Below are 144,179 nucleotides of genomic sequence, written 5' to 3' on the forward strand. Positions count from 1 at the left end.
AAAAATCCCACCAGTTCCCAGAAAAGGCAAGATTTCACAGGCCAAGTCATAACAGCATTTCTGAGCTTCAGGAGAGCCTTTCCCACTAGTCAGTCCCGCACAGCCTGGCCTGTTCCACAACCACAAACATTTTTCTAAGAAGATTTTCTTTGCCTTAACGCCAATAGACACCCTCCTGTCTGTCAGAAACAGACTTGAAGAAACCCACTGGACCACTTGTTTCAGGTTCACAAAGCCGCCTGTCACGAGAAGCATTTAAATAGACAGTGAACGTTACGTGGGATAGATGGACCACGTTAAACACTTCGCTTGGCTGAACCTGTCTCTCGGTGCTCCGGCTTGTCAGGCCCATCTTCTGCAGCAGAACACACGTGGTGGGACCCAGCTGGCTCGGGCAGGGTGCCCACGGAAACTCCAGCTCCACTCTGAGGAGCAGATGAGGCCACCCAACAGACGGTGTCCGTGAAGCAAATCCATTCTGAAGTAAACCAGCTACTTAAAAAGATAACTTACAGATAAGAAGTTTTAGGCTAACAGGAATTACCCCTATTTTTTTGTATTTCTCATTTTAGTGTAAGTAATTTCTTAGTCCTTAATTCCTAGCTCGAGTAGATGAAGAAGTGATTTGTACTGGTGAATTACGTAAGAGGTAAGTGCATTCTATCAGTGAAATCTTTACGCTGAAGTACGCAAGAGATTTCCACCACCACAAATGTTTTCGAGTACCAAGAGAAATGGTAGTCTGCATCAGTTATGGTTCATAAAGCGGATGGTACTAAACTTGTCCAGAAAGGGGGCTTTCTGGACAAAGGCTGAGTAGGATCATCCTTTGAGAATAATGCTACTGGAGAACTTACACTGAAATGCTCTGTGCGGAGTCTGGCCCCACTGCAAACCCATGTGAGTCTGAAGGCTCCAAATGAAATGGGTGTCAGAGCAGATTTAGTGCTGTAAGCCTGTGTCCGAGATGGCCCTTGCTTTGCATTACACATCTGTGTGCAAATAGCAACTGCTGGTTCTTCTCCCTGATTGATCATAAAAACCTATCGCGGCTTTCTGTATTTACTTATATAATAACTGTATATTTTCTATAGACTTTACTGTAGAAAACGACAGCTCAGCCATTATTTGCACCGCCAGCACATACGCCTGGCCACTGTGAATATTTCTGTGATGTTTATGGAATGGCCAGCTCCCACACGTATGTGTGCTTATGTTTATCTTGTGGGGTTGATGCAAGGATCTATAATTTATTGAGACACTGAGTAGTGCTGCGAGGAAGTTATTTAGCACCTGTGAAGCTGAGTAGCTAATTTGCCCGTGTAGGTATTTGTGTTCAGCTGTTTCTTTGATGGGAGAATGTGCCATTTTAAATTTAATGGAGTATTTGCAGTATTTGAAGGGCAGTGTGGTGCAAGTATTCAGATAAAGATTAACACCAGTGTGTACCAGAACAGTATTTTTTACAATGTCACCTTTACATGGAAAATAAATAGACGTGCAGGACTCATTTATGGCCGCATGGCCATTCCCTTACAAAGCTGTAGTTCCATTATTTTAAAGGATATAACGTGCACTTTCTTTTCCACTTTTTTTTTTTTTTATTCTGGAATAAAAATAAGAAATTGTTTACAGTGTTGTATATTTTGATAACTGCTCTTCACAAATTCTTTTTAAGTTACCCTAGAACCATTTTCTCAATATACACAGTTCAGCTTAATCAAAATAATTTCATAAACTATTTCACAGAAAGGAAGAGGCACGGGGAGACGGGGAGAAATAACCTAGGAAACAAGTATGCCAGTGTACAAAAATAGAACATTTGGAGATTGTAGGTATGAAAACGTAGTCTTGAGGATGGAGAATCTGAACCAGCGGATGATCTGAAGAGGTAATGCTTACCAGAGCAGAAGCTAGAGAGATGCAGAGATCTATTTCTAACATCTTTAATTTCTAGGCAAATTTGTAAGAGGGAGGGAGAAAGAGTCTCCAAGTTTTGAAACGTTCTCATCTGAGGGTGGGGACGGCAAGCAGAGCGTTTTGTCTCGATTTGCGTCCCCGCGGCGCGCAGCAGCCTGGGCACGGCGCGCTCCGGGCCGGCACCGCTCCCGCTGCCCTGCAGCCTGCCTGAGCCAGAGTCTCTGTCCCTGCGTAGCTGCTCCTGTCTGAAACGCCCAGCGAGCTGTCACAAAGCTACCAGCACAATAAATCAAGACTGCGAGGGTCAAGTGGAGATTCAAACCTCTCCTGAACAGAGCTGGAAAGCTGGAATCCGTACGCAGTCTGGATAGCACAGCAGTACGAACGGGAAGCGCCTGTCATAAAGCATCCACATGACTACTGAGGCTACAGCAACTATCACAAGGAATTCAGAACCTTAAATATCCTCTATGGGTCATGAGTCTGTGCCATTTTCAGAAAAGGGATTTAAATAAAAATCCTTCTAGAGTGTCCAACCCTGAAACCGAAGCACATGCTCCGTCCCTTCAGATTGTGCTCTCTGGGAACACAGAGGAGGCTGTGAAGCACGTAGGAGCCATCGGAGCGAAATATGGCTAAAGCATTCATGTGTTATTGCTACGAGAAATTTTCTTAGAAATATAAGTTACTGTGGGTCTGCTGAGCAAGCTCTTCTTCCTAATACACACCACCTGTGTAGATTCATGGATAATTTGATTCTGACCTAGTTAAAAGTAAAAAACAATTTTCCCGTTTGCTTATTCAATATATCCTGACATCTACTTCCAGCAAAGCCTGCAAAAATCTCTTCTGGGAGCTGCACTTTGTTCCTTCAGGAAGAACGTTTGGTGATGTGCTGTGCAGCTCAGAGGCCAAACGCAGTAGATTGCTGCACTGCTGTTCAAAGAAGAGACTTGACTTGGGTTTTAAAAAAATATATATTATTTTTGATTCAAAAGGATCAACAGGTCCAGTGTGCCTGACTTGGCACAGCTCTGTAATGCTAAGCACAGAGAGTGTGGCAGAGGCACCAGAGCTGCAAATAAGTCTGGTCTTTATATCCGTTCCTCAGAGGGCAGGGATTTTTAAAACCAGTGCCACGCCTGCTGCAGACAGACCCCAAAAAACGTGACTGCACAGCCTCAGTCCTTTGCAGCGCCCAACAGAGGTGAGCTGGAGTGGAGAAGCACACCTGAACCTTTCCAGGGACGTCTGGAAGTCCTTAAGTGCTGCTCAGAAAAATGCAGATTGCAGCCTGTGCCTTCCTCACGCTGTTACAATCCTGTTCTTCTCGGACTGGAGGTCAGAGATAGGCTTTTCCTTCAGCATTTTCATCAGTGCTTCTGCAAAATTTCAGATCCGTCTTTCATTCATCAGTCAACACTTACCATATGTATTACACACATACACACATATATAAAGAGCCTCCAGAAAAATGAAGCACAGAATTATGTCTTTGACAAAGCTGGCATCGTACATTGTGCTGTGAATAATAAGATTTAAAATATTCTGTGGTTTAACCCCAGCCAGCAACTAAGCGCCACGCAGGCGCTCGCCTCACTCCTCCCCCCCACCAGTGGGATGGGGAGGAGAATTGAAAAAAGTAAAACCCCATGGGTTCAGGTAAAGACAGTTTAATAGGACAGCCAAGGAATAGAAAACAGTAAGAACAGAACATACAAAATGGGTGATGCACAGCGCAATTGCTCACCACCCACTGACTGATGCCCATCCCATCCCAAGCAAGATCCCACCCTCCCCGACCAACATCCCCCAGTTTACATGCTGAGCATGATGTCATATGGTACAGAATATGGCCAGTCTGGGCCAGCCATCCTGTCTCTGCTCCCTCCCGGCTTCCTGGGCACCGTCTCGCTGCCAGAGCACGGGAAGCTGAAAAGTCCTTGACTTAGTATAAGCACCACTTAGCAACCACTAAAACATCAGTGCTTTATCAACATTATCCTCATCCTAAATCCAAAACACGGCACTATACCAGCTATTAGGAAGACAATTAACTCTATCCCAGCTGAAACCAGGACAGCTACCAAGGTACAGTGAAACTTGCTCATCAGATTGCACAGCACCCCTTGTCATTTTCTATATCCTCCTTAAGTCATCAGCAATGTGAACAAAATGATTTTGCTCTACTTAAAGACCAACTTTGAGGAGGTGACTGATTTCTGCTGATCCTGGAGGTGGTTTCACAGGTTTCATTGTACTTGAAACTTCACAGCTTCCACTGAAGTATTTGATGGATGGATGTATCGGTTTAGCAGAGTACAAAAGTAGAATAATTTTCATTCTTGCCTCATATTGTTGACAGAGTATGGTGTCCTCTACCAAAACTGTTTCTTTTTACTTGACAACTTATCAAAGACTCATTTTTCTAAAGCCCAACCACCAACCTTAGTAAGTATTTGTTTTAAAAGTCATCAGGGCTCCAATATTTTTAATAAATTGCTAGATTTCTATTAACAAAACTGGATTGCAAATTTCTTCCATAAAAATCAAAATTTTCAGTAGGTAAAGAAAAGGCATCTACATTACACTCACTAACACTGGCTAAAAAAACCCACCTCACCTTGCATCCTTCAGTCAACCATCAGCTGGAATCTACCATGTGAAATTACAACCGATGTCCAAATCTTAACTCTCATACTGGTCAATGCTGTGAAAATTTCACTTCAAGTCAGTGGAGTTATGCCAATAGAGAAGTCCTGAAAAGACTGGATCAGGCCTTAAGGTAAGACTGATCCTGCACCCCGAGCTCGGACAGATTAAGGACTGAAGGGAGACTTCTGCAGTGCCTGTGTCTTTTGTAGCACCCATCGATGAACCCACCTAAAAACCAGCAGAACTTCCTCTGACTTGAAGGGGAGAAACATCATCAGGTACTACCACATTAGACTAGAAAGTACATAGATTAAAAAGTGGGCATCTTCTCACTACTGTTCTGAAATTAGACAAACTACTTTCTGTCAACAGATGTCCTCAGCTCTTGGACCCAGGAAGCTCTCTTATTCCATCGTCATCATCCTCAGAGCAAAGCAAGCTTAGTGCACTTGTTACGGGATGGATCCATGACGTTGTCTGTGTCACATGGCTAAAAAGAAAGAAGGAATGCTATTAGCAACCCAAAAGAGGTTTACCAATCTCAAAACAAGAAACACTGGATGGAGTCTGGAGTTCTAATGATCATTACAACACTTTCAAATCCAGAATTTTCTTTTTCTTGCTAACTATGAGATTTTTACAAACAAAACATGGAGTCTTCTGAGTGCTAGAACCTGGACTGAAGGCCTAATTTCCCAAAACATTAGAGAGAATGCTTTTGTAAGAGACTCCTGATACAGACTGATGACATTTCCTGTTAATTAATGGGGCTGTAGACAATTAACCCTGCAGCAGTGCAACAGCCCAAACTAGCAAAGTCTTGCAAAACTCCAACAAGCTAGCAAGGTGTTAACATTGCCATCATACCAGTTAAGGCCTGAGGCACAGTGGTCAAGAGGAAGTTGACCAAATGTGGAGCCACATCATAGAAACGCTCAGTTTGTTAGAACATGAACTAATATTCTAGCATCGTTAAGTCATTCCTCTTCTTGCAGAAAAAGGTTGATGAATAAATCAAAAAAAGGATGTTCTTCACGTGTCCTCTAGACTAAATTCTGGACGTGCTTCCACAGCCTTTGCACGTGTGATAAAAGGGAGTCAGTATTACTTTTTAGGGCTCAAACCGTGCATTTGACATGCAGTCTAAGCTGCTTTATAGGTTTTGGTAAGCTTCTGTATGAATGGAAAGAACCTGATCAAGGCTTGGTAAGGACAGATAAATGGAAAAGGCTTTCTGTTTGCGGGTGAGAACGCTGCACACCTTGTGATTGGTAGTATGCATGCTCGCCATACTGTGTGTGGGCAAGACACAGCCTCTTCTCCCTTCTGTGTTCTTGGTAAAGGAAATAGCTTCTTTTCACTTAAAAAAATCTTGCTAATAAATTCACAGTTTTTATACTCAAGTCAGTGCAAAGATGAATTTTGCAATCTAAGTTCATTACAAGAACTAGCTGAAAAATACTGTACGTATATATACAGCATAAAAGACAAGCAGCTCTTCTCATGACTTCTAACATACAGCGTACCTAAAGCCCACGCCTACAGTCACTTTTCAGGTGCATTGGTTTAATTAAATATCAAGTGCCATGATGGAACTACTCCAGATTTACCTTTTTGAGTGAAAACAGATTTTGTCCTTCTGTCTTCAAGAACGCTCTCCTGCATATCCAATTATGGAAATTGATAGCTTAAAGTAGGAATTTGAGTCAATGTTTCACCACACCGAGTTATGGGTATGAGGATCCCTGCTTCAGTCGACATGGTCATGCTATGGTCCTACCCTGCATTCACACCTTTCTTTTCAGTATACTGAGCTCAGAATAAGTTGGATATGATGAGGACAACCATACTGTTGGTAAATATGATGCAAACGTAGGTCACATCTCGGCTGCATTAATAGATTAACCTATGTCTGAACAGGAAATCTGTGAATTTAGCCACTACTTCAACTGAAGGAATCCCTGAGTAAGGACCAAGCAAGAAAAACAAAATGTGGAAGATAAAGGCCATATCCTCAGTTCCTATCCTTAAAAAAACCACAAGTCCCAAAGCTGCAGTTCTGTGTAAAAACAACACATAAGTGCTTTTTTTGGTCTGAGCAGCTGTGGATGGACTCCACTCCTTCATGAGTTTATTACAAAAACACGCATCACCTTACTGGAGCTGTAGAGACCAGTTTCACTGAAGTTAAACAGAAGCGTAACTAAACAACATGTAGCTACAGAAAATACAACGCAGCAGATACTGGCCACTCCCAAGTACAGTAATCATCTCATTCTAAGAAAGTGAATGTACCATTCTTACTAGGAATGAGAGCAACCTTCCAAAAGTTTCTGATGTTCACCTAAGTCAGATGATAGCCAATATGAAGACAGTCATTTTACAATGTTTTATGAGAGATTAGTGAATAAAACCTGCCTAATCAAGAACATATTTCCCATTATTCTACAACACAAGGAAACATAAGTATCCATTTTTATATTATGAACATATTTATATTTGTAAATATACTAAGGAAAATGTCTTTGCTGTATTTTTCTGCAATGTTTTCTATAACGTCAGGAAATGCCTTTTTTTTTTCCCCCAAATTAAAAAAATCAGTCAATAGAGCTTAATACTGAAGATATCACTCTAAATTAAAGTCCCAGCATGTGATTTCATTTATCTGCACAGCACCACAGAACTCCTTCCAATACCTGCGGAATCATGGGAGCTGAATGAACTGGATTCCATCCATTCCAGCTCTGCCAATGTGAGATTTATTGCCTCCAGTACTATTTTAAGTGTTTATATTGCCAGCTTTTATCAAGCTATTTCTCAGCAATCCATTACTGAATTTAAATAAGAACAAAATTATTTTTAAAGTTTATTTTTTTCCCATTTGACTTCCCCATGTAGCATGTCTTGACCTGCTGTGTACCTAAATCCTTAGTTCTGTTTTCTCATGAGCACGCAGCATCAATCCTGTGAAATGGGAGAAACTGCACAGGAGGAGAAGAGTTATGTGGAAAATCATTCACGAGTCTTTGATGTAACCAACTAAAAAATTCTTTGTTAAGTGTTTATTCTTCAGAAGATTTTCCTCCTACATACTTTAGGACCAGGAGGCAAATGATAGCATGCCTAACTTTCTGCTAATGGCTGTAAGAACTTGATTTTGTTCTCATAAAAATTAAATGCAAAAATTCTCTAGATCTTTAATCGTGCAGAATTGTGGCATTAAAATCAGGATTACAATTTTCTGTATTCAATGACATACACTGGTAAGAAAGAAGAGAACTAGTTTTTCATCCATTTTTGAAATATATGGGGCCAAATTTTGCTGTAATGTCAATCTGCTGTAAATGCTTCTGATTTGAACTCATTTTTTTCAAACTTGCACTAGACTTTATCCCATGAACGCTTCTACTGGGACAGTTTGTTTTAAACCCTTTGCCAAAATCCCTACTAGGAAAAGAACTCTCATAAATAAACATTAAGTCCAGATACCATGTCTCACATTGTAGACAGACACACACAATACGCACAGATTATTTAGGTACAGAATAAATGTATAAACCCCCCTGCTATTTATTTTTAGCTCTCCAAAAGTGCTGTGGCTAAAGAGCTTTGACATAATCAGTCCGAAGAGATAATCCCAGATTTACTGGTTTGCAGAACATTCTTGTATTAGAAATACATCCTCTCTGATTCGTGTGTTAGGGCCAGCAATAAAAGTGAGAGGGAATTCAAATCTACCTTTAGGTTTTGCTTTATTGATGAAGCCGTTTTGAATATTAAAGGAATATTTGGAAAGCCAGCATTACAAATTCTAAATGTAAAAACGTTTTCCATTTGCAAATGTTCCTGTTCAAAAGATTAATTTAACATTTTCAGAGTAATTAACAATATTTAAGGACTTTTAGGTTGTCAAACAAGTAATTGCTATTAGAGGGTAGCCAAATTTATTGTTAGAAAACAGAAACATTTGATCTAGAAATATGTCATGTAGCTTATTCCGTCTTTTTAACATTAGAAAATTGCAGGACAAATTTTAGAGCTTGGCAAAACAAGCCATGAGAACACAGGGATTTTTTTGGCAAAGAAATGGTAGCAAATTATTTAAAATACCATTATAATTACCCTCCTTATGGCTCTTACTCCTCAGCACGGAAAACGATTTCTTTTAAAATGAGAACTTAAGACAATCTTTGAAGAAAAGAAGAATTCAAAGGAAAACTAATGGAAAAAATGTCTGCAGCTTCATTAGATTTTGAGCATTACCAAGACATGCTTTTCACCTTAAATTGTATTCTCCATCCAGGGCCAAAGTCTGAAGCCCAACAGGGAATCATGAAGTCCTGCAGACAACACAACTGCTGTAGGTCACTGTGCAGGATGCTGAGCTACGAAGCACCCGTGCGGTATTCTTTGAAGTTTTTTTTTTCCCCTTTTGACATGTGATGATATTCGTAACACCCAGCTGAATTTTTCCAGTGCACCAGGGTTACTTAGCTTTAAAGGAGCCATCTTGTGCAAGACCCATTTGTTTGAGATCTGTTCAGGAGACGACGCAGCCTTAAACAATTAATCAGTCAAACTCTCGTAATGAATAGGGACCACTACTCATTAGGGGCCAAACAGGACTTAGTTGTGTCCGAACTTGGAAAGGCAAGTTCTGGCCTCATATGAACCCTGTGCTGCTCTATCAAACTGAGCAGTGTTGAAGAAGAAAGTGAAAGCAGAACTCTGCTCAAACGAAATAACACAAAAACCAAGATAGCTCCTTTCCTCCCTAAATGAACATGCCCATAACCTAAATCCATTTAATCCATAGTAGTAATTGTCCTAAATTTTTCATCTTTCTTATCTTACTTTTTGATTTCCCAAACTTCACCAGCCCTTTAAAATGCAACAACGTTCAGCTCAACAGTATGGGTGCTTGATGGAGCTTTTACCCATCTGTGCACAACTGAAAATTTTTGCAAAGTCATTGTCGCAGTGTAGTACTGCTGACCACCATATGGCCGAGACACAGGGAACTGCACGCTCCCAGAGCTTTAACCTTTAGTATTTTCACTGTTCTTGAGATAACCATTAAAAAACGTAGCAAATAGCACTGCTAGATGTAAACGCAATGGGTTGGAAGGGGACATACTCCGTACTATCCAAAAATATATTCCACGTTTTCCTTTTTCGGTTTTTAGACTTATACACATATTCCAGTGGGAAGTTCTGAAGTTACTGTGAAAGGAGTACACGCCATCTGCTAGATGACTAGCAATATGGGAGACTACACGTTCCTTTGTTCCACACTGGCATGCAGACCCCCATGCAGTGGTGGTTTGGGGGCTAATGAGGGCCAGAGCAACAGGAAAATAAAGAACAATGCCACTGAACAAAGCTCCTGAAACTTAATCCTTCATCTGGAGGTTACATCATCTTCTCTGCTTGCTCTTGCACAGAATCTGTCCGTGCAGCTCTTTGCTGGACTACACACAGCTTTGCACAATTTGTTTTAATTACTGCCTTTGTCTTTTGTCCCTGGGCCTTTCTGTTTCTGTTCCCCTTGTGCTTGGAACAGCCTTTTGCTTTGCAAGGATCCTTTTTCTCTTTAAAACTCACCATCCCAAATCTTGCACCTTTGAGAAGGTACCCGGCTCTTTCATCTCTATTTTACTCATGCTTCTCTAACTTGCTAATGCAAGTCTCTTGGGCCGTGATGAACATTCCTTATGAACCTTCTGAAACATTGCATAATGAGAAAATATACCATCAAAAATAGATCCTGCACAAAAATGGAATAGTCCTACCTTGCATCAGGCACCTTGAAGACCTTCACATCTTGGTAGGGTGAGACAGAATTACCCTCGCTCATGCCAGCAGGTGGCAATGGAGTATCTGCGGGAGTATGGGGGAATGCTACTCCTGAAGGCATCGAACAAGTTTTGACCATGGCATCACGGTAACTGCAGACCTGCTACTTACAGCCCAGCAGTTAGAAAAAAATAAAACAACCGAGTGATGTTGATGCAAGTAGGCTCAATCCTGAGGGCATCTAGGGAAGACAGTTTCCACACATGGAACCTATAGGCAGTTTGGGAAGGGGTTTTGTATTGTATTTATCAAAATCAGACTATTTGAAATGAAATATTCTTTTTTTTTCTTTCTCCTTTTTGTCAAAATTGGTTTAAGACTGGACACCCTTTAAAGACAACATTTCAAAAGGAGCACACAGCAAATAATAGTATCCCAGGAGATGCTGGGCAGGTCCTGGAAGAAGGCAGTGACCTTAACTTATTGGCTGTATTAGACTGAGAGCACTGGTCACCTCATGGAACTGTGTCCTAAGGTGACATAACTGTTCCTTGTATTTCCCTCAGGAATTGCAGATTTTGCTTGAGTATTAATTAAAGGTTGAGGGATATAAAGTGAAACCCCAGAAGACAGTCTTGCTATTTATTCCTCGATTCAACTAATTAAATGCTTGTCTACTAAGACAAATCTATGAGCAATTTCAGAAGGCAGTGATCACTAGGAAGAAGTTTTATATAGCCACAGAGTGTGCTATATCATTAAAAATTGTCAACAATAAACAAACGGCCCAATATAAAATGAAAACAGTAATAACAGCAGAATCTGAGCCAAGGCTGAATAAGCCCCAAGGTTTGAGTGGCAGGATAAGCAAACTTTTCACAGTTTTAAAGCACTACCTGAAATCCGTCTCACTCCAGTATTAACCAATTGCCATTATTCTAAAAGTGCTGGTTTAATATACGCAGGTCCTCGTCATCCTGTGTCTGTAAGCGAACACCATTAACATTCTGGTGCCGTTTACTTGCAAAGGCATCAGAACATAAAGACCAGTGGTGGTAGTTTTGTGCAGGATTGCACAAGCATCCTGCTCCCTTCACATCAGTCCTGTCTTACCATCACGGGCCTGATACCTTGATAAGACAGATGTTGTAAACTTAGGCCAAGATCACATAAATTAATTTTTTTCTACCACAGCTGTAGCACGCTCAAGGCTTATGGTTAAACTAAACATGTACTAAAATGAATTAATGCCTAAGTAATGGCTTAGGCCCATGCTTCAGATGAAACACACACTAAAAAAACCTTGCTGTGCATTGTTCTGCTTCTGATGGCTCCCCCCAAAGCCAGGGAGACCTCAGGAGAACTGACGGTGTACAGTGGTGCACGTGGCTTATTCCACAAGTGCCAAATCCTGCCCTAACAAAGGAAAATTTAACAGGAGTCTGAACGTTCACACTTCCAGTCCCACTCAGTGAATTAAGTAAAGAGGTGAGAATTAGACCTTTGGTCACAACAGTGTAAGAGTAAAATTACCCAGCAGAGGTAACAAAAATCAGCACACTGGTTTCAGTGGGATTTGTAGGTCTAGAGCGTGCAATATCTGTGGAAGTGGAAAGAATTTTCTCCATTTTGGTTCTTGACATTAAAAAACAAACAACCTCTCAGGAAAGAAAAAATTGCGCAACCAAAAGCAGCTTAAGGTCTTAACATTCTTGTATTACAAGCTCATGTTATCATAAAATCCCACGCCAAGTTTCCTAGTTTTACATCTGAGATTATTTTCCTTATAGTCATGCAAAATGATTTCAGTGAAAATCAGAGAAACTGAATTCCCTACAACCCAAATATCTGGCAATAAACCATTTGTAAACCTTAGAAACTATTTGGAATTTTCATCTCGTCCTGACTATCTGTAAGTCATCAGGAATTTTTACTTAGCAAAATGTCTTACACTAAATCGTTGTTGTGTCTTTTAATAAGAAGTCTTTCTTCAACAGACTGCAAACGAAGCACAACCGGGGGTACAACTTTCCAAGAGGACTATGGCTTCTGGATATATTTATACCTGGTGAGCAACTTGAGACACAGCAGAGTCTCATGTACTTCAGATGGCTGGCATTAACACTTCGTGAAAATAAAAGTGCTCTAAGATATCTCCAGTTGGTTATCCAAAAATCAAAAAGAAAAATGTCAGAATTATCCAATTTCATACAGTTACATCTGAAAGTGTTTGAAATGATGTTGAGCTGATGGACGCAGAAAGCTTTGGATCATTATACATTATAAATTAGTAAGAGCCACTTTTATTTAAATATTTGCGACTTCTTATGACTATGTAACTATTATTTCCTCTATTTTCAGATAGGAGGACTTGAGGATGACAGGTAAAAGGAAACACTAGCAAAAGCAACCTCTATTTTTGAGTGACATGTAAAATAGGAAAGGTCCAATTTTAAGAGATGCAAAGTAACTGCATCTTTCCTTGAATTCAATGAAAACCAAAAGCTCTCCACAACTCAAAACACCCATTCCTATTCACAGAACATGAAATTTATTAAGATGAGGACCCCTACAACGATGATTTGGATAACTGATAATTCTGGTGCAAGTAACTTGCCTACTGCTGTCCAGGCAGCTGGGAGCAGAGCTGGTACTGGATTCAGTCCGTGGGATTTCAGTTGCATGCTCAGTACAGCAGATCATGATTGTTCTTAGTCTGCTGCTTTGAACTCACTGAACCTTGAGTGGAACATATAGAATTTTACTTCTAGATCACCTCTGCTATGACTTGAACTTTATTGAACTTGATTTCTTCTAGGGAGAGCCACTCCAACCACTACTTAGAGTATATTGTAATATCCTAGTATATACCGGAATGGGACAGCACAGGTGAAGTTGAACACACCTCAGTATGTTGGGATTTGGGTCTTTCCTTTATAATGCAGCTCTTTATCAAAGGAACAGCTTTGTTTTTTTCAATTTAGCATGCAGTAAGTAAAATCAACTGTGATTTATTTTCCTTTTATGATGATACCTTGAGCTCTAGTGCTATAAACCATCAATGTTTATACTACAGAAGTTCTTCATCTATCACACATGCTTTGCTATTCTTAGTTCAGTCATAAAATCATAAACAGTTTCTGTGAATGCCCAGCTTTCAGAAAAATTAATGATGGCTCCTTCCCAAGCAAAATAGATCAAACCAGAATATTATAGAAGTATAATGTGTTGGTTTTTCAAGCGGAAGCCTGATTTGTTAGGTATGATTTCAAAAGTTACCAGAACATGTCACATGTGGGTTTTTTTTAATTGTATTTTACAAGTATTGACTTTAGGCTCCTACTTAACACAAAACAAATTATCTTCTCAGTTGTACTGGTACACTATCAGTGCACTTTCATTGCCTACTTTGTCACACTGAAGCACACAATGCTTCCAGGTGAAACTTCTGATTTCTAGATAATCTGCAGAAAGATAACTCTAAATCAAATATTACTGTTTCCCCTTTTGTATAAGATAGAAAACATCACTGATCCTAATACATCTAAGGGAAAAGATCTCAAAATATTAAAATATCTGGGAACTTTTACTGTCTTTCAGGAAAATTTAAATTAAGATAAATGTTCTTGAGGAAAATAACAGTTAATGTGGAATAGTTGGAACCTAGTCCTATTAAAAAGTTAGAAAAACAGTGTTTACAGGGGCAAAATTCACAGCTGGTCCTTACAAACTGTACACATATGCAAGGAGTGGGTGGGAGTAGGAGGGAGAATAGCAAGGCCCTAACTAATTTTAGGTGCCAGTCTCATGATACAGAGCTGCCATATGTTAAAGGTGAACATAGTGGGAGGATGGAAGAGATTAACTAGAATGGGTTTTCTGGGAAAAAATTAGTGTCCCAGCTATGCTTTTTTATACTGTTCCTGTGTCATTCTAAACCACTAGTGTATAACCATTAATTAATTAGCATATATGACACTTCACTGGGACAGTAAAGTTATGCATAGACTCTTTCTCCTATTTAAAAATCAAACTCAGAAGTTACTAATTCACAAAATCTATTCTATGACAGGATACATTTTGTGTTTGCCCTGCTGCAGTGCTGTGACTTCCATGAGGACTTTAATGCCAGCATACAACAAAAGTGAAATTTTGTTCTAATAGTGTTTGCAGCACTTAGTAAACTCATTCAACGTTACACCTGAACTAAGCCTGGGCAAAAATAGCCACATGACTAGTTTTGCAAGTCAATAAGAGGAACCTTCTCTTACTTACAAAACTTTTCCCATCCTAATGCCTCCCAGTTGACTGCTAAGTGCATACATACACATCTGGATGTAGGTGATACTTTATAAGGGCTTATTAACCCCTTTGTGCTCCTGGGTTTTTACAGATAAAATGTCTATTTGGGACAGGAATTTATACTAGAACATCGGTGACTGGGTTTCTCACAACAGAAGAACAGCCATCTTAATAATCTAGTAAGTAAAATTAAGATCTAACTTTTTTACCTTATTATGTGAGGCCTCTTCAATACACTGGTCCTCCAAGTTCAAGACAGACATTGGAAAAATTGGAGAGGATCCAGTGGAGGGCCACCAAGATGATTAGAGGGTTGCAGAACTTGGGACATAAAGAAATGTGAAGTAATTGGGTTTGTTCAACCTAGAGAAGATGAAGTTCAGGGGTTGGGGGTGGGTGTCTAATTAAAATCTTCCAATACCTAACAAAGAAAATGAAGGCACTCTTCTCACAAAAATGTTTGGCAACAGAGAAGAAGCAATGGGCACAAGTTGCTTCAGGGGAAATGCCATGTATGTTAAGAAAATATTATTCACTGTGAGAACAACTAAACATTGGAACAGGGTGCCCAGATAGGTGGTGGAATCTCTCTCACCGCAAATATTCAAGACCTGGTTTGACAGAGCTGTGGATAGCTTACTCTTCAACAGAAGGTTAACGAGGTGACCTCCAGACATCCCTTCCCATCTAGACTTTTCTAGGATTTTATTCTTTGATTTTGGAATTGCAACGGACTGCTGAAAACCCCATTAGGCCACATTCAATTATCACTTTGAGCAAATGAGGTCAGAGTCTCAAGTCTTCTTAACCAAACTGGCTGATATAAACAGTGGCAGAAACACCAAATGTAAATTGGTGAGGAAACAGGCACCAGTAATGTGTTTCTGTTACACATGAATTGATGTGGCATGAATCTGGTGCCACGTATGAACGACTGGTTGTACTGCTACACGCAAAAAAACCAGTGCCTGCCCTCTTCCTTACTTTAAAGTACACCAGGTTATCTTAAAACATATCTGGGGCCAAATTCAACCTTTACTCTCCAGCAGGAGGAAAGCACAGTTATATTAGCAACGAAGCTGACCTCTACCTTTTAGTCTACTGGTGTAATTTTTGTCCTTCTGCTAACTGTTAATTTATATTATATTAGTAAGAACTTGCCTTTCTTTTTTTTCCCCCCAATGCATGCTGAGCTGTAACTCGGAGAGGCTGACCTCGGTTTGCTATTTCATGGGAAACCTACACACGACCTTAATGCCCAGCACTGAGTCACGGGAGTTTGTGACACACCAGCAGCCCAAAAGGCAGTTTTCTCACACTTGCCAGCACTTTGTGACAGATCTTTGCAACCTGGTTGCTTGAAAATAATTTCCTGAGAGACTGAAATGACTTCCTGAATAAAAGAGGCAATTTCAAAAATCGTCTTAAGGTGAGTACTCAGGGACAAGATCCAGCTTTCCCTGGCAGGGGCAGAGCTGTTCGGCCCCTTCGGAATGCAGGCACATAAATGTTTTATTCATGTCAGTTATTCACATAAGTGGGTTTCACTTTAGTGCGTAGCACAAGCCAGCTGGTTTGCTTCTTTTAAACTCTCATCTCTCATGCACTTCATATTGCTACACCCCCTTCAGAGATATTTATGGAAATTTCACAGCAAGCTGTCTCAAGCTTATGTGCTATTAAGATTCCATTCTGGGGTGTTTACTGCATTAGATTTATAATATATAGATTTATGGACTCAGCTACTTGATGGCTCAATAAAGCACATTGGAACTGAAGGCAACCACTAATTAAAATGATATTTGATTGTCCTTAGCATATTGTAAAACTGCTGTGGATTTAAATAGGGCTGTTGCAGCTTTTATATAGCCTCACTGCCTAACTGCACAATAAGAAAACACAATTCACATATAAGATCAGTTTAATTATGGCTAAATTTCAGGAATTATGATGTGTTTTGCTATCTGTTTGTATACATGGAAGTGGGCTAATGTTGAAACACTCTTAAGCCCCTCACGGCCTTGGCTGTTCTAAACACTGAAGAATGAAAGGATTGAAATTCGCAGCCAGAGAGAACAAGAAGGTTACAGTATTAGTACCAGGGCTGTAAAGTATCAACTATTCTGCTAATCCCCATTTAAACAATTAGATTAAATCCTACTGAAAAGGATCAGCTGATAAGATGCACCTCAAGCTAAGTTCCTCCTAGAAAAGGCTATTTTCAATGCTGGGTAGAATTTTCATAATGAAATCTCTACCACTCAATGTTAGAGACAAGGGACTTATGGAACCCCTGCTCTAAATGCTTAACTTTCTCAGACTGACTTTACACACATTACGCAGTGCAGTAAGAGGTATGAGTTTTCAAGCATGCAAAAAGCCAGGCTTACACTCTGTAAAAGCATTTGGAAACAGTGATGAAAGCAAAATAAGGAAATAGTTAAATGGAATATTAATTACCATGATGTCTTATTGCAATGCTCAGTTAATTCCATTCTAACGAACTGCATGAAGAGCTCTTAACACCACTTCTGTGTGGTGGCTCCATTCAGAAGAAGAGAAGTTTGAGACAGTAGTCAGGAAGGCTCATTTCATGCCCTTCTCTGCAATTACAATGCAGAGATCTTCCTTGCCTGCCACGTGAAGACTGACATGCAGAACTTTATAAGACAGATCACAGAAAGGAACAACGATGGAAAACCTGGGGCACTATGACTTGGAATGCCAGGAGCACATTAAGAAGAGGGAAGAACATTCATGACTCATAAACAATCAAAGATCAGACACGCAAAAATTCCTGAAAAAGCTTTTTCATGTGAACTACTCAATTTAAATCTGTAGTTTCAGCAAGTGGGGATAACATGCAAAACATCTGATACTTTCTGCAGATTAGGCTTCCACCACCTACACTAGTTGAGATTCTGCTCTTGCTAATATGCATCTTATTGTCACATCTGCAATAGTTCAGCATCCAAGTGCAGAACTTGAAAGAAATTACTTGTGCATGTTTAGCAAATCTAGCTTTCTGCTGAGTCATCACGATCAGTACTTGTATGAGAAGCACAGGAACAAAAACAGAAAAAAACAGAGGGGTGAATGTTTCAAGAATGTGCGATTTCTTCTGTTCTGCTGCTAAATTTTATTTGCTATTATTGCTAGATAATACTATCTTCAGGCTCAGTTTCCAGTTATGCAGGTATAAACCTAGAGTACTGCAAGTGTTTGACCCAGAACAGAATCCAGCATCCACCTTAACCTTCCTATTATCCTATAATGGCTCCCTGCATCAACAGATGGAGACCAAAGGAACAGAAATCTATCTTAATAGTTGCTCTTGTATTTATTTCCGTTGCTATGAAATTTGCTTTTAACTTACTTTCATTTCCTAAGTTATTTTTCTACTTTTTTTTTTGGTATAAATCCCATGTAGTAACCTACATCTGTCTGAAAAGAAAAGCTGCCCTTTGATTAGAGCTGGAATGCAGTATCAAATATGGTGTGTTTGGAAAACTCTGCAGAAAAAAAAAAAATGTCTGCTTTAATATATCTAGCTCGAAGCACCACAGGGTGAGTCAAGGACAACAGTGGTATGTTTGAAAAAAAAAAAAAAAAAAAAGTCCCTGCTTCTCTTGGCTAGCTAATACATAAACTTCAATGTTATTTATGTGACTTTTATAAGAGTTTGGGATAAAAGTAATTTTATCTCACTGCAAAGATTTATTTGCTGCCCTTTCTGTCTTTTAGGAGACCGTGGAAGTCCACCTGCAAAACAGTGTCTTCCTGGCACCTATAAGAATTAAATGGTATGCAAATTTCAGCAGCTAGAATAACTTGTTATTAGTTAAACAATGATTCATGATGTATATGGAATGGAGAGGAATTATATTTTTCACCAATTGTTTCAATCTTTTAGAGGAATAATAAAAAAACCTACTATAGGAATTAATTTTCACTATATTCTGGAAAAAACAGTAGCATATCGTTCAATTCATTTCCTAAAGCTTCTGGGACATACAACATGAGCTACTTCTTTTTGAAGCCTTTTTCCTCCACAATCAGAGAAAACAATTGAAAAAAAATAAATCTTTTCTATAGTATACCACAAATTCCTATAGCTTTTATCAAGTAGGTCTTTGTAAAAGAGCTTTCAATTCTCTACCTGCCAAGACATTAGCAGGATGTAAACCATACTTTGGATTTGGTTAAAAATAATATGATCTTTTTTTAAATTATTTTTTGTAAATAATGAATTTACACTGCATTTTTTCTTCTAGTCTTTCAGAAAAACGATCACTACGGAAATCTTACAGTTAAGGAAAGCCAAAAAGCCACTAACAAGGGCCCAAGCTTAGTGCTTTGTTTTTGGTATTTTTTTTTTTTCCCCCCAGATGATTACATCTTCAAACAATTATTGCTTTTAAAGCTTTTGCAAAGGTTTTCTTTATGCTTTAGACACTGTGTTATTGTAACATCTTATCAATGTCACCTTTCTTCTAGTCTCTGGAGACTTTTGGAAAACTAATTTAGTTGCAGTATCTTCTAAAAAAATCACAGGTAACTCCTGATACAGACATATTTTTCTGTATTTTTTTTTTGTGGGGATGCATAATAACTGCTCACTGTTGCAATGTCTATCCTGAACACCTGCCAGTGAAATTCACTATTTGTTAGTGCTTCTAGTAAGACAGCTATGAAGAATATGGCTTTATCTTTGGCACCCCCTTGAAAACGTAGAAAGCAAACCCTATGGAAACCACAGGTATAATTTTCATAGGGTAGAAATCAAGAACAAAAAATAGTACATATGCAGAATATGGAAGACTTTTGCACCTGGTGCAGTTTCAGTGGCATTACCAACGGAATGAAAATTGCTTCACCTGAGCCAGCGATACTGTGAAATGCTGATATTCTGGGATACTCAAGTTAGTAAGCCTCCATTTATCATGTGAAGTGTAAAGGCTAGAGTACCCTGAATTTTCTTCTAAATGAATGGTACGGCAGTCGGAAATCTCTTGGTCCTTTTATAAACATAGCTAAATGCTTTCAGCCCTGTACCTTCCCCTCTTGCAAAAACAGAACAACTTATTCCCACACAAGGGAACAGGATATGACATCAAAAAAAAACATCAGTAACTTTAGATTCAGGTAAAACCGGAGCATTACCTTCTAAAAATCTACAAGAATTCTAACAATTCTTCCACTTCCCCAAAATACAAGTGCATTTTTAAAAATAGATATTTATACTTATAAACTATTTAGGGGATGAGTTTGGTTTTTTTCCGATCTCCTGGGTGTCGCGGCCAGATGTCGCGGACTGCCTGTGTCTTCCTCCAGGGGGTCGCAACCAAACGACTGTTGCGACCACAAGGTATCTCACAATCAAAAGGCTCTTCCAATCTCCAATAGAGAGCTCCAACTCACCGCTCTCCCGAGGGCTCCTACCTCTCCAAACTCCAGGAGGTGAATGCCCCACTCCCTCTTGGGAGTGCCCCGCCTTTAAGCTTCCCATAGGTCACGTGGCCTCCGGCCAACCAACGTGACTCAGCACCTGCCTTGATGAGGCACAGGTGCTTCTCATGTAGCAGCCGGGAAACTTCCCCGACAATTCCCCCTTTTCTTTAAAAAAAAATTGCCTTGCAGCCTTTAGGGGTTTCCAGCGTTTCAATTCCGTTTTCCGTCGCCGTTTGTTAACACCTTGAGACCGAGTCATGGGAAAGTCGTTCTCATATTTTTTTATTGTACCATGTTGGCGGTGGATATATCCATTGTTCTGACGACGATGGATACATCCACCCTGGTTGCTCTGACTGCTTCTCTGGCTGCTTTAGCATTCCTTCTGCGGTTTTCTCTGGGCTGGTCTGCGGCCGCTGCAGCGTTCCCGCAAAGGGCTTGCCTGGACCGTAAGGCATCTGTGCATGCTTTCTCTTTTTGCTGCTTCCCGGCCGGCCATTAGTTTTGCAGTTTTTGGCGAGATGACCTATTCTCCCACAAATATAGCATCTTTGTTTGGTTAGAGCCGTGGCCAATGTGGTCATCTCGCTTTTTGCGGGCCCGACTTTCGCACAAGCAATTACCATTTCTTCCAGGGAGGGGTCCCCCGGCAATACTTCAATGACTCTTCGACAATCGGGGTTGGCATTGTCCTTTGCCAGCTGTTTTGTCAACAGTGCCCGTAATCTACTGTCAAATATCTGTTTTTCTATTGCCCCCTGCAATCTCTCAACGAACTGTAGGAAGGGTTCGTTGGCCCCCTGTTTGATTGTTGAATATTTTGCCTTAGGCTCGGCCATTTCTGTTGTACGTAATAGTGCCTGCATCCCTATTTGTTTAACCTGTTCGAGGATTTGGGGATGCCATTGAGCCTGTATTGCTGGGTTACTAAATACTTGACCCGTTCCCATCAATACATCGGTACCTATAGCATAGCATGGGTCACTTTGGGGTAATTGAATATTCTGTAATGCCTGCTGGTCGGCCAATTGTCTCCAGACATTTGTGAAAACGGAGCGCTGCACCGGCTGGAACATGACCTGGGCTAGGTGTTGAAAATCGTACGGCACCAAAATTTCTAAGTTTAATAATCGTAATAGTTGTGTTACCGCCGGTGAGTTTGGTCCGTATCGCGCTACCGCTTTCTGCATGTCCTGGATTACTTTCCACGACCAGCCCAAATGTTTATTGGGCTGGTTAGCACCTGGGAGGGCCAGTTCTACGGGAAACGCACTCGGCTCTCCTTCCATTTTCATTACCGATAGTTTTTTATTATTAACTGGCAACCCCAAGGCTTGTATCAAGTTCCAGTCCCCGGCCTCTATTGCCTCTTTCTTAACTTCATTCCAGAAAAGTACTGGATCACGCTGAGTTGTTATGGCAGGCGGGGTAATTTCTGTTATTTCTAGCTGTGGAGCGGGGGATAAACATGTCTCTAGAGGGGCCGGCGGGGCGGATTTTGGCGACTTTCTCTCCGGTGGAGAAACCGGCGAAAACCTCCCAGCCGAACCGTCGCCCGCCTTAGGGGTTTCTCCTGACATTTCTTTCACTGCAGGGGGGGTCATGGCCTGCTGCAACATGTTCACCACGGTTGCTAACTGCTGGGATATACCTCGCAGCATTGTCATGGCCTGTCGCACCAATACCGGCTGCATTGCTCGTACTTGCGCCATGTATGTCGCCGGATATGAGTTTGCCAGGGGTGGGGTTATTAAATCAAATGGCGGAGCTGTAGGCTCGATATCTCCTGAGGAGGAAGGGGGGGTTGCTGGGGCAAAGGGTGGGGGACGCTCCAGTATCTCCTGGAGGGTGGGGCAAAGTTCCTGCATAGTCCCTGCCACCTTGTTGACCTCTGTGAACAGTGAGGACACGTCTAGTTCATTGTCCACACTGTTTCCCTCAGATAATTCGTTGCCCCCTTCGTATCCTTCGCTTGCGGATACATAATCTGTAAATTCCTCTTCCTCTTCTTCTGCTGACCCCTTTTGAATTATATTATCTAGGGCCTCCCATGTACGCAGAAGGTTGGTCCGGCCTTTTAGATTGACCACGGCTTCATAGAGTAACTTATCCCCTAGCTTTTTCCAAAGTTCTAGGTTAAAGGTGCAGGTAAGGTTGAATAAATCTTCGTGCCCCGCTGCCCAGTTAAGTAAACTATATAGGTCTTCATTACCTATGTTGACCCCCGCAGCCATCCCTGCCGATTTGAGAAAGGTGAAAGTCTGATTTTCCTTGACAAAATTCTGGCCCATTTTAGCTCTCAGCAGCTCACCTTGTTTCAGGCGTCTAGGTTGAAACAGATCAATTCACAGCTCTCCTGCTGCTCTTGAACTTCACTGGGTTTTATCTCCACCGCAGCTCACCCTGCGGTCCAGGCAGTTCGCGTTTCGACGAATCACGTCGGGGTCACCAGATGTCGCGGCCAGATGTCGCGGACTGCCTGTGTCTTCCTCCAGGGGGTCGCAACCAAACGACTGTTGCGACCACAAGGTATCTCACAATCAAAAGGCTCTTCCAATCTCCAATAGAGAGCTCCAACTCACCGCTCTCCCGAGGGCTCCTACCTCTCCAAACTCCAGGAGGTGAATGCCCCACTCCCTCTTGGGAGTGCCCCGCCTTTAAGCTTCCCATAGGTCACGTGGCCTCCGGCCAACCAACGTGACTCAGCACCTGCCTTGATGAGGCACAGGTGCTTCTCATGTAGCAGCCGGGAAACTTCCCCGACACCTGGGTCCATTATTGGGTCAAACACGTAACTGGGGAAGTCCTCAACATTGTAGACTAGGGTTTACAAGAGGGTTTACAAAGAAATCTGAAGAACTGAGAGATACAGTTCTCATTAAATTTCAGTTATATTTGTAACTAAGCCCTCTAGGACTCTCTGGACATTGAAGTCACAAAAACCAGAAAAGAACAATGCATGTTGGTAATAAAGATGTACATAAAACATATGACAGGTTTTGTTATTTTGTTAATTTACTTTGACCCATTTTCCCCCAGAACTACTCACTTGATAAAGTATTTGATTCCATCTGCTGTATAAGCTTCTTCCCATCCATAAGGCAGACCTAAGATGAAACGCAGAAATAAGATGCCTCCCAAAGCTTAGCTGACACAAAGAACATAGTTTTGAAATGGTGTAAGTTAGAATGCTGTAATTTCAAACCATGTCATAAAAAGATTATAAATGAATTCTTGCTATTTTTGCAATAGATAATAATATAAACAATAATTCTGAAAGGGCACCATTTTTACATGCACTAAGAAACAGCACTCTTTTCCCCTTTTGTAATTATCAGTCATACTAATCTTAAAAACTCAATCTTGGACTCTGTTCTTGGTTTGAAAGTCCTGTTCATGAGAATGATGAATATCATGAATAATACTTTTAGTAGGGTACTGTACTCTATCACTTTAAAAAGTTGATTTTCATAGGAAACCTTTAACTTTTTTATTACTATTTGTTCAAAAGCAAGTATTTGTAGAGTTTGAAAAGTGCTGGAGAAAGAAGCATCAGTCAATGTGTAAAAATGCTCTTGATGTATGCTTTTGTGATACTGTGCTGTAATGTATATAAAGGAAAGTGCAAGGTCCTGAAAAACTTCCCTTTTTTGGAGATTAGACATTTATATAGAATTAAAGTATGCATGAAAAAATTGTTCTGCAGGTGCTTCAGCTTGAAAGTCATCTTGAAACATTAATGTCTTAAGAGTTAAACTATTTTTGTTCAAGTCACAGTATATCTCAGAGACCAGCTCATTAGAACCATCTGTGAGCCTGCTTTAGATTTAAAACTTATTTGGAAAATGTGCTGGACTGCACGCATCATATGATCTTTGAAAGCTGCTTCATGCCAAGGCATGTCCTAAGTGCACACATATATTTTTTTAGAATTTATTTCTTAAAAGGCTTATTTTCTTTTCTCCCATTGTCACACCTCTGTCTCTAGTGTGGTCCCTCTTAAAAACCTGGAAAATGAACAGTTCAGTTCTCAAAGATACACAGAGTTCATTACAGCTACGGAATCATGGCTTGGCACAGTGAAGCAGGTACAAACCATCTGAGAAGAAAATATACCTGTAGGCACCAAGTGAAGAGCAACAAGTAAGGCTACCAAAACTCCAGAATTCAGGAGGAGAACTTGAGAATTGGTAATTGTAGACCAGCACCACTAATGTTTAGTACAGCTTGAAAAGCGAAAAGCACACTGGATTTTTTTTTTTTTCCTTTCACTTTTACCCCCTATTAGTCACTTATCTCAGGCTTCTTCCATTTTCCATTTAGCATAGATCTCTACAATCTGTTCCTCAAAACATTCCACCTACTACCTTTTAGAGAGAATAAGCCACAGCTACTCCCTTTAAATATAAGGTAGTTGCTACATAACAGTTTTCAGGTTTTGACTCCTATGAAGGGAGGAAGAAAGGATGTTTTAAATTATAAATATGCTGGACACAATCACTAGTTCTTCCCTCCTCTCCCATAAAAGATGGGATCTTTATTCAACATGGATATTTTCTAATTATTTAAATGGCAATAGGACTCAATTGCTCCCATTTGCCCTGGCCTTTCCTCATTCCTGCATGCAACATGCATATCCAAAATAAATGACAACGGATTTGCTCAATTATAAATAAAACCTTAGCATCTGCTCTGTGCTCACATGACTCCCTACATCACCTGTTTCATTCGTCAGTGATAAATACACTTTTTTCACCAGTAATTTGATTAAAATGACGTAATTATTTTTTCTTCTAAATGAGGAACGGTACGTAGGTAGCAATGATAACTGATGCTCTGTATTCTCTTTTTAACTACAAAAGACTAAGCTTTTCAAAAACACTGAATACATTTGCCACCTATAAATGAAGCTCTGGAGATATCTCCACAGCTTTATTTGCCTTTTTGACTTTATATGCATTAGACTGTATATACTTCAAAGTTCCACTGACATCTGTAGGTTTTTTAATGCCTTTATTTCTCACATTTTTGCTCCTTCTCCACTAGTTTTTCACTGCTGTTCCCTTTACTCCTTTCCATCACTGTTACATTTGTAGTTACATTTTTTGGTATTTCCCATGGTAGCCGAGAGGCTCTCATGTTTTGCATTGTATCTCCCTAGACATCATCTTCACTTCCTTCAAGCTCACTTTCTCCATGAATCATGCATAACTTGATCTACTTCCTAGTGCTGCATTTTTTCACACCCTCCAGGGTCAGATTTGTTGCCTGTCCTAGGACTTGCTTTGAAAGACCACTAAGGTCTCACCTGGAGTAAATGAGAGGTAAAGGAGCTCAGTCAGAAATAATAGTCTGAAAGATACAGGATTTGGCCTATATAAACTCCAGCAGTCTTAAGTTTCTGACATATTCATCATTTCTTCTGTGAATTGCTACAGTCTTTGATGAAACTTCATAAATAATATATCTTGGCTGCAGCTGTCTGTATATATAATCTTAAAAAAATAACAGCTTTACAATATTCAAAAATAATTTCTTTTCAGCAGAAAATACAGGGCTTCTTGCTATTCAAACCTTTGTGATTATTTATCTTTTGCAAGGTAAAGGAAAGGTAAAACTGCAAAAGTAATCATGCATGAAAAAAAAATGGAATACAGTCCAAAGCTTTGCCCAAATGGAATAGTCTCCTGAGAGAGCGCAGGTTAGCCAAAACACATTATAACCAGTTTTGTTCTGAGTATATGCATTTAATTAGGGTTAATGCAAAGGAGATTTCTGCAATTCTATGTGAAAACCAGCAAACCATTTGCTGGTGTGTGTGTACCAGCAGCGCGGCAACTGGTGGCAGAGCAGCGAGGCAGGATCCCCGGTGACTGCCTGGCTCCTCGCCTGCAGGATGCCCGCTGGGATAACCACCCTTGTGAAGTCAACGTTATATAAAGCAGGAGGGGAGTGGAACCCCAGGGCAAACACAATTTTCCTGATACTTACTATGTGTGGATCTCATCCATCCATCCATCCATCCATCTATCTATCTATCTATCTATCTATCTATCTATCTATCACTTCCTCAGGTTAACAGGACAAAGATGATGCACCAGCATTGGTACTTAGTTGGTTGCAGTAAGTAGAAAGATAAACATCAACCCAAATTATAAACTCGTATGAAGTGACAGATGTTGAAGATTTCGCCCATTATTTGTGTTTTGTCTTGGAAACACTGTGCCTCATGCTTCAGTACAGCCTTCCTGCAATAAGAGCTGCACGTAGCATGATCGACCAAAGGACGTCCCTAACAGAGGAGACAGAGGAAAATACAGAAATCATGAAAAAGCCTCATTTTACTGGGCAGTTATCAAACCTAGAAACTGTGCAGTATTGTAGTTGGGTTTTTTTTCCTCTATAAACTAGTTAAAAAATATTAAAGGAAAAGATCATCAGATGAAACTAATAAAAACAGATACCACAAAACGAATATTCAGTTGACTCAAAACTGACAGTTATTTCCCTAACATCTAAATACTGCAGTCCAAAATGTTTTATTTTTCTTATTTTCTGACAAAATTACTCAAAGGGAATGAGAGATTTAGAGACTACAGTAAGAATTGTTCAGCAATTTACTGTTCACCAGGATTTTATCTACATTTCGCCAAAGTGGGACTATTCAGATGCTTAAAGATAAGCATGTTCTTAAGTGCTTTATTTTGGCCTTAAGGCCAGACCTTTACACCCAGCTTCTTACGAGCAGTCACACAAACACCACTGATGAATTTGGAAAGGCTGCTCACAGACAGCTGCCTGCCAGAGGTGGTAGTCTCACCCTCAAAACTCTTTTGTGAAGCGTGAACTTCTTTCCAGCAGCGTTCACAGCTTTGTCATCCACCACAAAAAGGATGTCTGGCTACAACTCGTTCCCTGTCAGGGCTGAATAGTCTCCTGGCTGCTCCAGTAAACCACCCCGTCTGGAATTCATATGAAGTATCCAGCTTAAAGGATGCAATATCTATCTGAAATTCAAAAGCCACACAGTATAAGCTTTCAGTTTCACAATGAACACATTCTTTGACCAACATCAGAAATAAGGATGTCTTTTTGACCTATCCTTTTACCTAGCTTGACTTTTCCAGTTCTACATATTTTTTTAAGAGAGCATGATCTAGCTCAGAACTACCCCTTATTTACTGCCTAATGATTTATTTATATTAAATATTATGATTCTCCAAAATTAGGAAGTTTTTGCAGAAACAGAAATTACCTGCTTAAAGCATTTCTGATATAAAAGATTCGCTGAAGAACATTATAAACAGTTTTCTCCATCGCTTGATAAATGAGTTTTTGAATTCTGCTCTCTTTTCAATATTCTCCAGTTCAGCTCTCATCAACACACAAACCTTCCTCATGTGGCCTCAATAATAATGCAAAATTCATTAGTTAAGATCCCAAATGCCTTTGGCTCTTCTCTTTGACCTACCTAGGCAATGCAAAGAGCATGGAAAGCTGAAGATCGGACATGCTGCTTCTAAGCTATCTGGTCTTGGACTCCTGAGTGCTACTGGAATACAGGAATATCTCAGCTATGGGACTAGAGGTATCATACGACGTGAGACTGGCACAGGAACTCCTCTGTGAGCTATGCTGTTTGACACAGGCAAAGCAAAAATTTGTGGAGAAATATCCAGCCTTGTTTGCCGAGTGTGTTCAACGGTGTGTAGGCACAAAACGGCCCTTCATTTTTTAGGCAATCAATAATACATACTGTATGTTACTGCTTATTTTGAATTGAGTATAAAAAATCAGATTCGGAAAAACAGCTTTCAGAAGTGAGTATGCACTTCTGGCATTTGCTTGTGTGCCACTTTATTCTTTAGATCATTTCAAGTGCTCTTCCCACAAACAAATGTGTTTCATTTTATGAATAATACCCTGCTAAGGGGACATTCCATTCCTTTCTTTCACATATCAAATTCCATTTTAAAGAAATTGTTCTTTTTCTTTTGTTGTTGGTAGTTTAACAAAACAAAGATGGAGTAAGTGTTTTCACATGGAGACATCTGGGTAATACTTGCAACTGAAATTTACGCTAATTTAGAGCAGGGTTTGCAGATTGGCTTATCTCCCTTCAGTCTTGTTCCTAGAAACCATGCTTCAGGAGAAGTATTTTTCTTACTTTGGATATTCAGGGCACGGTGAAAGACGACCTTGTGTTTCCCCATTTCCTATTAATCATAAGATATTGACCCATCTATGTTGGCAAACATTAATCTCTCATTAAAACGATTACATCGTATCAAGTTACAATTTAGAAGGAGAGTTATAAAACAGAGTGCTTCTCGTGCTGAAGGATTATAGGATCAACTTAAAATCTTTATGGTAATTTGGAAATTACAAACTGTTATAAATGTTTTTCTTCTATTCTAATACTCATCTGTGAATAACTTGGTACAGTTAATTAGAAACAGTATGGTTAGAACTGAAATTGTAATATACGAACAATGACCAGTCAACTGACTAATTTAAAGAAATAAGAATGGCCTCAGTCAGTACATGTGATCAGACATTACTGTAGACATATTGCTCTCCCACTTAACAAATAAGGAAATCCAAATTTAGAACAAACTCTGCCAAGCGTGTGCACTTAAGCTCTTCAGAACTGAGCGAGAGCTACAGTCCTCCGAGCAACGAGGTTGCTGCTATGTGTCTTCAAAAGGATAATTACCTTCCTGAAACATTACTTTAAAAACGTACCTTTTCAGAAACTGAATATTGGAAATACAACAAAAAAGCAAAACTACATCTTTTTCAAATAAAGACTAATATTCTCCTTTCAAATAAAATTTTATGTACTGTGGGCTCCAAGCAATTTGGACTGTTATTAAAATGAGAAGCGAATGGTCTAGCCAACGCTCATTTTTATCCATGCACGAGGTTAGCAGTGAAAGCACAAAATAAGCACAACACACTTAAAAAGGGCAATAAAATACTTTCTTCTGCTTAGTTGATGGCAATCAAACGTGTACAACCAATTATACAGAAATGGCAGAAGTCACCAGAGCTTGCAGTACGTACTTCACAGTAAAATTACTGAAAAATTCTGACTTTTAAAGGGAATGGAGAGAGTACAGCAAGTACTGAGCTTCACCAAACAGAAGCTGTTCTTCTAAGGTACGCTGGAGAAGATACAGACTTCTGTGAGAACAGGGAAGGTAAATAAGCCACTAGCAACCAACAAGAAAAAACATCAACTTTTGGATAAGTCCTCCTTTTAGCCCAGAGGTAAACCAGAAGATTCATGTCCTTGCCCACCGTCACAGGCTGGAACCTGAGCACCTACACCAGCTGCTGATGTGAAACTGGGAATGTCTTTCAGCACAGAGACAGTTGAAGACAGACTGCATTCCTTGAAACGCTGACATGAAAGGAATTCAAAGTACTACTAATGATTATGATTAGATTATGATTATTTTTGTAATGTAATCAACTTTTGGAAAAAAAGGAATCATTTAGCAACTTATATTGAAAAAAAAAGCTTATTATTTCAATATGCTTATAATACAATCAATATGTATCAGATTTGGCTTACAATGCCTTTTCACATACCACACACTCAATAGTCAGAAGTTCAGCAATCGATTTTGAGGAGGCCAAGATTTCACTAAGCAGCGTGTCTTTCAACATTATCGCTATTTTAGTCATTAAGGCAATACATTTGTTTAGTCATTAGGTCAGGAAAGCGTAAGCCCTCTAACGTAAGGGTTAATGAAGGCTGAGAGGAGTTTATAATCTGCTGGCTGATATTATTTGCTTTTAGAAATGCATTTAACATACTGATTATCTGACAATTATTTTGTATTTTTTACCTACGCCTCCTCTTACTAAAACGCCACTGGCTGTCCAGTGAAAATACATAAGAATGCAGTGACCAACCCACCACCCCCCCCCCAAATTCTTTTGTTTATTGTGGTTGAAGAATCTGTGGCTAAGGTGGAGGCAATACAGAAAACCAGAAAACTGCAGAATGCAGAAATCTACCTCGTTCACAGAGAAGGCTGCAAAGAAAAAAAAATAAAATCATACCAGTGCTCCTCATCCTCTAGTGGCTCCCATCTGCTTCAGTTCGCCAACTCAAAGATGTTCTACTTTAATGCTAAAGGCTCCAATAAGAGAGTCTCAATTAGTGACCCAGCCAGAGAAATACACTACACCCAGGGACCATATAGGTAGTAGGGCTCCCTAATAAGGTCTTAAAAATGGTAAGCATGTTCCTCATTACATTTTTTTCAGTCTTATCCAGCTTTTAAAAAAAGCCATTTCTTTCTATGAATTAATTGCAGGCTTTCTTCTACAGTCTTCCAGTACTGACTCTTAACATGATGCTGTCTATCTGTGATTAGTCAAGAACACATTATTATTTCCATTGCTGACTGAATACACTACAATTGACAAAGTAATTTTTGAGGAATATTTGCATAAGTTAATTTGAAATTCATTTTGTTTATACCTGTGAATCTCGAACTGCTGAAGAGAAGACAGGAAATGTTATTTACTATAAAATTAGAGAAATGGTCCGTAAGTGGAGAATTCTACACAAATGCCATGTAGGGTAAAAAAATAAAAGTAAGTACTCTCTTGAGAACATTCTTGTTCTGAATTGGTACGATCCACTTCCAGCTGATTAAAAAGAATCTGGAATAACACATTCATATTCCAGAAATACGAGACTCTGTACATAGGGCACTCACCACCAGAAGAAGGTAATTAGGAATAGCCTGGAACACTTCACTGTATGGCCCAGCTGTAAACTGTTCCTCAGTTTCCCTACTCTCGCTCCCCTGATTACTCCCTGTTCCGGAATTCATCTGTCTCCTCCTTTCCTTACTGGATCAGCTTCTCTTGTCACCAACTATTGTGCTATCCACCCACTTCCATCACTGTCATCTCACGTTGCTCACTGACGCATGTGATTGTTAAATATAAGTTTAATTAGAAAGCATTCATTGGTAACAAATTAAAACGACTGTCTAAAATTAGACTTGATCAGAAATTGTCTGAGATTTAAAAAGCAGTAGTATTACATTATATGCCTTTCTTGCTAAGTAATATCTTACTTTTTTGCACTGATGATGAAATTAAACTGCGCAGGGGGCTGACATGAACCACCTACAATTGAGAGACAAGAACTACTCTCTGCTGAGCTCATTTCACAGTAAGCACAGACCAAAGTATAACTTTTTCCTTTTGAAGCAAGAATTGTAAAAGTACATTAACACAAGATATCCTTTTAGTCTGTTACAAAACCCACTGTAGCTACACATAAATAAAAGAATAAATAAAAGAAGGGGCTTATTTACTGGAAGACATGACTTTAAAGCCAGCATATTTTAAACATAATGTTAAAAGTTCTTAGAAACTAGGATAGATACCCTTCCTTTTTTTTATAAATCTGAAGGGGGGCAGGGGTGGAAATCCACCACGTGCCTAAATTAGCACACATTATTTTACCTTAACTGTAAAGGATTCAAACATAATACCTATAGCAATCAGTAATGCCAGGTAAACCCTCCATCCTTACCTCCCAGTTAATGATATGTACCCTTTATGGCACAAGGTAATAGATGTAGTATGAGACTTACACACATTTTGTACCTCGTTTAGGTCTCCTTCATAAGCACCAAGCAATTATGTTTTCCTCTTGCAAATTCTCCTTAAAATATACTTTTAAAAAGCTTCCTATATCATTCTTGGCAATCAAGTTTCTCTGTACTTCTTTCCATTTAAATTCTCACACTTGTGCACCATACATGTCTAAGTAACTCTGCTAGCCCTCAGCTTCTCACTCCTACCTACGGAAAAAAAAGTGAAAAAATGTGACAAGTGAAGGAACTGACAGCAAAGCATACCAACCCCCTTAGACAAGATGAGCTCTGATAGCTTTAGGGTACATTGACATTCGAAAAGAAGGTCTGATCACTCCTGCCCCCCCGCCAGCTTTAATCCAGCTCTCTCGGGACGCTCGTAGTTGTGTAGCCACAGAAAATTAACTCGGCATTAACTGCACAAAATTACGCACAGCTCCTTTGGTTCAGCTCCATGCTGTATGGTTGCTTTATTTTTCGGTACCTGAAATAACATGACAGTGGCTCCCCAGCTGGTGTGCAGACAGACATACCCAGAGAGAGACACTGGGTTACCCGGGAGCAATTTGCATCTCCCTGCTACAAAATTTGGAAGGCTTTTTTTCCTCTCCCCCCTTATGTCAGAACATCATACTATATATAAGGACTAATATACAAAAATTCTAAGCATTATGTCAACAGAAATTAATAGAGGGACAATTTAGGAGGTATTTACCATCCCGTAAAAATTTTCAATTCTGGAGAGTTTTGACTTCCGTCTCCATAGTTACCAAGAGCCAGTACAACTTGTATGGGAAAAGGCATAAAGTCAATTAATTTTTTCATAGTGGGGTCACAGTATGAACTAAATGAGTCCATAAACTTTTAAAGGTCTGCTCTTTAATGAAGTCTTCCTTCAGAGATGCTGGAAATTAACCCGACGAGATGGCACTAATCTTGTTAGCTCATCTGCATTTTAAGGTATAATAATATCACTTACTTGTTTTTCATTATTAAAATGTTTTGATTGGAAAGTCAGTACAGACAGTGCCTATTCAAAAGCTGACTCATCTTTTCTCATTAAAGGTAAGTGAATGGAGAGAGAATAAATTGCTTTTCTAGCAGCAACAACAGAGTTCTGAAATCTAGGTCACATTAAAGAACTCTCTTAAATACAGGCTTTAGACATTAAATTGTCTTTTTCCTTCCTGTGAAACATTGGGAATAACATACATGTTCAATCACCAACAAATTAGCTACAACTTATTAATAATTGATACTTTAAATATATTTTTTATTTGATCAGGCTATAAAATTATTCCATCCTTATTAGTGTCATCTTTTCTCTAGCTTCTCTGCTTGTACATGGTTACAAGCAGTAATGTTCTGATTCTCGAACATCGAACTAAACAGGTGGAACTAACCTGTTCTATTCTCGAACATAGAACTAAACTAATTTCTCAGTCCTGTAATGATACCCCCAAGTAAGACCAGACAGGTGAAAACAATGTCATTCCTCACTCACGTTCAACAAAATGTCCTTTTAGTCCAAGCTCAGGGATAATTCAGGATTTAAAACCCATTTGTCAATTCTTTGAAATGTCATTGAAAAACAGGATTAGAATTTTGTAAGAGCTTGACTAACTGGATCAAATGTTTGAAATAAAGAGGGGGCAATTCAATACAGACAAAAGCAAAGTACTACCCTAGGTGCAAATAACCAGCTGCACAAAAGCAAGTGGGGTGTGTTAGCCAGCCTCTGGTTCAGCAGAAAAGGCTCTGAAGTGCAGCAAAGCCCAAACCTCCTATGAATCAGTAACATGAAGCTATCGGAGAAAGGGAACACCATTTGGGGACATGAGAGCTGGTGTGGTGTACAGTAAAGCAAACAAAGTTGTTATTCCATTTTTGTCTCCCACAGGAAGGTCTCGACTACAGAACTCAATACAATTTTGATGAATTGGAGAGAATTCAGAGAAACGCAAGGGTGATGAAATGGCTAGAAGACATGCTCTGTAAGGAAAAAATGAGCAAACTGGTATCACTTAGTTTATTTTGGGGAACGGAAAACAGAGTGGAGTTTTTTTGCTGCCTACTATCTAATAAACTCTTCAACCTTGACTTGGCTTCACTGGTGGCATTTATGTAACATTATAGGCACTGCTTTTAAGTACAGGTATGCACTTAAACATTGCTATTTCAGCAGTGATGATGCTATAGCTCAATGGTCTCAAATTGTTTTGTCAGACATCACTACTCATCCTCAAAAATTCTCATAGGTTATCATAATAAACCTTGTAACTGAAAAGAATGTAGAAGTGCTAAGTTTCTGTAGACAAACTGTAAATCAGTCTTAAGAGCTTTGTGGTGTGGTGGCTGTTGACAAACTACAGCTTGGAAACCACAGCTATAATTCTAAATTACTTCGAAACACACGGATAACCATGCACTGAAAATTTAATTTGGATCAAGTACACAGCACTGAAACATAGCACCAAACATACAGTACCAAAATACAGCAATTACAATAAAAAAGGGCAAGGAATCAAAACCAGTAAAACTTTTTCGGAAAACTCTAACAGAGCCTATGCTGGCCCTCTCTGTGCTTAAGTCTATGCTTCCTCATTAGTCATTCCCCTTTCCTCATGAAGCCTTGAAGAGGGTAAGGCAGTGTAAAGTGCTACATGACATCGCTCCACAGTCAAGGCACCAACTGACATTTTTGTTCAATGAAAACACACTGCATAAGTATAACATCCAATAATGATAAAACAGAAACAAAGTTTTTGTATAAATCACTAACAAATTTGAGAGTTATCTAAGAATGCAGAAGAATATTATACCCGTTGTAATAGATTCTAGTAATAGTAGGTTACTCTCCAGGAGAAAATATCGATATGATATGTAGTCAGAAAAAAACCCATTTAACTCAGGAGACTTCTGTTAAATCCTTGCCTTTTTTTTCCCCCTCCCTATGAATGAGCAAGTCAGCTGCTTCATGGCTCAAATTCCTCCTTAAAATGAGGATAATAATTTTAATCGAGGTGTACATACGATGGAAATAAAGCAGATCATGTTAGATTTACAGACTGAAGAATGGACTTGTCTCACAGGTCTAGTGCATCGTTTTTCATTTAATGTCCGTGCACACTCAATTTAATTTAAATTGGAAATATTTTAAAACTTGTACACTATTACATTTCTCAAGTGGAACGCTTCCTTTCTGTTGCAATGAAACATTTTAAAAATTCTTGGATAGATTTTCCTTTTGGAATTACAGTACTTGTACACTGTCAAAATTACAACTCTTCATTCTTACTTACCATGCAGGCAAAATTGGAAATTTAAATGATTTGCAGAAAAGTCAAAGTCGTGCTGCATTAAACAGTTATGTAGAATAAGCTTTTAAATTCTAGACTGTGTCCTTGTAAAATTGTATTAAATATGTTTGGGGTTTTTTTCTTAGGATTATAGAAACCATTTTGTCTGTTACGCAACTTCGAATTTTAATTTTTCTGAAAATATATAAGTTGTTCACCTTTGGGCTTCTCATTGTGATCTGACTCACAGTGTATCCAGAGAGTTGCTGATACACTATTGATTTCTTTAATGGAACATTCTTGTTTTCAGAATGAGGCAAAAATTCAACAATTTCTGTATTACAGGGCAAAAGGGACCCATTTCTCATCTCATGTGCATTTGATAATTGTAATTGTTCCAATATCTAACAAGTCAAGGGTTATTCTCAGTTTACATCACTGAAGACGTAAAAGGAAAACTACTAAGTTCTATTTCAATTCCCAAACTCTATTCCAGTGTTGCACTAGCAAAGCTTTCAGATCAGTAAAGAAATACAGATATTCTGCAATTTAATACAAACTGGGCACAGAGTGGGTTGAGAGTAGCCCTGAAGAGAAGGATTTGGGGGTGTTTATAGATGAGAAGCTCAACATGAGCCGGCAGTGCGCTCATGCGGCCCAGAAGGCCAACCACATCCTGGGATGTATCAAGAGAAGTGTGGTCAGCAGGTCAAGAGAGGTGATTCTCCCCCTCTACTCTGCTCTTGTGAGACCCCACCTCGAATACTGCGTCCAGTTCTGGTGTCCCCACCATAAGAGAGACATAGATCTGTTGGAGCGTGTTCAGAGGAGGGCCACGAAGATGATTCAGGGGCTGAAGCACCTCTGCTACAGGGACAGGTTGCAGGAGCTGGGATTGTTCAGCCTTGAAAAGAGAAGACTTCAGGGGGACCTAATAGCTGCCTTCCAATTCCTGAAAGGAACTTACAGGAAGGCTGGGGAGGGACTTGTTTTACAAGAGTGTCCACTGATAGGACAAGGGGAAATGGGTTTAAGTTGAAGGAGAACAGATTTAGATTAGATCTTAGGAAGAAATTCTTCAGTACGAGGGTGGTGAGACTTTGGAATAAATTGCCCAGAGAGGTTGTGGATGCCCCTCCCTGGAGGTGTTCAAGGCCAGGTTGGACGGAGCCTTGAGTAGCCTGGTCTAGTTGAGAGGCATCCCTGCCCATGACAGGGAGGTTGGATTAGATGATCTCTGAGGTCCCTTCCAGCCTATGCCATTCTATGATTCTATGATTAATAAAAAAGAATATTAAAATTCTTTGCTACCTTAAGTTTAATTTTTGGACAAATTATCAGTTTGTGTGGTAGCCATGCTTTGTGCATGGTGTCCCTCACCCACAACGCGTGGTTGACAGCAGGGATCTACAGTCCAGAGCACATGTTGAACTGGAAGACAACTGCACCTATGAAGTCTTCTGTCGAGCAGTGCTGGAAATCAGAAAACCACTGCCCCACAGAGACTAAATCAAGTCATGCATTCAACAGCAGCACAAAGCTCCTGTCTTGCTCTACCTTGTCTTGTTGCATGTTGTCTTTACAAGATGAGAGTGAGCAAACAAGAAAATAACTAAATTCTGATTTCAAGACAAACTGGGAGATGCCTCTGCTATGCATGAAAGAGGTTTTATGTCTCACGCTGCCTTCAGAAGTCAGTGGAGGCCAGGAAGACATTCTACAGGCATACCTACTCCTGCTCTTATGTAAGCAAAAACGGATTTGGGAGCATGGCTCTTGAGAAGTTGACACCATTTGGTATAATGCCACGATGCTACATGAGGAACAGAGCGCCAATATTCTGGGGCAAAAGATAGCAGTCACCATGAGCTCAAAATTCAGCATGATCATGCAAGCAGGAAGAGCCACTGATGACCACGTCATATTCCAAAATTACCATTTTCTGGGATTTTTTTTTTTTCTTCTCCAAAATGCCAACTCAGGAAAGATTCAAAAAGTTCATGTAATAACTTCGTATTATTACTTTCTATAGAAATGAAATCACCCTCCCATTAAGTATTTTTGTTTTGAGGAAAAATTCTTCAACCTTCAGGGACTAGTAAAACTCTGAAATTTTCCACTGGATAGAACAGTTGATCAATTCTCTTTTGGGAAAATGCACTTGCTTTGTTCTTGTTGTTAAAAGTTTCAAAGGAACAACACATTTTAATTTTACAAAATTAACATTTTCTAACGGAAGTACCATCTCAGAAAACGTTTAATTGACAAACATAACCTCTTTATCCTTAAAGCACACAGCACTCATTTTAAGCTTTATTTCTTTTGCTAGTCAAAAACTATTTAAAAGGGAAGCTGTATGGATGTGTTCAGGGTATACATTGTATAATTTAATAGGTCTCTTCTATTTCTGATTTCAGTAATTCACTGAAATATTTATGGCCTTGCCAGAACAATGAATACACAGTTATCTCATTAGTTATCATTATGCTGCTCCTTCCCAAGCAGCTCTTCTAGTAAGAAAGAAAAGGTACATTTCTAGTTTATTAGCTGAAAGAACATTAAAGGCATGTTGTCCTCCCAAGGCAGAATTGTCTCCACTAAGATGAGCTTGCAGGAAATAATTTTCTAATACTAAAAATACAAAAAGACACAGCAGTATGAGTTTCAGCAAAACACTAGCAATCAGATAATATTCTTGAGGTCAAAAGAGGATTTGCACTTTCATATTCAGCCTCTGCAAAAGTATCTTTAATATCCTTAGCCTAATTAATAAAAGTCAAGCTAGCCAAGACATGCCTGCCTAGGTTACGATTACATCTGGATTTTGATGTCCAGACATAAACCAAAATGGAGGAGGGGAACAGCCCACACTTACACATCAGCTTCTTCAGAACTCTCTTGGTGAACTATAGCCAATTATCTGTACAAAATTATAGCACTGTTGTATCTTTAATTTCAAAACCAAAATAGCAATAGTGTATATGGCATTAATTCTGTTGCAATAAACACACCAGGGCTGCAACAAATAAATAAAATAAAAGGAATATGAATACTTAACAATATTAGCTTGTCTCAAAATAGCAAAATTGCTATTTGCAAAGCTTGCTACTCTACCTTATAATTTTGTTCCACTCACGTTGACAAAAGAATGAGAAAGGACAACTAACACTTTGCTGAATATGGAATGGTGTTGGCAATTGACCATAATAGTGTTAAAAAAAAAACCCTAAACTGAAGAAATGGAGCAATTCTATATTTCAGCTTTTAATGCCTGAGATGTAAGACACTGTCTGTGACCCAAAAATCAAAAGCAACTTAACTATCAAGAGAACAAGCACTAATGGATGGTGACCACCAGCAGTTTCCATTCCCTTCTTGTAGGTAGCATACAAGGAAAATGAACGCAAACACTGAGCAGCTAAACTTCTGCCCGTAGGATCTTCATAAGTAAATGCATAATGACTACTGTAACTAGCAAGATCAGTATCAGTAAGGTAAGCAGGATTTTTGGAAGCTATGTTAATTTAGAGATCATTTTAGTGAACTTCAGCATGATTGCCATGTGTCAGATCCCGGGCTAACAGATTAAAGGAACACGATGGGAAAAAATAGTTCAAGATGCACTGCTTGACTCCCTGCTGAGCAGAGAAGCCAGCTTCGTAGCACTTAATGGATGCTGATGACTGGGACTGTATCAACAAGAGCAAGATTGTATTTTTGGATAGAAATTTCAGAAGCAGAGTGAGGAAATTAGAAGTCAAAATACTTGAGAGCTGCATTATGCTGGTGCAAATTTCGAAATGCCGACTGCCTCCTATTTTATGAAGAGATAAGTATGTTCCAGGGTTAATCACATTTTCACCATTACCAGCACCAACTGTATTTCTCTTATAATTTTGCAACAGAAAAGAAGAAAATGCTTTCTCAATTCTTTTTAACACGATTTGCACCATATGGACTACTAAGTGCAGCCAGCAACTACTTTTAAAAGCTACAGTTCATTCACTGGTGCATTATTATCCTTTGTATGATGAAAGTAATTTTCTGTATGTCTTCAGGAGATGCTTGTATTCTACAAAGCAGAAAGGACTCTCGAGACTTTGTTTCTAAAAATAGCTTACAGTCTTTCAAGAAGATGAAGGATGAATCTTTCAAGGGGTGAGCTTGATTATTCTGATTATTACTTTCTTATTTGCATTTCTGGATCTTGAGGATCCCGTAGCAGTAAGCACTGGAAAACGAGTTGTTTTTTCTTCAGCAGAATCCTCATTTGAAGAATCGCCAAACCGACTTCACATAGCTGTCATTCAACCTACGAAGCTCAAAACTGATCTGCAGCATTATCACCAGGCAATATGGACTTGGAGATTTTCAGGAATAAACTGAACTTCTTTAAACCTCTTCCCTCAGGCAAAATATCATGCTATTATGGAGGAAGAGGACAGTTTGTGTGGCTAATTCATAAATATGTCATTTTGACCTGGGTGTCAAGGATGATCTTTAACAAGGGTAGCAGTTTTGTTCTGGAAGAACACTCCACAACCTTGTCTTTGCACCTAGACTTTGCTTCATCACACGTACTGCAAATGAACCAAAAAGGTATTTTGGTTAGGGCTCCTTTTCTTCATGTTGTAAAAAATGAAGGAAATAATGGAACAGAAGTTCTTTAGAAGGTAAAACGTATCATGATGGTTGCTCAGCTATACATTTTTATCCATTTAGCAATCTCAAAAATATTAACTCCAATTCTCTAAGAATTCATTAACAAATTATTATCCTGTGGACACGTTCCCAGAAAAAAAGGAAAACCTTCATTTTGCAACGTAATGTCTATGCTATTCTACTTTTTTCTTTTATGTATGATACCTATGAAATGCTACATAGATAAAAGCCCCCCCGCCTTCTATAACAGCCCATCTGCAAGGAAACTGAAGATCACATGGGAAACATTTTGTGAGAATATGGTATAGAGGTCTGCAGACAGAATGTTACTAAATAGTTACTCTGCCTTAACTACTTTTTTTTTTCCTGTTTGAAAGAGAGAAAGCGAGTGAGGTTTAAAGCTTTAATCTCATACACAAGCTTGTCAGAGCCCAAATCTATCTGTAATACTCTCCAAATCAGAATGAACTCAGAAGGATGACGTTCAGTCTTTAAATCCTTCTCTGCAGAGCTATTTTTAACTCTCAGGTTCATAAAATGGATCCCTGCTGTGGCTCCAGAGCTTTCTACCATGTATCCTACCTATTATGTTTGATATAACCACATGTTAGAATTCAGTTGCATTTACAACTAAAAGTTTTCCTTGCATGACTTCCTGTGTAGCGTGATAGAAACAACTCAACGTGACAGAACTCTACCATTGTCACTGGTGGAAAACCAATTATCTCTTCTCCCAGCCACTGTTAATTCTTTCCACTTCCACCAACAACTGAATATTATGGATGCTTACGAACAATTTTTTTATTTTCTTATTTTGCTTTCTTCTCCATAGAGTGATGTAATAAATAAATGTTGCATAAATAATATCAAATAAGACATTTCTCATATCTTGATACATTTCCTTAATAAAGGTATATTTATTCAGCCCCTTTCTAAATTAATTCTCAAACAATGTAAAAAGGATATTCAAATCACTGATACAGTTATTAGTGTCAACAATTATTCATCAGCTTTCCAAAAACTCCTGTAATATGTCAGGCCATTTCTTTTTTATTTTTGCAAATCAATCCATCTAAGCTGGATTAGAACTGACATGTCTGCTCAACTATAGGCAAATATGATCAAAACACACAATTGTTTTGATGATCTGAGTGGGGAATCATATAATAAGCCGCAGTTGTTTCTTAGATTTCCAACTGTAATTGCAGTAACTGGTCATGAACTAGCATAAATTTTACCAGCAGCAACAGATTTCTGTTAAGCGGCCTGAGGATATACACGTATCTCCAAACGAAACTGCAGGCTACGCTCACTCCCTACAGCAATAAAATCTTCATTAAGACACTAGTTGATACACGTTCATGTAAATTTAGGAAAGTAACATTTTGTAAACATTCCAGTATGAAAATAAGAGCATTACAGGCAGGAAATTCTGCTAGTTTTACATGATTTTGGAAATCTCCATATTCCTCATTTTGGCACTAATTTTCTGCTTTAAGTTTTCCAGGAAAAAAAAAAAATACTCTGGAATAACTTTATATTCTTATTATAGTTTGATGAAGGTGCATACTGAACTGACACTGAACCTGCACTGTCCTCTGGTGCTATGAACGATTTATTCTGCTGGTTCACATCCAATTTTAAATAAAAGTATCTATCTTCTTTGCTGATGAACTGATACCAGATTTAAAAGCTCTGGAGGATAAATTTCCTCAAGGGCATTTCCTGACTTCAAAACTCACATTTAAAAATCCTTAACAATAACGCTCTGATTTTCTAAAGATTTGGAGAAATCTTCTCATTCTGATGCATCCTCTGCAGCTTGGAAGAAGGATCTATATACTGAGATATTGAAGCTTATATTCCAAAATCCTGCTGACTTAGACTGCATTCACCGCTTATGTTTAAAGCTCATCAAGGTCAACAGAAATATTCCCACCAATGAGTTTCAATGAGTTTCAAGTGATGTCTTTTGAGACAAGGAAACCAAAGTCTCTAGAATCCCATGTGATGCTTACTTCTGACTTCTCCTAATGTTTAGACCAAGGTGATCATGAACTACAGAAAGTCTTTGGCACATTGTTTTTCAAAGAGTGATGAACGCTATTAACTTTCTAATATTACACTTCCATTCTTCCTTTCATGAGGTCTTTGTTAGGTAAAAGCCTGTTGATGAACCCAAAAGTAAAGAGACTGTGCAAAAGGCAAGGGAAACAAAAGAACAAAAGTAAAAAGAAAAATTGAATCAACTGAGAGATCTCTAAATGCTCTGCTCTGTGGCAGCAAATCGCTGAAGTCTCCAGTACCCTCCATTGGCTTTACTGCACTCTAACAGGTGACTAATTTCAGCGTGCATAGAACTTATCACTTATCACAACCCTTCTAGAACGGGATGAAATGTTTTGTGTATCTCTGAATTACGAGATCTTTCCAGAAATGTCGACTTCCAAGTTAAATCCTAGAAGAATAACTATTTTCTTGATCTACTAAACCACCGTATTCTTACTAAAAGCTAGTAAAAGAGGAACAAAACTCCTCTCTTTGCTTAATATAAATGGAAAAAATTTTCAACGAACGATTAAAAAAACAACATACATGCTAACAGAAATAACACAAGGAAACATCTGATGCATTTTCCTGGAAGAGTATTTACGATCCAAAGATATTCTGTGATTTCATTATAATTCAAATCAATGTTTGTTACAAAGATCTATTTAATTTACTTTTCTTTACTGTATACATTTTCTGTGAAAGTCTCACTATTATTTATTCCATAACCCTCAGTGAATTAGAAAATATACTCTATTTACTTAAATAAGGTCATTAGTATTACATTCATTTGACACTGGTAAAACGCATACAACCTACTATCCTGGGATATCTGTTCAAAGTTAAGGAGGAAATGCACTTACTATTTTAAGGGCATTAATAGGGAAAACCACTTCTAATTCTAGACAGATCCTAGTTTTTCCTCATTCTGCATCAGTCCTAGGAAGTACTGACTAAATCTTAAGCAGCAAGAATTAAGGCAGCTCTGTAATTTTGGAATTAAATGAAAAAAATAATACAGTGAGCAAATTCTACTGTGTGAAACACAACACAAGAGAGGACAAATCACCATATGAAATAGTCCAATTGTAGGAGAAGGTTCTGACTCTGAGTAGGGTGAGTTTAGGTTATGATAAGGGTTAGGGTTAGAAAAACAATGGGGAGAGCCCTTCTCAGCAGCAGTCCTTTTCTTGCATTTGTAGGCCTTCCACCATTCTGGAAGACACTGGACTCTGGACCTCTTACTTCTACCACAGTCCTAACCCAATCCAAACAGAACTCCTACTCAGGATCCTTCTTCCACACTTGGAAAAAAACCCACATGGTGACTACTGAAACATGCTATCCTCAATTAGCAAGCAAGATCCTAAAGTCACAACATTTGACAGAAGAAAGGAAGTATTTGTGCATGTGTATACATGCAGACATGCACACACAGACACACACATTCACTCACAATCTACTTCCAAAATGGCACGAACAGACTTGACAAGGTCTCTGGCTTCTGCTGCAAGAGCTGTTGTGACAGTAGGTCCAATCCTTCCCAACCGTGCAAGAAGTGCTTTAGTAGACAATGTTGTTCTTCTGTCACTAAAAGAACACAAAATGGTAAGTATTTGTAAGATTATAAAAGAAACGGTTACTTTGAATAAAGTAAACGTGTTTCTAGATTGGTTTTGGTCTCGTATGAACAAAAAAGATTCATACTTCCAAACTGATGAGTTTGCCTCAGAAGCAGTTCTGTCTGTACAACAAAGGTATTAGGAAAGTTGAATTCAAACAACATTCACATCTCAAAATCTAGTGTCAAAAACTCAGTGGGTGTCAGAACAGTAACTTCCTTAAAAGTAATTTTCATATTAGCATTTAAGAAGGGACACTGCTTTAGCGGACCCAATTCTTACCTCCTGTGCTGTTAGGGAGTCAGCTTGTCACTTTAACTTGTTTTATACTTCAATCCATTTACTAAAATAAACCCTATGAACTTTATAAAACATGCAACATCGCTCCTGTGCAGCGCCAATGGGAACTGCATTTAATTGATTAGGATTAGCATACGAGAACACACACATCTACAATGTAACGCCTCATTTGATCATGCAGATTTTTTTGAAATGAAGTTCCAGCTAACTTCACTTAAATGGATTTGGTTTCCTTGAGAGCTTTACTGAAAAAGATGGTAGGACAGAGACCGAACAACTTTACTGTTACATAACTATTAATGGAACGCTACCCAGGATATACAGGCACAATCATTCTGATATTCTGAAGGACCAAAGGCTGCTCTAAATCTTGTTGAATATTCTTAGGTACCTTTTTAAACACGAAAATTAGTAAAACTTAAATGGATATACATGTTATCAATTTATTTATATGCTGCTGGATTAACGATGATGCAAAATGGCTTTGGCAAATCTAAAATATTAAATTAAAAAAATATAAATAATAAAAAAATTATATAATTATAACCCACTGTTAAGGTTCCTTGCAATTTTAACTAATCCATAGCACATTATAATTACTTTATGGAAACATCCAGACAACCATAGCTATGTAATTACTAACTGTTTTAATTTAATTCTGAGGTTTTTAATGAAGCTGTATCCTGAATGCCTAATTTATAACTCATACCGTTCCCCTCCTCCGACAAAAAAGATGCTCAGAAACATACAGTAAAAAATATAGGAAATATAGCTACAAGCCAGTTTTTGGAGACTTTGAAACAACAGTACAGTTTTTCAACATTAATATTGCCATTTCAATATTAATAACTATGCCATTTCATTACCTTAAAACTGCTGAGGAAGTAGAGTTTTCTGAAAGTATTTCATGCACAACCTGTTGGCCAGAGTCAAGAAGTTAACAGTTTATAAACTGACACAGTCAAAAAGTTGATACCTTATAGTTCGATGTTCTATTTGACTGTGGGGGATTTGACTTGTAATTAAAGAGCCTAGTCTCTCCCAGCTAGAAGTGTAGAAGTAAAAATATCATAACCCCTTTAAATGAAATAAATATCATAACAGTACTTTTTTTGATTCGTAACATTTCAAAATATTATCAAATATTACTTTTTCTGCCCTTTTCCTCAGGGGAATTTCACAGAAATTGGTATGAGTTTGTGAAAAAAATTGATGAAAAAGAATTATCTGATCAGTTTCATTAGTTTAGTGTACAGCAAAACATAAAGATTAAGTAAACGCCTCTATAGATCTGTGTGCTTATACACCATCTTTTTATTCCTAGCAATGAAAAGATCCCTGCAAACTAGTTTGCAGTCAGTTTACTGTGTTTATTCCTCAGAAACAGCAACACAAAACTTTTACAAATAAAATGTTGTTAGAAACAAAAGGCAAAGTTACCTCTACAAATTGTAGCAATTTTTCAGTTGCCACCTCAAAGGTCTTCCTAGCTGATTCCGATTTCCGCAGCTGGCAGTCAAGCACTGTAACCCTCTTTCTCAAGTCTTGGATGTTATCCTGGGAAAGATATTTTAAGTCTTTTATTCTAATCATTTTCTCCCACGGCTCACATAGATACACGATGTGAATTAAAAGGGATGTCTGATTTGTTTAATCCACGCTCCTTTCTGCATTTCTGAAAAGCACAGCTGCTCCTGAGGCAGGTGTGCCTCATCTCCCAGTAAACGAGCTCCCAAACTGCAACAGATTTTGGCAAATAACATAAAGGTAAGTTGAAATTTGCAGCTAACAACAGTGATGGGGCTGAAACTTTAGACAGTTTGAATTGACTCATGAATGGATCAAAAATATCAGCCTGACGGTGACAGCGTCTGTCAGCAGGATGGCATAAACAGCCAATATGTGAACAAACTCAGCCCACTAGCTTGCATCTGTACCCGCTTTGGTCAACAGAGTAATCATGGCATATCGTGGAGAAAATCAGCCCCTAGGATTTCTCTACATGCACTTGCACACAACCTGTTGAGTGTTAGACATCCTTTCTGTACTTCAGCTACAGAGATCAAGTTCTGGAGGCTCAAGATTTCAGCTTGAGTCACTGGCACTGCTCATAGGAAAGGATCACGAGTAAAGTCTTCAAATATATATGGGCATATTTGTTTAGATAAGCTTTCTGACACAGATCTAAGACCAAAATACTCTCCAAACTTAAGAAAATATCACTATCATCAAAAAAAACCTTTTACATCACTGTAGGTGATCTTTTCTGAAAGCCCACTACCTACTATAAAACTCTTATTAAAAAAAAATCACCAAAAGCCACTTATTATCTTTACTTGAAGCAAATAAGTACACATATTTGTTTGTATACATTGTACAACACAGCAGAATCGTGATCACTCTGAATGTCAATGAATCTGTTGATTAAAACACCTTTCTTTGGTAATCTCACTGTCCACTGCTGCAGAAGGAGCTGGTATGCCCTCAGCAGGACCTCAATTTTTTATACTGAAAAGAGCATACTATAGAGCTGGTACCTACTTGGTACTGCTTCTTTTGAATAAGAAATGCAGAGAATCAAAACTCAACTTAGATTTTCAAGTGCTCAGTCAGAATTTCTGGAATTCAAGCTAGCAACTCAGAAACAAATCTCTGAGAAAGCAACCCACACGCTCTGAATTTCTTAGAATTTTTGTATTTATTCAAGTCCTAGAAAACAAACAGTGCTTCAAAAATACCTGACAATAAAGATGGAGCATCTCACCCAGATGTTCAGAAAGAAGAACTTCTAGAGCGTGATTCATCTCAGCACACACGTTCACACTTAGATGAGAGGAATTCCTCCCTGGGAGCTACACATAGTTGCTGTGTAGCTTCTTTGCAAGCTTATATACCATAGAGCTTGGTTTGACCTTTTAATACCTTGGTGCATTAGGAGAAGAAGGAAAACAGAGAGGCCAAGTTTTCTTGGCGCATTTGCTGAGTAATTAATTCTGATGATGAAACAAGGCAATATTTCAGAAGTTTTTCTTCATTGATTCATATGCACGTTCACTTTTCATGAGAAAAACAAGGTAAACACACAAATGTCAACGTGCTTGTTTAAACTGTGTGTAGAAAATGGATCTGCAATTATGGCAAAAAATTTAAAAATGGCTCAAATATTTTATTGCTTAGTATGTTTTGAAACGCTTCTCTGAAGATGAAGTGGCTTTAAAATATGAGGCTCAATTAAAAAAATAATAATACTGTTGGTAGCATTTAAATTATTACCTTGATTAAATCTAAATTTACTTAAGAGCATTACTGGACTTTATATTGTTATTATTTGCCTAACAGAAATATAAACGTGAGGCCAATTTTACGTAAATACAAAAGCATACAAATTTATATATAGTCTTTAAAGACAAAACACCTGCAGTCCAAAAAGTATTCCATGCTTTAATGTATGACATGTGCCATTTTGACCTACGACCCACATATGCTTCTAGCTCCTATTTTTCCAGCCCCAAGATGTCTGGACAAAGGAAGACTCACACACTTCACATTACCCCCTTCGCTACGCATCATTCCAGTTATTGAATAACACAAGACAAACAGTGACCTACTTTAGAAAAGCAGATGAAAAGAAAATGAAAACAAGATACATGACAACAGCAAGGAAACCATGGTAACTACGACAGGCGACTGCTTTGCTTACTTTATTTTGGCCAGAATGATCAGTGAGCTGAGCTTTCAGCTCTACAATTTCAGCTTCTAATAGGCGAATTACTTCTTCATAGTCCATCTCCATTCCACGAGCCTGCCTTTGTGCAGCTTCTGCAAGATGAATCCTACTTCGCAGGGCTCTTGTCTCTTCTACAGCTGCCTTGGCTTCCTACAGATGATCGGATTTAATTGAAAAGTTACAACTTCAGCTAACAAAGAAGTAGAGATTTTGCTCAAAAGTGCTGTAGTTGGCATTAGGGCTACCTTTTAGTGTTCATGTTTAGATGGTTCAATTGCTGATTTGTAAGTGTATGCTGTTCAAACAAAGAACATGTATTTACAGAGTGAGATAATTTTCCTAATAAATTAAATCACGAATTCTATGATTACTGTAAATCTAATTGAATGAAAGGTTTTTTAGAAATGCATCTGGTGCTGTTAATCTGCCTCATCACTCCCATACTAAAAAAGTATTTCAATGAGATGGTAATTCATTTTACTATTATTGCCTGAATTCACACAATTCAGAGTTCACATATCATGTAGATGGACTTCTAAGGCAAATGTTCAGTTGATGTTGTTCTCAAAATATGTGCTGGTTTTTATTTTTCTGCCTAGTTCCTGCTCTTACATTGTCATCCTGTATTATCACTGAAGAGTGTTATATAAATTTTATATATAAATAATGTATAGAAAACAGGAAATGAGAAACTATTAGCTTTTAATTCAGTCGAAGTAATCCCTAAATGTTGCAAAATCTGATTTAGAGAAGGATGTTGCTCAGTTCATATTACTACTATCTTTGATTTGTAAATTTTAAAAGTCAAACTAAAGGTCTGGACAACAAATGAGTTTACACTAGGAAACAAACAAACTACTTATCAAAAACTATAGACATACAGGCTTACTGGCACCAAAAGCAGTAAACCATCTTTCCCTTTAGCTTTTTATTAGTCTGTGGAAAAATTAACTTTATATGAATTTCCTGAATCATTAAAGTTACAAGCTTTAAATATACTAATTCACAGACCTAGAAAATCTTTGTACCAATTCCTCAGCTAAGGATACGTAAATGAACATCTTATTCCTAGTTTACCTATTGTATTTTATTATTACAACAATATCCTGGTTGGGAATGGGACTTAGAGGGGAAACAGGTAGGGGCAGAGAAGAAACAGACACTAAAAGTCTATAATAAGTAGGAAATAACAGTCTAGAAACTAGAATTGAAAATCAGTGTTTCTGAAAAACCTAAATGACCAAATCACCCAATTTTTTGTGGAAGAAGTGTCATATAATATTTAACAGGTGTCATAAAATAAATGTCTAGAGAGGTCAGTTAAGCCTACGAAGGCAGATTTAATTCTATTCTTTCCTAATTAAGAAGCGTTTGTTCTGTGCAATTGATATTCTTAAAGTCAGGTTTTCCTACATTTTGCCATAGTGTTTTCTCTGTAAAATGATCTACCAGTCTTAGTTTTGGATGCCTTTTAACCTGTAAAATGTTACCCTTAATAAACAATATATATTTATTTCAGGCCATAAGTAAACTAATCTCAATGACATATATAGGACATAATCTTCCTCACATTTACATTGGTTTTGCAGTATAACACCAATTTGGATGATTGTCAGGGACATTGTGGTCTCTTAGAAAACACAGCATTTAGAAGAAGCAGTCACACATGTAGCGAATGGCAACACCATCAGTGACTACAGATGACATTGGTGTTAAACAGTTCAGAGATTTCTGTTATAGGAACACAAGTGATAAGATACATTTAAATTACGTTTCATTTGCTAGCAAGTATAATGACGTTTATTTTTTTTCCTTTTGGAAGCACAAAGCGTTAGATGAACCCATTGGAACTAGAAACACAGACTACTCCAAAGCTTACGGCTGCACGTCCTCCTGCTCTGCGCCCAGTTCACTTTACAGCTGCCTGTTTGCCCAGCACGAAAAGCAGCGCGAGAAACCATTACTGAAAGCACTCACTGAACGACCACCAGAACACTCCACCCCTCCTGCAACCTGCTCAAAGCAGTTCTTTTTTCCCCGAAACAATTCGGAAAACACAGAGGCAGCCTTCTAAGCAGCTATGAATCTACAGACGTGGAAGTCACACTTCCTGCCTCTGCAGAGCACTTCCTTGCCACTGTAAGAAACAGCGTGACTCACCAGCAAGAAAAGCGAGGCCCTACTGATACAACGGAGGATTTTGTGGCCTTGGGTAGCAAAGGTATCCTTCAGTAATAGGCTGCAGGAGGAAAACGAGTCTTGGAGACAAAAGTAAGAGGATCTCTGGTATTAAGCTTGAGTAATATGAATGAACACAGAGGCCTTGACAAAGGGTGGCATCTCAAAAATGCACACATAGGAATTATTGAAATAAACTGGCATCAGAAAAGTCACGGGAAAATTGCTATAATGAAAAGGGAGGTCGTCATTTTGAAGTAAGACCTCCTCCAGATAAAGGTTTAATCTCTTATAATCCAGAATTGCCTTTACTCCTCCCATTGTTTTTCAGAAACCCAATTGTTGAATATTAATTTCTCTGTAATAGCAGACTAAGTACGACCAGATTTCAACAGAGAAAGACCTAAAGGAATAATTAACGAACAATGGATTCTTACATTACAATGAAACGATTATCCACACTACAACCAAATTAGCAAAATTTTCTGACAAACCAGAGCTGTTAGCTAGAACAGGGAGGCACAAAGGGAAACGATACCACCAGGTTTCCTAGCTCTACAGTTACTGAAGCCGGCACTGCAGTGCCTTGGTGGGTTCTCTGACTTAGGCAGGTAAGGGGCCCTCACCAGTGAAGAACAGCTGGATTACAGCACGCTTCAGCAACGTTTTCTCTTGTCCCATTCAACTGCTTGTATGAAGGAAGACGCAACGCAACAGAAATGGAATCTGCAGCTGCTAATATTTCATCTATATAAATGCCTGGTGGGATCGTTTGTCCTAACCTGGTATGAAGCCACTACAGCAAGTAAGAAACTGCAGGCTGGAGGACAGAAACGAAATCCTTACAGAATCAATTTCAAAATACAGATTTCTTTCAAAGCCAGGTCCTGTTTCTTCCTTGGATAAATTCAAATGTCAGGAAGAGGTTCTTCCTGAGTAATATTCCAGCCATCACAAACAATGGGACAAAGGTATTCTTTTAAACTATGTGAAAAATTGTAGTTACCATTTGATTATATTTATTTATTAATTTTACAAAAAATGTATGCTGAAAACATCCTTTCAAAGAACTGTGAGTATCTTTACTATATCTTAAAATAGAAAAAGCTAATCAAATAAAAATAAACACAATATTTCTTTCAGGCAGGGTAAAGTAAATGATATACTGCTTCCAAAACAGCAGCCATTCAAGTCCTAGCCTTCAAAGCACCTCTTTTCCCCTTAGAAAACATAAATCTTAGCCCTATGAAATACACGTCCAGCAGTATGGGATACCACAAACAGTGTCCTATCTTTGCGACCTTTCACATTTACTATGTTTAGCTGAGGTGCTTCAGCTGACACTAACTGCATTACAAAGCTCTAGTAAAGAAGAGATCATCCAGGTTGGCATGAGCCAGGACTTCCAGGCAGCACAGAATACAGTCAGGCTCATCCAGAGAAATAAAAGATACCACTACAGATTTCATGTTCATGGTGTTGTCAAGACCTCAGGTACTCAAAGCACCTTTCATTGTTTTATGCCAATTGCAGCTTCCATACGATTTCCACGAATACATGAAGACAGTTCTTTATCACAATCTCAAAGTAAAAATACATCAATAAATATATTTTAATTGCCATAGACCAATATTAGAAAATAATTACTACCTCATTTCAAATTTAGCAATATTTCTAAGCTTAAGAGTTTGTGTATCTTGTTAGGTACCAATGCAAGCACTACTTAATGAATGGCTACTAAGAAAACATGTAAATTAACCAGAACTTTTGTACGTCTGTCCTAATTAAGCTGTAATCTCTGAAATTCGTTAATTAGCAGACAATAGAAATACCACAAAAGATACTCCTATATATGACTGGTAGCCTGTATCCTCATTTAAAACTTTGTTTCTTCAGGAAAGCTGTGATTTATTAAAAAATGTTTAAATTGTACTGAATTCAGAAGACATTAAGCACATACTTAAGTTGGTTTGTTTGCTTACTTTTAGTCAGGCCATTAGGGCTCAATAATGTCCTCATGAACCCATTTCACTATAGCTCAAGCAGGAACCCATCATCATACGTTAAACGGCAACTTGTACTGTAAGCAGTCTATTTTTTTAAAAACTTCTTATCACCACGAATCTCAGCATCAATATTGGTTCTCAAGTACAGAAACATATATAAAACACTTGAAAATGCACCAAGTATAAACAGAACTAAAATATCCATTAAAAGCCTGCTTGTATCTCCTAAAATAGGTCACACAGTTCTGTAATTACATATAATTTCTTATTTCTTTTTCATTTCACTACACAGAGCCTTTTCAACAGCAGTTACTTAAAAAGCTTACTAGAAAATGAGAGCCTTTATTCCCCGGAGGTTTGTACTGCAGAGCTGACCTTCACCCTCACATGACAGTATTGGGCAGAAAAATAAAAGTACGAGGTCCTCATGTGGTAGAAAATGGGCATTGCTGCCACTTAAAACACCATCTTTTCCACCAAGTCTACCTTCCCAATAAGAGCAGGTATTTTGAATTGAAACACTCGATGCTGAGGACCTGATGTCCATCGTGTTTACACGGTGGGGTTTACACTGATAGACTGAACATCTGCTCTGGTCTAGAGCAACAGGCTGAACACCCGGGAGTGAATGGAAACATGCACTTCTGGAACACCCTTCCAGTTAAATTTTAACCAAAAAAGAATCCAATTTATTTCCCTGCTGTCCCACAGTGTAAAAAAGCCAACATCACAATATTAATGGAAAAAGCTTTCAAGCACTTCTCTCTTGTTGAAGGAATAAAAGATGATAACGAAGGTGCTGAACAAATCTAAAAGCAAAACCATAAAATTAATTTTCATGTAACAGCACACGAAAGATTTTTAAACTCTATCTTGCATTTTTACATATGACATCTGACGGGAGAGATATCCCTGAGAAACCTACAAGGAACATGTGCAGCAGCACAGGAGAGAAGAAAGGCAGCCAGCTCTGAAGAAGAGAGCGGACAGAATGATATTCAGTAGAAGCAGGAAACAGGAAAGTTACTTGGTTTTGAACGCAGGCTATAAATGACACGAGACTTACATATAATTGGAAATATATGTATTGGAAATACCAAGAGATACAAGGCGGCTAGATTTCATAGACACACTGATTTGTTCTCTCATAGTTAGAGATAGATATGGAGCCAGAAACAAGACATTCCTCACAAAACACTACCATTTTTTTCCTGGTAAATATCAGGTGGAATTGTCAAGTGCCTCTATTTTTTCATACTTAAAACTCTGGTTGACATATAAAGCAGCTAAAGTTCGGACTGTAGATTAGGCACACTGCTGCCTAAGAAGAGCAAAATCACTTCAAGAACACTTCAGACCAGAAAGGTGGTACTACATCATTATCCAGCTGGTCTTACAGTTCCTACCTCAATTCAACAGCAGACAAGTTTTACTGCTCTAAAAACTTAAGGATCAGTATTCTCCAATTCTAATCAAAAGCTTTGTAGTTACAAAAGAATGACTTTGTGTTGAAATGAGTGTGAAAGTATAGTCTATACCAGCATGAAGAAAGAAGTGCTCCTTTCTCCCTTCCACAAAAACCAGTAAAAACAGAGAATAATTATATTTTTAAGAAACTTCAGCATACTTGCTTGACTATTTGTAGCTCCTCTGTTAACTGTTTCTGTGAATTCACAGATTCAGACAATTTTTCCTGTTTAAAAAAGAGAAAATGAAGAAATAATTAGTAATTAGGTCTGAAATAAAAGAACTTTTATTCCTAAAACCCAATTAGCTCTTTCAAAACTACAGGCAGCAATATTTAATTTCTATCAATGTACTTACTACCTTCTGTACAACTACTATGTTTCTAGGCCACAACATACACCTGTTAATAATGTTGTATAATCAGAAATACAAATATTAAAAAAGTTCTGGTGGAAATAATAAATAATCATCAGCTTTTATAAAACCTGTGACAAAACCAAATTTTAATTTCTGAAAGATAGTTTTTCAGAGATTACATTGATACTGTTTAAGTTTCTTGAGCATCTGAGGATTATTTACCAGGCATTTCTGCGATATAAGTAAAATACACATTTTAAGTCTCTTGTTACCTCGCCGCCTAGCAAATGAGCAGAATAAAGACATTTTTGTGGCTTCAACAGATTGCTGTACAACCTAATATTCACATTGAGTTATTTTCAACATTGTACATTAGACTGTTCTTTCACTCACCTACTTATACCAGAAGCCTGTAGGTACACCACTTTCAGAAGGTTAAAAGAAAGTGCTATAAAAGCATAAAGATTCTCACATTGACTTAGACCAAGGGTATTTCTCACTCAGCATCAAGTATTTGACTGTAGATTGTTAAGGGAAGAGTGTAAGAAATGAGGCAATTGCAGATTGATCATTGCCAGTTTTCGACATCAGCAATTTAGGAACTCATGGTAAGCACTGACTACTTCAATGTTCAATTTAAAGCAAGTTCTTTCATTTCTGTACAAAGTTTTTTAGAAGAAGAATCTGTGCACGGAACGAAGAACAGATCTTTGGGCATGTCAACCCAATGCTTTTATAATCTATAGCAAGAAAGAATTTTTTTAGATCAGGAGGTGATTTGTAGAATTGCCTGTATCCTGGGATCAATTTTCCAGTCCTGCCCAAGAAATGAGAGTTAGGTACGTTAAATACAGAACCAGATTTTTTTATCTTTTGGGTTGTCAAAAAAGAAATTCAGGAGCATAGGACTGTGTTTGTAACCCAGTGTATTAAGAAACGATAAACATATTTGTTGCTTTAAGTCTTACATCTTTTGCAGTGTCTATGAAAATATGTGTTCATTTTGAAAACAGATTAATTTATCCCCCAGTTCTGACTCCTTTCAAAAGCATTAGCATATGCTCAGGCATTGCAGTTACTAGGATCACACATTTCTAAATAAAATTGCTATGCAAATCAGTCACTTTTCCAAATTCGCTTTTGTGAAATGTCTGCTTACTCTCATTTCTCTGTGAATCAGATTAAAAAAAATGCATTAGTATTCAGTATAAGAAATTAAATTCAGTGTCTTGAGAAATCTGTTGTAAGCATACAATCTTCAAACATAATTAGGACTGTTGCTCTGCCTTTTTATTTATTAATCAACAATCACACATAAAATTCAAAAGAAAGAGTAAATTACTATGTACACTCAAAAAGAAATTAATCTCTTGAATAATTTGAAGCCAAGAAAAATTAAGTATTACCTTTAATTTACTAATTTCTTTTAAAGCTTCATTTCTTTCTTTCTTCAGTCTTTCCATGTCATCTTCCAAAGAATCACAGATTACAAACTATGCATATTTAAATACAAAACATTAGAATGTATTGCTGACTGCATCTTCCATAATCTTTAACATCTTAAAAAGTCTTGTTAATAAAACAAGATAATTTTCATTTTAAAATAAATCAAAGCTCTGAAAACACTAAAAATTATTAAAAAAGTTCTGACAAACTTATCTTCCAAAGTAACAATTATTTTTCCTGTTAAAAGATTCACAAAAATATTTTTTAAGTATCACGAATACAACACATTAGTCTCTTTTTTCTTCAATATTTTAATTGTTATATAATTTTATTTTAGTATTCCTATGCTCTTTCTTAAAGTCACCTCTAGAATAAAGAGATTTTCACTGTAGCAGTAGTTCAAATCACTAGATTCAATAATTGTTTATCACTCACAGGTACTAGCAATACGTATTCCATTAAGAAATCTCAGTAAGTCCCTGTTGTCCATACTTAGAGCAAACCACAACATAATTACGTGATTTGCTTTCTGCAAAGTAGGTTGCTTCAAAAAGCTTCACAGAAACTAGGTTATCTTAAAGAACACCATGATATAGAGCTGTTAAAAACATCTGCCCAAGATTTGGAGTAATCTTACATATAATAAACTCTCCAATAATCTCCTCCCAACAGTTAAACACTGTACAGGCACATCTTTTACCTGTGAATCCAGTAAGCTGGCAATTTCACTGACCCCAAATGTTACAGGTTTTTGGCCACCGTCTGTTGCATTCAATCGCATAGAGAACAGATTTCTTGAAACTTCAATGAAATCTGAAAAAACAAGTTTAGATGTTGTTTCTTCAGCCGCAGTATCACTAGATGCAACACGACTACTAATATCGTAATGTATGGCTATCCTTCACAAACGCAGCGTCTGCCCGCTCTAAGTTTTCTGAAGGAAAATATAATTCATCCACATCTCTCTGAACAGAAACATTTGGTAAAACTGGTAAAAATAAGAACAAAAATGTTCAAAACAGGTCTTGGGATGAAACATCCCTGAATCAAGTTGAGGAAAAGAAAAGAAAACAAAAGGCGGTGGGAAGTTCACCTTCAAAGTACCTGGTTAAAGATGCTCTACATTTGGCAGATCCCTGTGGAAAATTAAAAGAAATCTGCACACCTGTTACACAGCTGCCTTTCCCAGTGAATTGACCTTATTAGAGGCAACACAGTGTCTCTGCAGGAAAAGGGGAAAAATTCGTGCTAGCTCACAGCTGCGTTTCCTTTGCAGGTCCTGTTAACTGCTAACAGAGACCTGGTAAAATGGACATTGACCAAGTTGAAAATTTTAAATACAAACACTACAGCAATGTCAATCAATGGCTTGAACTACTCATTCATTTTGAATGTATAAAAGAAAAATCTTCTATAACATGAGAGAAAAGTGGAAATATAGAAGTCAGATTGTTTACACCACATAAAGCCTGATGGAAGATCCAGTATCTTTCTTCATAAGGTACCTGAAAATCCAGTGCCTTTTTGGATGTTTCAGTACAATAAATTATTTTTCATATACTACTGTTTGAGGCCATTTTCCACGAACTTTAGGAAAAGTTAAATTTCCATCAGTTTTAGCATCAGCACTATCGTATGTCTCTCGGATGATGACAAATATTCTTAAATTGTTAGTGTCACCTATCAAAATTGTCATAATCAACAGAAGCAACTCATTCCCGTCGGAATTCGGTTTAGCTAGAAGAATTGTGATGGTCCCCATGCAAATCTCTTTCGATATGCAATAGCTGAAATGTTCTTGCTTCTCACAAACTAAGCAAGTTAAATAATCCATCAGTTTAGTGGCTTCAAGAAGTCTCTTTAACCACCAATACTCTCTCAAGTAATTTCTGGAACAACTACAGTACCTTATTGTCAAGACAAAAATTTAGGAATTTGTCAACACTAAATCAAAACTGCTCTCAATATGATAAATTCGTGATTTGCTTTCCAGTTACTTAGTTTCAGAATTTCAAGGTTATTTTTATACAGTAGAATAAGGTTCTTGCCTCGAAGTATCATTTTATTTGCAATAGCAAACCAATACTGACAGAAAACATACTAATGGTTATCATCTATCATTCCTGTATTCCTACATTTCATTATTTTCCATGGTAATTAACAAATTATTACCTCCAAAAGAAACTGTTCCTTTAGAATCTTTCTGAAGTTGCTGCCTTAGGGCTTGCTGCTGTTCATCTGTGGGCTGAATCCCAAGATAATTCAATGCCTGGAAGGAGAAAACTTATTTTGAAGGAAAAAAAAAAAAAGAGAAAGGACTAGGGATAATGACTGCAGGGACATGAGGGAGTAATTAAAGAGCCATACTTCAAAGAGCCTTTGTATCATAGTACACTCACTGACAACACTTTTATTCCAGAGACACACTGTGACTTTTCCTTCTAATTGAGAGATGTTCGGATATTATTTAACCTTGAATACAGATGAGTGTAATAAGCAAAACCCTTTGTCCTTAATAACTGCCTTAAAAATCCTGAGAGATGTTCAGATTCCCAGAAGAGTTCATCAGTAATTAGATTAACAAAAACAGTAATTTGCCCAATATTGAAAATGAAATACTGGCCGGCAACCTGAAAGAACTATCCAAATAGAAAATTTGGTGTATAGTTTATACCTTAAAGTTTGTCAAGCTAGAAATATTCTTCAGATGTTTCACACACATCATGAAGGGGGAGAAATAAATACTCAAAAAGATTGTAAGTATTTACCCTCTCCAGCTTTTCTGCTTTGAGACGAATAGTCGAGTTCCTTCCTTGCAGCTCACAACCATCATCCTGGCTGGGGGCAATAGCTAAGGAAAAAAAAATTAAAATTAAGTAATGATACAGTTGTAACTCTTGCTTTGAAAAATTTGTTCTGAAGCTCTGCTCATCAAATGGATGCCAGCTGAATACCCACTTGCCACAAATAAATGTTAATATTTAAATTGACTCTTTTTTTTTAAAGGACATGATTGTAATAAACAAAAATTATGGGTATCAATCACTTAAACTATTTTTTTGCATTAAAAAAGTGACAAGTAGCAAATTAGCAGAAAGAAACCAGGAATAACTTTGAGCGATTCATCAAGCATATGGCTTATACTTGTGGTATTTTCTCTTCTCTCAGAGATAACAGTTACTCTGGAAACAGAAGGGGAAACACACTTGTGAATTCCAAGAAAGACTTTCAAGACACACCCTCAGCATAATCAACAGTTCCCAAAAGCCTATCTAGTGATCTAGAAAACACTGTGGAAAGACAGGGAATGACCTGTTGCCAACTAAGGGCTGTGTGAAGGTAGCTTAGCCTGAATCCCACCAAGCTCCTCAGTACTTTTTCCTGGTGAGGAACTCTTTTCCAAGAACTACCATCCATTAAAGCCATCATCCATCATCCCCTCTTCTCCAGTCTCTTCAGACAGAAATACAACAAGTTTGCATAATTTTAACTAGTTGCATTAATAACTTATGGTACATCTATTTACTTCCAACATACACAAGTGATTAACCTGAGGAAAGGAAAAGAAGCCAGCAGCACGAAGCAGTCCATATGCAAGATGTCAGAATAATTGCTTTGTTTTTTGGTGTGTGCTTAGTTGCAAAGGAACTCAACAAATGCAGGGACAGCTTTGTCATGTTTCAGACACACTGTGGGTAGGGCACAAGCAGCAGCAACCTCTGGAAGCCTTTGTTCACAGACAGTAGCAAAAGGAGCAGTTAACTATCCATGTTTTTGGACTTTAGATGTATTGCACTATGTAAATAGAACAAATTCACTGCCTTGTTTCTTTGCAGAAGAAAAGGGAATACTTGTTTGCATTCACTACTTATAATCCAGATCTTAACTCACTATTTCATTAATGGACTAGAGAGATACTCAAACCAAAACCACCATTTGAAAACTAAAGGATCTTGCAGTTTGAGATTCTCTCTAAAGGAACAGAAGGAATCACATAGATTTTTTTTTTTTTTTAATTTCACAGCATATCTGTTTCCAAGCTCAAAGTAATTTACATTCTCTTTATATGCCAAAAGCATAAACCAAAACATCTTGAAAATCTCTGACACTAACACCTCTCACATGCTATATTAAATTCTGAAGACAGTGGGCTAGAACCTCAGCTTAACTGGCACACTTCCTTTCAACTCAGAATGAAGAAGCCTTGTGCATGAGTTTGTGAAAAAAATTCTCAAAATTATGCTGATTTTTCTTATTGTATTAAAAAAAAATAATCTAAGAGCTACTTTAATTTTTCAAGGTTATCCTTGAAAGGTTATCCTTGAAAAGGGGCAGCATGAGAGAAGTGGCAGCTTTGACTAAGGACGTGCTATTAAGTAAGACTTAAATGAAAAATGACAAGAAACAGTACAAACCAGTGCTTCAAGTATTTCTGCTTTCCACTCTACTAGCTGCGTTACTCAGATATGTCAAGAAATGTGGCCGCTTTGGTCTCTTTAAGGCACAATGAAGCTCCTGTGTATTGCATTACATTAACCAAGAGTCTTATGTTCTAAATATATTCAAAGATAGCCTTTTGTCTTGTGCCTCTGGGATTTAGTTGTGTTTTTCATGATCAACATGAAAAAATTCGGTGTGATCATTAAACCAGATGTATTCAATACTACAACCTTTCCAGTTTCAAAAGTTTATAGTCAGTCAGCTCACCCTTCAAGGAAGGAAGTCAACTGGTCAGATTTGCAACATGGAGACTGTTTCATTTAAAATTAGGATATCTAATATGGGCCATAATAAACAGAGGTACAATTTAAATATCAGCGGAGTGACATCTAGAACGAATCAGATCCCGTATGTTTGTCCTTCCTCTTCTCAGTATATCAGACACCGAGCTGACAAGCACAGTTATGCTTACTTACTACTGCCTGCAGAAAAACAATATAGCTCAGGCCTTCACATAGAAACACAGAACAAAATCAGTCATATTAATGTGTCAATTGAGACTCTCATGATTATGTCAGACTACTGCACTTTCACTGTTTGTAAATACAATGTGTATTCGCTTCCCAAAGGGATTACAATTGCCCAATTCAGATTTGGTTCTGACCAAATTCCACAACCTCTATCTTTCCTTAGAGTTGTTTTCAAAACATGTATTTACAGATATGACTGAAGTGACTATTGTCTTTGCTTGAATGTCATGACTCTCAAATATACATATACACATATATATATTCTATTTTTATTAATTGAAGAACCGTTAAAGGGGTCTGCATGTTTATTCTTCCAATGTGCTGTCCTGATTAAAAAAAATAAATCAATGCAAGCAGTATACATCCATAGAATTTCATAAAATCAAGAAAGCAGTTTCTATGGCAACCTAACCGTGATCTATATGTGAATCCTCACTATCTGGTTTCTACTGAGTCTATTATCATTACTGCTGTATAGCAAATGTTGTGACCGCTCATGTTTGTTTGCTTTCAGCTGTGCGTTAAAGACAATGTAATTTATAGTTGACAGAAGCTACTAAACAATCCATTGATCTCAGTCCTTTATTTGGTACTACAAAACTAGTGCAATATTCCTTTTTTTTAAAAGACTATTGAGTCTCACTATGTACTATTTTCTGTATGACAGTTATTGAAGAAAAAAATGGTGGCAGGGAATTAAATCAGCATTTACCAGTGGCAGACACATCAACAGGACTGCTGTCTACAGAAGTAATTGGATATTGGTCTCCTGTCTTCACTCCAGTTTCCATCTGTGAAAGAAAACCGAGTCATGAAACACCATTTCCAAAGCAGATCCCAAGCCAAACTAGTAATGTGAAAGAGGGAGTGGAAGGAAGACCTGGGAGAGAATTAGGGCTGGACTGATCACAGCAACCCGGGGAGAAATCGGAAAGCATGGGAGGGGTGGGTGGTGGTGAGAAGGAATGCCATTCAAAAAACTTAGCTTAGGGCCTTATCAAAACCTTAGTTAGGTTTTGAAAATCTTCACAGATTAAAATAGTCTCTCTAGGCAACCTGTTTCAAAGTTTCTCTCTCTATAATAGTAAAGAAAAATGGGCAAGAATTTTAAGTACAACTGTAAGAACAATTGAGAATCACCTGTTTTGACTCTGTTTAACATGGAACATTTTATTCGTCTTTGTTCAAAGACAATAGTTTTAGTTTTAAAAATGCGATAAATTGAAAACGTTCTTTGAAAAATTGAAAGTAGAGTAGTTTTTAAACCCTCTTTCTTATGGTCAACATTACTTCTTTACACTAATGGTGAGCTGTATCAACCAAAACAATTGTTGCTTAGCCAAAAGAAAGAGGAACAAACCCACATTCTTCTAGGACTCTGATTTTTAAGCAAAAATCTCATCATCATGGAGGAAGTGTAACTTGTGAGACTGTACTGTACTCACCTATGCAGCAATCAGAGAGTACTTCATCTCTGATATATGTAACTACATACACTGCTGAAGCTTTACTCCTTAGAGAACCAGTAAGGACACAACTTTGTATCTAAGAACACGGTTAACGTTTATTTTATTAAATTTGTTTTCTTACCACAAGCCAACTAATACACGCATTCCTCTGATCAGCGTGGTTCACTCTACTATTACACAACATGTTTTCTGGAAAAGTCTTGGTATTCCAAAGTATTAATATCATGCAGGAAAAAGAGCCAGTCATTTTCTTACTAGAACGGAAACCGAATTAAAATAACCCTATACTGAAATTCGAATAAAATTAGGAAAAAAACCCACTTGCTCACTTTAGACTAAGAGGAGTAATAAGTATACTCACGGCATTTGGAGTGAATGTTGAAACAAGTTTCCCGTTAGGAGACGCAAGAGAACTACGTGCTGCAGTCTGCTGCTCTCCATATGCTACAGGAGATGTTAAAAGGCTGGAAGGACGTTGCAGATTCTCTGAATAACTGGCAATATTGTTTTGTCTAATAAAAGCTATCTCCCAAAAACTTTCAAACCTAAAATTAAAATTAATATTTTGAAACCTTTTTGTATACTGTACCGTTCATAAGATTATACATTAGTCGTGCAAAAATTACATTTTCCCAAAGAGTGTGTGAGATTTTATTTAATTATTTTTCTAAAAGGACATTCTACTCCCCATCATTAAAAAAGGCAAATACTGTGATTTTGGGTTTTGTTTTGTTTTTTCTTTTGAAAGGAATGAGAGTATTGTAATTTGACAGATCTAAAAGGTGCATTTGAGTATTTTTCTATGAGATAACACTGCAATTGAATATTTCAAAAAAATTAATAACCCTTGCATTTCCTCTAAGTACACATGACAAGACATTTCACATAAATCTGATCATAAATATCATATCATATACCATTTTGGAGGGTTAGCTGTTTGACAGTAACAGATACCTCATCTTTGTCCTGTTGATTATACTTTTTGCCTCTTCATAGGAGACACCAATCATTGACTCTTTGTTTATGGATACAAGTTGATCTCCAGGCTTCAACCGTCCATCCTAATATAACAAATAAAAAACCACACCCACAAATTTTATAATAATTACTAACACTAGAGAATGAACTGTATAATCACAGCACTTCAACATATTCCTCTGGATCTGTTAAGACAAGAAATATCAAGAATGGCTACACATTTTGCCTGACCATCCTCCAGAAATAAACAGCAGAAAAAAATGATCATTTAATCACCAGGACAGTAGTCATTATAAAAGTTTCATCAGACAGAAGGGATCTCAGATATTGTGTAAAGAAGAAATTTGGACCCAGATAGATATGTGTTAAAAAAAACCCAACCAACAAACCACAGAAAGTCATTTTTCCAGCAAGTAGCACGAACCCATCTGACTACAGGAAACTTCTTTACAAATTAATTCCACTGTGAGCTGGATTAATTTGTATTTCAAAATCAAATGCTCTTGGCTATACATGGGACTCTTCAGGCACTTACTAGCCATATTAATCTTAATGAGAAAATCAGATTAGTCTATTAGGAATTCACCAGTCAAAACCATAGTAAAATTAATATTGTCAACTTTATGACTCTGTTGAATTCATTGCAAACTTCCTACCAATACAGGAACATATCCCATTTCTGTCCCAGAGACTGTAAGATAAGACTTGAAACGAGCTAGGGTAGATTTCTCACTAAGGTAAAGGTTTCTTTATTCACATTTTAAGAGAGGCCTCAATAATTTAACTGAAAATTCATGTAATTAACCTATGGTTACAGAGTTACTTATTACATTTTTTCTAATGTAACACATATTAAATTACACGTAATATGTCTGTTTTCTTCAGCTCTTAAGAAATTAATCACAGAATCAATCTGTCTAGGTGAAACAAACTGTGTATAGAAGAAGATACATAGGAAATAATTACAGGGATCAGAAATAATTTTCAAGATCAGTATAATTTTACATATTTAATACCCACATACCATAATTTTAACTGTGTTATTTCAAACCTACAGTAGCACTTTGCTGCATTTTTTTGTCATTTAGTGTTTTGGTTCTGAGTAAAGAAAAAAGTTGTAGATCTTTCACTTCACTTCCATCCAGCCATTAAAAGACAGTAATTTCAATGCTGCCCTCATGTGGCAGAGATTTAAAATATTATTGGGAAATTATCTCTAATACTAGAAAGTACTGCAAATTAATGTCTCAGTTTCAGTCTATCTATTATGCATGATAGGCTTTAAATTATATGTTTACAAAGAGAAAAACGTTTTAGAAGCCACAACAAAATAGGAGGGGAAAAAAAAAGAATTATTATCACTTATCTACTAAAAGAAGTCCTGGAGAAACATATTTTTTCCTTCCATCTTGGCATTTTGAGATTAACCTTAATCTAAAAATCTTCAGTCACAAATAGTTATAGACTGTTGCGGGGCAAAACTCATGGCTCGTGAAACTAGCTTGAACCCTCTTGCTTGGTAAGAGGCAAAACCTGGTTATCTACACATCAAAATAATCATAACAACTCAGGAGGCAACAGGAGACACTCGGATAAACAGTTTACTGTACTTGAACGAGACAGTTCTGTAAAAAACTGACAAACTCTCCTGATCTACATACTGTATTTGTCATAAATAAAACCAGTAATCAGTACTGATTCATACATTTTATTAGTCTGCACCATCAGAATATTTTTTATTCTAATTTGCCTACACAATGCTTTCTAACTGCAAGGATCCATCTAAATTAAGTTTAAGAGAAAAAAAAAGCATTCTGTAGCTCTGTCTCATCTGTGCTGATTTACCTTGCGTTATGCAACCTCTTAAAGAAGTTGGTTTCTGAATTTCTTATATGTAAATTAGGGAATAAGATCCTTATTTACTTCAAATGAACTCATGAATAATTTTCATTACCATGTAACCATACTATGGTGCAATGAGATAATCCTGTTCAAAGGGAAAGCATGCAGAAATACAAACAAAATTTGTATTTAAAATATAACTGTCTTTATAAAATACTGAAGTAGGTACTAAATGAAGGCAAAAATACAGGTGGACTGAAGGAGGAGGGAAGGGAAAAAAGGTCTTTACCTTGTGACAGTCACCACCAGGGATGATTTCTTGAATATACACCAAAGGCCCTTCATTTCTGTTAATTCCTCCTACAATATTCAAACCTAGGCTTGTTCCTTTGCAAACAGAGATAATCTGAAATGCACTATCCCTACAAAGAGAAAGGAAAAAAGAAAAGCATAACTACTTCACAGAACTAGTTACTCAATAAAGACTGCAGTGGTATAGTATCTTTATCTTACTGATTTCACAAACATGTATTACAGCACCAAAGAGAAATGCTGGACATTTCATCTCAGTGTTCGAACATTACACTGTCTGCTTAATACAAAACCATCAACTTCACTTGTTCCTTCCGGCAATTACAGAAAGAACTGATATATTATTTTACAGGAATAAAAGCTCCTCTCTACTATATATATTCAAGGTTTATGGGAGTATATAGGTACACATAAACCATAAGCATTAATTCATTAGGAGATACTAAGAACAAAAATCAATCTGATGAATCTACTTCTACCATGTAAACAATAAATAAACGAGAAAAAGATTTTATCAAAACTGAAAGTTTGCAATATCAATGGCATTATAACATAATATTTTTTTTAAAAAAAGTTGAGCACTTAATGGTCGACCCAAAATTTTCCTGAGCTGCCAAACACACCATTTGCTACAGCTCACACAAAACAGTTACAGTTAGTTTCAGAAATTACTTTGCAAGCTTTGGGGATGGTGCCGGGACAGAATTATTTCTGCCGATGGTCACGATATTATCCTTTGGATGCAACTGAGGACTTTGTGACGTTGAGGACGAGCCAGAAGAAGGGCTGTCTATAGATTTTGCTTAAAGAAAACAAACAACAAAAAAAAAGAAATAAAACACACATCTGGGAAAAAGCACTGAATTAAGCTCAGTAGGACTATTTTCATGTTAGAAAACAGGCAAGCTATAAGCAATCAAATAACCAAGACAAAGCTTAAGTCTATGCAGCTAAGAATTATAAGCCAGCCAAGGTTCCAGGAATAATCCTTTAAAACATAGCAAGTGATGATTTTTTTTTTTTCCAAACTGGAGGCAAAAATAATCTCAACTGAATAATTGCTCGTGCTATATTATATCTAATATATATCTAATTAGGCAACATTTCCACAAGGATTAAAATTTAAGCTATTCTAGCTCTAATTTTTATTAGTACTTTGAAATCTTATGATACATTTGATCTACAAATACCAAATACTTTTCACTATTATTCATTAATTACTATTGCTGAAAGTTGGTGGTAGTATATTTATTTTGAGAGCTAGGGAAACCGACACATAAACCAGTGGAGTTACATGTTTAGACTACAAACCAAAAGTTAAAGTCTAAGTAAACATGCGTGTTTTGCCTGAGTCAGTCACTTCCTCCAATATATCTTCCCCCTCCACGAGGACAGTTTTGAGTGCAAGCTTCTCCTGCACCAACGTATGGCTATTGTCCTACAGGATTATGTCAGGGCAGGAAGCAATCTCTCACCAGCTAATAGTTGTGTTGGAGAACTTCTTGCAGAGCTGGTGTCACTGTGAGAGCCGTACTTATCCATCAGGTCAAGAAATTCTTTCCTGTGGCAATAAAAAGATCCTCTCCATCAGGATTTGGCATTAGTTTAAATGCTTAATGATTACCTTCCTCTATCACAGACATCAAAACTTTAAAAACTCGTAATTCGAGTCCACTACAGAAAATAGGACAGTGGTATCACTTAGGTCCAGAACAAGACATTTACATCAGAAGCAATCATATAATATATCTATAGCATATTCATATTTTTAAAGAATGCTTTTAGTTCAACTGTATTGAACAAGAACCCAGAAGAGACTGGCAAACAAAGCTGTGGCACCCCAGACAAGAAGACAGAAGACATTTATTAATTATTCAAGAATGAGTAACAGAGATGCAAATTCTTAACTTCTATGAGGTTTTCTCAGAAATTTGCAGTCTACTTCATTTCAGGTAGACTGAAATATATGTTAAATATTGTATATGCATGGGCTTTGCTTTATCTTTTTCATTATGAAATCTTTTTTTAAAAGCCCCAACAGATAAAGGACAATTCTTGGTCAGGCGCACTGTTGAAAAAAATAATAATCAATAGCAGAAGTTCTTTGCAGAAACCAATCAGGCTGTAACAAACTGGCAAAAAGGCAGCAAAGATGCACATTCTGTATTACACGCATTAAAGAGAAAACAAATACTCTTGATTAATCTAATACTGAATGCAGCCTAATTAAAAAAAAATGTTTATAATCTGAGGTATAATTACCGCACTGATAACAGATTTTAAAAAATATAAATAATCTAGAATGATGTAAGCCAGAAACATCATCAAATTAATACTACAGAACCAGAGAGAGAGAGAACACAAATTAACCGAGTGCAGGGTACGTAATTCCCAATTAATTCCAGCGACTGCAGAGGGTTATTGAAATCTGTTGGATGTATTATTTTTTTTTAAATGACAAAATTTATTGAACTAATGCCAGACACAGGGAACACACAAACACAGCTGAGTGTAAATCAAATAATCTTTTAGCACAGGAATGTACAGTCACAAGAAATTAATTCACAGGTGTCTGAGTGAGGGACTGTTTGTAGTGACAAATTCTGCACTGGCCATTGGGCGCATCGCCAGAACAGTGAAAGGACTGATGGATTTTAATTATTCAAGGACTTTAGAGGAAGTAGGTCAGTATGCTTTAGATAAAAGCAGATTAAGAATGGACCTCAAATATATTTAGGCAGTCTGAAAAAAAGGAGAGATCAGAGGCTACAGAATGATTTAAACGTCTGTCAAACACAAAAAATAAAGGAGTTGAAAAAGGAAGCTTAAATCGAACAAAAGGCTAAAGGATTTTAGATAAAATTCCTTTATGGGGAGATTACTCTGTAAGTGGAACATGCCAGGAAAGGCAAATAACAGCAGCTACTCTTGCAATGATTACCAAATATAGTTACCTAACAGCCATTCCCTCCAGAGATTTAAGTCAAAAAGGGATACAGACCTGGATCCCAGCATTTCCGATGATTCTCTGCCAGTATCATTTATATACTTAACTTTGGACAGCAAGGTTAGAGCAATGGTTAACATAAATGTCCTTATGACATATTTTGGACTGCCTCCTGCAGTGAACAGTTCAACCTACTTACCCAAACTAATTCAAAGCTCATTAAAGATTGAAAAGTAAACTTCTGAGGGGAAACGATAACTAAATCTGCCTTTTTTCAGAAGGCAAAATCAGCTTAAATCGCACAGTTCCATGTAGATCTAACATATTCCTCGTTTTTTATTATTTTAAAATATGAGAAATATTTTTAAAAATACCACAGTAAATAGTTTTTAATGGTATTAGCTGGTAACATTACATTCCGATCCTCTTCATCAAACTGAAATTGGCCTGAGCTTGTTACTTTAATGGATGCAAATAGTCTCAGAATTAATCGGTATCAATTACTACACAGAAAAACGTGACACGTGGTGCAATTTTGTGATTAAAACTAATCTGAAAGAAAAATACATGCAAGCCCACCCACCCAACCTTAGCTACAGTGTTGGCTTTTTATTAGTTTTGAGGTTAAAACAATGTTTTGTTTTTCTCTTACTTTGCTTCTTCATCTCTGGCAACTAGCAGAGATATGTGGTTAGATGCTGATGCTGTTCGCAAGATGTCAACAGCCCTAGAGAGGGGGATAAAACATCCAAATAAATATTCCAGGGTGCTGTCAGGAAGTACATGGTGAGTAATGCTAAAAGAGCAGGAAAATGAACAAATTCTTTATGCAGTTCATCATTTTGACTGCCAGATACAGAGAAAAAGGCTTGCCAGCAGCACAACCCAAATTAAGCATCGGGGAACTGAGTGAAAGACAGACTGTGGTGAGTCTGTGCCTGGTAACAGGAATAAACTGGGATTGCCCTCTCTTTCCTTTCCATTTCGTCCCCATCTCTCCTTAGTCCATCCTACTGCCTTGCTGGACTTCTTTCAGGATTAACAGCCCACTCCAGAGAAAAACTATGGCTCAAGTATGCTTCATTGTTCAGGATTTCCCTCAGCAACATATACTCTAATTTTTCTTTGAATTTTAAATCTATGTCTTGAACATTACGCTGCATTTATCTCTGGTGATCCAGCTACAGAAACCCTCCAACGTATTCTACAGATTTTTCTAAACAATTTCTCCTTCATTGTCCCATTGCAATGATACTCGTTAGCTGCATCATTTACATTCACCAGTATTGAACTAACAGATAGTAATAAAGTATTTTAAACAGCCTAATATGTTTCAATCCTATTTTCACATATATTCTATAATCATTAAGAAACTAGCTTATTCTGGCATTATAAAAGCATATGAAGTCCTCTCATTTTTCCATGATAGTTTTGCTGAATTAGATTTATAGGATAAACTAATTGCTGGTTGAACTCCAAGGACCTCAGTGGAGTTGTGCTCTTTGAATTAGTGGTTGATAATGTCCAAAAACCTGCATATAATATTACAAGCTCTAATAAACATTTAGCAATCAGTACAAACATACCTTTCATTTGTTACTCCAACTAAGTTTTCTCCATTGACATCCAAAATTAGGTCGCCAGTGAGCAAACGACCTTGTAATGAAATCAACAGTAACGCATGAATCAACAGGAAACTGGTGAACGTTATTATATCATGGAAATAAAACATTTTTTTCTTCCAATTTTATGTCATCTAATGCAATAAACAACCTTATGACTTTTAGCAGATTAGGTTCTGATCCTAATTAAGCTAGGCTATTGTGATAAGACTAATAACTATCAATCAGTCTTATTAACCACAGAATAACCACTGAAAGTTAAGTGTTATTTAGCTATTTGTATTATCTACACATAGCACAAATATTTGTGGGAATGGAATTTATATTTCAGAGTTGTGGAATTAACTTTCAGCTGAATATTGCTCTTAACACACATTTAAGTTACCACATAGATACATTAATCTTTTATACACTAATAAAGACATCTAAAAGACTTTGTAGAACCATTTCTATTCTTAACTTTCTACAAATCTCAAGTTTAAGAGCTACCACTTTTGAAGTAGATTTAGATTATTTTCAATAATCATATTCTGCACAAGACCAGATGGAATCTCAAAAAAACCCATATACAGACCTTGGACAGAAGTATATTCTGTAATTTTGTTATTGCAAACTCTACCTAGTATAATTTCTTCTTAAACACCAAACATCTTAACTACTATTAAAAAAATAATAATTATCAGAACTCATTAGAAATACTAGTTCTATAAAGGAAACGCCACTCCTATGCCTTATGAATTAAAAGGAGTTCAATACCTCAACAGTTATTTAGCAGTGTTGCAAGATTGCCAATTGCTTTCACACCAGCCATATCTAGATTTGAACACATTTCCAAGAACTGAGAGCATCAAAATCTTTTTCCATGAAGGGTCCAAGTTTCATTTCTCTCTTAAAGTAAGCCACATCATCATGAATGCTGCCTAAACCATGATATTTTAAAAACCATTATCCACAAAGTAAAATGAAGAAGACTTCTTTTCACAGCTTTTTATATTCAGTGTGTTTGTAAAAAAAAATTAAAATTAATTACTATCTACAGCAGCAACCCCTCCAGGTAGAATTCTCTTTATGAAAATCCCATAATCTTCTGCTGTTTGTGCCCGATAACCTCCAATAATTTTAACTCCTGCAGAACAAACAAAAGAAACAAGCAAGAAATTGGTTATTCCACCTAATGTGCTAAATGGATTTACAGTTAAATTCATAAAAGCCAGATAAATTAAACTTCTACCAATGACAGTGTGAACTGGAAAAGCTCACCAGAGGCTTTTAGATTTGGTTTACTCTGAATCAACAGAATGTGCAATCTAATTACCTAATCCGTTTTGACAATCAGAAAAAGAAATGCGGTGAACAGCTCGATTGATTCCGTGAGGGCCCATAATAGTCCTAAGGAATAAAATAAAAGTCATTAAATCCCTAATTACAGAAACGTACGCAGATCTATGTTAATATAGAAATGACAGTGACCATGTTTTCAACTCTAATACAAACCAAAACCAATGGGGGGGGGGGGGGGGGGAATAAAATCAATCTCCTCATAACAAATATAAGGTGGCAAGGTAAAGGATATGAAGTTTACTTCCTTTTGTCCCAAAGCATTTCAGGCTGAATTGTGAACATCACTTCATTTATAATAAAAAGATTATCATTAAACAGAAACAAAATCCCACAACCTGGAGCATTTAGGCAAGAAAAACTTAAATTAGATCAGGTAATGAATATTAAAACAAGCAGTATATACAAAAATATTTCCTAAGAAATAACAGTGTACACAAAAATATTTCCTAAGATATCTAACACGCAATTTTGTGGTTATTTATGAACATAATATTTTCCCTTCAGGCTCTCATTTCTTCACTCAATATCGTTTTCTTTCTCTGTTTTAAAAAAGACTTCTTTCCAAACTCTCTACCTTCCCACTCCATGACAAAATACCAGGATGGCACTTGAAATTGTGTAAAGGCAGATGAGTACTTTGGAGGCAGCTGAGAGTGGTCAAAAGTTAAGGAAGAATATCAAGTAAAATTATAGTCTTGAAACCTACATCTACAGTTTTATCAGAAACATACCCACCATGCTGCTCTGAGAATGTAAAGCATTAAGAATTTCTATAAATCCAGATTATCTACCTTTCACCATTTTTTTTATTTTCATTTAGATGAATTATTACAAAAAAAAACCAAGTTGTATCACAGCTCCTTTGTCCTCCCACTGCACCATTTTTGGAGAAGACACACCAGATCCCTTCTAGAAAAAAACAGAAGCACCACTTAGGTTTTTCTGCTCTGACCTACTTATTCTATATTAGTGAGTTGCATTTTCTAGAGCATGATGTTACAGTCAAATGGAACAACAAGAATTCATTAGCAGGGGGAAGATCAAAGTAGAGGACATAGTGACCCAAATCCTTCCACGCAACCAAATCCAGCATACAGCTTGAACACCATGCCTGAAACTGGGTATTTCTGCAAAAGCCAGAGTACGCGTCATTAAGGGGTGCCGTGCCAGAGGGAACAGAGAAATCCAGAAGGTCCCAATGTTCCTAAATTCTAGCACCAGGCAAGAGATCCAGCTCCTGAGAACATCCCTAGTTCTTTTGGGTTTTGTATAAGGAAACTGGATGAGTTTTTTATGAAAGGATAAGCACTTGCTCTGAAAAGCAACGATTTAATCCACAACCTTCAATTCCCAAGTAATTCAAAATCAGCCTTTACATTAGAAAGGCTGGCCGTAAGAACAGACCTGATAATTGATCTTTAAAAACGAACAGGAAGCCTCTGCTTCAAACCTTGTGTAATTTTCACTTCAGTATTTCTCGCAGGATTTGTTTCACAGGCTAAAATGAAATGATCAAACCTAATCAGTGTGTTTGGCCACTGATGAGGCTGCACATGACGCCGCTACCACATGACGGAGCATACGGCACCATTCCGAAGGCTCAAAGTGAACCCAACTGCCTTCACTGAATCACAGCCTGAAAGGAGGAACAAAACCTTAAGTCTGTTATTTCTCTAGATTTTTTTGATAAACTACAACAACAGACTAGTTTGCATTATTACCTAGTCCTGGCACTTCAATTATCCCAGGGATTTAAATTGTTTTGAAGCTGAAAGACAACATGCTAGTCATGCTCTTTACAGGTCTGTCCTGATACATATCCATCTTTGAAAATTTAAACAAGGTATGTTAATCTTTAAAATAAGCAGACAATTATTCTATTTTTATTTCTGTCTTATCTTTTACCACTGCTGTTCTGTTTCTTGCTCTGCCATGCTCCTAGTGGTTTTCACATAGCAGTTTTTATTTTAATTAAAAAAAGATTTGTTTCAGCCACACAGAGTTTACTTTCATGGTCTTAAAAGATCACATCTCAGATTTTAAGTCTAAATTTTTCCAAAGGAAAAAAACAGTAGAACCTATTTATATACTACTATATAAAATGATCACAAAATATGACCAAATCTAGGCACAGAACACTTAAAAAGATCTACATTTCTAGAAGTAACAGACAACACTTCCAAAAGAGAACCTAACTGACATAAAATGGATTCTGACAAAGAGGATACGGAGAATGTACAAACTAATAATTCACAATGGCGAGGAATAAATATCTCTAGAACAGTGAAACTATCACCGTGTTGCCACCTTCAATCAGAAAGGACTGGCACTTTGAACAGACACCTTCACGAGGCATTTAATTGTGTTAATGCTCCAAAAACTAAAATCTTCCGGTACCTGATATCTTAAATTACTTTGTCACATAAAAAGTCAAGACAAAGACATTCAAATGCCCTGAATTTGTTTATCATATCACAGCTTGCTGACTCTCAGTGTCAGTTTTTCTGTCATATAACTTAGAGATGGATCTTCAAATCAAGCTACTTGTCTACTAAAATAAATACAGCTTTAACAGTTTCACTATACAAAGACTTGGATTTAGCACCCATCCAAAATTTATTTCATGTTATCATCACTTAATATTCATGAAATGTTAGAATACTTCCCAAAAAACATTAGAAATATGCTCAACAGTATAAATACGGAAATAGGTTTCTAAATCAGTTGGCAGAATTAACAAAAATCATTTCAATGTTCTCTGTAGAAAAAGATGCAAACTAAATAATCCGAGGCTGCTGCTCATTCCTTGAGAAGTCATGCCAAACTACTCATGAGCAAGCTTTCAGCACACAGAGAAGTAAAGACGTGAGGCAAGTGATGAAATAAATAAGCAAGACTACAAAATGTACACTGTATGTTTGTTACACTGGAATTACTGAAAAAATATTAAACTCAACACTCCAACTGAAGTCCTGAAATGCTAATGGACTAAGTGCACATCATCTTGTGTAGGTGTTCTAGTAAAGCGATTAAAATGAAATCTTTGATACTTTTTTCTAGTACTTTTTACCAGTATAAACAAAGAAGTTCAACAGCTTTATGTTTTATATCTGCTAGGGACTTATCAGAACATAAGGCTTTGCATATTCTTCTAAACTGCATTTCTGAGAAATTACTAGTCATTTATGTCCACAAACAAAATATCTACCTAGATTTATCAATGCAAGAACAATACCCTTCCCTCACAAAACAGATAATATTTGACACTTAAACAAAAAACTAAATGATAAACTCTGGCTGCTTATGAAAAGAAAAAAGAAGCTGAAAATGGCTACAGCTTTTAAATTATCTTTACTGTACTTTTCCCAATTACAGACTAGAAAAATGCCATCAGAACCTAATGGTTAAGCATACCAGTATAAGAGAGAAAGACCATCAAAACGCTCTGGCTCATCTTCATCTCCTGGTGAGAGTAAGGACATTCTTCAGTACAGCAGCAAAGACAATGACAAAGCAACCAAAACACACTGGAAGTTTCCAATTCAGCCAGATAAAGGTTACGTGCAGGACGATTTCTGCTACCAACTAAAAAAAAAAAAAGACAGAGCCCGAGAGGAGTGTCTCTGCCTGCTTAATCTTCTCCGAAAGCCTCTGCGTCACAGGGACTGATTCACCTACTGAGACAACGTTTACTTTTTCTGTTTGAAATGGCCATTTATAACAACTTTAAAGACTGATAAATGCAAAGGAAATAAAACATACTTGCATTTACTACAACTGTCATCACTGACTCTATATCCAGCAGCAGAAGCCAAACGAAATAACTAAAATAAACCTGTTTATGCATATTCTTCCAGTATTTTATTTACATATTCCCTCCAAACAAGGTCAAAAGCAGTAACTCATGACCTTTCTAAAGCAATCTTCCTAGCAGACTGGATTATGTACATCCACACACAAAAGGGAAAGCCAAAGCAGACAGACTGAAAGCATTAATGAAACAAATGCCATTACACTATTACTTTACATTCTCAATCATGGTACTGACTTGTGTCGTACTTTAACTTGGTTTTAGTCTTTCAGTATTCAACAGCCAAAAGTAAACACAGAACTTAGGTTACATATTTTATGACGAAATGGAAGTTGACACATCTGTTTCTTTGTGAAAGCAAACAAAATGGTGAATTTATATCACTACACTGAGAATAATCTAGTTGAAAAAGTGAAAAAAACACAAACAACTGTTCCCTGAGGTGAGACTCTTCTGATATGAGGCTTGGTCTTGCAGAAAGACGTGTATTTTCAAAAGTTCTGAGCTTCTGACATCAGTTTGGTTAATTACAATTTTCTTCCAGGCTTGCATGAGAAGATGCTCTCCTATTACTCCCCCCCTTTCTAAAAGATCTTAGAAAAATTACAGTTTAAAATGAAAACTAAACATTCTGGCTTCACTGAGAGCTTTGTTTAAGTAGAAAGGTGAATCCTCCCTAAGGCTGGGAGCAGCTCTGTGATGAGACAGCATCTGTCAGCGTCTAGAGCTGCACAGCAGGACAGCTTGGCTATGCCAGGAATGCAGACGCTTATCTCATGCACTTTTTTTTTTTTTTTTTTTTTAAGTTGCAGTGACTGTGGTTTCATCGGCACATAAATCGTTATGGGGAAAGGATGTTTTTGCTCATAGGCAACATGCTATATAGTGGTCACATACACAGAGGTCAGTCCCTAAAGCCTGCAGTCGACACACACGAGGGGCGGAAGGGCAAACTGACCCACCACACATGAAGGAGCACACCAGTGATGGAAGTGGGAACGTAAAGCAGCCTTCCCAGTCCCTGAAATGTGAAGAGCTCCACTGGCACCATTTTCAGTGACGAAAATTTAGCCCCTTGTAGTCTTTTCTCAACCAGTTTAACCCCGCTGGTGTTACTGGCGTTCCAGTGTGACGAAAGAAAAGCCATTAATATTTTAAGCATCGTATCAACGAGATTTGCTGTAGGCAAGGTTGCAGACGTTAAAATAGGAATAACCTTTCTCCAACAAAATCGTCACTGTTCTTAACGCCAGTGGCATTCAATTTGTGATATCAGTATCAGGAAGGTTTGTCAAAACAAATCACTTAAGACTAATATGGCTTTATTTCCAGTGTCATGTTTTCTGCAACAGAAACACACAAACACAACCCCCAATTAAAAGTATGACTCAAGGCTATGCATTTCCACCACTACAAAATGAAGGAATGATTTTTATTAAGCCAGGAATGACAAACTTCCCAACAATTTAAACAGATACAAAGTAGTATCAAGCTTTTTATTGCTCTCACCTCTTTTTTTTTTTTTAAGAGTTATTATCAAGAATACATCACTTGTTCAAACAATTGCTCCTCCATCCCTTCTGCAAAGCAAACTATGCATTGTTCCTCTTCCTGTACTGATCTCCAGGCTTCTATCCCTCTTTACCTTAAAATTCTGCTGCTGTGCTGCTTTTAATGTTTCTAAAGGACTCATATAGAAAAATGGTATCATTGCTTCTTTTGCAAGTTCTCTGCCTTTCAAGAACATACTCAGAGGCACACAAATCACTTTTTACTTCCAGAAATATCTCGGAATACTGTAACAACTTAAACCCCCATCAAACCCAGTATCGGTAAGACCAAATTTTCAAGACATATCGTTTATTTTACTCAGCAAACAAACTAAGATTCTTTTTCAAACAGCTAGTAAAATATTCTATTCCAGTAACGTTATTAATTATGACTCACCTATCCCAAAGGAAGTTTTGTAATGCTTTAGCAACTGAGATGGATTACAGGATAATTTAACAGATGACAAGATTTGCAGAATCTTTGGAAACCACATTCACATGATCTGTTTGTTATAAACGAAACAAAGGTCTTTTACAAAAATACTACACAAGTCAGTTATGGCACTGTAGCCTTTCAGGTTCACTAATCCTAAAAGGTAAAAATTAATGATGCCAAGGACCACAACGAAGAGAACACTGTTATCATATAGCATGAATAAACACATAATTCTGATCTATCCAAACCCACTAATTATTCAAAATACATTCTGCTGATTAGGTCACAAAGATTAAAAGAAAACGTATGCCATACTATGGCAACTGTTAAACATGAAAAAAAGCTTGAGCAATGTTGTAATTGTGGAGAAGCATGAATGGTTTGAGGCTAACCCCTTGTGCAGAGAAGAAAGGTATTATTTAAAGTTTAGGTAAACCTCAATTAACATATAGCAAGCACATTCTTGAAGCACTGTGCATTGATACTGTCTCCTAGAAAAAAAAATATAGTATAGAAAATGATAGTCTATCATCATGTAGCTGAAGTGCAGTTATATGCACCTTTCATGTTCATCTCCTGTGTGAAAAATTGGCTTTGGAATACTGCGATGTAGGAACTATTCATACAATATACCTTCCACAGGAATCCAGCAAGCCATAGCTGTTTTAAAGATGTATCTTTGTATTACATATCCTGTATTTCCATCAGACAAGCAGAATTTTTGCTTCTTCAGATCCCAGTAAAAAGCAAATTTTTTTTTAATGTTTTCTGGATTTGTTTTTTTAAAAATTCAAGTTATTTATGAAGTAGCATAAATCAAAATCTGTGTTAAATTATTTGACAATACTTTTGAATACTATTTGCTGGATTCTATTGTACAAGTGCAGCAAACATCGCAGTCCAGCAAGAGCTGTCTGTGCCCGTTTTTAATTATGGTTTTGATGACAGCATGGTTACTTAGCAGTTTGGGAAGGGGCTGGAGTTACAATTTTTAATCACAACTGAATCCAAGTTTGCCATTTAGAATGTGATGTAACTTTTAAGGAGGTAACATTAAAGTTTATAGAAGGAATATAATTTTAATTATATATCCCATGGCAGTAGTAAAAAATACAAGATGGTTCCAAAGCACTAGGTATAAAACATTAAAGGCATGCAGACAGTTATCTAAAAAAGTAATGCATTATAATACATAAACTCTGTGCTGTGTCTCATGTTACTGTAGTTACCCCATATGGACAAGGAAGTAATTTGCTATATACCTTACAAGTACCTTTTCATAGTTGCAGAAGCAATAGGGAATTTCTGTGCAGGGTTTTATCTCTACATAACCAGTCCAAACCAAGTGCTGATTCACTTAATGAAAAGCTTAAGAGCTATTTCTTCCCTTTATGTGTAAATTCACTGGTGCTGGTACTAGCTTTTCTAAGAAGTTGCTTCAGACTGTTTCAATATCAAAGTCATTTTTCTTCAAGACTTCATCAAAAGATCCTCCTAATGAAACTGCAAGAATTTTCATATTACAGTCCAGTAATTGTTGTGTTCCTGTGCATAGGGGAAAAAAAAGAAAAAGTAAAAAAAGTACTTACTTTTTATCTGGATTTGTTAGGGGATCTGTACTGGACATCTTCTTAGGTGCAGTATTTTAATAAAAGTTCAAAACGAAGAATTCTGAAACATGAAGCACTGGCTCGTAACCAAGATAATAACTGGAGGGAAAAAAAAAAAGGAGAAACCACTTTTTGAAATTTACATGGCCTTGTTTATTTCCAGACACTGACAACAATTCTTATTTGTTACTGACTAGCTGAAATCAAGTGGAAAAAGAGAATTTTCATGATAAAATGGATACACTTAATTGCTGGAAACAGTAAGCAGTTCACAACTCAGACTTAGCTGTATACTGTACCAAAACATCCAAGAGCTTATTTCCTCTTAATTTATGAAGTAGGGATTAGGAGTAAACCTGAACCTCCTGTAATTAAAGTCTTCTAAAAAATGAAGTAGCAGAGATTACAATTCCAGGATAAAGTAAAGTAACTGCTAAAGACAAAAATAATCGCTGATTTTTTTCCAACAAAGTTTACTGGAGGAGTGAATGTTGTTTTGAACATAAGGTGTTTTGTGTGTCTTGTTTCCTCATGTTTTTTTAACTTAGTGTTTAGTACTCAGTGCCTATGGAATTCTCATGTGAAGGATGCAAGACACAGGCCAAAAGGCACACAATAGCACTACTATTGCACACAATAGCACTACTACTAATGTAGTAAAAAACGGTAATTCATATTGTATTTTTGATAGCACATACAAGAGGTCTGTGAGAAATGCAATCCTAAACGTACTGAGCTACAATCACTTAAAAAATTACTAAAAAAGCACAAATGCAAAAATATGTCTGTGTCAGAACCGAATCTTCCTCATCTCATGAGCTGTACGGCTAAACCTTCACGTGGCCACGAACCAGAAAGGATATTACTCCTGAAACACAGTACAAGGAACTCTCGGAACAATGCACAGGCAAAACGCGGCCACAGGTGCCAGTGGTACCAGTGACACACTAAAAACCTGGGCTAAAATAAAGCAGGCTCCCTGCGTGCAGAGCGTCAGCCTCCACAAAAAGCCCCTGACCAATTCCTGCAGGTCTATTTTTGCGCGAACAATGTTACGTTTACATCTGGCTACCACAAATTTTCCTGCAGTACACGTTTTCAGATCGCTCGCTACGGGATCAAATACACCACCACCTAAATACAGAGGGAACATCACAACGCTGCTTCGCTCCAGCCTTCATCATTCTTTTATTCGATACATCTGAGCAGAAAGTCTCTGCGTGACCCCGTTACTGGACCCAGCGCACAGCAGAGCTGAGCTCTGAAGCAACACATTCAAGTGCTGCTACAGCAGAGTTTGTGACGGCGTGGGGGACCAGTCCTGGGAAGAAAGATGGCATTTTTGGGCTTGCCTCACCTTGTCTGCCCCGAAGCTACTGCTGTTTGCAAACAGCGCTCAATCGCTTGGCGGCACGCCAACGTTCGCGCCTAAACAAAAACAAATCACAAAGAGAGGAAACCAACATGAACCAGTGTGCCCACTGAACAAGGAGACCCGCAAGAAGACAAAGGGGTGCAGCCTCCTCCTCTGCTGGAGCGCCCCGGCAGCGCCGCACGGCTCCGCGCTCGCACCGCACGGCTCCGCGCTCGCACCGCGGCACCGGCTCGGTGCCCGCGGGAGCACGGTGAGGGCTGACGGGCGGTACGGGCACCAAGGGGCTCTACCGGCGCTCGGCCGTGCGCTCACGGCCCCGAAGGGACCCACCGGGACGGTCCCGGCGCCCACCGCGCTCCTCCCGCGCACGAACCGCGCTGAGGCGCTTAGAGAGGACGATCGCCCCGTCCCGCCGCGCTCCGCCACGTTAACCCGCTTCTGGCGGACTCTGCGGCGGCCCCGCTGCCGCCCGGCACCAGCCCGCCCCGGCACGGCTCGGACGCAGCCGGCTCGAAGCGCGGCGGTGCCGGGGCGCGGCGCGGCCCCCCGGCCGGCAGGGCTGCGCCGGTTACCTGCACAGCGCACCGCGACAGACACCCGGCGGGGAGCGCCCGCGCCGCGAGCGGAGAGCGACGGGCGGCCCCTCGGCGCCAGCGCGCCCTCCGCTCCGCTCCGCCCCCGCGGGAAGGCGGCGCGGGGCGGCTGCCTCTCACGCCCACAAACGGGCGCCTATAGAGTTACACAGAGGCCTGTAGACCCCTACGGAAGCCCTATAGAGCCCTATATAGCCCCATAGAGCTCTACAGACCCCTATAGAGCCCTATATAGCCCCATAGAGCTCTACAGACCCCTATAGAAGCCCTATAGAGCCCCCCAGAGCTCTACAGACCCCGATAGAGCCCTATAGACCCTTATAGAGCCCCATGGAGCACTATACAAGCCCTACAGAGTTCCACAGACGCCTATAGAGCCCCACAGAGCTCTATAGACACCTATAGAAGCCCTATAGAGCACAAAGATTCCGTCGGTCCGCCCCCTTTTCTGTTCCCCCCCCGGTAACCTTGGTTCCGCGTCACAAAGGTTCCGCGCGGTCCGTCCCTTTTCCTGCCCCCCGCCCCGCCGGTTGGCGCCGCCGGGAGCCGGCGGTGCGCGCGGCAGAGTGACGTCAGCGCGGGCTCCGCCCGCCGCCGCGTCTCGCGAGCAGAGCGGCACTCGCCGCCCCGCCCGGCGGCCGCGCGCGCCATGGGGCTCCCCGGGGCGCCGGTCCCGCTCTGGGCCCTGGCGCTGCGACGGGCCGTTCCCCGGCCGTGCCGTGCCGGCGGGTGGGCGCCCCCGCGGCCGGAGGGGGCGGCTCGGTACGGCGTCTGGGCGACGGCGGGCCGGCCGGTGCCGGCCCCGCGGGGGGCCCGCGGGCTGCGGGGCTCCAACCCCTTCACCCGCGGGCAGGAGGAGGAGTGGCGGCGCCGGAACCGGTCGGCGCTGGCCTACATCGCCGCCGCCGCCGTGGGCATGGTGGGCATGTCCTACGCGGCCGTGCCGCTCTACCGCCTCTACTGCCAGGTACCGCGCAGCCCCGCGGCGCGGCCGCGCCGTCCCGCCCGCGGAGCAGGAGCGGGAGCGGGGCGCCGGGCACTCACTGCCGTTCCTTTGCCAGGCGACGGGCCTGGGCGGGACCGCGGGCCGCAGCGCGGAGCGGGTCGAGAGCATGGAGCCGGTGAGGGAGCGGGTCATCAGGGTCACCTTCAACGCCGACGTGCACTCCAGCATCCAGTGGAACTTCAAACCGCAGCAGAGCGAGATCTTCGTGAGTGACCGCCTGCCACCCCCGAGCCGCCTGCGCCGGGAGCCCACAGCGGCGCTTCCGCCGCCTGCGTTTTCCTCACCGATCCCGCACATCCGTTGGTTTGCCTGTCTGGGCCCTGATCGGGAAAAGCACCCAGCTGGGGCCACGTTCGTCCGGGCTGCTTCCAGTTCGGAACGTTGTATTCGGTGCTGGTCAGGAAGGCAGGGCTGGTGTCTGCTTCTGCCAGAGGGCAGGACTTTTAGTGCCTCTGGGGTCGTAGTTAAAGCGTAGTTACTCCTCCACCTTCCCATCACGCTAACAAAAAAAGGATTGCTATCAACAGTATATTTACATGTACACTGTATGGTAGATACACCATAAAGTGTGTGTGTATATATAGATTAAAAAAATAATATCTGGTATAGCAGTATATCTAAATCTGGGGGGTTTTGCCAGACTTCCCCCCTAGTACTTTCTCTTATATCCCCTATTATAGGACTTTTTATGTTTTAAAAAGTGAACATTTCAGTCTAACTTTACTGTTTTAAATGAGTTCTTAATAGAACCTCTCAAAAGGAGTCTGTCATGCTTCTTAGTTTCTGAGTCCAGTATTGAAAGAATGAAGTGTACACCATATATAAATCTGCATATCAAAAGATCTCTGTGTGCTGCTAAACTGCTGAGTATAATCGAAGTCTCTGGCAAACTGGGTAAGATTAAAAACGCACACATATAACATTATTAGTGCATTTAATTTTGAATAGGGGTGAATTGTCTATAAGTAAAATACTTGTGACGTATGAAGTAACCAGCTTGAAACAGCAAAAGAGAAAATGAACTCATTCTAGCTAAAGTCTAAACAACTCTGAGGGGTGGAAGGCTGCAGTGGATTCGGAATCACCGTATGATTACTTTATACAGGTGGTACCAGGAGAGACAGCACTGGCCTTTTATAAAGCGAAAAACCCTACTGACAAACCAATAATTGGAATCTCTACCTACAACGTAATACCCTTTGAAGCAGGACAGTATTTCAATAAAATACAAGTAAGTGTGAATAAACCAAAGATTACATTTTCCTTTACATGAATGAGAATAGTTAGCCATTAATTAGCTTTTCTAATTTTAACCCTGGCTACCATTCTTTGTATGCCAACATTTTGAGAAAATACCTTGCTTTTTTCAAATGACTGCATCATTTCATCCTTAGTATTACTGTCTTCATAACAAGCTCCACTACATGTCCGATTAGAGTGGCTCTGAAATACACACTACTTAGATTACCATATTGAAAGAGACTCTGAGGGCAGGTGGTACAGTGTGAGCCAGCCTGGCCAGTTTGCACATTTGGACACTATGTTAAAAGGGGAGTTTTGCCCCCCCTGTAACATAAGAGGAACAGAATTGCTGTCATGTTGCTCATGTGGTTGATACTTGCCAAAATTTTAGGGATGTGCAGGGAATGAGAGTTGAGTTTTAAAAGATACTTTGTCATGTTGGCAGAGATAAAGTTTATCATAGCTGTTGTTGTCTAATTGTTGGGTATTTTTCCTCCCCCATACAGTGTTTTTGTTTTGAAGAACAGCGGCTAAACCCTCAAGAGGAAGTGGACATGCCTGTCTTTTTCTACATTGATCCAGAATTTGCAGAGGACCCTAAAATGGCTAAAGTTGATTTGATCACCCTCTCTTACACTTTTTTTGAAGCAAAGGAAGGACTGAAGTTACCACTTCCTGGATATCAGTAATGGGCAATCCCTACACAGTTTTACTTCTGCTACCTGACTACCAGTTTTGAAACTGTTTTTCCATGGAAGGAAGAATGGCAGGAGTACTGTGCAATATGAAATCATATTATTAAACCACCATGGACACACGCTGCTGTTATAAAAGGACGTATTTCTATTTAACAAAACCACCAACTTATGTAGTTGGAATGTTACTTCTTTGGAATAGTATTTCTTCATCAGACAACACTGTTCCTGGATGAGAGAGGGTTTTCTCAAGCTATCTTTTTATAAGATGATACATGTTATCTCAATACTGTGAGGCAAATTTTTAAACCCAAGTGTGAATTGAAATCTTCATTTAAGTACAGAGGAACAAATCAGTTTATTAAGCATCTAAAATTGCATTGCTGGCTCTGAAGAATAACTTCCACGTAGGTTACTTTATAAAAATGTAAGCACAGGTAATCAGTTCATGAAATCTCAAAATGAAACAAAGTTAGACTGTATTGCTGTGTAGCCTTCCCGTGGCACAGGAGGATATGATGATTCAGAAGATGATGCACCCTCTCGAATTATTACTGAATCAGTAGTTCATTTGGTAAGAGCAGACTGCTCTAAAACTGTTATGATTTGAATGAGGAACAGTAATTTAAATGTAAGCCTGTCAATTCTGTGGTATAGTTTCCAGTCGATGTCGAGTTGAACCAGTTTAAAATTTGTACTGCTGTGACTGCTCCTCTGCCCAGTGTACAGCTCCACAGAGGGCTGTATACTGGGCACCTCTACGCAGAGACAAGCTCGGCTTATGTGTAAAACGCTTCGGAGGGAAAGGCAGTACACAAACAACTGCTCTAAATCACAGGATGAATTAATAGCGTAGGAGTCTCTTCAGAAACCAAAAGGAGATCAGCCTCATTGAGAGGCTACCTCCGACAGAGCCTGCCCAGCAGCGTCACCAGTTGTTCAGAGGTACTCCTAGCTACTTTGTTTACCATCACAACATGCAAGCCTATATTTATGTAACTTTTGGTCATTATCTGTGGGGTAGGGATAATAACACTTTATCATAGCTTTGCAAATGAGGAGTTGCAGAGCAAGTTCAGGTCACCTACTCATTTTCAGACAGGAATTAATCTCAGCCCAGCATCTCATCTGCTAGGCCAGTGCTTTCTACCCCTTTCAGCAGATGACATCTAACAAAGCAAGACTAATGTTGGTTTGTTTGGAATCTAAAAAGGTAATGAGTACATCAGAAATAACATCCAGTTACTTTAGTCTCAATTATGTTTGCAGTCCATAATTTCAAAAGTGCTTTTTTGGAAATAAATGGATGCTACCTTTAAAATGCATTATTGTACCAATTATATGCGGTATTTAAATAGATTCTGGATGACATTCATGTCAGGTCTTCACTGTGTATTAAAGTTCTAAAACTTCATTCTTTTGTCTCTCTAATGCATTTTATCCAGCAGAGCATGTGGAGCCCACCCAAGTGCAATACATCTGTATGAAGATAGCAGCAAGCCATCTTAATCTGTAATGCCAGTTATTCTTCAGAAAAAAAAAAAAAAAAAGGAAAAAAAAAGTCAAGACAAATCTTTAAATCCAGACTAGGAAAACAAAATAATTCTTACCTGGGTTGTCTTTAGTTGTCTTTTTCATTGTCTTTTTGAAAGTTGAACTGATTACAGGAGTTTTCCACACATTGCTTTATTCTGGGCACGTGCTCAAAAGATTGAAAGCTCAAGTTTGCACAGATACTGAGCACATTCCAACTATAAAACAAGCTCTCTAACCTCACAGTAATTAGCCAGTTCCCTTCAGAGCTTTCTTCTCTCTGTGACCATTTTGCTGCTTCATCCATGGCAAGGTTTGGTTAGCAATCATCCATTATGGATTCCCATACTGAAACAGCCTGTTTTAATTTGTTACACTTCAGTGTGCGAGGGTGTTAACAGTGCAACTAAGCTGTAGGGAAAAATTGATCCACCTCAAATCCTATTTCCACAGCTTTCTCATGTTGCTGTCCAGACCATTGCAAATAATACAAGAATAATAATAATAAAGCAGCTTACCTTATCACCTCTGCTTACAAAAAAAACCCCAAACTTCTTTGAGGTTGTCTTTTGACAGAAGTAAGGTGTACTAATGGCCCTACAGCAAGCTGCATAATTGCTAACCATGCAATGAAACACCTAAATGGGGGGCCTACAAGAAAGATGGGGAGAGGCTGTTCAGGAGGGCCTGTTGTGATAGGACAAGGGGTAATGGTTTTATAATAAGAGGGAGGTAGATTCAGATTGGATATTAGGAAAAAGTTTTTTACCATGACAGTGGTAGAACACTGGAACAGGTTGCCCAGAGAGGTGGTGGATGCTCCATCCCTGGAGACATTCAAGGCCAGGTTGGACGAGGCCCTGAGCAACCTGATCTAGTTGGAGATATCCCTGTTTGTTGCAGGGGGGTTGGACTAGATGACCTTTGAAGGTCCCTTCCAGCCCTAACCATTCTATGATTCTAAATACGTCTAAATTCCTTTCTAAATACTTCCTAAATTCACACTAAAATACTTCCAATACTACCTGCATTTGGTATTTCACGTAATACGCACACCATGCAGTAAAAACTCAGAAGTGATGGGGGTTAACTTCTCAGTAAGCATTTGCTTTTATTTGGAATTTTATGCTACAATAATTGCATAACTGACAGAACTTCTTATCACTTGAACAGTTAACGAACATTTAAAATGCAGTATTTCATAAAAAATTAGCTTATCAGCTAAGAACATGAACTAAGTTCTCAAATTTTATAATTATAAATTCAGAGAACTCTATCTGTTAAAGTGCGCATTTTACATTCACCATTAAAAGGGATAAGGCACTTTAATAATTAAAGCTAAAACTATTAACAGGGTTAAACAACTTGACTAAAATAAATGGATAACTATTGCTCATCTGCATTGTAGATGATTATTTTTTTCCTTCACCAGAACAGCAATCTCTGCAGGGCAGGAACATTGAAAGAAATGATTGATCCCCTTCCAATATTTACCGAGTAAATGAAAGCAACAACACCACCACAGGAACAAGCAGTTTTTTTCTGTTCTGCTAATCATGGATGACAGCACCTCACGGCCCAGCTCAGGTTCTTAACAAGACGAAAATCCAACTATTGCCAGCTTTTAGGAAGAAAACAACCTGTATTCAGAATATGACTGTCTTGGTTTCGGCTGGGATAGAGTTAGTTTTCTCCTGAGTCCTTAGAAAAGCGCTGCGTTTTGGGTTTAGTATGGGGTTTGGTATGAAACGAATGTTGACAATATACTGATGTTTTTAGTTGTTGCTGAGAAAAATCAAGGACGTTTCAGCTTCCCATGTTTTGCCAGCGTGCCGGTGCGCAACAAGCTGGGAGGGAGCATGGCTGGAGCAACGGACCCACAACTCCTAGTTTAGGATTGCAGTTTTGGGACTTCTCAGTTTGAGGATCACTAGTGGGGGCCGGGCCAGGCGCTGGGCAGCAGGTGGTGAGCAACTGCACTGTGCACCACTTGTTTGTATATATTATTATTATCGTTATTGCTTATTTTTTTATTCATTATTAAATTGTTCTTATCTCAACCCGTGAATCTCCTTTCCTTTTCCTCTTCAATTCTCTTCCCCATCCACTGAGGGTGGGGGAGGGCGAGCAAGTGGCTGCGTGGTGGCTGGTGGCCAGCTGGGTTAAACCACGACAGTGACTGCAGGAAGGGAACACTACCTGCCTTCAGACGTCTGTCAAGATGCCCAGTTTATAATTTTCTAGAGAGATTAAAACAGACAGCAATGAGGCCAAATTAGAAATTGTATTCTGCAGTTTCTGTAAACATAAGGATCTGTTTGGTTTGCCGCATAAAGGGGTAAAGCAATACAAAGGAACAGTTAAGTTGGAAGAAAAGCTTTCTTCCATACTTGCAAGAGCCCTTTTTGTTTGCTTGTATCAAGTGTTAACTTCATACGCAGGTGAATTCGGAAATTGTATTTTAAAAGGCCCCCAAAATACTTTAAAAATAATCATGCAAGTCACTTTGAAGAATGCACAGTTGAACGTGTAGGTCCAAGGAACTCTTCAACTTCCACACGGCTGAGTATTCCAATACTTATTGTTTGTCATGTCAAAATACAAACCCCATTCTGTTATTCATTTGTACGTTATAGGAAGCACTGCACAGGACCCGCATCAGAGAATAATGTGTGTTCAGCAAAAGACTTCACTTCCACCTTCAGCATTCCGTACTCTTTTTAACTTCTGTCTTCAGCACAACATCGATTTCTTCATAAACAGCTCTGAAAGAGGAGGAACAGGGCGACTCCTACATCACAGTTGTTTCATTATGACAAAATGCACCAACGAAATCCTGCCCAAGCATGAACTGCCAAGTTTATAGTGTTTGCCTAATGGAGCAGCATCATTTGGAGGATGCCTAGGTTTCCATGGAAACAAAGAGCCAATCCTGTGGTGTGTCTGTGATTATACATTTAATGAGATACCTCTGGACATTATCACTTTTGATGAAATAAGTCTGGGAATAGGACTGCAAAATGCAAGTGGCATGCAATTACTGCACTGGTTAAAAAATACACCAAAATAAATAAAGCTTTGTGGAGATTTTTCTACCTCAGAGTTTGGTAGAAATAAGTTTTGTGTACATAGCTCAAATTTTTTGCAATTTACCAGTAGCAATGAGAGTTCTACCATCTGTTTAGTTTCTTATTAGTTTTCTGTCTGACGATTTGACCCTCCGGAAAGTCCCAGCATCCATTCCCTTTTGTAGTTTATATTTAAATTGAGGATTTTCTTGATACGCCGTAGAACAGTATTCTTAAAAATCACAATTGCTGTGAATAGAAATTACATTGGTTACCTTGCTCTAGAACTACCTGAAGTGTCAATCAGCTTCCTCCACAAGGATCCTTACCATGTTTTTTTCATTTTTTCATATTACTGAACAGGATTTTAGTAGATTGTTTCTGACACAGCATTACTTCTCCGTTTTCACAGATGCCGTTCAATGAACACGCTATAGGAGTTGATTCCTCAATTGGTTACACCAGAAATATTGGAAGAAAACGTACAAAACACAGCCACTCTCATTGACGTTAGCGATTCCGTTGGTCAGCTAACGCAGTCTAAATAGCGTGGGCTGTTATCTCACTCAGAAAAAGCCACCTCAGGAGCCTTTTCACCTTTGGCACCTAAGACAACTGTATATTATCAATTTTAAAAGTCACTTACTCAGTGGGAGCCAAGGGATCAAATTCCATTATCTCATAGTAATGACTTGACTGTGACTTGTTCTTTGATGCAGCTGAAGAATAGACAGACAGATAAATCCAGATTGAAGCGTAAGTGAAAAGCGTGCTTACTGCGTGTTACCTCCCAAAAGCAGAAGAGGGACTTTTTACAAGGGCGTGTAGTGACAGGACAAGGGGCAATGGATTTAAACTGAAAAAGGGGAGATTTAGATTAGAAATAAGGAAGAAATTTTTCACTCAGAGGGTGGTGAGGCACTGGCACAGGTTGCCCAGAGAAGCTGTAGATGCCCCATCCCTGGAAGTGTTCAAGGCCAGGCTGGATGAGGCTTTCGGCAACCTGGTGTAGTGGAGGGTGTCCCTGCCCATGGAAGGGGGTTGAACTAGATGATCTTTGAGGTCCCTTCCCACTCTAACCATTCTATGATCCTCTCCCGTGTATCTAGTTGCTTTAAATGCTAAAATGGACAGACGTGTCCAAGAGAAAGCATGAGCAATATGAGATTTTTGTCAACGCTTGTTGCTGCTCCTAGTCTTAACAGCCATTATGTAAAGCCTTAAGTTCTAACAAGAAAAATGTATCTCCATGAAAGTTCGGTGGTCTGCAGAGTATTTATTACCTGCTAGTGACGGTCCATTTAATGACGTAGCATGTTCAGTCTGCATATTTACTGGGTTCAGAGGCACTGGGCTTAAAAGAGTTGCCATCTAAGGAAATGAAGCAAAACAGTGTGTAAACAGATTGTTCCGTAACAACTGGTTTAATTTAACTTATGTGACTGCTGACTTATCTTTAGACTCTCAGACTACAGCAGGTAAATTCTAAGGTCAACAGTTACCAATCTAATTAATCTCCATTCTCCACACAAAGTTCAAACATCTTTATGTGTTATCTGTAGCACATTTGTATAATTCACTCCTGTGTAATTTGTTACACTACGCAGACTCAAAGACCACAGTACTCACAATGCACATACCTGCTTTTACTTCATTTTAAAATAGGAAATATGCATGTGTGTTTGGGGGCCACTTATCTTTTCTATTTCATTCTGCTTACTACAGAATATCATTCAAATTTATAACATTACCTCAAAGCCCCTTCATATTCTTTGCATTCCTTCTGTCGTGGGTGTTTTATCTGCAGCATATGCTCTTTGTCCTACACTGTACTTGATTTTTAAGTGTGTGTTTTTTTTGGTGGGTTGTTTGGTTTTTGGTGGGTTTTTTTTTGCGTTTTTTTGGGTGTGGGGGGGTGTTTGGGTATCTTATTTGAGACAGAAAATACATGAGAGTAACATAATGGCAGCAGGAGGAGATCTCATCTTGCTTCACACAGCAACAGATTAAACACAAATAACACAGCAACTGCTTTCTGCAAACTCCCCAGACATTGTGCTGGACCCAGGAAAATCTGCTTTCACATTAGCATCTGTGGTACCAAGAGAGGAAAGTTGGCCTGGTCACCAAACATAGAGCGTTCCCTGATGTATGGAGAAGGGCCACAGAATAGATCTCTGTATCCCATTTGGACAGTAGTCAGGGTAAATCCAAACAGTTCTCATTTTGACAGTTGCCAGCAAAAGAATGATTATTCTGAACATGAGTGTTACTCACATTGTTATATGAATGTCCAGCTGGGTTGCTCACGCTATTGTTTTGTGCTTCAGTTGCAAATCTAGGAGAGAGTAATACACTGAAAGTAACTGAGAAGCTATAAAAACTGTATATTCTGATGGCTACGTTCTTTTTTTTTTGCTGGTCTGTCTCTGCCTTATGTCACAACTGAGAGCAGCATGGGCAGGTGGGCCAGTGTCCCATTCACATAAAAGGCAGGCAACTACGAAGACACCTCTCCTATCTTAAATTCTTCTTACTGACCTGTACAATTCATCTGTTTCTCCCTTTCACTGCAGCATTGGCAACACAAGCAGAAAGTCATGATATCTCAAGTATGTTTAGACTGTTGAGATAAATTTATGCCTATGACTAGAGAGTGCTGCAGGAGTAGTGTGTTTTTAAGCATGTTAAACACTGTCTAGCACACAGGTAGTTTTCACTTGTTTTACTGTACTAATGTGAAAAAGTAAATCTGTGTTCTCAGAGCTTTCTATAAACTAATTAGACGAATTACAGAATACTAACACCTCTGAAGCTCTGTTATCTGTTACCATTTCTTGATAAGACATTACTCACGGGAATTGCTGGGCTTTTGTAGTAGTTGTTAAATCAAGCTGTGGATAAATTGATGGATGATGACTGTTTTTATCTTCAGGGTGTGCAGATACGCAACCTGAAATTCAAAGTGATAATTAATGATCATTTAAACATTATTAAGCAAATGTTAGTTACTTGTACTATGAACATTGAAAGGGTAAAGTTTTGTTTGGAGGGCATATAAAGAATCCAAAATGAATTTGAAAGTAATTGCTGTTTATCACATGAAAGGCAAACTTTTAATAACTCTGAGAAGGTTTTAGATGCAATATATTTATCTCCTTAAAATGTCAGAACAACATCGATAGTGCAATACATGGTAGATACCACCTAAAACTTCTTTCACTATTTCTAAAAGATTAAAATGGAATGATAGGCATTTATGCCTGGGGGGGGCCTTCATGCCTTTAGCTTCAGCACACGGACTGCCCTAGAGAGGATAAAGGGGAGGCTTCTGCAAACAGTAGTTCAATGTACCAAAGTCAGGAGCTTTACTCGCTCCTCTGACTATGAAAGAAGTCTAAAGTTAGAGGCGATGAGCACCTTTCTCAAAGTGAACTGTTTCTAACACCAAGTGCCTCCCAAAAAAACTTAGGAAATCAAGAGGGTATGAGAAAAGCAGATGTGTGTTTCTTTCTCCCAAGCCTGCAGAACAGGCAACTACCACAGTGGCTTACAGGCTTCACTGTAACAGAAAACAGAGCGTGTTCTACTGTTCAAATTTAAGTAATGGGGGGAAAAAAAAGATTATTGCTTCCACTGTAAACAAACCACAGGGAACCTTCTACTATCTTATATTTTGTTCCTATGTACAAACATCAGCTCTCCTTTCAAGAAGATTTAAGCAGCATCCTTAAAGTTAAGGAGCATCTTTGTTTTCTTTCTCACGAGGAGCTTCCTGATTCCTCCACTAAGCCCTTGGTTTGTTTAGGCAACCAGACTGCAAGGGGAACGTGCGTCCATCACTTACTGCGGCCTGAAGGAGACACTGCAGAGTCAGTTTGCACCACTGTTGACACAGGAGATGGAGAATCTACCGACAGGTCAAGTAGATCACTTGAGGGAGCAGATGGCTGTTTCCTGTACAGCTTAACATTTGAAAAGAAAAAGATTTTTTTTTTCGTGTTTTTGTTTTGTTCAAAAACTCCTGTTTTGAAAAAGGAACTTGTATAGTTTTAAACAAATTGCTATTTTCACAGAATATAAACTTTTTAAAAAAATCACAATATTAAAAATTGGCGAGTACGAGACAAAAGCAGGATTTATTTTTCGTGTGTGTAAGATAGGTCATGAAACAAAAAATGCTTTCCAAAAAAGATCAGTTTCAGCAAGGTTGCTATTTCAAAAAATTAAGGAAAACAATTCCGAAGTAAGAAATAGAATGGACTCAATTCTAAAAAGCAATCATGAGCTTCTTTAGATACAGGTTTGATATCAATCTGATTGTTCCTGTACAATTATTTTCAGGCTACTTATTTATGTTATTAAGATTTGATACATACTTAGGAGATTGTTTTTTTTCAGTCCTGTTTTGGATAGGAAAAGTTCAAAATCACAACGTTCACTAGGACACAGAAAAGAGTTCCCTTTGTTTCTCCTGTGAACATGTTAGAATTAAAAACGTAGCCAATCAAAGATTTTAATAAAACCACATGTTTGAATCCTATGTGTTGTTCACACCAGAGTAAAAAAAATAATTTAAAAAGTAAAAGATGATGCATCTTAAACTTGGAGGCTCCTGAGTAATATAAAAATTCACAGACTGCACCATTTGGACTATTAACTCGTCCAACAGTGCATCCATTAAATACAACCATCCACCTATATAACCAGAATGTAGCAATAGCAGCTTTTCAAGGAAAACAAGATCATCTTCCACTTTTTTTTTTTTTAAATAATTGTCAGCTGTATTTCAGCATTCACAATGCAGTCATTTTCATATTGAGTCCTAGACGACTACACAATTATGGCTTAGCAGAAGTTGAAACACGTGCAAAACTGCTTTGGCCAATATAATTAACAACCATAATTATCAATCTATAAAAGATAATCATTAAAGATTTGCTACAAGTCATTATTCACAATTCAGAAAAAGCTCTGACTCAGAAAAAAACATCAGTACTAGTGGATTCTGATAGTGTAAGTATTTCAGCCTATAAATGCTTAGGCAGGTAACAAATGAAAAGAAACATTATGGTTCCTCATTTTGTATATGGCAGATAATAGTGCTTAGCTGTAGAGGTAATAAACCAACACTTGAATACATTTCTCCTTCTCTCTCATTTTTCCTGACCAAGCTTCAATCTTAGATTTGACATTATTTGCTACTTTAGTTACATGAATTTACATGAAATTCTGCAAGTGAGACTTTACAAAATCAGTAAGAGTAGCGTAAGCCTGCTGTCTCCTGAGCCTCTCAAGTAGAGAAGAAAATTCTGTGTATATCTAAAGTGTATTTTTCACAATGAACAGAAAAAGGAATGTATAGTCCTGCAGTTCACGAATTCATCTACAATTACTCACCTCTGTGCGTTCACGTCGTATTCTCTGATTCTCCAAAAACCGAACTCTGTTCCGAGAGAACCTGTTGGAGTTTCGGAGTTAAATGTTCATTCTGACATTTCTGTGACGTCATTCGTAAGAATATGAAACCAGTTATCATCAAAGTTTGATTATCAAAAGCCTCCAGAGGCACCAAACAAGCACTACAGGTCTCTTCTTCGGGGCACTTCTCTCTGCAGTAGCTGTTTGACTCCCTCTTTGCCAGGGCTGTGGTCCTCCAATGACCTATACTAAACACCAGTTAGTCTGTTCTTGGGCCCACTTTTGGAGACAGCCATCTGTTTCTTCCGAAAGAAAACAGGGCACAGCTGACAATGAAGTTTGCCTCTGTTCATGCCAGACAGGTAACCATGGACTGTGCCAAATCTGGCTCCTGACCAGAACACTCTTCCAACTGAGTCCCAGAAGTCCCCATGTTCCCTTATGCTATCTCAGTACACACCACACGCTTGTTTTGGAACACAGTCCTCTCATTATAAAAAATATTTTTTTTTAAAAAGGAAACCAGAAAATCTACCTGCATAAATATTTATGTACTGGGAGTCGTAAGAGTGCTACACTGGGTCCAGAGGAGACCCAGTCAAGTGATATTCAGCATCTATACGGTCAATGAAAGGACATGAGGCTGTCTACGCAACTGCATCTGCTATTCAGGGTTACCATACTGGTGAGGCCCACAAAGATAGTACATACACAGGAAGGAACAGAAGAAAAAAAACCTTTCCAACTGCAGAACATAAATATTTATCTGAAAACCAGGAAGAACCGAAAAGTTGGTAGAGCCACTAGAGGGAGTCATGATTACATCCATGAGGCCGGTTTATTGCACAATGGTGATTGCTCCCGATTTAATTTGGGCTCTGCGTTAACATCAGAAACAGAGAATGCAGCAAACAACACACACAGTGTCAGACAGATGCAGCTAGTTAAAATCAGTTTGTCCTTTACACATCTCATTTTTCAGAGGGAGTTCCAAAGAACAGGTCTTCTGCAACAAACATTAACCAAATACATTTTAATCCTTATCAACTCTAAAGTGCAATGCATCTACACTCATAACATAAACTATAACTTTACAGTACTAAAACGCAGTCATTTTCTGTCCAGTGTCACAATGGCCAATTAACTGCTCCTTCAATCACCAGGTGAGTCTTTTACAAGGAATTTATTGAATTATACCCACAAGCTACCCATTCAAGGTTCAAGAGGTTCTTGGCCTTGCCAGTACCCATCAGTCGTAACAAAAATGTAACCCCACATCTGACTTGAGTGGATTTACAGAAGCAGAACAGAATTCTATTTTTGCTTTACTAAAATTAAAAATTTCCTAATGCAAGAAGCAAGTTACACAATTCTTTCAAGGCAGTTACTGTAAAACATGCTAGCACTGCTGTAGACATAAGATTTAAAGATAAATGAAAACAAGTCTTGTCAAGATTAGGCCCAAAGTTTGTGCCATGACACTTATAAAAATTAGTGACATTTTCAGTACAGCATTCTGAAGATGTTTAAAAAGAAAACATGACTAAACTCTTTAAATCTGCTAAATTTAATCATGAACCACTGCACTTGATGCACAATGATTTCCTGAACATTTCTTAGCCATGGATGAGATAAACTACTAAACATGGAATACTCTCCATGAATATACTTGCTGTGATGTTTTGGGGGATAATTCTAGAATTTTGAGTTTCAAATTAATTTCAGTTTTGCTAGCATCTAGCCATGCTACCAATGACGTAACAAATGCGCAGCATGCCAATGCAAGCACTGCAGTGCTTCCATGTGTGAAAGAAAAACATATTCTGCTGGAAGACAAGTACAACAGCATTTTTCAATCCAGATGAGAAAAGCAAGTGACTCCTCAAGCATGCCATGAGGCACAATTTCCAGGGCCAATTTCTGCAGTAAAGCTGTTAAAGTTGTTTAGAAAGGAGAACAAGTATTGTTTCCTGGAAGCATATACACTTAACAGAGATAAGGACCATCACCAGTACCAGAGGGTCTGTAGCAGACTGATGATAATTCACTGTGCACTACCAAAAAGGAATGTCAAATTCCAGAGTGATTTTTGCTTATGTGCCTCCATCCGATTTCCCTGTCTATGCTGTTAACTTGTTTTATCCCATTCTAATGGTTTTCTAACTACCTTTGTGAACCATTTCTGAAGAAAATACATAATTTTCTCTTTTGCAATCATGTTGCTTTTCTGGATTTAAGGATAAAACCTGTATCCTCGTGGAGGATCAACACTAGATGTAGGGACCATCTGTGTCCATTAAGCGCGCTCACTCGATTAGGATACCAAATGTCAGGAGAGAGGCACTGTACTTACCTTTCGTGTCCCAGGAGGACATTATTCAGATCTTCATTTACTTGTATTAACTCAACTATCACATCTTCATTCTCCACTGTCACCAACAATTCCATGATCCTCTCCTGCATCATCCGACAGGTCTTATACAGTTTCTGCTCAAGGCAGGGGGAAGAAAAAAAAACCCACAAATTGTAACTGTGGTCTCCCAGTTTGTCAGTTTTGGAGAAGAACAATATGACATTTGAGTGCTGCAGACTCATGGGTAACATTCCTTCATTTATACAAACCGCACGCATACCAAACGTTGCAAATAGCATAATTTTCATGTCTTTGATCTCTGCAAGGCAGGCAGACAACTCCTATCATCACAGCCAGCGCTTCTACCCCTACCCTATCCCTACCTCTTGACTCACCTCTGTTTCTAAAGATATATCTGTCTCTAAAGTCTAAACTACAAATTGCAAAATAATGGGGACCTCTCTGGGTGATGCAGAGCAAATTTGATTTGATCCTGTTTGAAGCTGATTAAACTCAGCAGGATACTTCACATGACGTAATGGATGTGATCCTGTTCCACGTCTGCTTGAAGAAAAGCCAACAGCAGTCTAAATGACAGAAGTGCTGTGTGACACAAGTCTCTAACCCTCTAAGTGGGGAAGTTTGGACACACTTAATCTCTGCACTTTTTGAGAAAGATACACAAACCTAGTAGAATTAGCTGGTTGGAGATTTATGAGAGTTTATTGAGAAGAATTTTGCACCACTGCCAGTAGAAAAGGAAGTTTATTTATATTCCTCTCCACTGCAGATTTTGCATGTTCAAAGAAACAAATTCTTTAGTAACACGATCTTCAACTCAGCCAACATTTGCAAATGCTGGCTGGATCTGCTTAAAGGAAAAAAAAAAAAAAAAGGAGAGGGAAAATGACTCTATTTGCACACTGCTATTCAGAAATTGCTCTGGTATTATTTTCAAAGTGATCTGATTTTTCCTCAAAAAACCATATATTTCATGTAAATAAATGATTTTATTTCTGTAAGAAGAAATTCTGCACCTCTTTGCCAAATCTGCAAAAGGATTACAGAGCACTGTACCTTCCAGAACTGTATCTTTATAGCCCAGGATAAAACACACAAAAATGTATTTGGTTTAATGTCTGTAATTAAATTTAAAACCTCTCCAACTCCACACTTACTACCTCGTCTGCAATTTAAAAAAACTATTTATTTCTTATGACTCCATAGCAGACCAACCCTCCTTTGTAAATATCATCATTCAATAAAGAAGGAAACTGAGATGCTCATTTCAAGCACAGATTTGCTAGGTTTTGCTCCTACCCACAATGATGCATGCACTTTTATGTTTTGAAAACTGGAACTTAAAAATGAGGGACTTCCAGCTGGTATAACCATCACCAGTGATTCCAATGAATTTGTGCTAATTCTTACCAGCTGATGATCTCGATCCAAATTCCTGCGTGTCCATCAAGTACGTCTATTCACTATCCAGTACAAAAGTTTTTCGCTTTTTTGGCTGACACTGAGCTTTAGCTGTTCTTTAACTACTGTCACTGGTCAGTGCAGTATTTCAAGTGAGATCTGCTATCTTAAATCTTGTCCAAAACAGGGTGGAGAAAGGGAGGAGCCTAACCACTAATGAAGCAACAGAACCGAAAATATGTTAGACTGATAAAGTTCACCCTGTTATAGTTTTTATTGAGAGATTCCAGATAATGAGAAGGACTGAAATAATGTCTCCAACTCACTCCAAGCCTAAACAAGCAGCTCTTTTAATAAAGGACTTTGTTCTCTGACAACACAAGTCTAATCCAAACAATCCAAGTAGATTCACAAACAAAAGGTAACATTAAACATTGTTAAAGGAATGGGCTACCCATGCTTAATGCTTTACACCATTCGATGCACAGGGGAAAAGAATAGAAAGAACAACAGTGAAATTAACATAGAAGGAATGAGTTTTTAGTCACTCTCCCACAAATGGGAACTCCACACCCTGTCCTCAAAGTTTTGCCAACAATTTTATTACTGGGAGTGTCAATAAGAATCCACTGGTTTACTGTGGGCAACCTCATCTGTGCTCCCACATGCAGAAGGGCCATAGCAGGAGACAGGAAATGAAAGACATACCTTTCCTGCCTTGCAACCAGTAACGCTTCCCTTGCTGTGGACTGGACAGGGATGGCCAAGCATATTAAACCAGTGTATTCTCCTACCTGGGTTTCTTTCACTGGTTGGTTAAATCAAGGCCAGGCAGCACCTTGGCAATCTCTCTGGCGGCTGCAGCACTAGAGAAGTGAAGTATCGTGCACAGAACAGCCATAGATTAGCTGCTTAGGTGGTGTCCATCGCTGGAACAACCTATACTCAACACCTCAGTGCAGGGAAAACAAGCCCTCTGCAATCCATCGCAACAGCTGTTTGCCCATGTTGAAAGTCTACTCTGCTCAGGGCCTTGCTTCACAGACCCTTCCTCCTTGGATTTGTAGCTCCACAAATCTCTGCAAGAGAGACAGTTTTGGAGATGCAAGGAATTTCCAGGGGAGCAAAAATCCCTGAGATCATGTCTGTCTCCTCTCTGGTTCCCTCAGACCACCAGTGCTGCCCGTCACCGAAGACAAGAGAGTGGCAAACTGCTGCCACCTCTCCATGTCTCACTTCCAGTTGTGAACCAATCCATAAATGGACACAGCTGAACAGCACGACCTTGAAGGCAAACCAACAGCACCCAGTAAGGGTTCCTTGCAAAGAAAAAATTGTCCACTGCACAAGAGAAGCCCATCGAAGGCTTGCAAAAATTAGATCAGTTCTCCAACACACTTAATGCTGACTAATTACCAAAAACGCTTCTTCATCATAGAAGTTTGGAGGTTAAGTTCAGAAACAGAAGTATGTGATAAAAGATTTTTGAATTCTTGCAGACAATAGAAGCAGAAAATGTCCATTGACATAGGTCACTATTGAAATCCTAAAGTAATACTGCATTTCTAGTTTCTAAAACAGAAAATACAGCATGAGCAAGCAGAAGAAATTCCATCACAGAGAGAAGAATGTCTGCATGTTCACTGTCAAATCTAAACTGGACTATTGCGATACACTTCCTTCAGGCTACACTTTAAAAAGCACATGGATTCACCTACAGCACAGCAAGCTCCCAATCTTTGAGGTCACACACATAAAACCAATGCTTCATATTCTTCACTGGCCTTCAGTCTGCCTTTAAGGTACTGGTAATAATAAAAGAGAGCACTGAAAACTCCAGGACAGGTACGAGAGAGAGACTGTGTCATCATCTATTTTCCCACAAGGCAACTGCGTTCAAATGGAATGTTCTCAGGGCTGTTCGACAGAACATGCTCAAAAGAGAACACTCCATTATGAAATTCCTCTGCCCTTGGAATTCCCTAGAGTTTAAATTTGCATTGCAATCTGTATTGCCCTTTCCTGACTATCTAGATGTCAGGGGAAGGTGAAGGAGACAAGAGAAAGCTGAGAAAAAAGAGATAGAAACCTGTCGTTGGATTCAATTTGGAAACCTGAATCCAGATGTTAAAAGAAAGGATACAAGATATTTTGAAATCAACTTTGAGCAAATCAAACCAATAGCCCCTGACAATTAATTACTACATACCTGTAAAAGATTCATATCATCCGGATTTTCAGAGCCAGGAACATTTTCTTTTAATATTGATGACATGACTTTCACATTCATTTTTGCCATATCCAGTTCACTGTACAGTTTCCCAATCTGTCGAGTTCAACATGACAGAATATTGTGTACGTGAACAGAGTTAGCAGAATAATTCCTACCTCTAATACGTACTTTCTTCCCCGTTAGGTATAATATGGCCTTAATTAGCATTATTTTACTCCGGTCACATGCCATGAAAATGAATGGCATTAGCTCATTTTTTATACGTGCAATCAAACTAAGATCTGAGTCTGATAGCACTACTCGTTTTCCTTACAGTTAATCCTTCTCACTAATGTTACTGTTACTCTTTTTAGTTACCTACAGGCCAAGCAGGAATGGAGGTGAACTGTCCTTTCCTTTCTGCTTTAGAATCATCTCTTCACACGGGTCTTATGAAAAAGCGAGTTTGGCTTTCTCACTTATCTTTGCAGTAACTTTTACCAATTTGCATAACAACATTGTAAGAGATTATTAGATATTCTCATGCTTGAGTAAATGATTCCACTTTCTGGTTGGGGTACTCCCTGGCATTTACTGAACTCACTTCTGCGTACTTTGCTTGGGCAGACCACCACATGAAACGTTTTCAGGAGAACGAACCTGCTCAGGAGTCAACAATAATGTTGGGCCTGTGGGAAGAGGCAGTGAGGAACGTTTTGCAGGATAAGCAGAAGACGGCGATGACTTTGTAGAAGGCTGAGACGAAGGCTGTGAAAGACAAAAGAGCAGAGCTCGAGTTTAACAAAAGAACTGAAGCAGACATCCAGATGAGAGAGCTACAAAACATCTTTGTCAGACCAGACAACTAGGCATTAGCTTCTCATAATCAATGCTCCCAGGGAATTTGTTGAGCAAGGTCTGTTTACAAGAATAAATTTAATGGCTATTTTGTAATGAAATGAGGCTTGGAATTCACATGACTTGCAAACCCATTTAAAAGATAATTCCATCACAGGATAAAGTGGGAATGGCTAAGAACAGGCTATCTCCTTGAGCTCTTAAGCCATCTAACAACCAAGAGTCCTTCCTAAAGTGCACTGCAATTTTACAATGAAGGATAGTTTAGAATGTGATCACACTTGGAAACAGAGGAAATGTCTGGGGAGTTAAGTCTGGGTCTCTACAGAAAATGAACTGCAAAGGTCTTCTGGATCAAAAAGCTGGAACACTTTGTCTGCAGAAAGCTCCACTTGCATCGCATTCGAACTGCCTGCTGTATTAAAAAACCCAAACCCAAAACCCAGCCTGCACAAGACTACACACTTCAAGTCCTTCACTTCCTACAGACTGAGCTAATAATTGTGTTCAGGTCTGCTGTTGCTGAGATCAACAGAAGGTGTGCCACTGATTTTAATCGGCAGATACATATGGCAGACAGAATTGTCTCTACTGTACTTGGTGAAAAAAAAAAATCATTGTCTGTCGAGAGCTTTCTCCACACAGCTTGTTCAAAAAACCTTTAAATACATAAGATTTTGTGAACTCCACTATTCAACCATCAAATCAGACTCGGGATAAACCTGCATCACTCCTGTCTGCACTGATTATAGACATCTAACTCTGTAATTGCAAGGTTCCACCCTGTGGTGGGTGGCTCTCACACTTCCCAAAACTCTTGTGAAAACTCTCTAGCAGAAAAAAAAAAATCTGGAAAGAATGGCCTGAAAACATGTACTGTATTTTCAGTTGATGTCAAACGCTCAAGCCATACTTACACCTGATGTCCTAGATGCTACACGATGATGCTTATAGACACATGCTTAAATTAACATTTATTGTTTAAAGGCTGTGCAAAACACTAGAGGAATATATAGACAATATTTTCTTATAGATTTCTACCTCTCTCGGTTTAATTTTAAAGGCAGATAATACTCATATTCTGAACAGTACAAGTTGCTTTGAAAATCTTACTCAGTTTAGTTGAGGCCTTCAGAATGTGACAAGTTTGGAGCACTTAGCTCTCATTCATTTTGAGGTAAACAGCATGCTCTGTCCTTTACACATTCTGAAAATCTCAAGAGAGATGCTTCCTTTTTTGAGAATATATCCACTAATCTGTGGTTTGAAATAAAGTAGACTACTATATAGGCGAGGTTTCTGTGTTGTTATCTTGGCTGTTATAATTGAAACTGATTCCTGCTCACGTGCTTAAGTAGGTTGGTCATATTCTGCCCTGGAGCATTTAAACAAAAAAAAAAAACAAACCAAACCAAACATGCCTGCTTTGTCTTCAGACAATTAACACATCCTGTTTCTGATTTACAACAGTTATGAAGTATCCTTGTGCATCCCCACCTTAAGTCCTCCTCTGCTGGCATCAGAAGATGGAAACTCCACTCCTTTCTTCAGCAATTCTAGATAAACTTCTTTTACTTCACTCACATCCACCATTCCTTGGAAACCTTGGGCCCACGTCTAGTTTTGAAATAACAGGAACAATAACAGTCAGAGAAATGGACAGGCAGTGGGTCAGGCAAGTGCTTCTAAAAACACACGGTCCTAAAGGCAGGTCATTCCCTCCGTCCGCTCCAGCTAACTCCATCCAAAGCAGCAGGAACCACTAAAGCTCTGAAGTTACCTTTCATCCTGCTTGCTAAGTTGAACCACAGAGGGAGCATGTGCACAGACTGGGAGGGAAATATAAAAGGTGGAGGTCAACAGTTTTCCAGTTCTCTCCCTTGGTCTCCCACTCTGTGCTACTTCCACATGAAGCAGGAGCAGCAAGAATAAAGTCTGCTTTAGGAAGAGGTTCCCATGAGTATGTTACAGGACAGAAATGGGCTGCATCATTAGATGTTTACCATACAGCAGAGACACAAACACTGTTTACTCTGGACTTACCCTGATAAAGGTCAAGATTCTCTCCTGCATGTCAATTGGCAGATTGTATCTTGGATTCAGTAGTTTCACCAGCTTGTCTTTACAGAAATCTTTCTTCACAACTAAAGACTGGAATCTGGGGCCACAGTTCTCTATACACATATCAAGCAGCTGCACACACAAAAAGCTTCTGTTACACAGATATTAGGAAAAAAAAAACCCAACAACTTGACTGCTTTTGTTTCCTTTTATTTAATTTGTTCCAAGGTGTTATGGGGAAGAGTACAAATGAACAGATTATTGCCAGCTAGCTCACTAGAATGTCTGATGAGGTTACTACAGGGGAACGGTAGCTCACTGTGTGCAGTTATACCTATGCAATACACAATGAGATGTGTTAGCCAGAGTCACACTATTTGTAACAGAGAAGTATGGTCACACTTGTTTCCATGTCATAGCACTTACTGAACTACAGTACCTTAACAGCATGAAATCTGTCTATAGCTTAAAAAACGACTTGTACAGATTGAGTAATAGAATTAATTCACTGCTTAGCACATAGGTACCCTGGTCTGACAGATTCTGAAGAGCTCTACAAGAGAAGAAAATAAGATTACTAAATGCCTTTCTTCTAATCTGCCCTGTAAGTGAGAGACTAATGAAAAAATAGAAAAGGACAAATTCAACAACTTAAGAGTACAATTTCTCCATGTGTTTTAAAGGTCACATTGATTTGAAACAGAATAGCTGAATTGTTCCAATTGTCAGATTAATCTTCACAAAAGAAGTGTACTTCCAAAACTTTGCTTGGAATGCTCAGAGTAGAATCCCTGCAAGCAACGTGTCTGCCCTATCAAATGCAGCAGTATGTGATAATGACATAATACTTCTCTCTCGTACACTTGGAGGTTGCTGGTTACAATTCCCATTTTACATAGGAGATATCAAAAGCTGTCACTACGTCCCAGTCATCTGAAATCAGGCCAACACAAGTTTTGATGAGAAAAAGGGGTCAGTCAGATCAGGTGCAGAATCAGGAATGGAACTCGTCTTGCCTGGCTCAAATCAGGAGATGGACCACAGGACTACAATGCCCCATGTAGAAAAAAAAAGTCACTCTTGTGCTTTTTGCTCTTCAACTGTGCCTTTACTTTCCCTCTCAATTTAAGAGGGGAGATGGAAATGTGAAAAAAAAAGGTAGAAAATAATAAAAGTTCACAAAATTACACGTGTTTTGAGACGAAACCTCCTCTGAATCATGCAACAGACAGAATATATTCTCAAAAGGATACACAGAATTTAAAGGACACTATTGTAATCTTGATAAAAGTAGGTTAAATATACTTTCCTATTCAGAGCAGACTATATTTGACTAAGTTGAAATAATTTTAGTAACTCATTTTCTAGCCTCAGGACTTGGGGATTTTTCTCCCAGTGTGATCAGGAACTCATGGGACAAGAGGTTTAAGACCAGAAGAAAACATACTGCTGAAAAGAAAACAGGGTAGAACAAAGACACTGGCAGACTGCTGTGCAAAACCCTAACTGGGAGATAATTACAAAAAAATCTTGGCTTGAATCGTTATTTTTCATTTGAAAGAGTACATGAAACATATGCTAATAAACCAAGTCATTTGCCTGTGCAGTACTTCAAAGATGGTCTGTGTAAAACATTTTCAACCCAGTGCATGGGAAATTTGGTATGCTACTCCCTATTATTAATTCTCTACTTAAGGGACTGAGTATTTATGCTCTGAATTAAAGTACTGAACGAATGGGCTAGATCCTCCACTCAATTATGCCTGCACCCTACTCAGAGCAAAACTAAGCTGGTGTAAAAAAAAAGAAAAATTTGACTCTATTTTTAACTGGACCATTCATGAACAAGCCACTTTCATGCTAATACCCCCTTTCATTAGAATTTCAGTATGGTTATTTATCCTTGCAAATAAGACTTCACCTTCCCAAGCAGTTCCATCGGAATGCACAGATCCAGGGCGGCCAAGTCAACCACTGTTCCACAAAGCACAACGGAATCTCAGTAGAAACATGTTTTAATAACAGAAAGGGCAAATTAACTTCAACCAAATCATTAAACTTCCTCTCCATGACAGACAGGACCTGAGAACTGTTGGAACTGACAGAGCTGCTATGAACAGAGGTGAAGACAAACTGTAAGGCAGAAACAAAAAGCAGAGAAGGTGGGTATAACAAAGTCAACTACATTCCTAATCTGTAGAGACCTCTCTCAGAATTCAGTAGGACTGTCTGCTCATCTAAAGCAGCCCAGGTACGGTCCATAAAGCTTTGACGAATGGATGTAGTTTGGGACAGAAACTTCTCAGAGCTAAGGTGAATGCAGGAAAGCACAGCTGAACAGTTTGCTTCTTCGTATTTCTGACTCAGAGGAACAGGTCATTAATCTATCTCCAGGATCACACTCTACTAAACATACACTGATGCCTATCCCGTAGAGTTCATGAACAGCAAGACACTATTTCCAAGGGCCAGCATTTAAAAGAAATCTGTACGAGCAGCTTTTTCAGCTGCCATTCAACAATCACAGCGCAGTGGCTACATAGACTTTAACATGATTCTGTATTTCAAAAATACTAATTTTTCATAAGTCTTGAATTTTTCAAATCTTATATATACACAAATATATATATAAAAAACCACTGCAATATAGAATCATAGAATCATAGAATCATAGAATCGTTAGGGCTGGAAGGGACCTTCAAAGGTCATCTAGTCCAACCCCCCTGCAAGGAACAGGGATATCTCCAACTAGATCAGGTTGCTCAGGGCCTCATCCAACCGGGCCTTGAACGTCTCCAGGGATGGAGCATCCACCACCTCTCTGGGTAACCTGTTCCAGTGTTCTACAACTCTCATAGTAAAAAATTTTTTCCTAATATCCAACCTGAATCTACCTCCCTCTATTTTAAAACCATTACCCCTTGTCCTATCACAACTGGCCCTCCTGAACAGCCTCTCCCCATCTTTCTTGTAGGCCCCCTTGAGGTACTGGAAGACCGCTATAAGGTCACCCCGGAGCCTCCTCTTCTCCAGGCTGAACAGCCCCAACTCTTTCAGCCTGTCCTCATAGGAAAGGTGCTCCAGCCCTCTTATCATCTTCGTGGCCCTCCTCTGGACCCTCTCCAACTGGTCCATGTCCTTCTTATGTTGGGGACTCCAGAACTGGACGCAATACTCCAAGTGAGGTCTCACGAGGGCAGAGTAGAGGGGGAGAATCACCTCCCTCGACCTGCTGGCCACGCTCCTCTTGATGCAGCCCAGGATGCGGTTGGCCTTCTGGGCCGCAAGAGCACATTGCCGGCTCATATTGAGCTTCTCGTCCACCAGTACTCCCAAGTCCTTCTCCTCAGGGCTGCTCACGATCCATTCTCCGCCCAGTCTGTATTTGTGCCTGGGATTGCCATGACCCAGATGTAGGACCTTGCACTTGGCCTGGTTAAACTTCATGAGATTGGTACGGGCCCACCTCTCCAGCCTGTCGAGGTCCCTCTGGATGGCATCCCTCCCTTCCAGTGTGTCGACGGCACCACACAGCTTGGTGTCATCGGCGAACTTGCTGAGGGTGCACTCCATGCCACTGTCCACGTCACCGACAAAGATGTTGAAGAGGGCCGGGCCCAACACGGACCCCTGAGGGACGCCACTCGTGACCGGTCTCCACATGGACATCGAGCCGTTGACCACTACTCTCTGAGTACGGCCATTGAGCCAATTCCTTATCCACCGAGTGGTCCATCCATCAAACCCATGCCTCTCTAGTTTAGAGAGAAGAATGTCGTGCGGGACAGTGTCAAAAGCTTTGCACAAGTCCAGGTAGATGACATCCGTTGGTCGACCCTTGTCCACCGATGCTGTCACCCCATCGTAAAAGGCCACCAGGTTGGTCAGGCACGATCTGCCTTTGGTGAAGCCATGTTGGCTGTCACCCACCACCTCCTTGCTCTCCATGTGCCTTAGCATGGTTCCCAGGAGAATCTGCTCCATTTCTCTTGCTTCCCCTCAACATCCTTTTATTTTCCTTTTTGCCCATATATACCATAAAGTGTAATAAAATTGACTAGGACTTTTTTGACTGAGGAGCTGGAGGACTCTCTCATGCTTTTGTTTTTTAGATCCTCTGCTTTGTGAAATGTTAATTTAACAAAGGAAGATCTGAAGGCCACATTTGTCACGCTAATTTTTTTTTTTTTTTTTTTTTACATCTGAAAACTTACAGACTATTAAAAGGAAAACCAGAAAAAAACCTAAGGCAAAAAACCCCAAACTTCAAAATTTACATCTAACCAATGACTTCCTTTAAAATATTTTCCATCAACGTAATGCAGAAATGAAACAATAATTCCATCTTAAATTTCTGCCCACTGCTTTGCACGCAAGAGTGCGTGTGTGGACACAGGTACAGTGGGGGACACATTAAATACAGTACTTCCCCAGGGGCTGTTCAATTCCCAAGACCTTACAAGCATCAGAACTGGGGGCACTGCAGTAAATGCTTTACAAAACCAAGGGAGATCTACAGAGACAACTGAACAGGTGTCTCAGCCTTCGCTATAAAACCAGAGTTTACATATCTAAAGTCTATCAGTAATAAGGAGTCAAACAACACATACACACTTTGTTGGATTCCTGCCTAAAAGTTCTAATCCTCTTCGCTCCAATGGCGAAATCGCCACTGCTAAGCCTGATCTCTTGGCTTTATCAAAGACTGCATGAAGCAACTTCATGGCCTGACACACCTCAATCCATGTGACTCCACAAGCACCAGGTAACTTCACTAGATCAGAGTACATGAAGTTAAACCATAGCCAACATGTTACACAGCTGGCACTCACCTTTCTTCCTCCAAGTAAATAAATAAGCACCTATGAGCCAGGAGGAGGAAGACAGTGTTGAGACTTAACACATCTCGATGACAGAATCAGGGCTAACACGTGCAGTTGTGCTGCTTCACATGAAGACTTTCACATTTCACTCTGTGTGTATTATCTGGGAATAAGCTCCTTAAGCAGTTTCATTAGAAAGATTAAGTTCCAGAATTAAAAGGTCGAGTAAATAAAAGTGGATCAAAGTACATTTCAAAAGAACAGTGATTTGTAGATCACCTAGTTGTATCTAATGCAGGTAGGAGAGACAATTTCATGTAGAGTCTCCAAAGCTGGAGGACCACATTTACTGTGGGAAACACAGGCAGTAATTTACAGTTCATCAAAAAGAGAGCCCTTATTGCCGTATACATTTGGGAGAAAAACAATTTTTAAGAGATAAGAGGTGCATGGGGGGGGAGGACATGTGTTTTAGGAATTGAAAATTATTTATGTCCTGACATTTGCAATGATTTGCTGTTCCAATCTCAGCATTTCAAAATGGGAAATAGGAACAATTTCACTCAGGCAATCAAGAAGTCAAAAAGAAGATATAGCACATAGAAAGACTGATTTGGGAACAAAGGAGTTAAAAGTCATACATGGTCAGCAATGATGTCGTCAGAGGAATGGTTTTACATCTACTAAACTGATGGCAGTACTGGTAGAAAACCAGAAAAAAGAAAGGAGCCAGGGGCAGAGGGAGAGGCAAAGGATGGAAGATCTTACATAAGAACAAAAGCAGGAAGAGTGTTAAAGGAAAGAGTGGCACTTATTAAAAAAAAAAAAAAGAAAGAAAAAAGAAAAGAAAAAGAACAAAAAAAGATTAAGGAACTCAGGGAGAAGAAACCTGCAGACAGAAAACAGAAGCTGGGCCAAAAGGATGTGATTGCCTGGCAGGCACAGTTACGTGCGTATGAGTGGGTGAGAACAGACACGGAGAAGGGACCTGGAACAGTAAAGGGACCGTGAGAAAGCACTGAACTACAAGCACAACTGAAACCAGGTACACACTCCATCTGCGAGCAAATACAATGAGCTTCCAGGTCAACATGATAAAGCTCTTCCTTGGATACACCTGAAACAAGATCCTTCTCGCACTTTTATGTTCTTAAGAGCTAAGCTATAATGTCACCTTGGGTATATCTGCAGAGTAAACATCCAAAGAAAGGCTCCTAAGTCTAAGCACTGGGTTATCATAACTCCGATTCACTGTGTCAGAGACTCAGAAAAGGACCCAGGTGCACAAAGACTGTAGGAGAAAGAAAGCAGATCTGATACAGGGATTGCAATTACACCGGAAACAGAGTGTTTCTGTTATGCAAACACACAAAAAGGTGACTCATGAGACAGTGGCAGAGGAAGCCAAGAAAGAAGTGTGGAAATGGAATGAGCTGAAGGTATACATCGGTATGCTTAACAGATTTATCTGCATCTCTAACTTGTCAGGAGACACTTGGGCAATTGCTAAGTGACCTACAATTTGACACTATCAATCACCTACCTTCCTTAATCACTTCTCAGCACATATAGATAATGATTTTGCACAACAAATACCAAATCCATGAGTAATAGTACTCAGTGTAATGCAGACAGGTCTCTACAACCTCAATAAAGGAAACAGTGAAGAAAATACTTCTATACAAATAATGAGACACAAATCCCTAACAAAATACAAATGGTATGACTCTTCTTGCAGTTGCACTATTGATAGTCAAGAGTAACTCAAGTGGGCAACTCTGAACTTATGACAGCGTTAGGAACTTCCTGCTACTGCCTACGTTACCAGAGTAGTGGAAAACAGAGAACTATGTTAACATACTCCAGTAAATCAAATTGGCTGAAATCACAACGCTTCCCCAAACTCTGGGATAGTTCAGAAAGACTGTCAGATTCTGGAGGCCAAGTTATCTCAAATGAGGATATTCCCAGTCACTCCGACCTTTAGTCGTAACATCTGAATCTTACACGGCTTATCTTGTGTCTTGCTCCCTTGCTGAACTCACCATTATTACCCTTCCGTTTCAGTTTCTCATTTACACACGATAACGCTTACCTGTGCGAAACAGGTATCACACATTCCACCACGCTGCGTGCCATGCTTAGTTTAACTAAGACCACTACCACAAAGTGAGTAACAGAATGGTCAAATGTAGCTTTTATGTAATATCCCAACCTCCATATCTTTCACCAACAAGTGGGGCACTCACAGAGGGACAGTAACTGGAATAAATAAGAACTATACTACTTTTACACAGCATAAATTAAAAAAAAAGCAACAATAAATATAATAATTTGTGTCATCCAGGACTCTACGGAACACCAGTAGATCATCTGATCCGCGCTGTGGTAGTGCTGTACACACAAACAACAAAGACAGAAAACATCCCGGAGAGTTGTGTCAGTGATAATTTGCATGCCACCTTATCGTTTAAAATGTTTTCCTTCTTAGTGTCTAATTAATACAAATATAGCTGTACTTACAGACAGGGTAAGCCTGATCTCCTTATGGTTACAGTTTTTTGAAAGCTTTTTCTTTAGTGCTTTAACTGCATCTTTAGGCCTGTGACAAGAAATTAAGTAGAAAAAGTTACCAGTGAAGTTAGACTGTTTTTCTAGTTCGTAACTTCATCCAGGAGTCAAAAATACCAACCTGAGATCCAAGGCTAAATTTCTCCCTGTATTTACATCCACATAAAACTAGAGCAATTGGCCCACTGATTTCAGCAAAACCACTTCGGCACTGAGCTAGAGTAACACAGCAGTGAATCAGGTTTGTTACTGCAGACTGTGCATTACTCCAGAGACATGTGCAGACAAATAAAGTTATTCTCCTCGGCAGAGTCTCCTCCAAAATTCTATTATTTCACTGCTGTACAATAGATTTACTTATCTAGCTTTTATTGGTATGAAAGGGAATAACAATTGCCAGCTGTATCAAAGTTGACTGGTACCTATTTTTCCACATATGATGCAATTAAAAGTATTCTCCTGGGAGTGCTGTCAGGAGTAGGGGTGTCTTGGCTAAGTTCCAATCTTACAATTGCAGGATGCTTTTAATTCATCTGGGTAATTATCATGTATGGATGGACAACCCATTCCACCCCAGAGATAGTGGCATTTCTAGCCCAGTCATTTTGATTTCTATATATACACCCCGTATCTTTTAACTATCAGTGCAGGAGGAAAAGGGTGGAAGACAGTATCAAGATTATCACATGTGGGAAACAGTTTTGCCTGATTAATATGGGCTATCTATAGTGTACAATTATTAGGGCCAACTCAATGCTCATGGACAACAAAAACAAGATGTCCTAAAGTCTCTTTACGATCTCTCTAGAAACTAAGATGGAGCAATAGGCATAAATACAATGTTTCAATAGAAAAAAGACATCTTTGTTGAAAATATTAATATTTCAAAGCCAATGCAATTAAATGGGTATTTACCATTACTGCGTTTTTCCGTTTGAAATGTTATTGTACTTCATCAGAAAAAAAAAAAAAAGAGATTTATCTCTTTTTCTTAATCCTACGTCATACCCAGTCATACTAGTAGCACATCAAGTAATGGATGGGAGCATGAGAGCAAAGAAAATGTTCCCTTCCAGAAAGCTGTACTACTACTATTCCACTCCGGCTTCTCACTTCTCTCAGTGAAGCATCTGGAAGTGCTCTGGTCAGGAGCTGGATATTTCATTAAAATAACTATTGGCCTAATTAGATACAGCAGTTCTGCTGTTCCTAGTATCCTGTTACAGACTGCGACTAGTAGTAGTTGCCTAGAAGGAAGTTACAAGTTCCTCTGTAAGCATAAGCTGTGCACAAGAGGAAATAGTTTATTAAAAAAAGCTCTGTTGCACAGAAGCTCCCCATAAAAACGAACGCTGAGGGTCAAAGCGTGCTGTTGCTTATGGCAACGACCAGAAGGGAGTTACTACTGACCTTCCAAGCTCTGAGAGCCATGGGTGAGAGTATGGGATCCAAAAAAATGAAAGGAAGGAAAAGCTGATATAAAAGAAGATACTTGTGCAGAAACTAAGGCATACCTCATTGTCCTGGAAAAAGCTCTCCAGTCGGTGATAAAATATGCCACTGCTAGCAGTGAGTTCTCGCAATGCAACGCTGAAGCAGATCTTACACGTGAACAAATTTCCTTCTCCCCCTTTTACAGGTAGGAACGAGGCAGCACAAAGCAGCAAGTGACCAAGCAAACCAGAGCGTGGCCGATCGGTGCAAGAGGCCACCTCTGTCCCGGGAGCCCCAGGTACACGCCTGGATCCCACGGATCCCACTGAACAGAAACCCAGCCAGCGCTTCGCTCTTCTGCTGTCTTGTAGGTTGGCTGAGAAATCACATAGTGGGCAACCCCGATTAAGTTAAAAGCACAGAGTTTTAAACAGTGTTGTAGGCAACCAAGTGCTCATGGTCTATTTCCAGGCAGGGTTTTGCAGAGCACGGGGGCACCCGCTTGGCCTGACGAGCGGCACAGGTTACAGGGAACATGCCAGGCTCAGGCGAGGCGCCCGTGTTATCACCTTTCTCCAGCACTGTCTATGGGGAAGAGCCTACAAGTTCTAATCCCTGCAAGCCCTGACAGCTGAGCAAGAGGCACCGAAACAGGCAAAACTCTTCCCCAGGAACCAGAGACACCTGCTCCTTGCTGCTGTTTCGTTTTAGGTAACTTTACATACACATCGTATGCCACCTGCTCAGTTTTGCCCTGCCCTCGAGCAACGCTGGTGCTACCGCCGAGACGAAAAAGCGGCTGTTCGCATTTCCCACAGGAGAAGCGGGCAGGTGATGGCACTGCCGGTCCCTCTGCCACCGGGATGCACCCCCGCCTCGGCCCGCGGCCGCCCGCCCCGCTCACCCCTCCTCCGTGGCGTTGATCACGTCGCAGATGTGCATGAACTGTCCCCACTCCTCCGTCTGCAGCGCTCCGAACGTCGCCCGCTCTGAAAGGCCAAGGGCAGCCGCCGTACAGCCGGGCCGGGCTCCCCGAGCCCCGCCGGGCCGCGCGGGAGGAGCCGTCCCAGGCGGCGGGGTGGGAACCGGCGCCCCCCCGTTACTCACCGATCAGGCAGCCCACGGCGGTACCGAAAGGATCCTTCGGAGCCTTCCCGAAAGCCATGGCCGCTGCCTGCAGGGTCGCACAGCCTCCGAGGTGCAGTCCCGTCCCGTCCCGTCCCGCCGGATCCGGCCGCTCCCCTCCCGCCCCGCTGGTCGCTCCCTTCCTGGGACTGGGGCGGAGCCGCCTCCAGGTGCCGTCGCGGCTCCTCGTTGCCGATCGCGGGCGGGCCGGGCCGGCCGGGGCGGGGGCTCCCCGCGGCTCCTGCAGGGCCGCTCCGCTCCCCGCGGGGCGGCGGGACAAACGCTCACGCCGGGACGGGAGCGGCCCCGCTGGAGAGCTGCCCCGGCGGGGCGCTTCGGCAGCCCGGGCTCACGGGCGGGGCAGCCCCGCACGCCCGGCACCTCCGTCCCGGACCAGAGCCCCCCACTCACTTCCACGCGGGATCACGTAGCCACATTCTCCTTTTCCTGCTGCTTGGCCGGTGTGGAACGTGAGACGGGACCCCGCCGCTCGTGGCAAACTCGAGAGTTTTCCCAGCCATCTCCTCCATGGGGCTTAACAGCTGAAACCACGAGAAACTTGGCATTTCGTACGGCAAAGCTCAGAAACGCTTCGGTCCAACCGACCCAGGGGCTCCCAACTGCCTGTTGGCACCTGTGACTTGGAAATCTGTGAATTTTGGCAGAAAGGCAAAAAAACCCCACCTGCCTCGCAGCACTCTCCCCCACGAATGTATTCAGTGACACAAAAGACAGATGATAATTTTGTCTTTTCAGGTATTTTGAAGAAGTTTTTACAGCAGAACGACTTTTTAAAGGATCAGCTTTGCAATATAAGTGTTAAGACCTTCAATGCAGGTATGAGACTACAGAAAATCAGTTTTTTTCAAAATGTAATCTTTTAAAATGATACCTGCTGCAATTTGCTGGTTAAATTGATGCACACAATGCATTTATTTTAAAAGAAGACTGCAAATGCAGTGAGAGTGACAACTTCTGCTGCACCACACTCTGCACGCTGTGTGCAGGTACATTTCAAACTTTAGCACCCACCGCTGTGAAGTCACCGGGGCTGACCACCGCTCCTGCAACGTTCGTACATGTTTTCTCAAACCCGTATGTTCTTTTCTGTTTCATGGATTTAACCAGAACAGATGCACAGATCTCAAAGCAGCAGGGGAAAAAACCCCGCTGCATCTAAGTTACATTCATAAAGTCATCCTTTGTTAATACAAAGGATGTAGGCACCACTGACATGTTCCTCTCGCCGCACACATTTCCACATGTGGGACTTTGTTCCTGCAATTACTGTCAATGACTTCCATTGTGTCATTCCATCACAAGCCTGACTGTATCTCAGACCTATACAATACTTGAGAACAAATGTGGCATGAATGAAAATTAAAACCTCAGCTGTAATTTTTGTTGACTGAGAGTTGTAATTATTTTGGTATCAAATACAGAATCATATTAACTTGCATTCGAGTACAGCTTAATCAGTCATACAAGTCAGAACATAATATAACCAAATAAATTATTTGCCTGGCATTAGAATTTCATGAATTAACAAAGCTGTATTTGCACTGATTATGGGAGTTCTTCCCGGGATAAACGCATTTTACTTTCTTCAGCATTTGTATAACTCTATGGCCCCATCTACTGGGTGATGTTAACACATAGGCTGCAAAAGAACATGGTTTTTCGTGCACCTGCACGTGTCTCTGCAAGTTATTACAAAAACTTTTAGGCAAGTTGATCATGTACAATGAGTGTAAGAGCTGAGTCTTTTTCTTACTCTTTCTGTAGTAAATGGGCGGAGTTCATCATGTAGCTTGGTGGGTTTCCATTTGAGTCTGTTTCTCACGAATGCACCTCAATTTTCCACTCCTGTTAGTCTTGTCATCTGGTTATAAGCCAGACATCGTCTGTCAAAACAGGAGTTTGTTTGTTTATTCTTGGTTGCAAAATTTTGAAAGACATCCTCTAAACTTAGATGTTTATTTCATTTGCTCTTTACCACCAAAACTGAAATAAGGGCCTATTTAAATTAGCCCTTGTTAAACCTGCAGTGTGAGTCAGATCTTGTTTCAGAGAGCATGTTTTATTGAGCTACTCAGGGGAAAAAAAAATCTGATGAAGCCTTTTTTCATTGGAATTTACAGATTAAAGTTACTCATTGAAATAAGCTACTGGTCTAGATCTTTGAACTCCTAGTGGGCTTCAGGTTCTGCTTGAAACAAGCCTGCCTGACTTCAGCCTTCTCTGGACTGGAGTCCTTGGTATTTACGAGTTGGTGATCGAAGAGGCCTGGGGGAGTCCTGCTGTGCTCCTTGCCATTTTACTATTATTGCAGATATAGTTTTATCCTTCATTATTACTATTAAGGGACATTTCTCATCTTTTGCAAGCACACATAGTATGCTATAAAAAGAAAGAAGGAAGAAGCTAAATAAATTCTTTTTGCAAAATGTTTTGAAACAAGAGTGTTTAGTGGCATAGTTTATGTTTGCCTCTTGAACTAACATGTATTATACCAACATAAGCAGGCTTGTCAATGTAATTTTATTTGTATTAGAGATTTTGTTGATGCTGCTATGTCAATTACAAATATAAAATCACATCCCTAATTGCTATATCTATGCAGAGATTTTTTCAATCTAGTTTTGCCGGTTTTAAAGTTCAGAGTTATGTATCATTAATTTAGTTTTTTTAAAATCACATCTTTACCTTAGTCTTTGGTCCTATTTTCAAGGAATCACATATACATACAACACATTGAGTGAAATACTTAAACAGCTGCATATTCATAAACTGATATATGATATTGACTTGTACCTGCTTTTATGTGTTACATGAAAATCATAAACCATGGTGATGATTTTTGGTTTAGTTCAAAACCGAGAAAGATTCTTAAAAGATCATTATTCAGCAGAGATGAGGTGAGGATTTGCCAAGTATTCCCTCCTCCATCTCCCAAAAGCTGTATCTACTCTCACCGTCTTCACCAGAAGTCTATTTTAGTGTGATTCTTCCTTGTTATCCAGTACAACAAAGATACAATCAGCGGGATTCTCACTGTAGCTCATTAGACCAGATGCTGGTTCTGGCCTGTGCTGGTAGCTCCACTTGAACAAACAGCTAGAGGGCTAAATCAAATCCCTTCTGCATCATCTCCATTAGCTCATTGCCTTCAGAGAACAGCGAGTCTAATCAGTTAAGTATTTGGGCAAATTAAATTAATGTTTGGGACCCAGCCTCACTAAGAATACAGAGCTGTCCCCAAACATCTATTTAAGTAATGACTATTTTCCTTAAAATAAAAATCCAAACCCCATGATGTTAGCAACATATTTCATTTGCCTGCGTGGAAAAGGGGAACGAGCGTGGCGGTGAAGGAGGGAGGTGTCTGTGTCTGCAGAGGGCAATCTTGGCCAACGGATCTCCTCGTTTTCCAGGGGTAGCTGCTCCAAGTGCAGGATGGTTTATCGACAAGGCAGTACCCTATCAGCCATACTGGGTTTTCTCCTGTACACAGTGTGGTTCGGATGCAGCTCTTTAGCATTGTAATGCTTTCTTGTCTTTTTTTTTTTTTTTTTTTTAATCTGTATATGCAATGCAAAGTGCTCAGAAGGTAGCAGAGGGTAAGGGGTGTGGTGTGTTTCGGGGCTGACAAGTGGATGACAGTCAGGTTTTCTCACTCTCGTTCTGTGCTGCATTTCCTGGACCACACAGCCACACAAACCGCCACTGCAAATTCCAAATGTGAATTTGGACAAACCTGTATTTCTCCCTCTTCTCAAACACTGAGAATCCCAAGTAAAAAACTTCTTTTTTTTTTTTTTTTATAACAACTATGGGAGTCACAGCTAATTTGAAACTAAAACCATGTGTACCTTGTTTTTCCTAAAGATAGATGAGTGTAAATTCTCTCAGAAATAAGTTTTTACATCTATTCACTTTTTTTTTTTTTTTTTTTAACAGATATTACATATTATCTCTCTCTGGGATTCCACCCTCACAACATGGTGTTAATCAAAATCTTTCCTGCCTCTTCTCCCTTTCCTTTCAGGAGACAATCGTCCTTTTTCCCTGGATGAAGGCTGAAGATAAATATTCTGTTGTATATTTAGGAAACTTACCAAAGCCTTTTCTCAAGCTCACCTTCTCAGAGATAAAGGTGCATCATCCAGTTCCTCCGGCTTCTCTCCAGAGGCATATCTTCCTGCAATGGATTCTAGATTTATAAATAAACAATTAAATCATTATTATACTGCAGAACATTGTGAGTCTTGACTCAACTTTCCTCTGTGAGATTAATTATTAAATATACCTTATCCACTGGAAGGTAGAATCCTCTGCTTGAATCTCACAGGAAAACTTATGAAGAAATAAAAAAACTCCCTGAATCTTAAATTGCAGGAATTGTAGATAGTTTTCCCATGAATGGGATGCCACTGCTATATATAAAATGCTGTGTAAGGAGCAAGCTCAAAATGGAAAATAAGGTATGAGCTCGGTAATTCAGATTTTCAGCAAACTAGCACATGGGAATCGGGAACTTTTCTGTCATCTGCAAAGGAAAATGGCAAATAACTGGTTTGCATTCAAGCTGACAATGAAGAATGTATGAATCGGCCAAATACCTCTTTACAGTAGAGGCTGTTTAAAGAAGTTTATTTCATGGAGGATCCTAGGTGAATTTGGACAGCAGTAAAACACAATTGTCCAATTAAACCAGGAATGCCTTCTGAGTTATCGTGACACCTTTTTCTCTGTGGTACACAGCAGGACGTTCAGATTACATATGGTATATGTTACTGTGTGCTACAAGTTTAGTTTAATTTTGTTTTCAAGTTATTGAAGTTCAGGAAAAAACCTTTCTTATCTCCCTCTTAGCTTCAATACAGATTTCTTTGCCTTCAATGAACAAGCTTGAAAAATTCTGTAATATCAACTGGTGCACTTTTTAAAATTAAAAAAAATGCTTGACAAGTGATGAAGTCTTCAGATAGATGTTTTCATCTATATGTGTGCTGAAATATGATATAAAACCAAATATTTTTGTCTGTAGTTTTAAAACAAAGCAAAAAGCAAAAAGCCAGTCCCCAAATCCTTACGTACCAAGTGTGAGGTATAAGAATCTTTTCAAAAGCTGCAGAATCAACCTGCATCAAGCTGATATTTTGTGTACCAGGAACAATCTTGATTATTTGGACACCACTGCAATTATCAGTATAGAAAGCAATCCTAGAAGAAATAAAAATCCTCAACCTTTGCACGTTAGCAGCAGGTATGGCCTTTACCAAGAAGGTAATTTTTCTCTTTGTGGACACTCCCACTGCCACTTAAAGTGCAAAAGAGCTCTAGGCAAGAGCTTAGTTCAGCATTGTTTCTTCTAATTTTCTTAGTGTTTGGAGAATAGCGATAACTAAAACCACATCTTTAAAAATACACGTTTAAAGAAAATATTTTTCAGAGACTGTGTCCTGATTAAATAGTTTCAGCAATATTTGACTGCCCACAAACAGACATACTGGCTACTGGAATAAATATCCAAAAGCTTCATAGTTAAATCACGGAGTGGTAGCTCCATGTCACCCACAGTGCCCCAGTTCAAATCCAAGCCTTCTCCAACTAATGTAACACCCTGCTGCTCACATGGCTATCTCCTGTCCTAATTAACCAGGAGTTTCAGCTGAGCTCCCTGCTGGATTTTAATTACAGAGTTATTAGTACATGGGGAAAAAAACTGACAGATGTTTCAGGTTGGTCGTAGCAAATTAAAAGGCAGGTGCTTGGCATAAAAACTCAGAAATGATTAAACAAATGGCTCATGGATGTTTAGCTGTTTTACAGTGAGCAGTGTACATAGTACCATTTAGTATATTATAGTGCAGGGTGACTTCTCAGGATAAAAATAACAATAGCAACAGATTTTGCTCTGTCTAGTTTTTAAAGGTAAAGAAGCTTATAAATCTGTGTTCTTAATTTGGTTTATAGCTTTTGCTGGGTTCATTTTACTCCTCTTTCCTCTAAAAAGAAAATCCACTATTTTCTTAGGTTGTTTAGTTTAAAAAGATTATGTGATGCCAAGGTAAATGAAGAAACTAGTTAAAATTATTGTTACTTAAACTGAGCATATATATAACATGAAGTAAAAGACTAATTTTCATCTTTTACAAGGGACAACAAAAGTTGTCATAATTTTACTAATAACTTTAATCACTTGACAAAGCAGCTTAGAAATATGTTAGCTCACATCAACTAAATGCATTACAGGAAGCATAGACATGACCTGAAATGATACCAAGGTCAATATTTTAAGGAAAACAAGAAGAAGCCAGTGACACAATTTTGAGCTCTCCATCAATTATGCTGTTCCACAGGAGCCTTTATCCAAGGTCTCAGCAAGTCTCATCTGTCATGATGGTATACACAGCCTCTTAGATGAACTGAGTAAACAGTCTTTCAGTGGACAGTAGGTTATTAAAGACAGTCGTTTGGATACAGGTTCTCTGTCTCTGTTTTGGTGTTTTTCTGCTAGGGAAGGAAATGCTACAGGATTTGTGTGTTTTGTTTTGGTTTTTAAACTTAACACATATATGCCACTTATGGTACAATCCTCTTCTGAATGAGCCATTTTGTGTCATATGAAAAATGACAAAGTGTTTTGCCCATGTTAGGATTTCCCTAGTGTTTTTCTTTAACAAAAGAACAGTTCAAACGATGCTTCTCATCCAAGCCAATCCAAAATTATTCAAAGCCAAAACCCATTAGCTTTCATTTTGAAAATGTAGAACCAGATATGTCGACAATTTCAGAACCACAATTGAATGAAAACAGATTCCCAGGAACAGTTTTGATTTTGACAAATCAATATTTGCTTATCAGAGGTGTTTTATTGGAAAAATTCCCTACCAGCTGTAGATTTTACCACACATTAATTGCCTCAGCGCTAACAGGAAGTTTAAAAAACCCCAACCAAAACCTCTTGCCAGGAGTGAAGACAGAGCTATAGGGATCTACCAGAAGACTCACTTCAAAGGCAGTGATTTTCCTACTGTCAGAGTGGAGGATGTAGAGAAAGTTTTGCCAACTTGTTAAACAGAAAGACTCAGCTATATATCTGTCAGTTAACAGAAGAAACAAATAAATGCAGATTTTAATGCTGTAGCTCAATGAAAGCTGAAGAATACCTTTCTGTGTTGCTACAGGAGGCAAATGGTTTCTTACTCTGAACACAGAAACAAAGTCTGCCCGCGTTTGGACAGAGCTCTCTTTTAAGGAAGAAGGTACTTGGATTTCTTTTACTTCCATCACACTCCTGCGTGGTTGGTGACCACTGTCCAGTGTGTGTGGCTCTGACCTACGGCGTTTCTGCCCAGTTGGTGCTAATAGAGTAATGCATGTGGCCTAAATGGAGATTTATGGCGCTGTCACGCTGAGCCTCGAGTGCTGTGGAGCAGGGGAATCACACACGTTTCTCATGGAGTTCCAGTTCTTTGCATTGCAGTTCACTGGGTTTTGCAGCATGTGTATAAACCAAACAGGTTGTACAGTGACCTGTCATGGAGCCTGAGCTCGCTGTAATTAATTTCAGCGAGGAGAGAAATTGCAGAAGGTACGTCCCCTGTATCAGGATGGAGCAGGGTGAAATTATTGTTGGTTGCTCCTCTGAAACTTAAAGTAAAAATCTCTGAACCTCTGCTCAGAAGAGCTGTAAACCTCAAAATATACTTACCGCTTTAGCTGCATCTCCAAACGGATGTTTTTGGCAAACATTCTCTGCAGTACACTTTACCCAGGGAGCTGGAGCACTGGCATTTGCAAGAGCATGCAGCAGCTACCAGTAATTTAATGCTGTGTGAAACAGTTCTCTTTATGTCTAAAAGGTACAGTTCATACACTGCAGGAATCTCACTGGTATTTCCAAAGGCAGAGGACAGTTTTGGATACACTGTACGTGCTCACTGTAACAGACAGCACGTATCCTGTAGGCCAACTGGAAATTTCAGCTTGTCTGTACGTGAATTTTCACCACAGCCATCACTGAGTAACGATGCACCAATGTCAGCATTGTAGGAACTTCTACTGAAATATTTAATGCATCAGAAGAGTATGAAAATTATTTGAACTCTTTGTTGTGAAGACAGCTGTGAGGAAGAGCCTTCAAGAATTGCTTTTTCCACCACGATCAATATGTCAGAGGTCTTCCCATATCAGACTGTTACACCAAGTCTGTTGCTGCTTACTAATGTGGTTAGTTCCGAATACGAGGAAGAGTTCTTCCATCTTTTCTACTAATTCAGGACGCTCATTTTTCCTTGCAATGACATTCATTTATGTATGCTCCCTACTTCTGATCTTGTGAGCAGAAAGATGATAAATTGTACACATAGCTCTGCTCGAAAAGCCACATGAAATTCAGAGCTGAACTATACTTCTGACCTCTCAGCTTAGAAGAATCATAATCCTTGGCTTTGCACTGATGCCTTCTGAAAACTGTTGCTGAATTTCAGCATAAAAGCAGCCTAAGATCCAGCAAACCTGAACTCTGTTCCTGCTCTGTCACGGTGTGTGTTTGTTCTGGCTGAGCACTGAACAACCCTCCTGGGGGGGAGCAGAAGGGACGTGGGTATTTGCGTTGCCTGTAGAAGCAGGTATCAGAGGTCACAAGGAGAGGCAAAAGCAGTGACTTGTTACACACGTGCTGGATGGTGCAAATGCTTGGTTGGGACCACCAGTTTAGACAGGAACTCCCCGACTGAACAATCCCAGTTACAGGGACACGGAATGCCTAGCAGAGTTCACGCTGATTTTGGTGGGGACTCTGTGCGGTTTAACAGCACATCCGATGAATAAGGAACATACTCCAGCTGCAGAGCAGTCACTGTTTCAGCCTTTTCTGCTTGTCTTGCACGGAAGGACCAGTTCAAGATGGCTGGAGCTCGCCCATACATGCTTTGTTCTATGCAAAGTCTAATGCCAGGAGTTATGGATGGTTCTGTGCAGGCTGTTCGCATCACTAAGGACAATGCTGGGCTCCCGCTGACACATTGACGAATCACCATCTTTTGGCAATCCTACTTAAAGGAGCTTTTGAAATCCAGCAATAAGTAACTCAACTGTAAATAGCCACACTTTTCTCAAAGTGAGGTTTAGTGTCAGAAAACGTTCCTGAATACTCAAAGTGGGTATCGATACCAGATCTTGGTCAAATGTGAAGAGGGGGAGAAGATGAGGCTGGAGAAAATGCTATCAATGTCAAGAGTAACAGAGAGCAAATAACTTTTCAGTTCATGGTGAGATGCCGTTTGACAAAGCAGTATCCTGCAGGTGGGAAGCATCAAACTTGTTTCCTGATGTACTACTACATGCATACTCACACACCCATCTTCCTTAGATACTCATCCTGTGGTAATTTTGCAGAATTTGCCCCAAAACATTTCTCTAATTTCACAGAAGGCCTGCCATACATTTCTCATTGGATTTAATATTTCCTCCTGCTTGTTTCTCATTTTCTTTTGGCCTCTAAAATTGTTACCAGGCCCCCTTCTCCACCCTTTCTTATGATAGAATTGTTCCTTAAAATGTTTTCCATCCACTTATTCCTGGCATTGTGTCTACAATAAAGATTTCTTCTGTCATGAGCTGAAACACAAAGCTACAAAAAGGGCGCTGCTGTCACTGCTCACTTGACCATTTGCTTACAGAGCATCTACAGCCCGTATTTGCTTCGCTGCTATGAAGGTGCCTATTCTGCAGTCTTGTCTGCAGGGCAGACCTTTATAGTCTGGCTCATCTCCATACAATGGCCCCCCAGACAGCCCTACCTGTATGGATCAGAGATCAGACTATTAACTCTGAAGAGCTCAAACCTTCCCACCATACCCATTTGCAATGCACTCTGGTGCTCAAACTCCCAGCAATTATAAATGACAGCATCTATTACTTTTAGCTACTTATATGGTCCCCATTGCTACAGTAACTGAATGCTTTATACTCCTTAATGCATTTACTTTCCAATTCCATATTGAGACGGTGAAGCAACGATAGAAAGATTAAATGTTATAATTTCTCTGAAGTTCCTCTTTGGATGCTTAGTTCCAGAGCTCAGATGCTTGAAACATGCTCTCACCTGTGGCTTGACCAGAGACTGGAAAATTTTGCTTCCATGCCTGCCCACAAAGGCTGTTGTCATAACTGAACTGAATAGCTTGGCCCTTAATTCACACCTGTCTTCAAGAGCAGTAAGAAAGTAGGTGCTCTGCTGTTGGTGTAAGCAGTACCTCAGAGGATTCTCATTGGAAATACACAGGATTATGCCTTCTTTCATAGAATTGGCTTCCTAAAGCCATATAGAAATTATGTGAAGATGCTGACAGTGCTTCTCTACTGTCTGGTCACTGTGGTTTTTTTTTATTTTGCATTCTATTTAACGAACCTTGCTCTCCCTATGCATCATGTAGGAAGTCTGAGCATCGTCAGGATTCAAACTTTGTTCGATGCCTCTAAACCCTTTTTTTGGGTCTAGAAATAAGGAATTTGGCAAGGTTACACAAGAGATCTGTGGTAAGTTAGGGAATTGAGCCTAAGCTTCTTATATCTTAGAGTAGTAGCCTAACTGTTGCTTTCGGAAGAGCTTCACTACATTACACCAGCTAAGTGTCTGGCTCAATCACTATTCTGTGGATTATCAGAGGGCAGATTAACTGGAGTCTATTGAATTTTTAAAACATAAATTAAATACCTGCTGTAAGCTCTTAATAGGTTTCTCCTAGCTAGGTTGTGAGGAATTTCCAACGCTGTCTTAATTCTATACCTATATATATGCACAGAAATTGACAGTACATGTACTTCTATAGTAGCAGAGCAAAACCTCATAACATTATTTAAGGTTAATGAAAAGCAATGTCATTTCTGACATCCCAGATAAATTATGTTTTCCATTGTTATACACAAATGCACTGAAATATAGTTAGTGTTTCATCTGCTAGGCAAGAATAACCTCAGCCCCTTTCAATTTGGAATTCTCTAACCATCCATGGACAATATGATGTTGTGCATTTACCATCAATTTTCTGATTTTGTGGGGAACAAGGGCTGAAAGCAAGGCATACAGAGCCTCTCATGCAGTGGCTTGTTACTTATAATTTCTTTACTGTGAGTTCGTGCCTACCCCTCAGCTGAGCCAAATCCCTATTCAGCTGCATCTGATAATACAGCACTCCCAGCTCAAGGTCAGTAGCTCTAAATTGGAGCTCGCTTTTTAACTGGCCTCACTCGAATGGTAATAAGCTTCAAGCAGTGCTTAGTTGTAGCTTTGATTCAGTTAAGCGTGCACCATTGTCTTGTGAGCAGGGTAAGTGAGCTGCAGTTAGGCTCTTGCCATTCCTATTGCTCAAATCAATCACAGAAAATATGCAATATTGTGCTATATTGTCAGCAGACTTCCAAATATAGATCTACATTTACCTATACACCAGGAAAGTGATCACTAGTTTCTCAATGTTCCACATCAGTTCTATATTTTTAGTAAATCCTATGCCAACGGAATACAGATATAACAAAAGAAATTAATTTTACTGCCACAACCTGAAACAGCGACACACTGGTAATAGGTGCAACGGCACAGACACGGTGCACAGCACGCAGGTGGGCTGCGATCCTGCCACTGCTCCCATGGAAGACAAAAAAATCTTTCCTTTGCTGCTCCTTCGGTCTTTATTTCTGAGGCCTACAGGTGAGCCTAGTGACATATGGCTAATTAAACCTCTGATCTTTAACCATTGAGTGGCTGGTGCAGCCTTCGCACACAGTATCACACAGCAACACCCTAAGAACCTGCTAGCATTCATTAACAGCTGTTTGAGGGAATGGGTTTCAATGCCTCTCTGTTTAATGCAGAACAAGACCTTTAAGTCTGCATACTGAAACTATTTTTTAAAAAACAGCTCAATTGCAAAGTGAAAGAGCTAAACTCTATCAGGAATCAGTAATGACCTTTGCTGGTATATTGTTTGCTTTGCCCAAGGATGTTTAACTTCTTAATTCAGTCAGTCATTTTTGACAATTCAGTTTGGCCAGCCCTTTGTAATTTCCCTCATTCTTATGAACACTGTTCATATTTAAAATTTAGCTGTCAGTTGAGTCAATCTTTATTCCCCTGTAATTGTTTTTAGTTCTTTCTATATTTCTAATGACTGTTTGTAAATATACATTCCGCAGAATGACTGATTTTATATTTTTAGCCAGAAAATCTTAGTGCTTAGCCCTTCGCTTTTTAAAAGGACCATGATGCTGTCAATGAAACCTGTACAAATAGTCATTCAGAGCTCTCTCTACATTCCAAAATAAAAATGTTTTACTTAATGTGTACTTTATCTAATGCAAAATGTATTATTTCTAGTCAATATGCATTTCTATAGCTGTGGGAAATGCTGCAGTACCTCACAGGGACTACAGTTCAGAAGCTCACAAGTTCCTACTCTGTGGATGGAAGTGTCTTTGGACTATCTTTATAATGAGAAATCACGGCTTTCCTTCAGGATAAGGCATCACATGAAATCATAGGATACCCATGATTTTGGTAATATGGAAAGCTCTTCAACCTTTCCAAATACTTCTCTACACTGCTGGCATCAAGGTAGGAACATCTGACACTGACTAGTAGAGTATTTTAGTCTGATTGGCAAAACATTAGCAACTACAATCCTATTGAGCAGCACCTCGTCCTTCTCTTTTAAGGCATAGGGACTAGCACCAAGTATAGACACATCTGATTCATAATCTGAAATGAAATTTAATGTACAAAAATTACCAGGGCTCTGTTAAATCAGAGATAATACAGTAAAGGTTATAAAACCGGGATGAAGGAGCCAGGCCTCTTGGGGATGTCACTTCTGGGTTTAAAGCTGGCTTGCTGTGGTCTCAGGGAAAAAAATAGAAAGGAAAAAAAAAAAACAAAAAACACTCACCTCTCTATGCTGGGATTTACTCATCTGAAAAAACGAGATAACTTCACTGATCTACTGCACAGGCTCTGTGTGACTTCAATAATATTTGTGAAACTATACGGTGATCTCTTGGCAAGAGGTGTTCTAACAGAGCACAAATGTCAAAGATTGCTTTGAAATCAGGCAGGTTTGAGAGCGAGCGAAAAGTATGCACCAGACTGACATGGATGGTGCGGTAGTTATTCCTGCTAGGATGCCTCTCTTACTGTTTCATCTCTTTTATGGCCTATTCCATGGCCTGTTTTGATGACTGAGCATTGCCTAAGACTTTTCTATCCCCTCCAGATTTTCATATGTCCTCCTCAGCAGCCCTGCTCACATTTTTTCCTCACAAACTGCTCGTGAATCGCCTTGGCAGTACGGCAGTAAAGGGATAAGTTCTCCCAGAATATGGCTTATGGTTCGCTGGACATGGGCAAACACTGCCCAAGCTGGTACCCTTTGGTTGGGAAGGTAACAGCAGTTTCACCCACGCAATCGATAACCTGCTGTACGCACGTGTTACAGCTTTACAGAGCGGAGCCAGGCTGACGGCGTGCTCAGCTGGGCAAAGTCGGGCTAGGGCACCGTCATGAAATTTTATTCATGAAGGTGACCACTGGCCATGAAATTCGAATACCCAAATAACTGTAGTATCATAAGTTGAGGAAAACAATCACCTTTTAAAGCAGCTCAGTGTGGAACTGGAAGAGTTATGCTTATCCAGATACATGCACTAGGCCTGCGGGCCATCAGGCTAGGGCAGGAGGCTGACTATTTATAACTATTGTTATAAAAAAATATAAAAACATGGACAACCATGACTGCTATCTCTCTCTCTCTTTTGCAGCATGCAAGAGAACTACCTAGACTGATCTCAGAAGCTTAATACTGTGCTGGCGCATTGAATCGAAGCCTCCTACATGAAGAAAAAAGGTACAGTGATGTCATTGAGTTCTTTCTTTAAATATCCATTTTTTCAAAAGGCATTAAGTACCTACTTACCTTAAGCATGTGGCTAAATCTTCTCAAAACCCACTGAGTTTAGGCATATACTTAAATGATTTAGTTACTTAGATTCTTGGATGAAAAAAAATAAACAACTTATTTGTTTTGCTTCTTTATCTGTATCTCTATCTCTATGCAAGCTGTACGTGGTAAAAGAACAACTGCCCCAGAAATAGAACCAGCAAAAGGCACTAAAATTCTTGTAGGATGAACAGATTGATCTAATACTATATTTATTTGGAACTTTCTGATGATACCAGATGCTGCTGCTGACTAGCAGGTCTATTCAAGGAAGGCACAGATCTGCTATGCAAAAATAAGTGCACAGTTACAGCGACATCTCCTGTCACAGACTCCTGCTGGAAGCCAAATCTACTGGAAGATTTACTTACTGTGCACAGCAGGCCAGCACGCAGTGATAGAAATTCCTGGTGTTTCTTGCATGTTTTGAATATATTACAGATTGAACCACATTGATTAACATATATTTGGGAAAGAAATCATCTTCATGTGATTTAGCTGTGTGAAAAATCATGGTACATGTGAAGAGAACCTCGCTCTTTCTCAGAATCACAGCAAGACCTCTTGGCTGCCCTTTCCCTTTCCTCTCCATCCCACAGGATCATACCCACTCTGGAGTCCCTGTGTAGCCCCTCTTCCAGCACAGTACAGCAGCAACGTAGCACTCAAAAGCCCTTGGGCAAACATCTACTGCCACTCGCTACAGCTGTGAATTTTGTCCCTTTTATTCTGATTTTTGGTTATACTACTTGGTTTTTTTTAATAGAAAGTGTTCTTCAATGCAGTATTTTCCACCTCCTTTCAGCCCTTGTTAATGTCTTTAGGTGCTATGGAAATGATGATTTTAGCCTCTAGATTTTAGGGAATAACAACCAATCAAAAGTTATCAAATCCTCAACACTTCTTTGCCCTTTGCCCCAGAGAACTTCTTTTTATTTCAAAACAAATTTGCATTTAGAAAACTTTGTATTTATGAACAGAAAAATGCTAGAATTAAATGTAACATTTCAAATCAACCCTATTCCATCAGGGACACGAGAATGCTTCAATTCAGAATAAAAAACAACTGTTGGAAAACAAGGAGTCTGAAAATCAGTCAACGTGGAGATCTGTACACATCCAGGGCCAGCTTGGCTTTGGAATTGGAGAGAGCCTCGCTGCGTTTACAGCCTGTGCTGAGAAGTAAGCCTGAAGCATATGCCAAATGAGGCACAGATGCAGCTTGTGTGTTGCTTTTGGGACCAGAGCTGGCATCTTCATGCAGAGCTGTGCAGATCTGTGCACATGGAACAGAGCGAGTCCGAGATCTCTGCTGCACCATGTAAACATACCCAAGACATCTGCATCTTTATCTTGACTCTAGAGAGCTAATTTGATGAGGAAACAACTGGAATAGCCAAAAAGTAGAAAACATCTGTGGGACTGGACATGGTTTTCAGACTTGTTATAGTAGTTAGTGTTGCTTAAAGTAAGATTTGCAATATATTAACCCTTACTTGCTAAGGGCAACTGGATTTGCTCACCTGGTGGGATTTTAAGTGAAGACCAAGCTATTTCAGACTTCAATAACTGTATGGTTTTCTTTAGAATGTTTGCACTATATTGGTTACCTGTTTTTCTCAATATTCCCGACACGGTTACAGAGCTGTGGGACTGGGAGGATGGAGCAAGGGAAAATCCCACAAACTTGAAAGGAGCTAGAGACTGTATTCATGTTACCACATTTTTCCTGTGGCACAGCAAGTTATCTTCTATTTCTGACTCCCATCTCCTGGTATTTACTGAAGAAACAAATCATGACTGTGAGATGTTAGTCATGTAATTAGTACAGAACCGAAAATTTCTAAGGTGAGGAGAATGGTATGAGGATCTGTAAAAAAGAGAACAGAACAGGAGCTGAAGGTGCGAGAGGCTGCAGGGGCGGCAGAGACAGACTTTCAGACCAGATTGGCAAAAATCCGCTTACAGTGGGAAGTTTGAATTGCACTAAACAAAGTGAGAGCTTTTCCAGTTCTAGCCTAGGGATGGACCACGGGGGCAGACGCTTGTTTTCTCCTTGGCATAAGAAGATTAATATTGCTTCTGCTTTACCCTTGGTTTTAGTTCTGCAGAAGTACTGAAAGGGCGAATTCAGCTTCACTAGAGCAACAAGAAGAATTTAGCTAAGGAGTTAATATTGAAAGGTAGTGAAAGATCAAACTGTTCCAAGTTTTAAACTTATTGGAAGCATATTTGAAACACACATGGAATTTTTATCTAACCTGCAATATCCCACAAACACAACCAAAACCTCCCTGAAAAATTTCTAGGTCATTGCACAGAAAAAAATACAGCCAAGTAGCTGACCAGAAGGAGAAGAATAAGGTCAGGTATATCTGGAAAATTGAAGACAGAAAGGAACCATCTCCTGATTTTGTAACAAAGATCAGAAACATCACATTTAATTTCAGATCTCCTTGTTTCAATCGACTCTGCTTTTCATCTACGCACATCCTTTCCTCTGAGGGCTTTCCTGCTAAGAGTCTGCATCAGTAGCTGGAGTTTAAGTTTGCATCAAGCTGGTTTTTATAGTAGTAAGCACACTTGGAAGCTACCAAGACACAGTTTGTTTCTTGCTGCCGTGCTTATCAGTCACAACAAACAATTTATAGGTGCACTTCAAAAAAAAAAAAAAAAAAAAAAATTAAATTGCTACAGGCTCTAAATAGTGCAGGACTTAAAAGGGAGTTAAGTGATTCTGTTCTAAAGTTTTGGCACAAAACCTAGTTGTGAGTCAGGTAAGCTGAAAAATTACTACATCTCAATTTTTTGGAAATGTTTTAAATGACTTATTGAGACTTTAGCCTTCAGTCTCAGCAAATTCAAAAGCTGCTGTGTTAAATTATCCACATAAAACAGGATGTGCTGAATTAATTTCATATTAGAACACAAGCTCCATTATTGATGGGGCTACAAACCCTCAGGCTAACCCTCTTACTTGCTCCAAAATCTAATTCAGATTGCCTTGAAATTTAATTTGCCACATAGAGGCAATGGATAAAGTAAATATTCCAAATTTAGGCTAATGTATTTTAAAGACTCTGGTATTTCTTCTCCACAATCCCAAGAAAAACACACAGAAAAATATAGTACTGACAAAACCCACTGCTAACATTGACACCAAAGTTACTGATTTTTTTTGGTATATATTTAGGTAAGCTACCTGGGGTTTTCATTAGACCTTAAAACCTTTTCATGCAGATCCCCAAGACCTGAAGAGGTCTTTTGCAAGGTCTAACCTTCAACTACAACTAGTCAAAAGTAATACAATCTGGAACATCAAATTCTTTTACTAATTTCTTTGCTGTAAGCAGTGTGGTTTGTACTGCTGCAGAGAATATCTAGTCAGCCAAATCTTTGACAATGCTTGCCCTTTACTTAGAGCTTGCTGCTGTAGCAGAACGGCTGATAAAAATGTTGTTTCCTGGAAACTGGCACACATTAGACTCCCTTCATATGTTTTGTTGCCTTCTCTATTAGGATTAACCTTCTCAAATATCCACCTCTCTCACATCGATCAGATGGTTTGCTTTCCATAGCTCAATTTTCTTTTTTTTCCCTACCATTGATCCGGATTTCAGCTCAGCTCTTGCTGAGCATAGCTGCCATTCTCACGTAGTACTAATGCTGCTTCTGGAGAGAGCTCAAAATCTCTACTGTTCTGCCTGCGTGCCTTGCTTGCTTGCTTCACTTTCTCCCTCCCATTCACCCATTGATCTATCCACACACACGCACACGTTTAGCTTTACAGGAACAATGCCTGTATAATCACTAAAAGGGGACTAGGAACCAGAAGTTTTGGAAGGCCTGAGACTGGAACCTGCGGCATTGAACTTGGTACCTGCACTCCGATCTGTTCAATGGAGACAGATGTGCAGCTCTAGCAGGAGATGCAGAATGCCTGTGAGATGGTACTTAAATGACTTCTTAATCGTGAAGACTTAAGCCAGCATTCATCTTTTCACAAGCTTTTCTTTACAGAAATCACAAATGCAGTCGATACAATTTGTCCTGGGTATTTCTTCTGTAGCTAAACCAGAGCAGAAGGCAGGGTTAATTATATTGCCTTAAGCCGCAGAAATTCTCTTATTCTTTTCAATAACATTTCAGTTGTTTTAGGCTATTAAATACTACTCACAGCTGCTCTCACACTGGTTCTTTGGAAAGTGATGTTGGAGATGCTTAGCTTGTGCCGTGGCAGTCACATTGGTGTTCGCAGACAGAGCAGGAGTTTGCCCTTCTGACCTACGCTTCAGCTTGATGACGGTGGTAGAATGTGGATCACTATTAGCCAGACAACATACATATATCCCTCATTACCTCTTTTTCTAATTGTGATAAATCCTCCTTAAATTAGCTTTAAAATGCCAGTGCCTTAAACATTCCCCGTTCCTGTTTTGTCTCATGGGATGATGATGTTTTTCCAGCACCAGGAATTACTATTTAATAACTTGGCTATTTAACCAAGATTAAAGTGAAGGCTTGTAGGGATCATGTGTACATTAGTATTATTATAAACAGATCTCTTTCCAGAAATATCATGAAATTTGCAGAGGACCACTGTGTAAACAGCAGCAGCAGAAATCATAGAGGGTAATCTTTTATGGTGCTGCATGTAGGGAAGACGTCTTGACTTGAATACTCTTTGTAATTTAAAAAAAGGATTATAAGTCCAAGCAGTAGCAGTACCAAGCAATTAATGAAATTACTCTTTTGGGAGGGCTCAGTGTACACTCTTAAATATGTTGAAAATTAACCACAACTCCTTAAGGAGTCTACTCAGAACAAAAGCCAAATTTAAATCCTGACGTTAATATTATAATGCGGAATAAATCTCGAGACTGCGGGTCCACAAGTTCCCTCAACTCGTTGGTTTGGGTTCTTTTAATATTTAAAGTTAGCTTTTCATTCCTTCTAATATTGTTTCAAATATAATACATTTAAATATCATCATCTCCCTGGGTGATGATAAAACAAAAGTGGGCTGCATGCAACACAAAATTTAGTTCAAAGCAACCAGGCAGAGTCTTGTATCGCTGCAAGCAACAGCAGCCCATGTCACCAGCTGATACGTTTGCAGAGGAAGGCAGGAGGTTGTTTGGGTATCCCTGGGAAGAGCTGTTCTGCAACATCACTCTAAACTGCTTGAGTAGCATTTACAGGAGGAGAACAGAGAAAAATCCAGCCACTTCTTTTGGACCAAACTCATGAACTGTCATTTGGAATTTGTGGTGCTCACTGACCTTTTGGAACTGCTCCCCAAGTGGCTGCAGGAGGATTTAACAAGCAGATCTGGATGAAGCTGTGCTGGTGCCCAAAAACTGTACTGTCATCAGAGCCCTTCTTCTGCCTCTCAGGAGATGAGGCTTTCTGCTTGTGTGTACATGAAGATGCCCTGTGACAACCATACAAAACTCTCCCAAACATCATCAACTCTTCATCCAGTCCTTGATGAAGGATACTTTTTAGAAAAGAGATGAAATTCTTTGTGTCCTTTCCTTTTTCTGTATGTCCTAACTACATCAGACTGGCCACTTTCCAGTGCTTCATTAAAACGAGTCTCTGTGTTTCATTAACATCTGTCAGACATGGTTTATTCCTTTTTCTTTCATCCTGCCTCTGGAGAGCACCATGTGAGACACAGAGGTCTCTGTTTTATTTTCATGGGGTGCATGTGGTTTTGGTTTTTAGGTTTTTTACCCACTGCTCTGTATTCAGCAAAGAAAAGAGTAATTCAGAGATGCCTGGTGGGTTTTGATAGGGAAGATGGAAAGATCTGTGGTAAACATTTAATCTGAGCGCTTTGCTTTGCAGCCTCAGACCAGTAGCCAAAAAAACTCTGCCTCCTGCACCAGAGAGGTGAAACTTCCTTGTATCAGAGAAAGATTTATGTCCGGAGGACAAATTCGCTCAGGTGAAATTCTCGGGTCCAGGAGCTCAGGATATTTTGCAAGTCATAGCATTGTCTTGCAGCAGTAAAACTAAATATTTTTATGGCTACTGGAAAAAGCTAAGTGTATTGATGCAACACCTTAAAGGTAAATAACACAGCAGTGCAAAGCCAACTTCAGGTAGAGAATTGGACCCTGTCTACACTGATGTTCTTCGTTTAAACAGCAGAATTTTGTTTGTTTCAAATGCTACTAACAATGAACTTTGTTTGGCTTATCTGTAAAAGAAATGGGAGTTAGAGGAAAGGCAGAGAAATTTTTGCCTAATACTGGATGCTCATCCACATGCCAAGGGCCGAACACCCTTCCAAAACAGGTCAAAGCAGTTGTATTAAGAGCTTAATTTACCAGTTACTGAAGATTTTTTTTCACTTGTATAATGTTGAGTATTGGTTTTATGTCGCATGTCCATTTGGCAAAGCTGATGAATGTCTGACTGGTTGAAAACCAAAGATTGCTGTCACAGGCCACGAGCATGTGAATGGCATCGCTTGGTTTGGCTACACTGGAAGTTGCAGCCCTGTGTTTAAAAAATGCCTTGTCTTGACTGAGGAGTGTAAAGAGAAGGGCCTTAGAACTGGGAAGTGAGGTTGGAAGGAAATGGGTATAATTAACTGAGTATTGAGCAAGATAAAATAAACTCCATGCGAAAGCAAGGCCTGGAAAGATGCACTGCCCACATCTGGGCTGTGGTAAGCTCCACTGCTGGCCAAGGAAGGCAGCTCTGCTTGGACTTTAGGGAAGCATATGCTTTCTCTAAGGAAAGTAATTGCGAGCTATGGTGGCTTTTGCCACAAAGCAAAAAAAAAAAAAAAAAAGCCAAACTATTATTGTTTTCTATCTTTCCCTCACCAATTTAGGTCTGTGACAGATCCAAGCAGTCTTTCTTTTTCCCCATTACCATCTCAAATCCCAAGAGGGTTAGAGAACTGAACGACTGGTGGAGGTGGTGGGTTTTGTACCAGAGATTGCTTCACTATATAAACCAGAATGAAATTATCTTGCAGTATTTCAGACTATGACCTTTCAAGTAGACAGACCCAATGATTTTCAGTCAATGCTCCCTCTGCTTGATTTAGAAGCCCATTCAGAAGGTAAAAAGGCCAGTTCATTGTGGCAACTCATTATTCCACTGTGCTGCTACATCCTGATAGATAACAAATCTGACCTTTGCTACAGAAATAGGTTGTTGTGGGCAGTAAAAGTTCACTTTGAGTGACACCATGAATGCTAACTCTCCTGTAGACAAAGACAGCATGGGGGCAGAATGTGCAATCAATGATCCATCTTCAGGTGCCCACTGAAATCCCATATGAGAAAATTTGTTTTGTCTTCCCATTCCAACAACAGGACTGAAACCGTGAATCTCAGGCCTTAGTTTAGTGTCCTGGGAACATCAATAAGCCCAGAAAAAAACCCACAAGCTACTTTCATTTTTGCTTAAAGAAGAAGGAATCAGCTGAAATTAAAAAAATACACCAAGCTCCTTCTTAGATCTAGAAATGCATTGGTCACGTTCTTGATGCCAATATTAAAATTGTGCTCTTGAAATTCTGGCTGCAGCTGATAGTAGTGAGCCCTTAAAAGTGGAGCTGTAACTGTATGGGAAATTCAGCTTTCAAAGACGTGTTAATAGGTTTATGAGGAATGCACTAATTATGGCAACATTCAGTGGACCACTATTCAGAAAATTAATTCCAAGCATAAAAATTGATTCTTGATATTATTCGCCACATTGATTTTATTCTAATGTCATCTGACTTGGTATAATGAGATATTATTTGTTCTCAGGATTTTTTTTTTTTTTCAAAAGTCAGGCAATTGAACAAAAAGCTTGGATAATCCATTTTGAAAAATTTCAATACTTTTTTCCAATACCTATCAGAGTTCAGAACATATAAGCTCACAAAAAATGTTTCTCTGTTCCTCATGCAGTGCTTTCTACTAAATCAAGGTACTTCTATTCCCTGCCTTGCGAGTGAAAACAGACAGGAACCCGCTGAAGCATGACCATATATCCACCCACAACCTGCAAGAACTGATGTGCCAGAGATATGGTCCTCCAGCTGAAGAATGTGCTGGCCACCATTGTCCCAACGTGGCAGTACTGACGCTGATGAGCTCTGCAGAACTCTTACTACCTTCACTAAAAGCTTCTTTGTTAGTGAGTGTTGACATCACCTCAGCAATTATCTAAAAACCCTATATACAGAAAGCCATCAGCAAACTGAAGATTCTTCTAATAGAAAGGTCTTTGGCATTTTGGAAATAATTATTGCTTTTCACTCTTTAAGGCTTCTGTGATTACTTGAAAATTTTTTGGCTGTAATTCTACTTCAGCTTCAGATGATATTTTCAATGACACACATCAACTATCTCTATCTTTTTTGTACCAGCTGAAGATTTCATCAAATCACGTTGTTCTTTCTCCACCATATAGGTTATTTTTTATTTTTAACTGAAAAATCTGTGATTTTGTGAACAGCTGAAATACTGAAGTTTCATTTCTAGGAACGTATGCCTTGAAGTTTGGCTCTTGTTTGGAACCTGCAATGGCTAACGAGGGCGGTGTTCGTATGGCAGGGTTGGCTTGGCAAGAAGCAAGTGGCATCAAAAAGCCAAAAGACTGAAACCCAAAAATTACTTTAAAAACTACGTCCTTAATGGCCACAAGACTCAGGACAGTGTTGGGTTGCTCATTAAGCACGGGTAATTAGAATACCTCTGCTGCCTGGTTATAATACTTGACTGTTAATTTGGCTTTCTCCCAGAACAGCTTATTTCAGGGAAGTTCCTCCTCCTAGACTTTCTGTTGTGAACAATACCTTTTAATCTGCTGGCTTGGAAACAGTTTTGAGGCCAGTCTCTTTGAAAAGAAGAAAAAAAAATTATGAGAAGGCAGCTGTTTTATGGAATTTTTAGCACTTAAAGTTGACATGCTCACAGCTGTTAAGTTGGTATGTGACTCGACCCACGGACTACAAGGCAGAATTTTCAGAGTGCAAGAGTGATTTAGGACCTCAAATCCCATCGATGCTCAATGGGCCTCTGCTCCCAACAGGCACCTGAAAACCCAGCCTCACCGACTGCCCTGGTAAACTTGCCAAAACTCCTCTGTGAAGCAAAATGTACATTAATTTTGTAGGTTAATGCCTTAGTGCCCTTGAGGATCCACTAGAAATGACTTTTAAAAACTAATGCCATCAGCAAGAGAATCCACTAAGAAACTGGCATATTTGCAACACTTCTTTCCACATAATAAATCCCCTGCAATGAGACATTTTACTGCCTGGACTGACCTTACTTTTTTTTTCTGAAGCTGCACAACAGCTAAAACACAAGGGCTGATCTGGGTACTGGTCTGTCTTACCCAAGTGAGTTGCAATGCTGCAGAACAACAGCAACCCCAAGCTTATGGCCTGATTTCAAGAGGAACGGGTTTTCCAAAAAGCCCTCTTGTAAGTTAACACCAAATTAACTAAGTTAACTAAGAGGGCACATAATCCTTTTCTGCTTTCACTTAGTCGACTCTAGAGGAATGGATACATTAGAACAAATGATCTGAAGGGTAAAATATCAGATTTGAAATATCTCATCTCTCTAGCTAGAACTGTGCACCAAATCTTGCTTGGGTTGTATCTCACCATTCAAAGTTATGCATGTTTCAAATCTCCTTTATTTACTTCAGAGAGAACTTCAAATCTTAGAACTTCTATTTTGCAAAATAGTTCTAAACATTTATTAATCTATGTTGAAACAAAAATACAAGCAAAATCCAAAAATGTCCTGGAAATAAAAATAAAATGTGTATGGAAAACTGCTGTTTGGTATATCATTTTATACTTTTCTCCTCTTGCATATTTTTATATTGTTTTATGCCAAGCTGGTAGCAGTGATTCATTGTATGCAATTGCAACATTATAAATTCAATATGGAAGCATTTGTCTTAGTGACAGGAAGGGATCCTTTAGGTCACTGAGCCACTTCCCTGCAACTGCAGGAAATCGCATAAAAGACACATAAGCCAGAAATATCCCCAGAAGCTTAACTCCACTCAGCTGTGTACCCCTGGATTTACAAACCCCTGACTATCCCACAATAAAATGAAAGTCATCAGAGCTAAAGAAAAGCCTCAAAAGCTAATCTATGCTGTAAATCTATGCTATAAAGCAGAGCCCAGGAGCACTGACAGTGCACTAGGTGCTGGCACTGGCATAGACTTTGTGAGGTTCCATAAAACAAACATTCAGATCACAAATGTCTGGTAAGCAGAAAACTCGAAATTATGGACAAGACATTAATGTTCATGTGTGTTGTCTTGTCTGCAGGGTTATTTAAAAAATGAAAATCCCTTGCAGCTTTTTTCATCCAAGCTCCGGTAACCACAGTGCCCTCCCTGCTGTTGTATAACGCACTATGAACTTAGAACTATTGCTTCATCTGTCTCCATGAGTGATACCTTGGGCCATCAAGGTATACACCTTGATGGTATATACCATCATTTGAAGCACGTGGGAGTGAAAGGAGCTCCCTAAAACTAACTGATGGCGACGCCAGTTCCTATTCTCACAGCAGGCCAGGCCATAAGAAGAACTTACTGAGTTGCAAAAGATTGTAATGTAAATAGCGCTATTGTCCCGTTATTTTTATTCCTTTGATATTCTGTAAATGAATTTGCCATAGACACTTTACTGTGTTTGATTAGAGTCTTATTAATCCACATGAAAGAACTATAAATCCTGTAGAGAGGATGTCGAAGAGTAGGTATGAAATATCTAAAGGCAGGAGCCAGACAGTACAAAATTTAACTGCTTTGAGGCTATGCAAACAGCCAAAGAAAAGTGGGTTTGTGTTCACTACAGATATTCCTGCAGTGGCACAAGTGAATTGGAAAACGCCTTGAGATATCCTAAGAAATGAGATGCTATATAGCTATTTGGGATCGTGAAAGAGTCTGGAACATAAACTCTGTTAGAAAGTACCAAAAATGCAGTGACACTGAGAGTTTACCTCTTTATCCAGGATAACTAATATGAAGATGGAGATAAGAAAAAAGATGGAAAGCAAATTGCAAAACACTGGGTAAGCACGAGGAGTGATATCAAACCTTTATGTTCTTTGGTTGGGAATTCTATTGAAGTTTCCATGTAATCTCCAAGGAAAAAACACACCTTCCAAGTGTCCAGAATTAAGTTGTGTGATTGATTTCTAGGTGGTAGTGATTAGGAAGAGTCATACTATTTTAACTAAATATCATCTCAACATCAAGAATTGCTTAGTGTCCTTCAAGAACAGCAGATCACCTGGCAGAGATACGTTGCTTACCTGAAAATTCCCTCCCAAGCTCTCAGAGCATCAGCTGCACTTCACCGGTACAGAAGATGTCCTTGTACAAAAGCTCGTATCCAACTCTATTCAAACAAGACTTTTTCCTTAGTGCTGTTCTTCTAATGCTTTGACAAGTGGAAAAAAACCCTAGAATTTGTGAAATGAACAGAGGGAAGCATTGACCTTGGTTTATTGTCCCACCAACAATTTAACTGAATTACATATCCAGCTCCAAAGACTCTGTCTATGCAGATGTCTAAACGTAAAGAATCATAGAATCATAGAATGGTTAGGGCTGGAAGGGACCTTCAAAGGTCATCTAGTCCAACCCCCCTGCAAGGAACAGGGATATCTCCAACTAGATCAGGTTGCTCAGGGCCTTGTCCAACCTGGCCTTGAACGTCTCCAGGGATGGAGCATCCACCACCTCTCTGGGCAACCTGTTCCAGTGTTCTACCACTCTCATAGTAAAAAATTTTTTCCTAATATCCAACCTGAACCTACCTCCCTCTATTTTAAAACCATTACCCCTTGTCCTATCATAACTGGCCCTCCTGAACAGCCTCTCCCCATCTTTCCTGTAGGCCCCCTTGAGGTACTGGAAGACCGCTATAAGGTCACCCCGGAGCCTCCTCTTCTCCAGGCTGAACAGCCCCAACTCTTTCAGCCTGTCCTCATAGGAAAGGTGCTCCAGCCCTCTTATCATCTTCGAAGATGAAGAGAAGAATTATATCATATAGCCAGCTTTCAGAGCAATGTATGTAAGGGCTAATACAATTAAAGTTTTTTTCATTTGAACCATATGGAGTGCTCTGAATCTTTGTACAGCTTTTGCAGAGGCAAAAAGAAAATTTCTGGTTTGGATGAAACCTGCTGACACAGGTGAGTGTTGGTAATGCTGCCTCTTGAAACAGGACAGGGCGAAAGTCCCACTCTAAACTCAACGAGCACATAACAGCGTTCAGTAATATGCCAGCGATGCAGCAGTTCATTCATTGTAGTCTTTAAATATTTTCTAATACTAAAAAGTACTGTAAAGAGTACGCTGTGATTTTAGAAACTGCTATTTAACTACTCAGACTCTGATGGGTACCTAGAATTTCTAGCTGGTCGGTAAAAAGAGCCAAGGTGTTATCTGGTTTGTCTGTGGACTCACCCATTGAAGGGAGAGATGAAAATTATGAAATCTTGCTTTCCAGGCAGGTGTTCCAAACCATCAGATACTGGTTTTTTCCCTTCTGAGGCTGCCAGCCAAATGCATTCTTAGAAGTACTTATAAATATATCTGAACCGCAGTCTCTTGAGTCTCAGGTTGTATCTCTCTCCCTCTAAAACTCTAAGAGGAAAAACGCATTTGGAAGCGTTAGATGATTATGAAACATGCATGTCTGATTAGAAGTATAATTACATTGCATTTTAATACGTCAGCAGAAAATGGTGTTCTTATAGGCCAGATCATAACATATGCACTCTCAACCCTAAACCTCACACATTTCTCAACTGCCATTTGAAGGTAATAATGGAAATCCATGTTTTAATTTATAATATTTTCAGTGCCTGTTCTTACAGTCATTATATACTTTGGGAATGAACGGCTGAATCCATCATCCTGTCTCCAATTGAATCTCTAGAGGCGTTTTACCTGAACCTTGCTGCTTTATTCTCCCTCCTACACAGGCTTGCTATATTTCCATTTTTTATAACCAGGCTGTAGATTAAATCAGGACATTAACTCAAAACATTAACTCATTGGGGGAAAAATATACCAAGGGGATGCATCCAACTCCCCCATGTAGACATTCCATTTAGCAAATTGTGTTATCGTTTAAGAGCGAGTAATCCCAGCTCTGAACAACTACAAGGCAAAAAGAAGGCATGTGAAGAAGAAAAATATGAAGACAGATACATGTATCAAATCTGTTTTAAAAGATGTCACAACTGAGCGTATCTCCCACACAAAAGACCTGGATACTGAAATGCTCAGGGGCAACTCTCACCGCTATGCCTGGTTGGGAACAACAATAACTGCTGCTCAGGTTTCTCTCAATCACTAAAATACACTTAAAGCTTTCACATGTTGGCATTACTCTGCATCTGCTACTGTTCATCCCCTTTCTTACCCTGCTCAGATTGGACCAGGGGCATGGCACCCCTACCCCAACTCTGCTATGAAGTGTGTTCTCAACCACACAGAGGTAGTCAGCCCTACGTTTACCTGGTCACCACGGACCCGAGGCTGTAAAGGGCCAGTGGGCACAAAACCTGTCTCGTTGCACTGAAATCAATGGATTTTCAGAAGGGATCTGGCTTGCACAGGAGCCAGAGCCTTCGCAGCCATCAGTTTAGAAGTGCCTCAAGAAACGTAAAATTGAAACCAAAGAGCTACTAACCAGAAGATTTTTTTTTTTTTTTTAATGAAGAAATGAAACAGCAGAATCTGATGGAAGTTTTGATATTTCCTCTCAAATCCCATGTTAGCATTAGCACTAAACAGATGTCCCATATTCCAAAGAAATGGCAGGTTTGGCACCTCTTCACGGTTAGCAAATTTAATTATGACTTCAAATGCAATAATGGAGCAACCTTGCTTGGCTATAATTGGATCTGCAATTGGCACCAGCTTTCCTTCCCTCACTGTGCCATATGGGGAACTGCAGAACAAGGTGCTGCATATGTTCCTGCTGAATTATACTGGGTCAAATCAGGGTCAGATTAAAATATTATGGAAAGGAGGGGAGGAACAATCAAAAATGAGGAGTGGGAATAAACTCAGTGTTTTCCTGCAATTCCAGTTTCTCTGACCAAATTATCCATGATCCAACTGGATGTGAGCTCCAACGAAACAGCTACTTTAATTAGGAGAACTCCCAGTCTGTCTGAAATAACACCATGTTCTGGGTGGATCAGGAGAAGCAGAAGAGCTGGCATTGTCTGAACACAAGACAGTTCTGAGACAGGCACAAAGAAAGGAAAATTCACCCTTTAAATATACCACAAATTCTGGGGGAAAACTTTTCTTCTCTTCCCCTTTCCCTGAGTCAATGACATTTCAGAAGATTTGGAACAGTGGGAAAAAAAAAAAAATTTCCTGTCAACTCACATTACATGTTTGCAACAGCACGGCAATTAATAAGAGTAAAAAGAAGACCTATCTTGTTGTTTGGTTACATAAAATATCCACCTTGGGCAGACCAGGTAGCAGTATTGGAGAGTGTGACTGCCTGATCCTTTTCATTACAAGACCCTGTTTTCTGTTGTTAGTAACTTTACCAGGCTTAAACTATTGGGGCTGAAATTCTCCTTGCTGACTTTCTGTCTCAGGCTGAGTTTGGCTGCAACGTTTCCATGTATGCGCATTTATACCTCATTGGGATGGCTGATTCTGATCTGGAGTAAGAAAAGGCAACCTATAAAATAATTGCTTCAACAACTTCATAGCCCCAGAAAGGATAAATAACATTATAATAAGCATTGTGGCATCTCTCCTGCCAGAAGAAGAGGAAGACTCGCTATGTGCGAGGCGGTTGCTACTGAAAAAATTCTGATGCTAATGCAAAAGTGCTCACCTCCAGTCAATGTCAGCAACATACATAGGTAATGTTCTAACCCCACTTAATTTTAATTTAGTAGTATTCTGACACACAATAATTTTCTTTCTCCTGTTGAAACTAATGGGACTTTTCCATTAAATTTATGGAGTCTCAAAGCCTCTTGTTTGTATGTTTCTTTAGAATTGCGTCCCCCTGTGACATCTCTTAACACACCATGAATTACAACCCACTTATGCTACTTACTATTTGAAAGCCTAGTTTTTAGCCCTGGCATTGATGAGAAGTTAATTGTTCTTATTTTCCTTTTCAGTACTTTTTGCTTAATGATTTGAAATTATAATTATTACGGATTTAGAATAAAACACGAAATTACCCCTGATAGCACTGAGACCAGAATCAACACAGGAGTCAAGCCATACTACACCGCACAGTAGTTATTTCCAAGAGTGGGCCCGTTGACCCTGCAATTAAATAACGTTGCCATGGTTATTGGGTAGGTCTAGGGAATAGAACGGTAACACTAATTATGGGAGGCACAATCAGAAGACAGTTGCGGGTGACTGCTGCACTGGAGTTTGGTCTCTCTATCAGAAAACAACAAAGCAGTTTATAAATATTAATAACGATTTGCAACACCTGAAAGTAAGGAAGAAGGCTGCACATTACAGGGAAGAATAATGAAGTAAGAGAGCTGCTGCTTCTTATAGCAATGTCTGTCCAGGGCTACACAGCGAGTCACGACACAGCCAAGGCACTGCAATCCTTACCTCCCTCCTGTATTAAAAGCCATCAGTGTTGCCCCTCTAGATTTCTTCGCCATTCCTAGGAAAAGTGGAAACCTTCCTGTCACCTGGGACCAGTACACGCTTCAGCCCGGGCTGCTCTTACTCAGACCCACTCATTCAAGCCAAGCAGAGAATAGGAGAAGACTCCAGCAATGTCACCAGCTGCCGTGGCCACCCCCGTGTTTGTTTCCATCCCAGGAGCACAAGAGCTCCAGAGGCCGGAGGTGACGCCCTGCGCTTGCAGACTGTGGCACATGTCACGCCCCGCGGAGAAGCTCAGCTCACTGCGATGCTCTGTTTAGCAATCTGAGGGAAGCACGTTATGCCAGGCTTGCCTCCAAGTGCTTGCTGAGGAAGATAGGACCTGACACATAGAAGTAATTAAAAATATAACTGACCCTTGGTAACTTCATAGAATAATACCCAGTTCCTTCAAAAGAAGATCCCAAAAGGCTTTACAAAAGAAGCAAGTGCCACTAGCCCCTTGAGGGAGGTGCAGGGGATGAAGTGGCTTCTCAGGGATGCAGAGAGGTTGAAGGAGCGCGAGGAAGAGGAGTCACATACCAGAAGGCCCAGTTGAGATGACTTTGACCTCTGTCAAGGAGATCCTTCCCTGTTTCTGTAATGCCAAGGATTCTCCACTATTGCTTTTCCTGATGCCATTTGTGTGTAGGACGATGATGCCAACGTTAATGGGCCACCACTGAACAGTACAGCCAGACAGAGAACAGACAGCAAGACAACGGTTCTTCCTCACTTTCTCCATTTCCTAGAGTGTCTAGGGTAGCTTCTCACCAACAACCACCATGCACTGAGGAACATAACCAGTGGGCAGCTCCCATTACCTATTTTAAAGACGTTTCTTTGAGCATTTTAGACAGCAGCTGGCTGGAAGATTACTGGAGGGAGGAACGAGTGTTTATATAACAAGGGACCAGTCTTGGATTCATACTCCCTTCTTTCCCCAGTTTATAACTTCAACAAAAAGAATGGGAGAAATTCAAATATGAAACATTCACACTTTGCCTCAGGGGAAAAAAAAAACCAACCCAAACCGAAAAAAGTAATGAGACCTGAAAACCACACAGTTTTGAGCTGAAGTTCCTTATAACTGTGCACATCTGAAAACACTTGCAGGCAGCTCTGTAGCGAAATAAGCTGCATGTTAATATTATCCTTGAAGCAGCACCAACAGAATGCTTAAAACCTAGTAACCAGGAATCACGGCAAAAGCCTGGAAGAGATATTTCTTCATTACCGTATCTGGATATACTATGCCATAAAATAATTTGGTACTTTCAGACAGAGAAGAAAGTCTGCAGTGATGTCCTGGATGCCAGTCTGAATCCATATGGGTACTTTCTGAGTTATTAGGAGCAAAGACTCTCTGTTCAAGAGGCAGCACGTGGCTTCAGGCCCGCGTGTCTCAGCTGCAGCATGGGACCAGCTCTCTGCCTGGCTTGTGGCAGATGCAGCTGATCAACTGACCCCAAAACACACAGGGTGCTAAAGAGGGAGACAGACCAAAACATCATGCCCACAGCTCTGTCTTCTGGAAGTATGAGGTGGAGGCCAAAAGAACAAGTCTCATCTTCACAGACTTCAAAGGTCTTTACAAACCAGTTTGTAGGACTGAAGCTGACATGTGGATACATAAAAAATATTTTATAGCACTTTTCTTCCTTTGAAGAAGCTTTCCCTACCTGAGAGCTATCACTGATGCCGAGGTTGCTATGGTAAGTAGTTTTCATTTCTTTGATTGAACATAAAATTTCTTGGGTATGGCTATTCCCTGGGCAGAGTGGCTTTTGGGCAGCTATAAATTTATGCTCTGGCCTTTTTATGTAACATTTCTGGAACAAAAGACTTTATGGGAGACAACATAAAGCTGACAACAGCAGCTTTATACTTGCGTGCTTCTCAGCACACATGCAGCAAATTAGCTATTTGCTCCGAGAGGAGGGAGTTTCTCCATCTCCGTGCAACCCAGCTGGGCAGCCTGGTCTGCTCGCTGGAGCCATCGCCACTGAGTACGCGTGAGAGTCTGTTTTACTGCACGATGGAAGAATTCCTTTGTCTCCCTAATACATTTGCTGTATAAGCAGATAAAAGACAGGGAGCAGAATGTTCCTAGTTCAATTATTTTAAAATAATGATGATAAGAGTCAATGCCCATGTCATTTGTCCCTTGACTCCTTATTAGTTCAGCATGTCAGTGTAACCTTCCCCAACCTCTCCTGCAGCTAAGATGATTATAGAAAGATGACTGTCAGATTTTATGCTACATAGCAATGCAGCAAATGAGCTTCATGCCAGGTTCCTGTACCCTGCAGTCTCTCAGCAGGACTTTCCAAGGGACAGAAACGTAGCCTATAATTCTTTGGAGGACAAGGAGGAATTCCACATACTGCATCCTACTGACAGAAGGGGTCTTGCCCTGTATATTAGATTTAGCTGGAGGAGACTGCAAAGCTGTCTTTGCTGCTCTAGAGTAAGAAGAGAGCTGGTATTTGAAAAAACAAGCATTAGGACATACGTTATTTTGGCCTTCACTTAATGTACAAAAAGATGTTCAGATACAGCTTTCTCACATATTGCAGTCTCAGTCTGCTCATCACCAACAGCAAAGCGTCCAGATGACATGGCAAGCTACAAAACACAGCACAGGCATAAATCACAATGAAGGCACAGTCCCTCTTAAATACAACACTGCTGATAAGTAGTACTCCTATGTCAACGTGTGCTTGTGGCACATATTCATATGAGGTCAGATAGTCAGTACCATTGTCCTGAAGCAGATGCCATGGCACAGAGAAGCAGACTGACCAGCATGTGGCAGGTGGGAAGGACAACACATGCCTCTCATTTCCTTTTTCCTTTCTTTCATGGTTAATGATTTCGCTAAACCTTAAGTTTAGTTAAGTCCCACATACAATTCTGAATGCAATACATAGTGTAAGGGATTTACACTA

At 39.3% G+C, this 144,179-nt stretch overlaps 3 protein-coding genes across 4 annotated transcripts; 1 reads left to right on the forward strand and 2 right to left on the reverse strand.

Moving 5' to 3' along the window:
* Positions 1-4,953: 4,953 nt before the first annotated feature.
* Positions 4,954-77,851, reverse strand: STXBP4 (syntaxin binding protein 4). Of its 2 annotated transcripts, XM_009978330.2 has the most exons (24): positions 77,738-77,851; positions 74,697-74,755; positions 73,766-73,817; positions 70,326-70,399; positions 70,041-70,136; positions 68,975-69,044; positions 68,041-68,115; positions 65,917-66,002; positions 65,114-65,243; positions 64,419-64,551; positions 62,264-62,370; positions 61,671-61,854; positions 60,553-60,631; positions 57,639-57,721; positions 57,043-57,139; positions 55,571-55,683; positions 54,831-54,917; positions 53,228-53,293; positions 47,390-47,566; positions 45,130-45,246; positions 44,556-44,605; positions 43,224-43,357; positions 23,174-23,231; positions 4,954-5,065 (listed from the first exon to the last, which is right to left on the reverse strand). In XM_009978330.2, the coding sequence occupies exons 1-24, from the start codon at positions 77,773-77,775 to the stop codon at positions 4,954-4,956; spliced, it is 2,277 nt and encodes a 758-aa protein (XP_009976632.2). In that variant the 5' UTR covers positions 77,776-77,851. The 2 variants fall into 2 exon arrangements, with proteins under 2 accessions (XP_009976632.2, XP_086480145.1); XM_086624019.1 differs by lacking the exons at positions 73,766-73,817; positions 74,697-74,755.
* Positions 77,852-80,375: 2,524 nt separating this feature from the next.
* On the forward strand, positions 80,376-82,883 carry COX11 (cytochrome c oxidase copper chaperone COX11). The gene is made up of 4 exons (XM_086624322.1): positions 80,376-80,693; positions 80,788-80,937; positions 81,838-81,963; positions 82,481-82,883. The coding sequence occupies exons 1-4, from the start codon at positions 80,376-80,378 to the stop codon at positions 82,661-82,663; spliced, it is 777 nt and encodes a 258-aa protein (XP_086480448.1). The 3' UTR covers positions 82,664-82,883.
* A 4,020-nt stretch (positions 82,884-86,903) lies between these two features.
* Positions 86,904-111,590, reverse strand: TOM1L1 (target of myb1 like 1 membrane trafficking protein). The gene is made up of 15 exons (XM_086624107.1): positions 111,533-111,590; positions 111,330-111,414; positions 108,944-109,022; positions 101,580-101,729; positions 101,034-101,153; positions 99,339-99,446; positions 98,676-98,792; positions 95,045-95,178; positions 92,671-92,731; positions 91,118-91,235; positions 90,127-90,223; positions 89,548-89,608; positions 88,554-88,641; positions 87,917-87,989; positions 86,904-86,967 (listed from the first exon to the last, which is right to left on the reverse strand). The coding sequence occupies exons 1-15, from the start codon at positions 111,588-111,590 to the stop codon at positions 86,904-86,906; spliced, it is 1,413 nt and encodes a 470-aa protein (XP_086480233.1).
* Positions 111,591-144,179: the final 32,589 nt, after the last annotated feature.

This window comes from Tauraco erythrolophus, chromosome 20, assembly GCF_009769465.1.
Source record: "Tauraco erythrolophus isolate bTauEry1 chromosome 20, bTauEry1.pri, whole genome shotgun sequence".
In the NCBI taxonomy this organism is placed as follows: Eukaryota; Metazoa; Chordata; class Aves; order Musophagiformes; family Musophagidae; genus Tauraco; species Tauraco erythrolophus.

Excerpts from the sequence above, each read along its gene's own strand:
- STXBP4 (XM_009978330.2), bottom strand. The coding sequence starts at position 77,775 with ATGTCCAGTACAGATCCCCTAACAAATCCAGATAAAAA. Across the intron at positions 45,247-47,389 it reads ATCATTCTGGCCAAAATAAA|GATAACATCCAAGACTTGAG; the intron begins GTAAGCAAAGCA and ends TATCTTTCCCAG. Across the intron at positions 23,232-43,223 it reads TGCCATTTTGGAAGTAGATT|GTCTGCCTTATGGATGGGAA; the intron begins GTGAGTGAATGT and ends GTTTCATCTTAG.
- COX11 (XM_086624322.1), top strand. The coding sequence starts at position 80,376 with ATGGGGCTCCCCGGGGCGCCGGTCCCGCTCTGGGCCCTGGCGCTGCGA. Across the intron at positions 80,938-81,837 it reads CGCAGCAGAGCGAGATCTTC|GTGGTACCAGGAGAGACAGC; the intron begins GTGAGTGACCGC and ends TACTTTATACAG. Across the intron at positions 81,964-82,480 it reads AGTATTTCAATAAAATACAA|TGTTTTTGTTTTGAAGAACA; the intron begins GTAAGTGTGAAT and ends TCCCCCATACAG.
- TOM1L1 (XM_086624107.1), bottom strand. The coding sequence starts at position 111,590 with ATGGCTTTCGGGAAGGCTCCGAAGGATCCTTTCGGTACCGCCGTGGGC. Across the intron at positions 109,023-111,329 it reads ATCAACGCCACGGAGGAGGG|GCCTAAAGATGCAGTTAAAG; the intron begins GTGAGCGGGGCG and ends TTCTTGTCACAG. Across the intron at positions 101,730-108,943 it reads AGATCAGGCTTACCCTGTCT|CTGCTTGATATGTGTATAGA; the intron begins GTAAGTACAGCT and ends TTGTGTGTGCAG.